At 46.8% G+C, this 144179-nt stretch overlaps 1 protein-coding gene across 3 annotated transcripts; it reads left to right on the top strand.

Moving 5' to 3' along the window:
- The first annotated feature begins 49085 nt into the window (after positions 1–49085).
- On the top strand, positions 49086–131203 carry LOC143964211 (C-type lectin domain family 10 member A-like). Of its 3 annotated transcripts, none has more exons than XM_077473918.1 (10): positions 49086–49168; positions 62860–62940; positions 66537–66647; positions 68008–68046; positions 69432–69503; positions 85588–85659; positions 93115–93189; positions 109944–110095; positions 112214–112320; positions 130611–131203. In XM_077473918.1, the coding sequence occupies exons 1-10, from the start codon at positions 49135–49137 to the stop codon at positions 130759–130761; spliced, it is 894 nt and encodes a 297-aa protein (XP_077330044.1). In that variant the 5' UTR covers positions 49086–49134; the 3' UTR covers positions 130762–131203. The 3 variants fall into 3 exon arrangements, with proteins under 3 accessions (XP_077330044.1, XP_077330046.1, XP_077330045.1); XM_077473919.1 differs by lacking the exon at positions 49086–49168 and adding an exon at positions 54096–54181; XM_077473920.1 differs by lacking the exon at positions 69432–69503.
- Positions 131204–144179: the final 12976 nt, after the last annotated feature.

The raw sequence follows: 144179 nt of genomic DNA, 5'->3' as shown, positions 1-144179 counted from the left end.
GTTCAGGTGTGCTGATTATACAAAGAGTTCAAAGCACATACCATGAGCAGGTCTAAGCAGAGCAGGTCAGCTGAGACTTGTAGTACACCGCTGCAGACGAAGGTAGATGATTGCTGGACCTTGTAGTTCACTGCTGTAGGTGAGGATAGATGATTGCTGGACCTTGTAGTTCACTGCTGTAGATGAGGATAGATGATTGCTGGACCTTGTGGTTCACTGCTGCAGATGAGGGTACTAGTAGAATCAGGCAAAGCGTAGTCTAGGCAAGCTGGGTCATACACAGGTAGATCAGAATCCAAACGGTACAGAATCAGAAGCAAGTACGGAGGGTCAAACAAGCCGGGTCAAACACGAAAGTCACAGAGCAAATATCAGCTGGATCAAACACGAGTGAACTCTAACACGAGCGCTGACTGAATGCTGATACAGGTGATTTAAACGTGAGCAGGCCAATCACTGTTGTTTCCCAGACACAGGCTGTGTCAGGTGAGTTGTGCTGGGTCCTAAAGGGATTCTAGTACTGACACCACCCTCCACTAGAACCATAATAACTCATATTCTTCTTGGTACGAGACTGGTAATCCTACACCACTGGTTGGACGCTACACCCCCTAACTTTAGAGAAATAGTAGAAACGATAAACACACATGCCACCTATGAGGTGATGTTTGCAACATCTCAGGGTATCTACCCAAAAATAAACTTACAGTGGGCGAGTTGGAACACATGGTACTCATCTGTGAAGTATTCACCTTGACTTGACTTGACTAGGCACTACTGATCCTCTTGTTTCTGCACCTTTTTATGTTTTTATATGTTCTTTATTACTTGTTTATTACTTGTTTACTTGTGTATATGCTATATGATGGTATATTTGTGACAAGTATGAACCATTATGCAACACTTGAACTTTTATCACTTTGCATTCTGGAATGTCTAATGTATGACTTCATTTTATACCAATAAAAATGTATTGAAGTTAAAAATACCTAAGACCCTATATAAACTTTTTCAAATCAATTTCGCCCCAGCTCTAAAGGAAACAAGAGAAGAATTTAAACAATGGAATGTCCTCAATGTCTCTTGGTTTGGTAGAGCCTCCCTTCTCAAAATGACCATCCTTCCTCGCTTCTTTTATTTACCACAAGCCACTCCCATACATATTCCATCCTCCTTCTTTACTTTCTTCCATCAAATCTGTGTCTCCTTTATATGGAGAAATAAATAAACCTCCAAGAATCAAATTTGACCATCTCACATCTCACCCTTCCAAAAAACAAAAGGGGAATAGCTCTCCCAGATCTACATCACTACTATTGGGCAACACACCTGGCTTGGATAGTGGACTGGAACATACATCACGTTGTAAAAAGATTGGGTCACACTAGAAGATTCAGTCTCTCCCCACTGCCTGAGATCCCCACCATGGTTACACCCACAACATGTTTCCTCTCTCCAAACTACACCCCTTAATAGGCCCCACATTAGCAGCCTTCCATACTTCAACCAAAGCAACAAACCCCACTCCCTGGCTGAGCCCGCTTACTCCACTACCCCAAACCCAGACTTTCCTCCGGGCACAAATGACAATTTCCTCATTCATATTTGGCCCCACAGAGATGTATTAGCTACCCACTTGTTCAACAGAGGCGTTCTCCATACAATAGAAGATCTCGACGCTAAATTGACCCCTTACCGAATAGCACGGTGGAATACTTGCAAATGAGACACTTTTAATATAGGAATGACTGCCCATCAATGGACAAGAAACCTGTCCATTTTGGAAGAACTTTGCACAACCCCCCCCCAAAGACATTTAATTTCAATACTGTACACCTCACTATTCAATGACCACTCAATATTCTCCAGTGATGCACGTTCAACATGGGAACAAGATCTAAATATTAAAATCACAGACCCCGACTGGGAATTAATATGTACCTACAATCAAAAGGGGTCCCTCAATGTAACCACCCAAGAATGTGGATTTAAGATCCTTTCAAGATGGTATAGAACCCTTACACTGCTCCTCAAATTTCCAAACGCAATCCCTAATAGATGTTGGCAATGTGATGCTGCAGATGGTTCTATAATTCATATCTGGTGGTTGTGCCGTGTGACCCAAGCATTTTGGAAGGGTGTTCACGACACCATCCTAGCAGTTACCTCTGATAAAATTGAGTCTTCTCCTGCCGTTTTCCTATTTCATCTCACTTCCATTCCAAAGAAGCAATATCTTAAATCGCTTACAATGTTTATGATAAACTCTGCTCGACACTGCATTCCATGCCACCGGCGTTCTCCAATTGCTCCGACAAAGGAGGGGCGGTTTTGCAGACTCAATAAAATTGAAAAAAAATGAAGAACTTATCAGTATAACACATGATGAGCTACTCAAATTCCCATCAACATGGTACAGTTGGCAACACTTTAAAACAACGACATACCCTTCGAATGAAGGATGAATTCTCTCAAACATATTTGATTTACTGAAACAAAAGCCTATTAACAATATACATGTGGCATCCTCTCCCGGTCCCTTATATGATTCACTGGAAAAGAGGGATCTCCCATTCTATTCCCTAAGCGACCCACCCCATTAAACTCTCTACTGTGCTGTAATGGTCTGGTTCGGGAGAGAGAGGAGTCTAGAACTCCCCTCCCCCACCTTCCTCTCATACCCCCCTTTCTTTTACAGAAACAAATTAACCACATTTTTCATATGATATCACCTCTTGATCTTAATCTATCATGAAAACGTATATTCCTGTAGTATTGTTTAGCCTTCATATGCTATTGACATGAATTAAAAAGTTCATATGTTCTAATGAAGTACTCACAGTGCATGTTGTGAGGCGCTTCAAGATTGGATTTATATCAGGGGCATTTATTTTCCATGAAAGATGTGCTACTTAAATGATGTGGGGATGAGGTCCCCATAAACATGGAAATAAGGTGCCTTGCAAGTGCCTCGTGTGGTTCAGGAAGGGGCTGCTTGCCTTTTTTGGGTTTTTGGGGGGACCCCATGGTGTTTTTTTTTGGATATCTTGCTTTTAACCTTAAATTAATAAGTAGGGGGAACACACCGCGTACACACGGGCGGATTGTCTGTCCAACTTAGTCCGCTGAACCGTGTTTCAGCGGACAATCCGCTCGTGTGTGGCCTTCAGCGGACTTTTTCAGCGGACAATCTGACGAACAAAGTCTTACGGAATTTCCGTAAGACAGTCCGTTCAAACTTGGTTTTGTCTGTCCAAACTTGGTTTCAGCGGACAGTCCGCTCGTGTGTAGGCAAGTTGGACGGACTAAGTATGGTGCATGCTCAGAAAGGGTTTACACGGCCGAAGGTTGCATTGCAGTGTATAGGACGTCGTTTTTCTAGTCCCGTCGTACGTGCTGTACACGTCATCACGCACGCTTTCAGCGAACTGTCTGCTCATCGTGTGTGGTCAAGTCCGTTCATTCAAATTTTGAACGGACTGTCTGTCGGATTGTCTGCCGAACTTAGTTGGGCAGACAATCCGCCCGTGTGTACGCGGCCTTACTCATATTTACTCATTCACACAAAAAATTTTTTTTATTATTAACCACTTCAATACCGGGCACTTAAACACCTTCCTGCCCAGACCAATTTTGAGCTTTCAGCGCTGTTGCACTTTGAATGACAATTGCGCGGTCATGCTACACTGTACCCAAATGAAATTTTTATCATTTTTTTCCCACAAATAGAGCTTTCTTTTGGTGGTATTTGATCACCTCTGCGTTTTTTATTTTTTGCTAAACAAATAAAAAAATACCGAAAATTTTGAAAAAAATAATGTTTTTTTTTTGTTTCAGTTTCAAAACTTTGCAAATAAGTAAGTTTTCTCCTTCACTGATGGGCACTGATGGTGTTACACTGATGGGCAATGATAAGGCGGCACTGATGGGCACCGATGAGGTGGCACCAATGAAGTGGCACTGATCAGGTGGCATTGATGGACACCGATATGTGGCACTGATAGGCGGCACTGATGGGTGGCACTGATGGGCGACACAGATGGGCACTGATAAGTGGCACAAATTGGCACGGATTGGCATGGATAGGTGGCACAGGTGGGCATGGGTTAGGCGGCACAGGTGGGCATGGGTAGGTGGCACAGGTGGGCATGGGTAGGCGGCACAGGTGGGCATGGGTAGGCGGCACAGGTGGGCATGTGTAGGCACTGATAGGCGGCACAGATGGGAACTGATAGGCGGCATTGTATTATAATATATTGTACTAATGGATGCCAATCAGTACCAATCAATAATGCATGCCAATCAGTGATGCCCATTGTGAGCACTGATTGGCATCCATTATGGGCACTGATTGGCATCCATTGTGGCACTGACTGGAATCCCTGGTGGTCTATGGTGGCATACCTTGTCCTTGGCATCCCTGGTGGTCTGGTGGCGTCCCTGGTGGTCCAGTGTGGGCATCCTCGGGGAGGCTGTGCTGATAATCGATCAGCACAGACCCCCGCGTCAGAGGAGCAGCCAATCGGCTCTCCTCTACTCGCGTCTGACAAGCGCGAGTGAGGAAAAGCCGATCACCGGCTTTTCCTATTTACACTGTGATCAGCCGTGATTGGACACGGCTGATCACGTGGTAAAGAGTCTCCGTCGGAGACTCTTTACCGAGATCGTAGTTGCCGGGTGTCAGACTGACACCCCGCAACAACGATCGCCGCGATGCGCGCCCCCGGGGGCGTGCAGCGGCTCATAATCCTGATCACGTCATATGACGTTCAGTCAGGATTATGCAACCACTTTGCCGCCGTCTATTTGCTATAGGGCGGGCGGCAAGTGGTTAATACAAAAAAAAATCTTTTGTGAGTTCAATACGCCCACACAAAAAAAAACTCCAGCTTCAGTACACTGGAAATTGTACCATGAGACCTCTCTGACAGATCAGACCACCACCCCCCCCAGTGGATCAGAACAGGCAACAACTTGTTCCCCTCTGCAGGATGCAACAGGGATGGTATGGGATAGAGGGATGTTGCTCCTTACTTTGGGAAACCAATCCAAAGGCCACCCTAAAAAATAAAAAATAAAAAAATAAACAGCATCGATATTCTTAAAAAAGTTTTAAAAAAGTGATTTTTTTTTACCTTACCAGAAATCCCAGTCTTCCTAATCTGCCTCTTCCTACTCCACGGTGATCTTCGGTCTTCTCTTCTCCTCGTGTTGTCTTCTGGGTAATGGGGCGCTGTGTGTTCTGGGAACAGTGTGTTTCCTAACACAGCGCATCCCATTCACAAAGCACCGTGCGACTGGCGCATGCGCAGTAGGAAACGGCCAGTGAAGCCACAAAGGCTGCCTCCGCTGCCTGTTTCCCTTAGTGAGGATGGTGGCGAGACCCGAGAGCCAAGGGATGGGTCGGCCTCGGGTGGCCGACAACGTGGGCGCCCTGGAAAGGTAAGTGTCCTTATTAAAAGTCAGCAGCTACTTAATTTTTAGCTGATGACGTTAAAAAAAAAAAAAAATTCCCTGCTGGAACACCCCTTTAAGTTCTCAACAAGCTGTCCTCAGACAAATCAGCAATCTGGACACTTGTGCAAGCGGAACTGTGTTACAGGATTGCTCACCTGTAGAACTTTGGATCAGGGACCTGGATCATGTTTCCATTCCCCACTTGTCAGAAGTCCATTCCTGGTCCCTGTGTCCAGCTTTTTTCATGACCACTCTGTCTTCATAAATAGAGCAGCCTAAACTTCAAGTAGCTTTGATGTCGAGCAACTTCCAGTATGCTGCAGAACTTGAAATCTGACAGGACTTTGGGACATGCAGGAATTTCCCAGACTTCTTCCTCAAATCATCTCGTCCTCCTCTCCTCCTTTCCTCCCCTCCTCTCCTCTCCTCCTCCTCTCCTCAGTCTTATCCATAATGCACATAAGCAGAGGTGTAGCTTGAAGCTTGTGGGCCCCGATGCAAAAGTTGACATGCCCCCCACTATCGCCTGCTACTTCCACCGTGCTTGCAAATACACCCACCGCATGCCAAGATACACAAAGTGGCTTAGGAGTTTTGAGTTCCCAAGAGTTCCTCCTTACATCATTGGAGTAGGGATGAGCTTGGTGTTCGACTCGAACATCGGCCGTTTGTCTGTTCGGCAAATTCAGAACTTTGTGGACCGTTCGCAACAAATTTGTGTGGCACGAACGGCCCACAATGCACTACGCCATCACAGTGCATTGCTGGCTCATGATTGGCCAAGCATGCACTGTGACCCCGCATGCTTGGCCAATCACAGCGCAGGCAGCGAGGAGAGCCATAATTGGATGCCTGTTGGCCAATTATAGCTCAGGGGGTTTAGTACATGCCCCACACTATATAAGGCTGCCAGCGTGGCAGCCTTGTGTAGTGTGTTCCGGCGTGCAGGGAAAGAGCTAGATAGGCAGGAACAGTGTGTTCTTTTCTCAGACATCTTAAAGTTAAAGTGGTGTTGTGTGCCTCCAGCACAGTATACACCTGTATCTACCCTTTATTGCTGGTGTTCTCTAATACAGGCATCTGCAGGAGTTAGTGGGTGTTGTGTGCCTCCAGCACAGCACAGTATACACCTATATCTACCCTTTATTGCTAGTGTTCTCTAATAAAGGCATCTGCAGGAGTTAAAGTGGGTGTTGTGTGCCTCCAGCACAGTATACACCTGACGATACCCCTTATTGCTGGTGTTGTCTGTTGCATATCTTGCATATTCACCTTTAAAATTAGCACTTTTGATTTTGAACGTTCGAGTCCCATAGACTTTAATAGGGTTCTAAAGTTTGTACAAATTTTAGGTCCGTTTGAAGGTTCTGCTGCGAACTGAACCGGGGGGGTGTTAGGCTCATCCCAACAGAGGAGTATCAGGAATCACTGCTGAATAATCAGAGGACAGGAATTGCCACTGAAGAATCAGAGGACAGGGATTACCGCTGGAGAATCAGAGAACAGGGATTACCGCTGGAGAATCAGAGAACAGGGATTACTGCTGGAGAATCAGAGGACAGGGATTACCGCTGGAGAATCATAGGACAGGGATTACCGCTGGAGAATCAGAGAACAGGGATCACCACTGAAGAATCAGAGGACAGGGATTACCGCTGGAGAATCAGAGGACAGGGATTACCGCTGGAGAATCAGAGAACAGGGATTACTGCTGGAGAATCAGAGGACAGGGACTACCACTGGAGAATCAGAGGACAGGGATTACTGCTGGAGAATCAGAGAACAGGGATTACTGCTGGAGAATCAGAGGACAGGGATTACCGCTGGAGAATCAGAGAACAGGGATCACCACTGAAGAATCAGAGGACAGGGATTACCGCTGGAGAATCAGAGGACAGGGATTACCGCTGGAGAATCAGAGGACAGGGATTACCGCTGGAGAATCAGAGGACAGGGATTACCGCTGGAGAATCAGAGGACAGGGATTACCGCTGGAGATTCAGAGAACAGGGATCACCTCTGAAGAATCAGAGGACAGGGATTACCTCTGAAGAAACAGAGGACAGGGATTACCGCTGGAGAATCAGAGGACAGGGATTACTGCTGGAGAATCAGAGGACAGGGATTACCACTGGAGAATCAGAGGACAGGGATTACCGCTGGAGTATCAGAGGACAGGGATCACCACTGGAGAATCAGAGGACAGGGATCACCTCTGGAGAATCAGAGGACAGGGATTACCGCTGCAGAATCAGAGGACAGGGATTACCGCTGGAGAATCAGAGGACAAGGATCACCTCTGGAGAATCAGAGGACAGGGATCACCTCTGGGGAATCAGAGGACAGGGATTACCACTGGAGAATCAGAGGACAGGGATTACCGCTGGAGATTCAGAGAACAGGGATCACCTCTGAAGAATCAGAGGACAGGGATTACCTCTGAAGAAACAGAGGACAGGGATTACCGCTGGAGAATCAGAGGACAGGGATTACTGCTGGAGAATCAGAGGACAGGGATTACCACTGGAGAATCAGAGGACAGGGATTACCGCTGGAGTATCAGAGGACAGGCATCACCACTGGAGAATCAGAGGACAGGGATCACCTCTGGAGAATCAGAGGACAGGGATTACCGCTGCAGAATCAGAGGACAGGGATTACCGCTGGAGAATCAGAGGACAAGGATCCCCTCTGGAGAATCAGAGGACAGGGATCACCTCTGGGGAATCAGAGGACAGGGATTACCGCTGGAGAATCAGAGGACAGGGATTACCGCTGGAGAATCAGAGGACAGGGATTACTGCTGGAGAATCAGAGGACAGGGATTACTGCTGGAGAATTAGAGGACAGGGATTACTGCTGGAGAATCAGTGGACAGGGATTACCACTGGAGAATCAGAGGACAGGGATTACCGCTGGAGTATCAGAGGACAGGGATCACCACTGGAGAATCAGAGGACAGGGATCACCTCTGGAGAATCAGAGGACAGGGATTACCGCTGCAGAATCAGAGGACAGGGATTACCGCTGGAGAATCAGAGGACAGGGATCACCTCTGGAGAATCAGAGGACAGGGATCAACTCTGGAGAATCAGAGGACAGTGACCTCTGGCAGGTTAATTGGCAGAGCTCCTTTCCCATCCCAGCCCTGTATACAGCTCCTCCCCACACACTACACAGAGCTGAAATCACATTCCTTTACACACAGTCTGTCAGCCTTCACAGAGAATCAAGGTAACTCCTCCTTGATTCCCCTCCTAGGTAGCACACAAGCATTTGAAGTTTTATTTATCGGCTCCTCATGTGTGACATTCTGGTCGACTATTTGCGTAACAGTACTTGAGGGGGAAAGTCCAGCCTGCACTCTGCATATGTCTCATTAAGGCACAGTTCTTCAGGATTTGGACTATATGTTCCGTCTCATCCTGCAAGTCAGGGTCAAATGTGGACACTTGCACAAATTGTCTGCTGTCCTTGGAATCCCCCAAGACCACTTTTCAACCTTGCTCCATTGACCCACCTCTTCCTTTTCCAACAAGCAGTTTGTGTCAAGTTTAGGGGACCCAGGGTCTGTCTTTCCACCACCCCCACCCCCAGATGGCTCACCTGCTAAGACAGTGGGGTCTGGCTCCTTCTGTACAGGGGGTGGCTGGTGGAATCATTGCTTCTGGCTTCTCTAGCAGCTCTCTTTGGCATGGTGCTTCTTCCCCATGAGAGACAGCATTGTTGCACTTTCTCCTGGACTGATGGCAGTCATGATCCCCCAACCGTGGCCGCAAGTGAACCCTCCAGGCAGTGATCCTGGTCCTGTGTCTGGGGTTACCTACTGTATATTGCTGGGGCTACTGTATGCTCCATCTCCCTGTCCAGTAATCGGGAGTGATGCCAAAAGTAGTAGAACAAGGAAATCAGATCGACTTTGTAAGTCACTGGTGGCAGATTTCTGGGTGTCAACTCCAGAAGGGGCTTCTGGAAGTGTCCGCAGTTTTCATTACCACTGTCCGAGCTTTCATTACCACTGTCAGTGTTAGGCAGTTCACACAGATCAGGCATAGGTGCTCTGCCTCGCCAAACGTGTCCAATGCAAATCCACCCGTATGAATGAGCCAAACACCAGTATCCACTAGGTGCTCTGCTCATTCAGCTATCCGTGATTAACTGCACCACCACTGCAGGACTCCTCTTTGCCATCTCTTCTTGTTAGGCTAAATAACTTTCATGAGCCACTATATTAATGCTCCTCATATGTGTTTCTCCTCCACCTGGAAATGACGTAGTGGCTTCTTATGCCTTCTCCAGTTGGCCGATGCACCGGTGGTGACCCTGCCCCTTCTCCCTCACTTGTTTGATGCTCAGCGGCAACATTGCCTCTCTGTACAGAACCTGCTGGCACCCATACTCCCGCACCATGGGAGTTAGATAAACCAGATTCCCAGTACCAGAAAACAAGTGCAGACTTATGTTCATATCCATGTGTGTGTGCATTGCTCACATGCTAATACTTCTAGGCAAGGAGGCAATAGATGTACTATTCCAGTTTGTGCCTGCACTCACACACGTACACGTGCATGGAAAACTAAGTAGCGTGCACACTTGGTGCCCAGTTGCCTATTTAAACTGGCCTGTTACCAGACATGTGCAATTTGTTTAGTTCCACATTCGTTTTTTAACTAATTTTAACAAATTCTTTAATTTCAAAATATCTGAATTTCTGAGTTTTTCAATTTCCGAAATTTCGAATTTCCAAATTTAAAGTTTGAGAATTTTTAAATTTCAAAATTTTCAAATTTCTGAATTTTCGAATTTCCGAAAATTAGAAATTTCATAAATTCTGAATTTCGGAAATTCTGATTGGAAATTCAGATTGGAAATTCGGATTGGAAATTGGAAAAGTCTAAATTTCAGAAATTTGAAGATTTCATAAATTCAAAATTCAGAAATTTGAAAGTTCAGAAATTTGGAAGTTCGGGAATTAGAAATTTTGGAAATTCAGAAGTTCAGAAATTTGAAATTTTGGAGATTTGGAAGTTCGGAAATTCAAAATTTCTGAAATTTTGAAATTCTAAATTAGGAAATTCAGAAATTTGAAATTTCGGAAATTTTGAAATTCAAAATTTCGGAAACTCGGAAGTTCGGAAATTTGAAAGTTTGGGAATTCAAAATTTCAGAAATTCAGAAGTTCAGAAATTCAAAATTTTGGAAATTTGGAAGTTCGGAAATTCAAAATTTTGGAAATTTGGAAGTTCGGAAATTCAAAATTTCGGAAATTTGGAAGCTCAAAATTAGGAAATTCAGAAATTTGACAATTTCGGAAATTTGGAAATCCAAAAATTTGAAAATTTGAAATTTCAGAAATTCAGAAGTTCAAATATTTGGAAGTTCGGAAATTTGTATTTCAGAAATTCAGAAATTCGAAATTTCAGAAATTTGGAAACTCTAAAATGTGAAAATTTGAAAATCTGAAAATTCTAAAGAATGAAAATCTGAAATAATAACTAATAAAACAATTATTAAATTATAGGTATTGGGGGGGCGTGGCTTAGCGGCTGATGTAGGAGGACGTGCATGCCTTGAGCTCCGCCGGCCATCCGTGCTTACATCCTTACAGTCTGCTCTGAAACGCTGTTTTCGGGGCCCTTACCTCCTGTCACGCTAGGAGAAGCATCCCGGACCACCGCGGTATATCTCGGGACCCCCGCTGTGATGTCCAGACGCCATACCGGAGGGAAGGGGCTGACGGACCCCCCAGGCCAAGATGGCGCCGGCGCGCGGCGTGCAGCCAGAGACCAGTACAAGGAAGCGGCACAAAAGCTCCTCTATGGTGGTAAATCGTACAAGGATGCCCTGGCTGGCCAGCCCTCTCCTCAAGCTAACCCTGGAGGTTCTCCTGAGGCAGATGACACAGTCCCCTTGGAGGATGAAGATGGATTGTCCGCAGCATGGCACACAGTGAGTACACCCAGGGACAGTGCTAGGCCTGAGGAACAGGCCATCCCCTCTCCAGTACTGGAAAGTGAGCCTACACTAAGGGACATATTTGCTGCTGTCACCTCCTGTAATCACTCTATTGCAGCCCTCTCAGAGGACATTAAAGGGGTTAAAGCTGAAATAACTTTTGTCCGCCATGACATGCAAAAGCTCAGGGAGAGAACAGCTGCCTTGGAAGGCAGACTGAGTACAGTAGAAGATGATCTGGCCCCCATGCAAAGGGATCTGAAATATAATTGCCATCTTACTGAACAGCACGCTATGCGACTTGATGAGATGGAAAATCGCATGAGACGCAATAATATTCGCGCTTTGGGGATTCCGTAACGTGTTGAGGTTAAAAACCCGGTTGACTTTATTGAAAATTGGATGATTGCCACCTTTGGTAAAGAATCCTTGTCACCGCTTTTTGCTGTAGAACGCGCCCATCGGGTGCCGTCTCGCCCCCTACCTCCGGGCAATCGCCCCAGGCCCTTCTTGTTTAAACTCCTCAACTATAGAGACAGGGATACCATTCTCTCTAAAGCGCGGGGGTTATCAGACAAGATGGAGATTGAGAATTCCAGGATTTCGTTATTTCCAGACTTTTCAGCAGAGCTCCAGAAAAAGCATGCAACATTTCTTGAAGTTAAGAGACGCCTTCGGGACCTTAACGTTCAATATGGTATGCTATATCCGGCCAGGCTCAGGGTTACGGCCCTGGGCTCCACGCACTTTTTTGATCGCCCTGCGGCGGCAGCACAGTGGCTTGACCAGGAGCACAACGCACTCAAAGCCGCCAAGCTTCAAAGATCTCCTCCACGATAGCGGCACTTTCAGGCAGGGTGACTGGATTTCCACTTTTGAAGGTCCGGTGGAAGGCAGAGGTTTTTGGTTCCATTGCAACCCCATTAGAGCTACAGGATGCCTGCACATGTGAAACCCTGTTTGTCATCTAGAAGAGTCTTCTATGGGTGCTTCCATGGCCTTCCCCCAGCCCCCGAGTTTTGGATGGGGACTATTAGACTGCTATCTTTCCTGTGTAGGAGCCCCGCGGGCTTTAATACAGAAGATACCACGGTTTTTTGCTGTTTAACTGTTTTTCTTTTCTTTTTCCTTTTGCTTCATTTTCTTTCTCTCAGGATCGCAACGGACAAGGACTATTTCCCGGCCTGTCTGCACCCGTCTGGGCGCCTCTTCCTAGCTGCTACAGCTCATGCCGGACTTTTTTCTCCCCATTTTTGGGGCATCTCAGGTGATGCGACTTCTCAGTCGCTTGTTGCTGATATATATGTGTTAACTGCATTTTTCCTCCCTGGTTGTTTACGAATGTTAATATGGTCACTCCTATCTACACTTATATTTTGTATTCCTGATGGCTAAGGTTAGATTTCTTTCTTGGAATGTCAGGGGGCTGGGCAGTCCGGTGAAGAGGCTGGCGGTGTTGCGGCACCTTAAAGATATGAAGGCTGGTATTGTGTGTCTGCAGGAGACACATTTTGCTCCTGCTGGTACTCATAGCCTTGGGTCTAGACTGTATACCCAGCAATTCCATTCTACATACTCTGCTTACGCAAGGGGAGTGAGTATCCTAATTAGACAACATACCCATTTCTCTTGCTCCCAACAGGTTATTGACCCGGGGGGGAGGTACATCTTCTTGTTGTGTAAGATTGCTACTGTACATTGCATTATCGCTAACGTCTATATCCAGCCGCCGTACTCGGCGGAGATTCTTAGGCGCCTAGCTGGGTTCATGGCGCAGTTCCCTGGCATACCCCTGCTGGCGATGGGTGATTTTAATAACTATGTTAATGGCCTGTGGGATAAGATTCCAACTCCTCCTGTGGTCCCCTCCCGCCCTAATGGCGATACTCCCTTTGCAGCTCTATTAGCTGAACTTGGGCTGGTAGATGTCTGGCGGAGAGCCCACCCCCACACCCGTTTGTACTCCTGTTGCTCTCCAGCGTTTGGGAGCTTGTCCAGAATAGACTTGGGACTGGGGAACTCCGCCCTTCTTCCCCTAATTAGTGACTCTGGATATGGGGTTAGACATGTATCCGACCACTCCTCTTTGTGGATTGAGATGTCCCTATCTACTGACCTCGCACCTAGGAGTTGGAAGCTTAACCCCTTTTGGCTTGCACTTTTCCTGCAGCCTGACCCCATAGCAAGTGCCCTTAAACTTTTCCTGCAGGACAATTTAGGCTCGGCCTCTATAGACGTAGTCTGGGATGCAGCTAAGGCCTTCCTTAGGGGGCAATTTATCACCGCTATAAATGGTATAAAACGGAATACTAAAGCTTGGGAAATGGAGGTCGGTAAAGCACTTAGAGAGTCAGAGCAGGCCTATGTTGACAACCCTTCGGAGGACACTAAGAGGTCTTGGTTGGGGGCGCAATCTATGTCTAGACAGGTGACTTTACAACTGGCAGAAAATAAATGATTTTTCCTACAACAAACGCACTTTGAGGAGGGGGAATCGACAGGCCATATGCTGGCTCTGCTGGCGAGGGCTCAGGGTTCCGCTCCTATGGTTCACTCACTGTGCGATTCGCAGGGGGTGACCCACTCGGACACCCCTGGGATCTTACAGATATTTCGGTCCTTTTATGCAGACTTGTACTCCTCCAAGGTGCAGCCCGGTGACGGGGAGATTGTGGACTTTTTGAATGGTTGTGATATCCCATGCCTGTCTGCGTCGGATGGGGAGCTGTTGAACGCCCCCATAATGGAGGATGAATTGGCTTCTGCACTGGAACACTCCCATAATAACAAAGCTCCGGGGGCAGATGGCCTCCCATCCGAGGTATACAAGCGTTATACCGGGGCTCTTTTGCCCACCCTTTTGAAAGTGTTCAACAACGCCCTAGAGACAGGGGTCCTGCCTGCTTCTATGAACGAAGCAATCATAATTGTACTTCTAAAACCGGGTAAGGTAGCGACATCACCGGATGCATATAGGCCAATCTCCTTGCTCACGACAGACGTTAAACTATTGGCTCGGGTCTTGGCGATGAGATTGTCCCTGGTAATACACAAACTGATCCATAGGGATCAATCAGGATTTATTCCCTCGCGTTCCACTGCCCTAAATATTCGCCGTTTATTCCTAAACCTACAGGTCCCTGTGGATAACCCCGGTAATCAGGCCGTCCTCTCGCTGGACGCGGCTAAGGCCTTCGATAGTGTTGAGTGGCCTTATCTGTGGAAAGTGATGGAGCGGATGGGGCTGGGCAGTACATTTATTAGCTGGGTCCAACTATTATATGCCAAGCCTACGGCTAGAATTAGAGCTAATGCGGAGCTCTCCGACCCATTCGCGCTGTATAGAGGCACGAGACAGGGGTGCCCTTTGTCGCCCCTGCTCTTTGCCATGGCGCTTGAACCACTAGCAGCCAGAATGAGATCGGCTCCGGACATTGTTGGATTCTGCTGGCCCACTGGAACGGATGTGGTATCACTATACGCAGATGACACGCTTATATACCTGGGAGACACACAGGGTTCCCTCACAGCCACCATGCACTTGATTACCCTATTTGGCACATAAGTCTGTACTACTGCCCTTGTCCCCTCTAACGGCACCTCTACCCCCTTGTGCAAACATGATCCAGACGGTTGCGTCCTTTAAATACCTGGGGGTACAGATATCCCCCGAGGTGACGGACTATGCCAATCTGAATCTTCTGCCATTGTTACTTAAGTTCAGGGATAAGTGTAAGATCTGGTGCAAACTACCGCTATCGGTAGTGGGAAGGGTGAACCTTATTAAAATGGTATGGGCCCCGCAGTTGCTCTACGTTTGTCATAACTCCCCGACATGGATCCCAAAACGTTGGTTCGATAAAATTGACTCTCAGTTTAGGGAATTAATATGGTGTAGAAAGACGGCCAGGCTTAGTTTACTTACCCTGCAATATAATAAGGACGAAGGGGGGTTGGCACTACCACATGCTAGGATGTACTTTTTGGCTTCGCAACTCCAGCACCTGGGTGGTTGGGGGTCAGATGATCCCCTGGACCCGATACGTAGGATACTGGATGACACTGTCGCCCAGGACATAGCATTGTCCAGGTTGGAAGCAGGCTTCCCTCATATGGACAGGAGTTCCCCGACTATTATGCTGCTGAATACCCTATGGTCCCATGTTAAACAACTATTACGAATACGTGGCTTCCTTGCCCTCACCCCTATTTGGCGGAATGTTAATTATGGTGAGCTTTTTAAGCTCAAGGGATTTGGTAACTGGAGTAGGAGCGGCCTCCGGTACCTCTCGCAGCTGTATAATGGATGGGTACTGAAGTCCTTCATGGAACTACAGGCTGAGTTTGACATCCCACGTAGGGATTTTTTTAAATACTTACAGTTACGTCATGCACTACAGACACAGGCACGAAGTGTGCAGCTTTCCCTAACGGACCATCCTGTGGTACAGGGGATATTCATGCAGACTGAACGTAAAGGTATGATTCCTAGGGGATATGCTATGCTTCTTGATGCAGTGCAGGACCCGGCACGTCTTCCATGTCGGCAGAAGTGGGAGGTGGACCTGGGGCCCTTGGACGCGGAGACCTGGAACCTTTGTTTATCCTCCGCTCCGTTGGTGTCGGTGTCGGCCTCCCATAGGCTCTCCCATCTATACTTACTACATAGGACTTATAGGACACCAGTTACACTGCACAGTTGGGGTGTTAGGGGGTCTCCCCTTTGCCCTAAATGTATGCGGGACCATGGGGATCTCATGCATATGTTCTGGAGGTGCCCGAAACTCAAACGGTATTGGGATGGAATCCTTGACACTATATCTTCTGTGTTCTCTGTTGGTATTCCGCGGTGTTCGTTGGTCTGCCTGTTGGGGGCCCTGGATGAAGAATCGTTGATGCCCTCGGTTCATACGGCCATTATTAGGTTGCTATACGTAGCCAGGAAATTAATAGCGCGATTGTGGATAACACACAGGGTTCCCACCAGGCAGCAATGGACGGAACAGGTGAACCAGATGCTGATCAGGGAAAAGATAACATACCAACACAGAAATGCACCGCACAAATTTAATGCCATGTGGGGGGGATGGCTCGAGGTTCCGGGACTAGCTCCCCACCAACTTATACAGGACAGACTTTTACAGGGTTGACTGAAGGTCCAAGGACATGTGCATGGGGGTACATAAATACTCGTGATCCCGGTAAGGGGCTAATTCTATGTCTCTCCCTCACCCGGTATTTGTAGGGGGTGTAGGGAGACACCGGTAGGACTGGGTGGAGGGATGCTGGCCGCAGTGCATAATCATGGTACTTATGTGGTTGTCTCCTGGTGCGGTGTGGTCTCTGAGAGAATGTTACTTTTGTTTTTATTCTTGGTTCCTTTTTCTTACTTTTTTTAGTTTCATTGACATTTTCCATGTCTCAGCGGTCTACAAACCGAGCCTATTTGTACTTTGTGTTTCCTGTATACCTTTGGATGTAAAAACCAATGCTGCTGTACGACTGTACTTTACTCCTATGTTTGGTTTTTACCATATGTGTTTTGCAATAAAAACTTATTTGATTTAAAAAAAATTATAGGTATTGGAAGTTCCTTTCAAATTTGGCTGTTAGTGAACATAATGAGTACGAATTTATCTGAAGTTGCGAATTATCTGAAATAACAAATGGCATTTCTAAATGAATGGAGCATAATGATCTAATAATAATAAATAATAATATTAAAACCTTTTTATTATTATTATTTATTATTAATTTGTTCCACTCCATTTGTTTAGATGTGGCATTTGTTACTTTGGATAAACTTGTATTAGTTACGTTCACTAACAGCCAAATTTGAAAGGAAATACCTATAATTTAATAGTTAGTTATTATTAGGTAGTTATTCATTTCAAATTTTACTGATTTTTTTTTCAGATTTAAAAATGTTTTGTTTTTCTAAATTTTGAATTTCCGAATTCCGAATAATTGGAATTTGGAATTCGAAAATTCGAAATTCAGAAACAGGAAAATTCGAAATTCGGAAGCTCTAAAATTCAGAAATTCGCAATTCAAAATTGGAAAATCGGAAAATTTGGAAATCCGGAAATTTGAAAATCCGAATTTTCAGATTTCCGAATTTTTTAATTTACGAAAAAGGCAAAAAAACTAATGAAATGAAAACTAATACGAATTACTTTTCTGTCAGTGCACATGTCTACCTGTTACCATGAGCAGTTGCCGAATGGTCTTCTGCTCACACCGGTATTCCTGTGACCTGATCTATTGAACCTGCTTACCGAGTATGACTCGGCTTTCTCCTGGACTTTGCCTTTGCTCCTGCATTAACCTTGCTCACCTGATCTTTCTGACCTTGGCTTTCTTCCTGGATTGGTCTTTGCCTGCTAATTCTGTACTGCACTGCCCAGCTGTTACTGACCTTGGCCTGCTTCCTGGACTTGCTTTGCCTGCTGACTCAGTCTCTTGTTACCCAGCTTCCGCTGGTCGCTGCTTGCATACCAGCTCTGCTACCATCTCCTGCTCTGGTGCCAAGCTGCTTCAGTATCCTGTCCTGAGAACTGCGGCCTCCAGCTTCATCCACCTAAGAGTGGACTTCAACAACCAGCTACTCCGGCACTCATGGGATGGAACGTGTAACAGGTTCCCAAGGATTAATTTATCCTTTAAACTCAATTGGACGGTCTTTGAACAATATTGTCCCTGTACCAGTACAGAGTCTGCAGAATCAATTACATTGGAGCTCCTATCCATGCATGTAATATTTTTTTCTGCTTTTTGTCAAATGTTTAATTATTTCTAATATACTCAACCAACCTTCTCGTATTCATACTGTAGCTTTCATTATTCATACGCCTGTCTTAATTGAACTTTCTGTGATGTTCCTTTATGTACATGAGCAGCATTATTTTCATTATGTTTCAATCTAAACATAATTTTTTGAAAAAAATAAAATAAAGAATGTTAAAAAAAAAATATATATATATATATATATATATATATATATATATATATATATATATATATATATATCAATCAGAGTCAAGAACCCACTGAGATTATATATCTTGTTCATTAGTAGGCACACTTTAGTTTAGTCAGCAGTAATAATATACAGAAGTACACACACTTGCTCTTTATTGCGGCATTTTTAAGTTCCTAAAACTGAAATACAGTAAGGGGGGCGAAACCTTCTTAGAAAATTCTGAAGAAAACGTCAACAAATATTGAGGATGCAGATTACACAACATGTAGACTCGTGTTTGTCCTCAGCAATGAGGGGAGCTAAACATCTGGAGATGGAACGAGATAGGTTGTAGATAATGAATACAGAGGGAGGCAAGAATCCTGACAAAATAACATTAAAGGGTGTGTAACAGTGGCAGCCGCTCCATTAGGGGCGCGGGGGTGCTGCCCCCCAATCCATGTGCCCGACCCCTAATCTACATGCAGGGTGCCAGACGCATGGATTTCAATGTTTGTTTGTTTTTTTGAAGCACATGATTAAAGCATGAGGATCTAATTGGCTTCAAAAAAGGGATGGGCCGTTGCTTCTCCACTTGGCCATTCAGGAAGCGGGTCCTGAGACCCCATTTTTCAGGAAGTCTTGGGACTCCCAGCCAATCCAGTCTCAGGACCTGCTTCCTATTCGACCGGGAGGAGAAGCAACGGCCTGGTGTCACAAAGCAAAGTCCATAAAGATATGGATGAGCGAGTTTAGGGTGGAGGAACTTGACTGGCCTGCACTCCTGGTCCTGACCTCAACCCGATAGAACACCTTTGGGATGAAGTAGAGCGGATACTGCAAGCCAGGCCTTCTCGTTCCCACATCAGTGCCTGACCTCACAAATGCGCTTCTGGAAGAATGGTCAAACATTCCCATAGACACACTCCTAAACCTTGTGGACGACCTTCCCAGAAGAGATGAATCTGTTATAGCTGCAAAGGGTGGGCCAGCTTAATATTGAACCCTACGGACTAAGACTGGGACGCCCTTAAAGTTCATGTGCGTGTAAAGGCAGGAGTCCCAATACTTTTGGTAAGTGTATATCAGAAAGCTCAATAACAGGCTTGGATATAACCAATATGCATAGTCCACATCTTTAATATTGTAAGGTAGAGTCTAGAAAATCCCAGACCCAGGCATCAAATAATGCATATATTTCCATGGGCTCTGTATATGTAAGGGTACAAAATGCTGGAAGACTCCATCAGAAGTAACTATTGGTGTCTTAAAGTTATATGAATAATTGTAGAAATCCACCCACGTAGACCCAGAGGTTGCTAACATCCGATATTAGAATCATGTAAGGAGAGTATCCCCAAAAATATTCTATGTGACTTTAAGGGCAACAAAATAGTAGCACAGTATCAGAAAAATAGAAATATATTTATTAGTATAAACCATGACTAATGTACATAAAAACAAAGCAGAAAATAAATGTAAATACAGTTCCTTATGTATTGAGCCTGACTCGTTTCAGGACCTAGAGAGAGTCCTTTCTTCAGGGACATTCCATCTAAGGTATTTCTGCTATAAAATATTAATTCAAAAATACCACCTAGTATCGAGCCTGATGTATATAGGGCCTGATGTATATAGGGCTGAGAAGCTTCGGAAAGATGTGGACTAGTGTGAGACCCAGCAGGGTCAATGTAGGTTAAAGGTTAGGAGCAATTGGTAAAATGGAATTGGTAATCCACTCACCCAAATCGCACGGTTAAAAGATATTGGTGATTTTGTTGGCAACGTTGGCAAAAACCAAACAGAGCTCAAATATTTCTTAAAGATTGAAAAAAAATATGATAAACCGGGTCCCAAAATCGGAGACAATCTCTGCGTGATGTAGGTGGAAACATAAAGTTATATGAAGGAACATAACTCCTCCATGTGCCAAATTTTAGATGTGTACTTTCCAAAAGGCAGTTGTGTAGGCAGCTGTATAACCTTTCATCAAAGGTTACTGTAGACATAAAAGTCCATGTGGCATGATGCATACATAGTTGCACATCACGGAGACACTGAAGGTAATATAGCCATCCATAGTAAGTTCAATAAGTTGCAGAGTCACATAGAGTACTTGTAAATGTCATGATATAGACTGGATCCAATCTGGTTCATGGAAAGTTTGAGGAGGTTCCTTGGAGTGCTGGGGGTGCAACAGATTGGAATGGAAACCTGACTGAGTTCGCCGGTCATGAGCAGCTGCATCAGAGACAAAACTGGAAGAGACGATCCCTAGCTGAAACAAAATCCTTACAGTGGAAGCAAATCCTCCAATCGTTTTCAGCCAAGGAAGCCGCCATCTTGGCCTCTGTTTAATCTACAACTGCCCTGATTCTGCACATGTGATCAGTTATGACATCAGCCATTGGATGTTTTGACACTTTGGTTGAGAGCACAACCAATGCCGGAAATGTAACAGTTTTTTTGAAACTGTTAAATTGATGGGTTTACTTCCACTTTAAACAGATCTTTCCACATATTGCCCTAATCATCACCTTGAACGTTGGGAATAAGGGGCATCCAAGCATCTTTGCACCTTTTGTACAGACTGTGAATATTTCCTTATGCACTTTGAACCATGGCTTAACCGTAGATTACGCACCCAGAAGTTGTTCCAAATTGGAGGATTTGGTGACCAGGGTGACCAAACTGTGTAACACATGCGTGTTTCAATTGTAGGTATCAAAATAGGTACCTGTTTGGCATATTGGATTCGGTTTTCAGTTGATCAAAAGTAGACAGTTTCCCCTTTTTTGCTATATCTTTTACCTGTTAACCACCAACTCTGGCCCATAGTACAGGATCTGATAAGTCACTCAAATGAGTAAATCTGGGATTGAACCATAAGGGATAATATGGAGAAAGGAGATCCCCTCTGCTTGCATAATCACATGCACTCTATCCCAAGCCTGGGGAGTTGCCCACATGGAGCCACTCAAGGTCAATGACACTTGGGCGCCTTTGTATTCCAGATTGGAAAGATCCTCATATGATTCCAGGATAGCTGCCTCTAGAACCATGGCTGCATTTTCATCATCTCTGAGCAACCAACGCTTACAAAAAAAAATTTGTCCAGCCAGAAAATATTTATAGCGATCGGGTGATGCCAGACCTCCTTGCTCCAGTGGTTCTTGTAAAGTATTTATACCTATCCTAGGATGAGGCAAAGGCCACAAACAGGAGCTTAACAAACTATCAATAAGTTTAAAATACACCCAGGTTACCCAAATTGGAGAGTTAAGAAGGAAATATATATAATCGTCAGACTTTTCATTTTAAGGAGATTGAATGGATGGTTAATACCGTATTTATCGGCATATAACACCCACAGTCAGGTGCAAATAACTTGTGCGTGTTATACACTGATATTTGCATTTGGCTGTCTTGGCGGGGGGGGGGGGGGTGATGGGCACTGATCATTGTGCTTTGATGGGCAATGGAGAGGCTACAGATGGGCACTGATCAGGGTGCTTTGATGGGCAATGGTGAGGCTACAGATGGGCACTGATCAGGTTGCAATGGTGAGGCTACAGATGGGCACTGATCAGGCAGCATTGATAGGCAATGGTGAGGCTACAGATGGGCACTGATCAGGCTGCATTGATGGGCACTGACCCTTATTCTGCTTCAAAGTTCTTTATTTAAAATGTAAGTTTTTTTTTTTCCTGAAATTTCCCTCTTAAAAATTAGGTGCTTGTTATTAGAGATGGCCTTGTGGTTTGCCCGGTGGTCGGTTCGTGGCAAATGTTGCTCGTTCGCGATTCACCAAACCGGCGGACTTCTGGCGCTATTCTGGCGGCGGACATATGCGTTTACATTGTGAAGAACTTTGACCAATGACACATCCATCATGGGGTATAGGACAGCCAATTGAGACATTTCAGCACATGGACAATTGGACATTCCCCCTACCTTATAAATAGACCTGATCTGGTGGCCATTTTACATTCTGTCTTTTGTCAGTGTAGGGATAGGACGCCGTGTGGAGCATGGACAGTCAGTTTAATCACTAGCTATTACTAGGGATGAGCTTCGTGTTCGAGTCGAACCTACGTTCGACTCGAACATCGGCTGTTCGCCCGTTCGGCGAATTCCGAACGTTATGGGCCGCTCGCGCCAAATTCGTGTGGCGCTCATGGCCCACAATGCACTGCATCATCGCAGTGCATTGCTGGCTCATGATTGGCCAAGCATGCACTGTGACCCCGCATGCTTGGCCAATCACAGCGCAAGCAGCGAGGAGAGCCATGATTGGCCACAGGCATCCTAGTACACGCCCCACACTATATAAGGCCGCCAGCGTGGCGGCCTAGTGTAGTGTGTTGGCGTCTGAAGCAGTTAGTGGGTGTTCTGTGTACCTTCAACACAGTACACACTGATCGTTTTCGGCCGATTTTCGATCTTGCTGTTGTGTAGTGGTTGTTGTCTGTGTGCCCTGACCGCAGTATACACCGCTATATTCACCTCACCTATATAGCTAGTGATCTATCTTTTATAATAGAGCTTGCAGTCAGTAGTGTTAGGAGCTTGTGCGTGCTGTCTGCATGCTCTGTACCCAGTACACACCGCTATATCCACCTACATAGCTCTTCTCTATTTCAAATAGTTCCTTATGTATTGAGCCTGACTCGTTTCAGGACCTAGAGAGAGTCCTTTCTTCAGGGGTATTCCATCTAAGGTATTTCTGCTATAAAATATTCATTCCAAAATGCAGTCTGCATTTGTAGGTACCACCTAGTATCGAGCCTGATGTATATAGGGCTGAGAAGCTTCGGAAAGATGTGGACTAGTGTGAGATCCAGCAGGGTCATTGTAGGTTAAAGGTTAGGAGCAATCGGTAAGATGGAATTGGTAATCCACTCACCCAAATCGCACGGTTAAAAGATATTGGTGATTTTGTTGGCAACGTTGGCAAAAACCAAACAGAGCTCAACTATTTCTTAAAGATTGAAAAAAAATATGATAAACCGGGTCCCAAAATCGGAGACAATCTCTACGTGATGTAGGTGGAAACATAAAGTTATATGAAGGAACATAACTCCTCCATGTGCAAAATTTTAGAAGTGTACTTTCCAAAAGGCAGTTGTGTAGGCAGCTGTATAACCTTTCATCAAAGGTTACTGTAGACATAAAAGTCCATGTGGCATGATGCATACATAGTTGCACATCACGGAGACACTGAAGGTAATATAGCCATCCATAGTAAGTTCAATAAGTTGCAGAGTCACATAGAGTACTTGTAAATGTCATGATATAGACTGGATCCAATCTGGCTCATGGAAAGTTTGAGGAGGTTCCTTGGAGTGCTGGGGGTGCAACAGATTGGAATGGAAACCTGACTGAGTTCGCCGGTCATGAGCAGCTGCATCAGAGACAAAACTGGAAGAGACGATCCCTAGCTGAAACAAAATCCTTACAGTGGAAGCAAATCCTCCAATCGTTTTCAGCCAAGGAAGCCGCCATCTTGGCCTCTGTTTAATCTACAACTGCCCTGATTCTGCACATGTGATCAGTTATGACATCAGCCATTGGATGTTTTGACACTTTGGTTGAGAGCACAACCAATGCCGGAAATGTAACAGTTTTTTTGAAACTGTTAAATTGATGGGTTTACTTCCACTTTAAACAGATCTTCCCACATATTGCCCTAATCATCACCTTGAACGTTGGGAATAAGGGGCATCCAAGCATCTTTGCACCTTTTGTACAGACTGTGAATATTTCCTTATGCACTTTGAACCATGGCACTTGAGGCAGAACAGAGGCAGGAAGAGGAGGACTTCCTTGCCTCTCAAGGCCCCCTTTATCCAGACACTGTTCCTGCTGTGCCACCCATCACACAGGAAGAGGATGAGGAGGAGGAAGAGGAGGAGGAGGATGATTGTGTCAGCATGGAGGTGGGGGCTGGCACTCAGCATCAGCAGCAGCAGCAGCAGCAGTCTTGTAGGGATGATTTACAGTCCCAAGAAACACGTGGACTTGTACGTGGCTGGGAGGAGGTAGCTGCGGATCATGTTGTCCTTAGTGACCCAGAGGACTCCGGACCGAATGCCTCAGCTAACCTACGCTGCATGGCCTCCCTGATCCTGCAAAGCCTGCGGAAGGATCCTCGTATTCTTCGGATCAAGGAGAGGGACCATTACTGGCTGGCCACTCTTCTTGATCCACGGTACAAGGGTAAGGTTGCCGACCTTATCTTGCCATCGCAGAGGGAGCAGAGGATGAGACATCTCCGGGAGGCCTTGCAGAAAGGTCTGTGCAACGCGTTTCCAGAGACTGGGAGGTTACAAACTCCTGGTCCTGGACAACGTGTTGCTGAGGCATCGATCAGAAGGAGCGGTGGAGAAAGTGGCCGTCTGACTGATGCTTTCAGACAATTTTTTAGTCCGCAGCCCCAAGGTATGATCGGTTCCAGCACCCATCGCCTGATTTACATGGTGCAGGAATACCTAGGGGCAAGGTCAGACTTGGACCCCTTTCCTACTGAAAATCCTCTGGCTTACTGGGTCTTGAGGATGGATCACTGGCCAGAGCTTGCACAGTATGCAATTGAGCTACTGGCCTGTCCTGCATCCAGCGTTCTTTCGGAACGCACCTTCAGTGCTGCTGGTGGCTTTGTTACCGATCACAGGATGCGCCTGTCCACCGAATCGACTGACCTTCATCAAGATGAATCAGTCTTGGATCACCCACAGCTACCAAGCACCTGAAGCTGATGTAACAGAATAATTTTTTTTGAAATATCACATCCCTTCAAGACTGCCTATGCTGATGCTGAGTGACTGTCCTGTTATGTTGATTGTCTATCCTCTTCCTCCTCCGCTGATATGTTGGAAGAACATTTCTGGTTCTGGGTGATGCCTAAGGCCCAATTTTTCTGCCCCTGTTTAACAGGGGCGTTTAAGTACAATTTTTGATGCAATGCTTTGCAGCAGGGCTAATTCCTGCAATCAAACAAGAGTATATGGGAAAGGTTGCAGTGTGGTGGCACCAGCACCAGTGCTTAAGGCCCAATTTTTCTGCCCCTGTTTAACAGGGGCGTTTAATTACAATTTTTGATGCAATGCTTTGCAGCAGGGCTAATTCCTGCAATAAAACAAGAGTATATGGCAGAGGTTGCAGTGTGGTGGCACCAGCACCAGTGCCTAAGGCCCAATTTTTCTGCCCCTCTTTAACAGGGGTGTTTAATTACAATTTTTGATGCAATGCTTTGCAGCAGGGCTAATTCCTGCAATAAAACTAGAGTATATGGCAGAGGTTGCAGTGTGGTGGCACCAGCACCAGTGCCTAAGGCCCAATTTTTCTGCCCCTGTTTAACAGGGGCGTTTAAGTACAGTTTTTGATGCAATGCTTTGCAGCAGGGCTAATTCCTGCAATAAAACTAGAGTATATGGGAGAGGTTGCAGTGTGGTGGCACCAGCACCAGTGCCTAAGGCCCAATTTTTCTGCCCCTGTTTAACAGGGGCGTTTAATTACAATTTTTGATGCAATGCTTTGCAGCAGGGCTAATTCCTGCAATAAAACTAGAGTATATGGCAGAGGTTGCAGTGTGGTGGCACCAGCACCAGTGCCTAAGGCCCAATTTTTCTGCCCCTGTTTAACAGGGGCGTTTAAGTACAATTTTTGATGCAATGCTTTGCAGCAGGGCTAATTCCTGCAATAAAACTAGAGTACATGGGAGAGGTTGCAGTGTGGTGGCACCAGCACCAGTGCCTAAGGCCAAATTTTTCTGCCCTTGTTTAACAGGGACATGTAATTACAATTCTTGATATAATATTTCACAGGAGGGCCCCTTCCTGTGCCCACCCAGAGTAACGGTGAGGACTTATAGTGTTGTGGCACCAGCACCACAACCACCAAAGGTCAATTTTTCTACCACTGTTCAACAATGGCATGTAATTACAATTCTTGATATAATCGTTCACAGCAGGGCGCTCCAGCGCCCACCAAGAGTCGCTTTGAGGGCTTACAATGTTGTGGCAAAACCTTGTTTTTGTTCCGCCATTTCTGCAGAGCATATAGGGCAGGCCCCTACTTTCAAACATCCAACTTACAAACATCTCCTACTTGCAAACGGAAGGAGACAACAGCAAGTGAGATGAAAAAAGATGGACGACAAAACAAATTATACAGGGGTGATAACCCTTCCCTATGTTTTCCAAAAAGCTTAAAAATAGTTTTTTTGACTGGAGCTACACTTTAAAGATGTACCAGTTGGAAATTACAAACAGATTCAACTTAACACAACAAACCTACACAGTCCCTGTCTTGTTTGCACCGCCTGTATACTGCTGTTCTGAGTATATAGGGCCTGGGGGCCACACGCATTTCCTTTTTTTAATATGGGTACAGGGTTCCCCTTAATATGCGTACAAGACCCAAATAGGCTGGTAATGGGCAGGGAGGGCTACCCATGCCATTTTTCTGAATGATTTTCAACCATATTGCAGGAACCAGATATAACATTAAAACCGCAAGCAGTTTTAAATGGTGTTATTTCCGTTTAATGTCATTTTGTGCAGGGACTGTTCTAAATACGGGAAACACGTGGCACTTCACAGGCATACTACAGACACCCCCCAGACACCATATTTAAAGGAATATTTCACTTTTTTTTCACTTTAATTGTCATTAAAATCAGTGCTCCCGCCAAAACGGCCATTTTTAAAACTTTTTTTTGCATTGACCCATGTCCCCTGGGGCAGGAGCCAGGTCCCCAAACCCTTTTTAGGACAGTATCTTGCATATTAGCCGTTAAAATTAGCACTTTTAATTTCGAACGTTCGAGTCCCATAGACTTCAATGGGGTTCTAAAGTTCGTACGAATTTGGGGTCCGTTCGAAAGTTCTGGTGCAAACCGAACCGGGGGGTGTTCGGCTCATCCCTAGCTATTACTATCAGGTCCACAAAGGTCCTTTTAAGGACTGGTATAGGTGTACAGTATATAGGGTTGTAATACACTTAGAATATACTTTCTTTCAAATATATTATGGTGCACTGCTGACTGCTGTGCTGCTGAGTGCTTGCTGACCGATTCTGCAGCTGTCTTTTATCAGTGTAGGGAGGGACAGTTTGGTGTTTGGAGCAGGGACAGTCTGCAAATCATTAGCTACTAGGTCCACAAAGGTCCTTTTAAGGACTGGTATAGGTGTACAGTATATAGGGTTGTACACGTATAATATACTTTCTTTCAAATATAGAAAGCATATTATACTTGACTGCTGTGCTGCTGAGCTGATTGCTGCCCGATTCTGCAGCTGTCTTTTATCAGTGTAGGGACTGAGGGACAGTTTGGTGTTTGGAGCAGGGACAGTCTGCAAATCACTAGCTACTAGGTCCACAAAGGTCCTTTTAAGGACTGGTATCTTCCGCTTAAGTCACAGGACATTGCCGATGCGCAGCCACTCTTGGCATTGGATCAAGAAGAGGAGGTAGCAACAACCGTCACTCAGCAGTCTGACGACTGTACCCAGATCAGCCCAAGGAGGAGGTTGGTCCCCGCTGCTGCTGCCTACTCCAAGATCTCTAATTATAGCGGTGGGGAAGGTGACGTTGATGATGATGTGTCTAGTGATGTCACGTGGGTGCCCACAAGAGAGGAAGAGGAGGGGAATTCAGAGGGAGATATGGACCAGCAGATAGGGAGGAGAAGCAGGCGGAACTTACATTGCACAGGAGGGACAAAGCAGACTGCTAATGTATCAGGAGCGAGGCATCAACCATGTACGGTCACATCTGGCGCTCCCAGGATGCTGGCACATGGCTCCGCAGTGTGTGCTTTCTATAACGTGTCTGCTGCTGACAATAATGTTGCCAACGGCAATCTTTGCAGTCAATGCATAAGTCGCGGTAAGCTCAATACTCACCTAGGGATGACCGCCTTAAGAAGGCACATGAGCTGCCATCACCGAGCCCAGTGGGAGCAACGAAACACACAAAGCCACACTGCAGGCTTTCACCGTCCAGCCTCGTCTTCTACTTCTCCTTCTCCTCTCTCCTCACAATTGTCCTCCACTCTACCTTCCATCACGCCAAGCTCACGTTTTTCTGGAAAAAGGCAGGCTTCCGTGGGCCTAATGTTCGAGCGTAAAAAAATAATGATGCCGGATAACCGTCTTGCCCAGCGGTTGACGGCTGGCTTGTCAGAACTGATAGCCCACCAACTACTGCCATATAAACTGGTGGACTCGGAGGCCTTTTGAAAATTTGTGGCCATTGGAACACCACAATGGAAGGTCCCAGGAAGGAAGTATTTCTCAGAGAAGGGCATCCCAGAGCTATATGGCCATGTTTAGTGGCAAGTGAATGTATCTCTGGCACACAGTGTCGGGGCCAAGATACATATGACCACAGACACGTGGTCTAGCAAACACTAGCAGGGAAGGTATATAACTTTTAATGCCCACTGGGTGAATCTTCTGACGGCCGTCAAGCATGTAACCCGTGGCACCCGTGTAGATTTGGTTTTACCGCCACGGATTGCATGCAGGCCTGGCTCTGCTTCTCCTCCTCCTACTCCATCCTCCTCCCTCTCCTCCTCGGCTGACTCCTCCTTTTCCGCTGCGCCGCCAAAGCTCCCCAGAACCTATTCGACATGCCAGGTGAGACGTTGCCATGCTGTGCTGCGTCTGTTGTGCCTGGAAGCCAAGAGCCACACTGGCCCGGCACTCCTTTCAGCTTTGCGTTCACAGGCAAATCAGTGGCTAACACCGCTCAATTTGACAGTTGGTAAAGTGGTGTGTGACAACGGTGCCAATCTGCTTTGGGCATTGAAACAGGGAAAAATTACACACGCGCCATGCATGACACATGTCTTAAACTTGGTTGTGCAGTGATTCGTTGTCCAATACCCTTGGGTCCAGGACATCTTGCGGCAGGCAAGGACAATCTCGGCCCATTTCAGAAGATCTTACACGGCCATGGCTCGCCTTGCTGACATTCAGCGGCGACACAATCTGCTGGTCAGATGTCTTATTTGCAATTGCCTGACGCGATGAAACTCAACCTTCTATATGCTTGATAGGCTGCTCCAGCAGAAACTGTACGAACTCTGCGGCAGAACAGGTTCTGGGGAGCTTGGTTTTTTTTCACTGCGTCAGTGGCTGCTCATGCGTGATGCATGCAGACTTCTGCGGCCATTTAATGAGATCACCAGACTGGTCAGTAGCAGCCATGGTGCCATCAGTGACATGGTACCTTATGCCTTCTTTATGAAGCGTGCATTGCATCGTGCCATTGATCAAGCCATGGAGGAGCAGGAAGGTGAGGAAGTCGCAATGCTGGATGACTTCCTGGGGGGCTACTCTATCTGAGACAAGTCAACAACAGGAGTCTGTAGAGGAGTCAGAGGAGGATGGTGCCGGAGCAGATGAGGAGGAGCAAGAAGAGCATGCTTTAAACCTTTCTGGGATCCCTGTTGTAGTGCGTGGATGGGGAGAGGAGAACGAGGAGGACAACATTATCTTGGATGATGAGCAGGAGCCAGGCCACCACACCGCTTCCACTTTAGTGCAAATGGGGTCCTTCATGCTCCAGTGTTTTAACATGGACCCCGTATAAAAAGCATAAGGGTCAAGGACCAGTACTGGGTGGCAACGTACTTAGACCCCCGGTACAAACACAAAATGGCGGAAATGTTACCGCCGTCACAGAGGGCTGTCAGAATGGAGCACTTCTAGGCCTTGCTTCGAGAAATGCTGCATTCTGATTTTGCGTGTGCTGGCAGAGTAGGAATTCCCACTCCCAGAGAAAGAGTTGCGGGTACCAATCCAACAGCACCTGCAAGAAGACAGTGGTTTGAAGATGTGTTGGTGACTTCTGATATGAGGTCATTCTTTCAGCTGACCCATCGACAGGTGTCATCTGGATCCAACATCAGGGAACGCCTTGACCGTCTGGTGTCCGACTACATCTGGTTAACGGCCAATGTGGACGCTCTGAGGAGTGATGAACCCCTGGACTACTGGGTGGGCAGGCTTGACCTCTGGCCAGAGCTTGCCCAATTTGCAATGGAACTGTTGGCTTGCTCCTCGTCCAGTGTCCTGTCCGAAAGGACGTTCAGCACAGCAGGGGGGATCGTGACCGATAAGCACACTCGCCTAGCTCACGACAGTGTTGACTACCTCACATTTCTAAAAATGAATGAGGCATGGATCTCAGAGGAATTCAACACATGTGACCAGTAGACCATGTATATGCATAACTCTATAAACAATTTATTTAATCCAGCACACAGACCTTTTTTCTACCTTTGGCTCACTTCCTTGTACAAAAAAGCACACCGTACTAAATGCCCGTACCCTCCTGTTTGAAGAGGCTGAGCGGTGTCATATTTTTGGGTCCTGCAGCAAGTTGCTGGTATCAGTGCTCTCTATCACGGTGCTGGTGTGGTGTCAGTGCTCTCTATCTCGATGCTTCTGTCAGTGCTCTCTATCTCGGTGCTGGTGTCGTGTCAGTACTCTCTATCACGGTGCTGGTGTCAGTGCTCTCTATCTCGGTGCTGGTGTATGTGATCTATCTCGGTGCTGGTGTCAGTGCTCTCTATCACGGTGCTGGTGTGGTGTCAGTGCTCTCTATCACGGCGCTGGTGTCAGTGCTCTCTATGTCGGTGCTGGTGTCAGTGCTCTCTGTCTCAGTGCTGGTGTCAGTGCTCTCTCTCTATCTCGGTGCTGGTGTGGTCTCAGTGCTCTCTATCTCGTTGATGGTGTGGTGTCAGTGCGCTCTATCTCGGTGCTGGTGTCAGTGCTCTCTATCTCGGTGCTGGTGTCAGTGCTCTCTATCTCGGTGCTGGTGTGGTGTCAGTGCTATCTATCTCGGTGCTGGTGTGGTCTCAGTGCTCTCTATCACGGTGCTGGTGTCAGTGCTCTCTATCTCGGTGTTGGTGTCAGTGCTCTCTATCTCGGCGCTGGTGTCAGTTCTCTCTATCACCGTGCTGGTGTCAGTGCTCTCTATCACCGTGCTGGTGTCAGTGCTCTCTATCACCGTGCTGGTGTGGTGTCAGTGCTCTCCATCTCGATGCTGGTGCCAGTGCTCTCTATCACCGTGCTGGTGTCAGTGCTCTCTATCTTGGTGCTGGTGTGGTGTCAGTGCTCTCTATCTTGGTGCTGGTGTGGTGTCAGTGCTCTCTATCTTGGTGCTGGTGTGGTGTCAGTGCTCTCTATCTTGGTGCTGGTGTGGTGTCAGTGCTCTCTATCTCGGTGCTGGTGTGGTCTCAGTGCTCTCTATCACGGTGCTGGTGTCAGTGCTCTCTATCACAGTGCTGGTGTGGTGTCAGTGTTCTCTATCTCGGTGCTGGTGTGGTTTCAGTGCTCTCTATCATGGTGCTGGTGTGGTGTCAGTGCTCTCTATCTTGGTGCTGCTGTCAGTGCTCTCTATCTCATTGCTGGTGTGGTGTCAGTGCTCTCTATCTCGGTGCTGGTGTGGTCTCAGTGCTCTCTATCTCAGTGCTGGTGTCAGTGCTCTCTATCACGGTGCTGGTGTGGTGTCAGTGCTCTCTATCTTGGTGCTGGTGTCAGTGCTCTCTATCTCGGTGCTGGGGTCAGTGCTCTCTCTCACTGTGCTGGTGTCAGTGCTCAGTCTCTGTCATGGTGCTGGTTTCAGACAGTGAGGGAGATAGCAGCAGAGAAGCCAATCAGCAGGCAGTGCCAGCACCATGGCTGAGGATCAGCACTGGACTGGTACCTCCGGACCACCGCAGTGGAGCCCTGCATAGGTGGGGGTAAGGGCAGAGGGAGGGGTTCAAGCACAGGTTGGCACACTGGGACACTGGCACAGGACTGCGCTGCCCTGACTGTGGCACTGATCATCTCCTGCACCCCCTTCATAGCCTGGCCTGACCTTGCCTCTCCTCCATGGCCTTCATGTGCTCCTGAATTGTCAAAATTTCACAGAAAAAAAAGAATGCTTGTCGTTATCGATCCCAGATTCACTTAATACTTTTGTTATGTCAGTGTCCATGTGGTGGGACTATGTGTGCACAGTTAGTAAGTATTTTGTGGCTGAAAATATGACCTGTAGGTTTTTAAGGTTTGCCTGCCATTAAAGTCAATAGGGCTCGCTACAAACTTTGCGGTTCACAAAATTTTGGCCACGTTCGCGGTTCGCGTTCGCGAAACGTCCCGTCGAAAGTTCGTCCATCACTACTACCAAACCTTTCTACCAACTTTATCTCCATACATGTTAAATCTATTTGCTTCCCTACTCAAAGGCACCTTTCCCCACCCCAATGTCTGCATGGCCACATTGCTGTTATACCCAAACCAGACATAGACTCATCTATCCCAGATAATTTACCGCCCTATTGCTTTATTAAATTCGGATTACAAAATCTTCACCAAAACATTAGCAAACAGGCTTTCGAGAATTTTACTGTCACTGATACATAAAGATCAAGTAGGGTTTGTCACCACGAGACACGCAGGTGACAACACAAGGCGTACAATAGATCTCATCGACCTATTGACTAGAACTAAAGCCTCTGCATTGATATTGAGCCTAGATGCACAGAAAGCGTTTGATCGCCTTAGCTGGCCCTTCATGTTTGCAATTTTGTCAAAGTACGAATTTTCTGGATCCTTTGCACAGGCCCTTCGATCCCTATATTCCCATCCCACCTCCCATTTTACAACTCTCATCCCATCTATCTCCAACATTCCCTCTCAGCAACGGCACCAGACAGGGATGCCCATTGTCACCTTTACTCTTTATTCTCAGATTAGAACCTCTAGCTACAGCCATACGCAAATGCCCCACTATTACAGAAGTACACCTACGTCAAAGAGAAAACAAACTGTCCCTCTTTGCTGATGACGTACTTTTAACACTCACACGTCCACACACATCTCTCCCTTCGCTTCGCAATATTCTATCATCCTTTAGTGCAATCTCAGCCTTTAAAATCAACACTGCCTAAACAGAAGCCCTTCCCATTAATATTGCACCCCCCTCAACTGGCCATTCTCCAACGAAATTATAACTACCACTGGAGCTCCACCTCGTTGAAATATTTAGGTATCCAGCTCACAGCTTCTTACTCCACGTTATACCAGGCTAATTTCCCCCCTCTATTCAAGGAAATTAATCGGTTACTGACCCATTGGACCACTCTTCCCGTTTCCCTCCTCGGACATATAAACATCCTCAAAATGTCAATACTCCCCAAACGACTATATTTATTTGAGACACTCCCAGTGGCGATACCTACGTCACAGCTGAAAATCCTTCAAAGGAGAAGTCTCCATTTTATATGGAACAATACCTCCCATGGAGTGGCAGGATAAGTGGTCATGGCACGTAAGCTTAGAGGGGGCCTAGGACCCCCCGACTTCATTAAATATTACTATGCCTCCCACTTAAGGGTCCTCACTTTCTGGACCAACAGGAAAGCCCCAAACAGATGGGCCGAGATCGAAATGAGTGTAACCTCTCCAGTGCACCCATGTTACATGCTCGGGCCATCCAATGATAAATACATGCCCCAGCAGAGAGGTCTATGCCTGGCTCCAATGCTCTTCACATTAGCAATTTGGAAAATGTGTTCTGATCGCTTCTCCCTATCTTCTCCATGCTCACTGCTTACAAACATTCTCTTTAATCCGGACATACCAGATAGTCTGTCCCTTCATGGGAGGCACATGCCTGATGAAGGGGTCCTGTGTGACTCTGAAACGTTGCACTACCTGTTCTGTGCATTTCAGGGTCTTTGCACCTGCTGTGTCCATTATGAGGGGTTCCCATATCCTTATGCTGAGTTCCTGGATCTGAACACCTGCTGAGCCCATTATGAGGTGTCCCAACATCCCTGTGCTGAGTTCTTGGGTCTGTACACCTGCTATGCCCATTATGATGGGTTCCCACCATCCCCGTGCTGAGTTCTTGGGTCTGTACACCCACCGTGCCCATTATGAGGGGTTCCTACCCTCCCTGTGCTGAGTTCCTGGGTCTGTACACCTGCTGTGCCCATTATGAAGGGTTCCCAAAATCCCTGTGCTGAGTTCCCTGGTCTGTAACCAGCTGTGCCCATTATGAAGGGTTCCCAAAATCCCTGTGCTGAGTTCCCTGGTCTGTAACCTGCTGTGCCCATTATGAGGAGTTCCCACCATCCATGTGCTGAGCTTCTGGGTCTATACACCTGCTGTGCCCATTATGAGGGGTTCTCACAATCCCTGTGCTGAGTTCCCGGGTCTGTACACCTGCTGTGCCCATTATGATGGGTTCCCACCATCCCTTCATTATTTATATTTATTTCATACAAAGGTGGGTGAGAACAGAGCTGGGATTATGACTAAGAGATCTCACTGCTGGAGAATTGACCATAAAAGACATAAATAAGCCAGCCAGGCCCCACCTGTAACAAAGACCCACTTTTGGTAGGACTAACCCATTAATGAAACCCTTTAGGGCTGACAACATGTTGATTTTTGTTTCTTCGTGGAAATGTTTCAGAGTACCCGAGTACCTGTCACAGTCCATCAGAGTACCCGAGTACCTGTCACGGTCCATCAGAGTACCCGAGTACCTGTCACAGCCCATCAAAGTACCCGAGTACCTGTCATGGTTCATCCGAGTACCCGAGTAGCTGTCACAGCCCATCAAAGTACCTGAGTACCTGTCACGGTTCATCCGAGTACCCGAGTAGCTGTCACAGCCCATCAAAGTACCCGAGTACCTGTCATGGTTCATCCGAGTACCCGGGTACCTGTCACAGCCAATCAGAGTACGCGAGTACCTGTCACAGCCCATCAGAGTACCCGAGTACCTGTCACAGCCCATCTGAGTACCCGAGTACCTGTCCCAGTCCATCTGAGTACCCGAGTACCTGTCCCAGTCCATCTGAGTACCCGTCACAGTTCATCTGAGTACCTGAGTACCTGTCACAGTTCATCTTAGTACCCGAGTACCTATCTCAGTCCATATGAGTACCTGTACCGCCCTTCAGAGTACCCAAATACCAGTCACCAAGCCATGAGAGTACCTGTCACAGTCCATCAGAGTACCCGAGTACCTGTCACGGTCCATCAGAGTACCCGAGTACCTGTCACGGTCCATCAGAGTACCCGAGTACCTGTCCCAGTCCATCAGAGTACCCGAGTACCTGTCCCAGCCCATCAGAGTACCCGAGTACCTGTCCCGGCCCATCAGAGTACCCGAGTACATGTCCCAGCCCATCAGAGTACCCGAGTACCTGTCACGGCCCATCAGAGTATCCGAGTACCTGTCACGGCCCATCAGAGTACCCGAGTACCTGTCCCAGCCTATTAGAGTACCCGAGTACCTGTCCCAGCCCATCAGAGTACCCGAGTACCTGTCCCAGCCCATCAGAGTACCCGAGTACCTGTCACAGCCCATCAGAGTACCCGAGTACCTGTCCCAGCCCATCAGAGTACCCGAGTACGTGTCACAGCCCATCAGAGTACCTGAGTACCTTTCCTAGCCCATCAGAGTACCCGAGTATCTGTCACGGCCCATCAGAGTATCCGAGTACCTGTCACGGCCCATCAGAGTACCCGAGTACCTGTCCCAGCCCATCAGAGTACCCGAGTACCTGTCACGGCCCATCAGAGTATCCGAGTACCTGTCACGGCCCATCAGAGTACCCGAGTACCTGTCCCAGCCCATTAGAGTACCCGAGTACCTGTCCCAGCCCATCAGAGTACCCGAGTACCTGTCCCAGCCCATCAGAGTACCCGAGTACCTGTCACAGCCCATCAGAGTACCCGAGTACCTGTCCCAGCCCATCAGAGTATCCGAGTACCTGTCACGGCCCATCAGAGTACCCGAGTACCTGTCCCAGCCCATCAGAGTACCCGAGTACCTGTCCCAGCCCATCAGAGTACCCGAGTACCTGTCACAGCCCATCAGAGTACCCGAGTACCTGTCCCAGCCCATCAGAGTACCCGAGTACGTGTCACAGCCCATCAGAGTACCTGAGTACCTTTCCTAGCCCATCAGAGTACCCGAGTACCTGTCACGGCCCATCAGAGTATCCGAGTACCTGTCACGGCCCATCAGAGTACCCGAGTACCTGTCCCAGCCCATCAGAGTACCCGAGTACCTGTCCCAGCCCATCAGAGTACCCGAGTACCTGTCACAGCCCATCAGAGTACCCGAGTACCTGTCCCAGCCCATCAGAGTACCCGAGTACGTGTCACAGCCCATCAGAGTACCCGAGTACCTGTCCCAGCCCATCAGAGTACCCGAGTACGTGTCACGGCCCATCAGAGTACCTGAGTACCTGTCGCGGTCCATCAGGGTACCCGGGTACCTGTCACAGTCCATCAGAGTACCCGAGTACCTGTCACGGTCCATCAGAGTACCCGAGTACCTGTCCCAGCCCATCAGAGTACCCGAGTACCTGTCACGGTCCATCAGAGTACCCGAGTACCTGTCCCAGCCCATCAGAGTACCCGAGTACCTGTCACGGTCCATCAGAGTACCCGAGTACCTGTCCCAGCCCATCAGAGTACCCGAGTACGTGTCACAGCCCATCAGAGTACCCGAGTACGTGTCACGGCCCATCAGAGTACCCGAGTACCTGTCACGGTCCATCAGAGTACCCGAGTACCTGTCCCAGCCCATCAGAGTACCCGAGTACCTGTCCCAGCCCATCAGAGTACCCGAGTACCTGTCACGGCCCATCAGAGTACCCGAGTACCTGTCCCAGCCCATCAGAGTACCCGAGTACGTGTCACAGCCCATCAGAGTACCCGAGTACCTGTCCCAGCCCATCAGAGTACCCGAGTACGTGTCAGGGCCCATCCGAGTACCCGAGTAGCTGTCACAGCCCATCAAAGTACCCGAGTACCTGTCATGGTTCATCCGAGTACCGGGTACCTGTCACAGCCAATCAGAGTATGCGAGTACCTGTCACAGCCCATCAGAGTACCCGAGTACCTGTCCCAGCCCATCAGAGTACCCGAGTACGTGTCACAGCCCATCAGAGTACCCGAGTACCTGTCCCAGCCCATCAGAGTACCCGAGTATGTGTCACGGCCCATCCGAGTACCCGAGTAGCTGTCACAGCCCATCAAAGTACCCGAGTACCTGTCATGGTTCATCCGAGTACCGGGTACCTGTCACAGCCAATCAGAGTATGCGAGTACCTGTCACAGCCCATCAGAGTACCCGAGTACCTGTCACAGCCCATCTGAGTACCCGAGTAGCTGTCACAGCCCATCAAAGTACCCGAGTACCTGTCATGGTTCATCCGAGTACCGGGTACCTGTCACAGCCAATCAGAGTATGCGAGTACCTGTCACAGCCCATCAGAGTACCCGAGTACCTGTCACAGCCCATCTGAGTACCCGAGTAGCTGTCCCAGTCCATCTGAGTACCCGTCACAGTTCATCTGAGTACCTGAGTACCTGTCACAGTTCATCTTAGTACCCGAGTACCTATCTCAGTCCATATGAGTACCTGTCACCGCCCTTCAGAGTACCCAAATACTAGTCACCAAGCCATGAGAGTACCTGTCACCAGGCCATCAGAGTACCCGAGTACCTGTCACCAGGCCATCAGAGTACCCGAGTACCTGTCACCAGGCCATCAGAGTACCTGAGTACCTGTCACCAGGCCATCAGAGTACATATCTCCAGCCCATCAGAGTACCCAAGTACCTATTTGCAGCCCATGTCTTATAGAATATAGGTTGGGGTGTTTGCTTTCCAAAATGGGGCCATTTTGTGGGTAATTTCCCTGTCTTGGTGGTCCAGGACCTTCAAAAGTGTGATAGGTAGGAATGAAATGAGATGTGTCATTTATGCTCCTAGAATGCCTGAACATACTTCTTCAATGTTCGCCCTCTCTATGTGGCCAGGCTGTGTAAAAGTCCTACACATGTGGTATCGCCATACTCGGGAGGAGAAGCAGAATGTGTTTTGGCATGTAATTTTTGCTATATACATGCTATATGTTAGAAAAATCTTATAAATTGACAACTTTGTGTAAAAAAAAATGCGTTTTAATTTTTTTCCACATATTCCAAAAACTTCTGGAAAAAAAATAACCGTTCAAAAGACTCATTATGCCTCACAGATTATACGTTGGGGTGTTTGCTTTCCAAAATGGGGTCATTTTATGGGAAATTCCATTGTCCTTGTACACCAGGGCCTTCAAAAGTGTAATAGGTGGTTGAGAAATGAGATGCGTCATTTTTGCTCGTAGAACGTCTGAAGGTACTACATCAATGTTGGTGCTCTGTATGTGGCCATGCTGTGTAAAAGTCTCACACATGTGGTATCGCCATACTCAGGAAGAGTAGCAGAATGTATTTTGGGGTGTAATTTGTTGTATGCGTATGCTGTGTGTGAGAAATAACCTGATAATATGACAATTTTGTAAAAAAATTATAATAATAAAAAAAAAATCTTCATTTTGCAAAGAATTGTGGGAAAAAATTACAACTTAAAAAAAACTCACCATGCTACTTACTTAATACCTTGGAATGTCTACTTTGTAAAAAGGGGTCATTTGGGGGGTATTTGTACTTTCCTGACTTGTTAGTGTCTCAAGAAATGAGATACACCTGATGTACTGATGGCCTGATCAGATGTGATCAATTTTCAGCGATTGGCACCATAGTTTGTAGACTCTATAACTTTAACAAAGACCAAATAATATATACTAATGTGGGTTATTTTTACCAAAGATAGGTAACAGTATAAATTTTGGCCAAAATGTATGAAGAAAAATTACTAATTAGCAAAAATGTATGACATAAACAAAGAAAAAGGCATTTTTTTCACAAAATTTACGTTTTATTTTATTTATAACACAGAAAATAAAAAACCCACTAGTGATTAAATACCACTAAAAGAAAGCTCTATTTGTCTGGAAAAAAGGACGCAAGTTTCATATGGGTACAGTGTTGCATGACTGAGTAATTGTCATTCAAACTGTGAGAGCACTGAAAGATGAATATTGGTCTGGTCAGGAAGGGGGCGTAAGTGCACTGTATTGAGGTGGTTAAAGAGGAAGTGAACTTCCCTTGATTGTATGTATCTATAGCTAGGCCTGTAATAAGGCTTACCTATAGGTACCATAAATATTTCCTAAACTTGCACTGTTTGGGAGATATTTACTGTATACTCCGTCAATGACATCATCGGAACATGCGCTCTGAAGGATTGGCCGTCTGTGCCGTTTCTTCGGAGCCCTGTACCGTGATCAGCAGCACACATACGCATGCGCGGGAGTGACCCGGAAAGAAGGCGGGCGAGGATGGATGTGGCCTCCAGTGAGGACGACGAGGGCTTCGTTTGCAGGTAATTTTCACCTAATGTGATAGTATGCGATGCCTTTACTTTACCAACAAAAATAAAATAGAGGTCGGGTTTATTTTCTCTTTAAGTGGATAGTAATGACATTATAAAATATAACTTTTCCTCTTCTCATTACATGCCTTATTTTAGACCCAATGAAGTCATCACTGGATATCTCTGATTCTCCATGCAGTGCTGGCAGATCATCGGTGGTGGGAGGGGCCGGCAGGGTGCTTCCTGAAGACACCACATCACCCTGCCTCAGTCCTCCTCTCAAGAGCAAGCAGTGGGCCTGATGCAAACAGTGGGCTGGGTTTTAGGAGGAGTTATGCACATATCTAAAGCCTTTTGTGGGTGGGTGCAGTGTGGAAAAGCACACACTCAGTCCAGGGGCAAATAATGGAGCCTAAAATGAAGTCAATGGTTGGAAGGAGGCCAAACTGGGAACACTCACAGATGCCAACGGCGTGTAGCGGAGCTGGTTTCAGTTTAACTGACAGCGTCTGTCTGGAGGGATGGAAAGCAGCCTGGCTGGTCCAAGACCAAATAGGAAGGTGTCCAAGGAGAGTGGCAGATCCCCAAGCTTTCCCTACTCATCTGGAACCTTTCCCTACCGCTAATACTTACGCGCTGAACAGTGGCAGCTGGTGTCTGCCGGTCAGTCTGGCACTAACCGCATATAGGCAGCAGGCATCAGACATCAGGCATTGGGCAGTAGGCATGGGACATCGGACATTAGGAGTCAGACATCAGGCATCGAAAGTCGGGCATCGGACATCAAGCAGCAGGCATCAGACATCAGGCATGGGACATCGGGCAGCAGGCATCAGACATCGGTCATCAGGCGTCAAACATCGGACATTGGTCTGCAGGCATCAGACATCAAGCATCAAACATCAGGCATCAGACATCGGGCATGGGACATCAGGCATCGGACAGCAGGCATCGTACATCGGGCATGGGACATCAGGCATGGGACATCAGGCATTGGACATCGGGCATTGGACATCGGGCAGCAGGCATCAGACATCGGTCATCAGACATCAGGCGTCAAATATCGGACATTGGTCTGCAGGCATCAGACATCAAGCATCAAACATCAGGCATCAGACATCGTGCATGGGACATCAGGCATCGGGCAGCAGGCATCAGGCGTCAAACATCAGGCATCAGACAACGTGCATGAGACATCAGGCATCGGAAAGCAGGCAACAGGCATCAGACATTGGGCATCGGACATCAGGCATCGAACATAAGGCATCGGACATCGGACATCAGGTAGCAGGCATAAGAAATCAGGCATCGGACATCAGGCATTGGGCAGCAGACATTGGACTATAGGCATTGGGCAGCAGGCATGGGACATCAGGCATTGGGCAGCAGGCATTGCAGGCATGTAGTAATAACAACCAATGAGGTATCACCCCAGTACCATTCTTTAGAGGCTGATGGTCAGCTCTCTAGTAATAACAACCAATGAGGTATCACCCCGGTACCATTCTTTAGAGGCCGATGGTCAGCTCTCTAGTAATAATAGCCAGTGTTGGTCATCTTACTTTAAAAAAGTAATTAGTTAAGTTACAAAAAGTAATTGCGTTAGTAACTCAGTTACTACATTGGAAAAGTAATTAGTTACTCAGCAAAGTAACTGTGACTTTTTTTTTTATATTCTAAGGGGCGGGTCTAGTATTACTGTTATTACTGTAAGGGGTGCGTTCCCCCCTGCACGTCTATTTCCCCTCTGTACTCCCCTGCACGTCTGTTCCCCCCCACACATATATCTGTTCCCCCTCTGTACCCCACTACACGTCTGTCATCCCCCCACAAACATATATCTGTTTCCCCTTTGTACATCTGCCCCCCCCAAACTCACTGATTGGATCGTTCATCGGATCAGAGTCAGATCAGAGATAATTTTTTGGATCAGCAGATAATAATTGAATTTGCAAAAACCTGTGAAAATTCCACCACCTTATAGTCCCTACTGTAATATCCACAATCTCCCCACTATAATATTGGCTGAGTATGAATGGGTACGGCTGAGCATGGCTGGGTACGGCTGGGTATCGCCGAGTATGGCTGGGTATTGCTGAGTATTGCAGAGTATGGCTGGGTATTACCGAGTATTGCAGAGTATGGCTGGGTATTGCAGAGTATGGCAGAGTATGGCTGGGTATTACCGAGTATGGCAGGGTATAGCAGAGTATGGCTGGGTATGGCAGAGTATGGCAGAGTATGGCTGGGTATGGCAGAGTATTGTCAGGGTATTGCAGAGTATTGGCTCAGTATGGTAGAGTATTTTAAGGGTATTGCAGAGTATTGGCTCGGTATGGCAGAGTATTTTCAGGGTATTGCAGAGTATTGACAGGGTATTGGCAGGGTACTGCAGAGTATTGCATGGTATTGCAGAGTATTGGCACGATATTGCAGAGTATTGGCAGGGTATTGGTAGGGTACTGCAGAGTATTGCATGGTATTGCAGAGTATTGGCACAGTATTGCAGAGCATTGGCAGGGTATTGGCAGGGTACTGCAGAGTATCGCAGGGTATTGGCAGGGAATTGCAGAGTATTGGCAGGGAATTGCAGAGCATTGTCAGGGTATTGTCAGGGTATTGCAGAGTATTGTCAGGGTATGGCAGAGTATTGGCAGGGTACTGCAGAGTATTGCAGGATATTGCAGAGTATTGGCAGGGTATTGCAGAGTATTGACAGGGTATTGGCAGGGAATTGCAGAGTATTGGCAGGGAATTGCAGAGTATTGGCAGGGTATTGCAGAGTAGTGGCAGGGTATTGGCAAGGTATTGCCACGGTATTGCAGAGTATTGGCACGGTATTGCAGAGTATTGGCAGGGAATTGCAGAGTATTGGCAGGGAATTTCAGAGTATTGTCAGGGAATTTCAGAGTATTGGCAGGGTATTGCAGAGTATTGGCAGGGTATTGGCAGGGTATTGGCAGGGTATTGGCAGGGTATTGGCAGGGTATTGGCAGGGAATTGCAGAGTATTGGCAGGGTATTGCAAAGTATTGGCAGGGTATTGCAGAGTATTGGCAGGGTATTGCAGATTATTGGCAGGGTATTTCAGAGTATTGGCAGGGTAGTGCAGAGTATTGGCAGGGAATTGCAGAGTATTGGCAGGGTATTGCAGAGTATTGGCAGGGTATTGCAGAGTATTGGCAGGGAATAGCAGAGTATTGGCAGGGTGCTGCAGAGTATTGGCAGGGCATTGCAGAGTATTGGCAGGGAATTGCAGAGTATTGGCAGGGTATTGCAGAGTATTGGCAGGGTATTGGAGAGTATTGGCAGGGAATTGCAGAGTATTGGCAGGGTATTGGCAGGTTATTGCAGAGTATTGGCAGGTTATTGCAGAGTATTGTCGGGGTATTGCAGAGTATTGGCAGGGTATTGGCAGGGTACTGCTGAGTATTGGCAGGGTATTGCAGAGTATTGGCAGGGTATTGGCAGGGTATTGACAGGGAATTGCAGAGTAATGGCAGGGTATTGCAAAGTATTGACAGGGTATTGCAGAATATTGGCAGGGAATTTCAGAGTATTGGCGGGGTATTGCAGGGTATTGGCAGGGTATTGCAGAGTATTGGCAGGGTATTGGCAGGGTATTGCAGAGTATTGGCAGAGTATTGGCAAGGTATTGGCACAGTATTGCAGAGTATTGGCAGGGTATTGCAGAGTATTGGCAGGGTATTGCAAAGTATTGGCAGGGTATTGCAGAGTATTGGCAGGGAATTGCAGAGTATTGGCAGGGAATTGCAGAGTATTGGCAGGGTATGGCAGAGTATTGGCTGGATATGGCAGAGTATTGGCAGGGAATTGCAGAATATTGGCAGGGTATTGCAGAGTATTGGCTGGATATGGCAGAGTATTGGCAGGTAGGGATGAGCTTCGAGTTCGAGTCGAACTCATGTTCGACTCGAACATTGCCTGTTCGCCTGTTCAGCGAAGAGTGAACAATTTGGGCTGTTCGCAGCAAATTCGAAAAGCCGGAACACCCTATACAAGTCTATGGGAGAAATCTAAAGTGCTCATTTTAAAGGGTAATATGCAGGTTACTGTCCTAAAAAGTGTTTGGGGACCCGGGTCCTGCCCCAGGGGACATGGATCAATGCAAAAAAAAGTTTTAAAAACGGCCGTTTTTTCAGGAGCAGTGATTTTAATAATGATTAAAGTGAAACAATAAAAGTGTAATATTCCTTTAAATTTCGTAGCTGGGGGGTATCTATAGTATGCCTGTGAAGGGGCGCATGTTTCTGGTGCTTAGAACTGTCCCTGCACAAAGTGTCATTTGTGCAGGAAAAAAAGTCTTTTAAAATCACTTGCGGCTAAATTGTCGGGTCTCCGTAATACAGAGAACACTCAATGAGTGTTCTCTGTATTAGCCGACAATTCATTCATTCATTGATAAAAAAAAAAAAAAAAAAAAAAAAGCGTGGGGGTTCCCCTAAATTCAATTACCAGGCCCTTCAGGTCTGACATGGATATTAAGGGGAACCCCGTGTCAAATTTAAAAAAAAAATTGACGTGGGGGTCCCCCTAAATATCCATACCAGACCCTTCAGGTCTGATATGGATATTAAGGGGAACCCCGCATCAAATTTAAAAAAAAAATTGACGTGGGGGTCCCCCTAAAAATCCATATCAGACCCTTTATCCGAGCACGCAACCTGGCAGGCCACAGGAAAAGAGGGGGGGACGAGAGAGCGCCCCCCCCTCCCTCCTGAACCGTACCAGGCCACATACCCTCAACATTGGGAGGATGCTTTGGGGGTCTGTGACCCCTCAAAGCACCTTGTCCCCATGTTGATGAGGACAAGGGCCTCATCCCCACAACCCTGGCCGTTGGTTGTGAGGGTCTGCGGGCGGGGGGCTTATCAGAATCTGGAAGCCCCCTTTAACAAGGGGACCCCCAGATCCCGCCCCCCCCTGTTTGAAATGGTAAGGGGGTACAAAAGTACCCCTACCATTTCACAAAGAAAGTGTCAAAATGGTTAAATAAGACAAACACACTTTTGAAAAATTCCTTTATTAAAAATGAAAAAAATAAAAAAAAGATTCCAGCGGTGCTAATCCACTCTTGCTATCCAGCGACGGATCTCCGGGGTCCAGCGATGGATGATCATATCCAGCGACGGGGGATCTCTCAGTCCAGCGCTGTCCATACATCCTTCTTCTGTCTCCACTCCGGAGACACTGCAGAGAGCCCAGCGCTGACGTTTCTTATATTAGGAGGGCGGAGCCACCCGTCACCTGACCCCGCCCCCTCTGACACTGGTGAAGGGAGCCAGGGGTTCCCCAGTGACGTGTGGGTGACCCCGCCCCCTCTTATGTAACGGAAACCTGCGTTACATCAGAGGGGGCGGGGTCACCCACACGTCACTGGGGAACCCCTGGCTTCCCTCTCCAGCGTCAGAGGGGCGGGGTCAGGTGACGGGTGGCCCCGCCCTCCTAATATAAGAAACGTCAGCGCTGGGCTCTCTGCAGTGTCTCCAGAGTGGAGACAGAAGAAGGATGTATGGACAGCGCTGGACTGAGAGATCCCCTGTCGCTGGATATGATCATCCATCGCTGGACCCCGGAGATCCGTTGCTGGATAGCAAGAGTGGATTAGCACCACTGGAATCTTTTTTTTATTTTTTTCATTTTTAATAAAGGAATTTTTCAAAAGTGTGTTTGTCTTATTTAACCATTTTGACACTTTCTTTGTGAAATGGTAGGGGTACTTTTGTACCCCCTTACCATTTCAAACAGGGGGGGGCCGGGATCTGTGGGTCCCCTTGTTAAAGGGGGCTTCCAGATTCTGATAAGCCCCCCGCCCGCAGACCCTCACAACCAACGGCCAGGGTTGTGAGGATGAGGCCCTTGTCCTCATCAACATGGGGACAAGGTGCTTTGGGGGGTCACAGACCCCCAAAGCATCCTCCCAATGTTGAGGGTATGTGGCCTGGTACGGTTCAGGAGGGAGGGGGGCGCTCTCTCGTCCCCCCCTCTTTTCCTGCGGCCTGCCAGGTTGCGTGCTCGGATAAAGGGTCTGATATGGATTTTTAGGGGGACCCCACGTCAATTTTTTTTAAAAATTTGATGCGGGTTCCCCTTAATATCCATATCAGACCTGAAGGGTCTGGTATGGATATTTAGGGGGACCTCCACGTCATTTTTTTAAAAAAAATTGACACGGGGTTCCCCTTAATATCCATGTCAGACCTGAAGGGCCTGGTAATTGAATTTAGGGGAACCCCCACGCTTTTTTTTTTTTTAATCAATGAATGAATGAATTGTCGGCTAATACAGAGAACACTCATTGAATGTTCTCTGTATTACGGGGAGCCGACAATTTAGCCGCAAGTGATTTTAAAAGACTTTTTTTCCTGCACAAATGACACTTTGTGCAGGGACAGTTCTAAGCCCCAGAAACATGCGCCCCTTTACAGGCATATTATAGATACCCCCCAGCTACTAAATTTAAAGGAATATTACACTTTTATTGTTTCACTTTAATCATTATTAAAATCACTGCTCCTGAAAAAACTGCCGTTTTTAAAACTTCTTTTTGCATTGATCCATGTCCCCTGGGGCAGGACCCGGGTCCCCAAACACTTTTTAGGACAGTAACCTGCATATTACCCTTTAAAATGAGCACTTTAGATTGTGAACGTTCGAGTCCCATAGACTTTAATAGGGTTCTAAAGTTCACACGAAGTTTAGGTCTGTTCGCAGGTTCTGGTGCGAACCGAACAGGGGGGTGTTCGGCTCATCCCTATTGGCAGGGAATTGCAGAGTATTGGCAGGGAATTGCAGAGTATTGGCAGGGTATTGCAGAGTATTGGCAGGGTATTGGCAGGGTATTGGCAGGGAATTGCAGTGTATTGGCAGGGCATTGCAAAGTAGTGGCAGGGTATTGCAGAGTATTGGCAGGGTATTGCAGAGTATTGGCAGGGTATTGGCAGGGAATTGCAGAGTATTGGCAGGGTATTGCAAAGTATTGGCATGGTATTGCAGAGTATTGGCAGGGTATTGCAGAGTATTGGCAGGGAATTTCAGAGTATTGGCGGGGTATTGCAGAGTATTGGCAGGGTATTGCAGAGTATTGGCAGGGTGTTGCAGAGTATTGGCAGGGTATTGGCAGGGTATTGCAGAGTATTGGCAGGGTATTGCAGAGTATTGGCAGGGTATTGGCACAGTATTGCAGAGTATTGGCAGGGTATTGCAGAGTATTGGCAGGGAATTGCAGAGTATTGGCAGGGTATGGCAGAGTATTGGCTGGATATGGCAGAGTATTAGCAGGGAATTGCAGAGTATTGGCAGGGTATTGCAGAGTATTGGCTGGATATGGCAGAGTATTGGCAGGGTATTGCAGAGTATTGGCTGGATATGGCAGAGTATTGGCAGGGTATTGCAGAGTATTGACTGGATATGGCAGAGTATTGGCAGGGAATTTCAGAGTATTGGCTGGATATGGCAGAGTATTGGCAGGGAATTGGAGAGTATTGGCAGGGAATTGCAGAGTATTGGCAGGGTATGGAGGGATGGCTGTGACTGCAATTTTCACAGAGCAGCGCTGTGGGTACTACAGATGCAGCCCACAGCGCTGCTGCCATCCGATTTCTCCCCTCCGCTGTACAGATCAGCACACAGTGGGGAGAGAGGACGCCAGTTTGTTTACAAGTGACCAATTCGTTATTTGACAGAGCAATCACATTGTAAATGGCCGACGGGTGCACCAAGATGGCCGCCGCTCCGGAGCTAGGCCGAAGCCGCGGCCTTTCCTAAAGCCGAGGCTGCGAAGCGCTCCGGATCGTGGCACGTGACATCCGTTGCGCCCCTAGTGGCGGTAGATGTCATTGTGGCATTACGGCAATTACATCTACTGCCCCCCGTTTTGGTGGATGTAATTGCGGTAACGCCGCCCATGTAATGGGAATGGCGTTACCATGAGGAGAAGAGTAATCAGTTAGATTACTTGTTACCCTTTAAAGTAACGGCGTTAAGTAACACCGTTTACTTTAACTCCGTTACTTACATCACTGACAATAACCAATGATGTATCACTCCGGTACCATTCTTTAGAGGCCGATGGTCAGCTCTCTAGTAATAATAACCAATGCGGCTAAGTAGCCACTCGGCTGTTATTACAAGCAGCGGGAGGGGACATCCCCCCCTGCCACCTTCTGCTGCTCACCTGGTCTCTCTCGTCCAAACGGCAGACCTGAGCAACCAGCCGGCAGGGATTTGATCGGATCTCGGATGTACTAACCTGGAAGCGACGTCACAATGTCACGACGTTACTTCCAGTTTACTGGAGAGCCAACAGCGCCAGTTTTCAGAAAACAAAAGCATTCAAAAATACCGATCTTTGTGTTTTAAATACTTTCAAGTGCAAAAGAGGGATTTGGGGTCTTACAGACTCCAGATCTCTCCATAAAGAGTACCTGTCACCAACTATTACATTCCTTCTGACAGCAATAAAAGTGATAAAAAATAAATAAATTAAAGGGACAGGATAAAAAAATAAAAATAAATAAGATTTTTTATTTTTTTAAAGAGACCTATCCCTCCGTGCTCGCGCGCCAAAGCAAACACATACTTAAGTCGGGTCTGCAAATGTAAACTGTGTTCAAACCACGCATGTGAGGTATCACCACAAACGTTAGAGCGAGAACAATAATTCTAGCACTAGACCTCCTCTGTAACTCTAAACTGGTAACCACTAACAGGTAACCTCTAAAAAATTGAAAGTGTCGCCTATGGAACATTTTAAGTATCATAGTTTGTCACCATTCCACGAGTGTGCTCAATTTTAAACCATGACAGGTAGGTATCTATTTACTCTGCGTAAAATCATCTTTCACATTATACAAAAAAATTGGTCTAACGTTACTGTTTTTTTTAATAAATACATTGAAGTGTATTTTTTTCCAAATAAATTGCGTTTGAAAGATCTTTGCGCAAATACGGCGTGAAATATAGTAGTGGAATGACCGCACAATTTATTCTCTAGGGTCTCTGCTAATATATATATATATATATATATATATATATATATATATATATATATATATATAATGTTTGTGGGTTCTAAGTAATTTTCAAGCAATAAATACTGATTTTAACTTGTAAGCAACAAGTGTTTGAAATGCAGTAGGCCTGGTCTAATTATTTGCCAGCTCAAATGTTATTTTTGATGATTAGTAGTGTAAACAAATTTATTATAACCCAATCATAGTCCATAAACCACTGAGATTAAATAACAAGTTCACGCGTGGACACATGTTTCTACAGAATATTACAGAAACGCACACACTTCCTCTTTATTGTGGCATTTCTAAGTTCCTAAAACTGAAATGCAGTATGTGGCAACACCATATTTTAGGAAGCTGCTGAAGATAAAATCATCAGATATCGAAGATGCAGACTGAGCAGCGCACAGAATCGGGTTTGTCTGCAGCCTGCAATGAAGGGGGCTAAAAATCTGGAGAGGGAACCAGGTAGGTTGTAGATGTGATCATTGATTAATATTCAGGGGGGGGTAATAGGAATGGGGTCACTTTGACATAGTCGGCAAGCATAGGGATTACTTTGATGCATTTGGCTAGTGAGGGGTCACTTTGATGTAGTTGACCAGAAAGGGCTCACTTTAACACAGTTGACCAGGAAGGGATAACTTCAATGCAGTTGACCAGACATTGCTCACTTTCATGCAGTTGGCCAGAGTGGGATCACTTTGATTCAGTTGGTCTGGGAAGGATCACTTTGATTCAGTTGGCTATAAAGGGATTCATTTCATTCAGTTGGCCAGATAGGGATCACTTTGAAGCTTTTGGCCAGAGGAATCACATTGGTGCAGTTGTCCTTTGAGGGATCACTTTTATTCAGTTGACCAGACAGGGATCACTTTGATGTAGTTGACCAAAGAGGGATTCCTTTGATTCAGATGACCATAAAAGTATCACTTTGATGCAGTTAACCAGAGAGGGATTGCTTTGATGCAGTTGGCCAGAGAGGGATCACTTTGATTTAGTTGGACAGAGAGGGATCACTTTATTCATTTGACCAGAGAGGGATCACTTTTACACTGTTGGCGAGAGAGAGATCAAGTTTATTCATTCGACCAGAAAGGGCTCACTTTGATGCAGTTGACAAGAGAGGGATTACTTTGATTCAGTTGACCAGAAAGGGATAACTTTGATGCAGTCGACCAGAGATTGATTACTTCAATTCAGTTGGCCACAGAGGGATGACTTTGATTCAGTTGACCAGAAAGGAATAAATTTGATGTAGTTGGCCAGAGAAGGATCACTTTGACGCAGTTAGCCAGAGAGGGGTAACTTTATTCAGTTGGCTAGAGAGGGATGACTTTGATTCAGTTGACCAGAAAGGAATACATTTGATGCAGTTGGCCAGAGAGGGATCAATTTGATTCAGTTGGCCAGAGAGAGATAACTTCATTCAGTTGGCCAGAGAGGGATCACTTTGACGCAGTGGACCACAGAGGGAACACTTTGACGCAGTTGACCACAGAGGGATCACTTTGATTCAGTTGACCAGAAAGGGCTTGACCAGAAAGGGATAACTTTGATGCAGTTGACCAGAGAGGGATCACTTTGATGAGGTTGGCCAAAAAGGGATCACTTTGATGCTGTTGGCCAGAGAGGGTTAACTTTAATGCTGTTGGCCAGAGAGGAATAACTTTGAAGCAGTTGGCCAGCAAGGGATAATTTTGATTCTGTTAGCTAGAAAGGGATCACTTTGATTCAGTTGGCCAGGGAAGGATAACTTTGATGCTTTTGGTCAGTTGGCCAGAGAAGGATACATTTTTTGAGTTGGCCAGAGAGGGATCACTTTGACGCTGTTTACCAGAGAGGGATCACTTTAACACAGTTCACTAGAGAGGGATTCATTTGATTTAGTTGACTAGAAATGGATAACTTTGATATAGTTGATCAGAGAGGAATGACTTTGATTCAGTTGACCAGAAAGGAATACATTTGATGCAGTTGGCCAGAGAGAGATCACGTTGATGCAGTTGGCCAGGGAGGGATCACTTTGATTCAGTTGACCAGAAAGAGATAACTTTGATTCAGATGACCAGAAAGGGATCACTTTGATGCAGTTTACCAGAGAGGGATCACTTTGGTGCATTTGGCTAGAGAGGGATCACTTTGATGCAGTTGGCCAGAGAGGGTAAATTTGACTCAGTTGGCCAGAGAGGGATAACTTTATTCCATTGGGCAGAAAATGATAACTTTATACAGTTGACCATAGAGGGATCACTTTGATTCAGTTGACCAGAGAGGGCTCACTTTGACATAGTTGGCCAGCAAATTAACTACGTTGATTCTGATGGCCACTGAAGGATTACTTTGATTCAGTTGACCAGAAAAGGCTCACTTTGACACAGTTGACCAGAGAAAGACCACTTTGATGCAGTTAGCCAGAGAGGGATCACTTTGATGCATTTGGCCAGAGAGGAATCACTTTGACACAGTTGACCACAGAGGGATCACTATGATTTAGTTGATCAGAGAGGGGTCACTTTGACATAGTTGGCCAGCAAAGGAACTACGTTGATGCAGTTGGCCAGAGAGGGACCACTTTGATTTAGTTGGCCAGAGAGGTATAACTTTAACCAGTTGACCAGAGAGGGATCACTTTGACACTGTTGGCGAAAGAGAGATCAAGTTGATTCAGTTGACCAGAAAGGGCTCACTTTGATGCAGTTGACAAGAGAGGGATTACTTTGATTCAGTTGACCAGAAAGGGATAAGTTTGATGCAGTTGACCAGAGATGGATTAATTCAATGCAGTTGGCCAGAGAGGGATGACTTTGATTCAGTTGACCAGAAAGGAATAAATTTGATGCAGTTGGCCAGAGAAGGATCACTTTGACGCAGTTAGGCAGAGAAGGATGACTTTGATTCAGTTGACCAGAAAGGAATACATTTGATGCAGTTGGCCAGAGAGGAATCAATTTGATTCAGTTGGCCAGAGAGGGATAACTTTATTCAGTTGGCCAGAGAGGGATCACTTTGACGCAGTTGACCACAGAGGGAACACTTTGACGCAGTTGACCACAGGGGGATCACTTTGATTCAGTTGATCAGAAAGGTCTTGACCAGAAAGGGATAACTTTGATGCAGTTGACCAGAGAGGGATCACTTTGATTAGGTTGGCCAAAAAGGGATCACTTTGATGCTGTTGGCCAGAGAGGGATAACTTTGATGCTGTTGGCCAGAGAGGAATAACTTTGAAGCCGTTGGCCAGCGAGGGATCATTTTGATTCCGTTAGCTAGAAAGGGATCACTTTGATTCAGTTGGCCAGGGAAGGATAACTTTGACGCTTTTGGCCAGAGAGGAATTACATTGGTGCAGTTGTCCAGCAAGGGATCACTTTTATTCAGTTGGCCAGAGAGGGATAACTATTTTGAGTTTGCCAGAGAGGGATCGCTTTGACACTGTTTACCAGAGAGGGATCACTTTAATACAGTTGACTAGAGAGGGATTCATTTGATTTAGTTGACCAGAAAGGGATAACTTTGATGCAGTTGACCAGAAAGGAATACATTTGATGCAGTTGGCCAGAGAGGAATCAATTTGATTCAGTTGGCCAGAGAGGGATAACTTTATTCAGTTGGCCAGAGAGGGATCACTTTGACGCAGTTGACCACAGAGGGAACACTTTGACGCAGTTGACCACAGGGGGATCACTTTGATTCAGTTGATCAGAAAGGTCTTGACCAGAAAGGGATAACTTTGATGCAGTTGACCAGAGAGGGATCACTTTGATTAGGTTGGCCAAAAAGGGATCACTTTGATGCTGTTGGCCAGAGAGGGATAACTTTGATGCTGTTGGCCAGAGAGGAATAACTTTGAAGCCGTTGGCCAGCGAGGGATCATTTTGATTCCGTTAGCTAGAAAGGGATCACTTTGATTCAGTTGGCCAGGGAAGGATAACTTTGACGGTTTTGGCCAGAGAGGAATTACATTGGTGCAGTTGTCCAGCAAGGGATCACTTTTATTCAGTTGGCCAGAGAGGGATAACTATTTTGAGTTTGCCAGAGAGGGATCGCTTTGACACTGTTTACCAGAGAGGGATCACTTTAATACAGTTGACTAGAGAGGGATTCATTTGATTTAGTTGACCAGAAAGGGATAACTTTGATGCAGTTGATCAGAGAGGAATACAATTGATGCAGTTGGCCAGAGAGGGATCGCTTTGATTCAGTTGACCAGAAAGGAATACAATTGATGCAGTTGGCCAGAGAGGGATCACTTTGATTCAGTTGACCAGAAAGGGATAACTTTGATTCAGATGACCAGAAAGGGGTCAGTTTGATGCAGTTGGCCAGGGAGGGATCACTTTGATTCAGGTGACCTGAAAGGGATCACTTCGATGCAGTTTACCAGAGAGGGATCGCGTTGATGCAGTTGGCCAGCGAGGGATCGCTTTGATTCAGTTGACCAGAATGGGATAACTTTGATTCAGATGACCAGAAAGGGGTCACTTTGATGTAGTTTACCAGAGAGGGAGGATCACTTTGGTGCATTTGGCCATAGAGGGTCACTTTGACACAGTTGGCCGGAGATGGATCACTTTGATGCAGTTGACCAGAGAGGGATCACTTTGACACAGTTGACCACAGAGGGATCACTGTGATTTAGTTGATCAGAGAGGGGTCACTTTGACATAGTTGCCCAGTAAAGGAACTACGTTGATGCAGTTGGCCAGAAAGGGATCACTTTGACGCAGTTGACCAGAGAAAGACCACTTTGATGCAGTTGTCCATAGGTAAAAGCTTTGATGCAGATGGCCAGTGTCCAAACCACGTATGTGAGGTATCACCACAATCGTTAGAGCCAGAAAAATAATTCTAGCACTAGACCTCCTCTGTAACTCTAAACAGGTAACCACAAAAAAATTTTGTGTCGACTATGGAACTTTTTAAGTACCATAGTTTGTCGGCATTCCATGAGTGTGCTCAATTTTAAAGCACAACATGTTTGATATCTATTTACTCTGCTTAGCATTACCTTTCACATTATACAAAAAAAAAAAATCAGGCTCATTTTTACTGTTTTATTTATTTTTTTATTCGTCAAAGTGTATTTTTTCCAAATAAATTGCGTTTTAAAGATTGCTGAGCAAATACAGTGTGACATAAAGTATTGCAAGCTCAGCTCAAATGTTATTTGAATGATTAGTAGTTCAAGCAAATGTATTATACATCAATCATAGTCCATAAACCACTGAGATTAAATAACAACAAGTTCATGAGCGGGCACACGTTTCTACAGAATATTACAGAAATACATGCACTTCCTCTTTATATCAGCATTTCTAAGTTCCTAAAACTGAAATGCAGTATGTGGCAACACCTTATTTTAGGACGTTCCTAAAGATAAAATCAACAGATATCGAAGAGGCAGACTGAGCAGCGCACAGAATCGGGTTTGTCTGCAGCCTGCAATGAAGGGGGCTAAAAATCAGGAGAGGGAATCAGGTAGGTTGTAGATGTGATCATTGATTAATATTGGGGGGGGGGGGGGGGATAGAATTGGGGTCACTTTGACATAGTTGGCAAGCATAGGGATTACTTTGATGCATTTGGCTAGTGAGGGATCACTTTGATGTAGTTGACCAAAAAGGGCTCACTTTAACACAGTTGACCAGTAAGTATGAGTCAAACACCCCCCTGTTCGGTTTGCACCAGAACCTGCAAACAGACCTAAACTTCGTGTGAACTTTAGAACCCTATTGAAGTCTATGGGACTCGAACGTTCAAAATCTAAAGTGCTAATTTTAAAGGCTAATATGTAAGTTACTGTCCTAAAAAGTGTTTGAGGACCTGGATCAATGCAAAAAAAGTTTTAAAAATGTCAGTTTTTTCGGGAGCAGTGATTTTAATAATGATTAAAGTGAAACAATAAAAGTGTAATATTCCTTTAAATTTCATACCTGGGGGGTGTCTATAGTATGCCTGTGAAGGGGCGCATGTTTCCCGTGCTTAGAACTGTCCCTGCACAAAGTGTCATTTCTGCAGAAAAAAAAGTCCTTTAAAATCACTCGCGGCTATAATGAATTGTCGGCTCCCGTAATACAGAGAACAGTCATTGAAAGTCATTGATAAAAAAAAAAAGTGTGGGGTTCCCCCAAATTCAATTACCAGGCCCTTCAGGTCTGGTATGGATATTAAGGGAACCCCGCGTCAAATTAAAAAAAAAAAAAATGACGTGGGGTTCCCCCTAAATATCCATACCAGACCCTTCTGGTCTGGTATGGATATTAAGGGGAACCCCACGTCAAATTTAAAAAAAAAAATTGATGTGTGGGTCCCCCTAAAAATCCATACCAGACCCTTTATCTGAGCATGCAACCTGGCAGGCTGCAGGAAAAGAGGGGGGACTAGAGAGCGCCCCCCCCTCCTGAACCGTACCAGGCCACATGCCCTCAACATTGGGAGGATGCTTTTGGGGTCTGTGACCCCTCAAAGCACCATGTCCCCATGTTGATGGGGACAAGGGCCTCATCCCCACATCCCCAAGTTTCTGCATGGTACATGAGATTAGACAATGAACAGTATGTCATTTGAAATACAATGTTACGATTGAGGTACATATAGAATGCATAGAATCAAATCGGTAATCACATAGATCAACTAAAACATGTAAAACTATAGTAGGTCCTGGAACTAGATGAACAAGTATGGCTCTGTTGGTGAAACAATTGTGGGGTTAATTGTGTAAGAGTCAATGGGAAATCGGGTATGTCACCACGACACCCACACACCCCTGTCAGGAACTAACTGTGCGTGGGTAAGGGCATTACCGGTCCGGTTTTCTTCTGCTGTCTTGCCAGTTTCCCAGTTGTGGTATGCACGATTCACAATGTCTTAGCCCACGTACACACGGTCAGAGATTTTGCCAACCAAATCCGTCGGATTTTGCCCGTCAGATTTAGTCCGACAGATTGTGTCCAAAACTGTTGCATTTCGTTACAATGGGACTACATTCAGGCTAGTAGCCAATAGCTTTGATGTAGGAATTTGATCTGAGCATGCGTGGCACTTGGTCCGATGAAAATGCTCTACACATGATCGGATTAGGTCCGTCCGGCCCAGTTGGTCGGGAAATATTTCCAACACGGAGATTCGGATGGAATCAGTCCGATGCATACCACACACAGTCGGATTATCTGACGACACAGTCCGATAAGACTCATTCCGACAGATTCTCCGACCGTGTGTACAAGGGCTAAGATTCTACGGATAGGTCAAAGTTCTACTTCGGAGTCTTGGTATAATGGCTAAACTCCAAGGTTAGTCGATGGTTTGAGTTTGTGTGAGTTCCAAGCAGTCTAGTTCTAGAGTTCGTCTGTGAGCCTTATGTATTATTATGGGGGAAAACAAGTATGGGAAGAGAGGTGTGGGGGTGGGGGGTGGGTGTATGTCTATGGATAGTTGTCCATTATATTTGTTAGATGTACAGCTCTGTCCCCCAGGTCAAGCTATGGGGAATTGGTTAAGATGTTGTGGTATTCTGATGGTTCCTTAAAATGAAGCCAACAGGCCCAAGTTTTATGGAACTTTGCTGGGGAATTCCATGCCTGGTGAATTAGATCTTCAATCTCAGCTATTTTCCCTACTCTTTGGAGCCATTCAGAGGTGCTAGGGGGAGAACTATCCTTCCAATGAATGGGTATGCATAGTTTTGCTGCGTTGAAGAGGTGTAGGGTGAGATACCTTTTGTAGGCCGATTGGGGAATAGATGTATGGTGGAGTAGGTATTGAGCTGGTGTAAAGTCTGGGGTGTAGGTTGTTATTTGGGAGATAAGACGGTGTACCTCTTTCCAATGGGGTTGAATTTGGGGGCACTCCCACCAAATGTGGAGTAGCGACCCCTGAAAAGTGTTGCATTGCTAGCAGAGTGAATGCCTGGTGAATCAGATCTTCAATCTCAGCTATTTTCCCTACTCTTTGGAGCCATTCAGAGGTGCTAGGGGGAGAACTATCCTTCCAATGAATGGGTATGCATAGTTTTGCTGCGTTGAAGAGGTGTAGGGTGAGAGACCTTTTGTAGGCCGATTGGGGAATAGATGTATGGTGGAGTAGGTATTGAGCTGGTGTAAAGTCTGGGGTGTAGGTTGTTATTTGGGAGATAAGACGGTGTACCTCTTTCCAATGGGGTTGAATTTGGGGGCACTCCCACCAAATGTGGAGTAGCGACCCCTGAAAAGTGTTGCATTGCTAGCAGAGTGGAGGAATGCTGGGGTGGAATATATGTATTCCGTCAGGGGTCCTGTACCACCTGGAGTATATTTTAAATCCATTTTCCTGTGCAGGGACATTTAAGAACCCTTTGTGTATATGGGTAAAGATATGATCCCATTCCTCCTGTGATAGGTCTGTTGCAAGTTCCCTTTTCCATTTTTGGCTGGTCATATTATCTTTGGGAGAGACATTAGTAAACAATATAGAGTACATGTCTGATAGTACATGTCTTTGGGGTTCAGATCTAGTGCTTATTGCTTCAAAAGGTGTATGATCTCTGCACCAGTTGGATTGTGGTTTGGAGCTAAGTAGGAAGTGCCTTATCTGAAGGAAATTGAAGAAAGGGATGTCTGTGTCAGGGAATCAGGAGGAAAGGGTTTGGAAGGGTACCAGCTTACCCTTATCAAAGAAGGATTCTGCTCTGAATGAGAGGTTTGTGTTTGCTGTTAGTTGCAGAGTGTGTAATACCTGAGGCAAAGTCTGGATTTCGGTCAAGTTGGGTCAAGAGTCTGGGTGAGGAGGCAATACTCAATCTCCTACAAACTTTCCGAAACATCTGCAACGTGGGGCCAATTAAGAGGTGGTTCTTACTCTACTTCGGGGTCCCTAGATGGCTTATTCATGGAAGATGGTGAACTGGCAGTAGGGAGAACACCCCCTTGAATCAAATCCAAGCTTTACTCCTAGTGTGCAGGTGCCGATCAACAATTCTGGCCAGATGGCATGACCAATAGTATTTTTGTATGTCAGGGAGGCCAATACCTCCTTTCATTGTAGGCTTTACTAATTTTTCCCAACTCACACGCATATGTTTGGAGGCCAGATAATCTTTAGGCATAGCTGTTTGTATGTGGCAAAAAATTATAGAGTTAATTTGATCAGTACAGTCTGTAACAGTGGAGTCTGAGGAGGATGTTCATTTTTACAATTGCTGCTCTCCCGAACCAAGAGAAGGTGTCCTTGTTCCAGTTGTGGAGTTCCTGTTAATTTTTAAGAATGAGGAGAATGTTTCTGGAATATAGATTGCCTAGTTTTACTGTTAGTTGGATACCAAGATAGGTAATAGCGCGTGTATCCCAACCAAAGAGAAAGTTAGCTTGACAAAGTGTCACTGTGGTGGCGGGTAAGAAAACGTTGAGGGCCCTGGATTTTGCAAGATTAATTTGGAGGTTGCAGAGAGATTTGAAGGGGGAGGAATCTTTTAAGATGTTAGGAATGGGTAATGGGGTCTGTGAGGAATAGTAGGTTGACATCCGCGTAAGCCACTAGTTTGTACTGTTTGTATTTAATTTCTTTAATTTCTACCAGTTTAATGTTCAGGTTAGCCCTAAGTCTGCGGAGTATAGGGATCACTTTCATTCAGTTAGACAGGTAGGGATCACTTTGACGCTTTTGGCCAGACAGGAATCACATAAGTGCAGTTGTCCGGTGAGGGATCACTTTGATACAGTTGACCAGAAAGGGATCATTTTGATGCAGTTGACCAGAGATGGATTCCTTTGACGCAGTTGGTCAGAGAGGGATCACTTTGATGCAGTTGGCCAGAGAGGGATCACTTTGACGCAGTTGGCCAGAGAAGGATCAAGTTGATTTAGTTGGCCAGAGAGGAATAACTTTATTCAGTTGGCCAGAGAGGGATCAATTTGATTCAGTTTACCAGAGAGGGATCACTTTGACACTGTTGGCCAGAGAGGGATCACGTTAATTCAGTTGACCAGAAAGGGCTCACTGTAACACAGTTGACTAGAGAGGGATGACTTTGATTCAGTTGACCAGAAAGGAATACATTTGACACAGTTGACCAGAGAGGGATAACTTTATTCAGTTGGCCAGAGAGGGATTACTTTGATTCAGTTGACCAGAAAGGAATAAATTTGATGCAATTGGCCAGAGAGGGATGAATTTGATTCAGTTGGCCAGAGAGGGATTACTTTAATTCAGTTGACCAGAAAGGAATACATTTGATGCAGTTAACCAGGGAAAGATAACTTTGACGCTTTTGACCAGAGAGGAATCACATTGGTGCAGTTGTCCAGCGAGGGATCACTTTGATTCAGTGACCAATAAGGTATCACTTTGATGCAGTTGGCCAGAAAGGGATCACTTTTTTGAGTTGGACAGAGAGGGATCACTTTGATACTGTTGGCCAGAGAGGGATCACATTGATTAAGTTTACCAGAAAGGGCTCAATTTGATGCAGTTGACAAGAGAGGGATCACTATGACGCAGTTCTCAAGAGAGGGATCACTTTGACACAGTTGACCAAAGAGGGGTCACTTTGACAAAGTTGGCCAGCAAATTAACTACGTTGATGCCGTTGGCCAGTGAGGGATTACTTTGATTCAGTTGACCAGAAAGGGCTCACTTTGACGCAGTTGACCAGAGAAAGACCACTTTGATGCAGTTGGCCAGAAAGGGATCACTTTGATGCAGTTGGCCAGAGAGGGATCACTTTGATGCAGTTGGCCAGAGAGGGATCCCTTTTGACATTGTTGGCCAGAGAGGGATCATTTTGACACAGTTAAAGGGGTTGTAAAGGTAATTTTTTTATTTTCTACATAGGTTCCTTTAAGCTAGTGCATTGTTGGTTCACTTATCTTTTCCTTCGATTTCCCTTCTAAATGTTTTTTTTCTTTGTTTTCTTTGTCTAAATTTCTCACTTCCTGTTTCACCCCAGTAAGCTGTTCAGTAAGCTGTTCTGGCTGACTAACCACCAGCTCGGATGATGGTGAGAAGTTTACTGAGGAGAAACAGGAAGTGAGATATTCAGACAAAGCAAAAAAACATTTAGAAGGGAAATCAAAGGAAAAGGTAAGTGAACCAACAATGCACTAGCTTAAAGGAACCTATGTAGAAAATAAAAAATTTACCTTTACAACCCCTTTAACCGCAGAGGGATTGCTGTGATTTAGGTGACCAGAGAGGGGTCACTTTGACATAGTTGGCCAGCAAAGGAACTACGTTGATTCAGTTGGCCAGAGAGGGATTGCTTTTATTCAGTTGACCAGAAAGGGCTCACTTTGACATAGTTGACCAGAGAGAGACCACTTTGACGCAGTTGTCCAGAGGGGGATAACTTTGATGCAGTTGGCCAGCCTAAACACATTCAGCAATATGAGCAAATTACGGATGCATATTTTTTTTAAGCAAAGGTTTGTCATACATACTGTATGTAAGGGTTAACATTTGGTTACAACTCCTTAGTACCCCATATGTTGTATATATGGAAGACATTTAGGACCTGAACATGGACATTGCTCTATTTCTACTGCATAGTGCAGGTCAGTGATAAAAATGGGGCAAATCATTGTACATTCATTTTTATTTGCTATTTTTTCACTTTTTTTTGCACATTTAGAAATGGTCTGTTGCTGAACAGCTGCATGAGGAGTTGGAATTAAGCCTCTAATAACTAATCCAGACCTGCTGTATAGTTGTACAGCAACAGATCACTTCTAAATATGATCTATTACTGGCTTTAACCAGTCAGAAGGTGGATCACTATGATTTCTCTTCGAAGAGACTGGAAAGATCCTGAAGTTCAGTGGTTCCTAGCTGATGGGCAATTACTGACATGGGTCTGTGTGAATACAGATCCACCCTAGTAATTGTCCAGTTTATATGTGTTACATAGAACTTCATTGATTCCTGATGGAAAATTGGTAGGTTGGATCAACTTTCACGCAGATGCACACCAGTGGTTGCCCAGTCCATCAGTGTTACACAGAAGTCCAACTGGTTCTTAATTGATGTGTCTTTACTTCTTATTTTCTCACTTTCTCCCTTGCAGGTATAGCACCCTCTAGCGTGTGCTACTAGAATAGCAGTGCAGGTCAAAGCATTTGGCTGGCTCTGGGATTAGTCACTGAATCTGGGTTAGGGTTACTAGTGGTTAGGGCTGGATGACTCATCCTGGCAGGTTACTGGTGCCTCCCCCTGGTATCTGGAATATCAGAGAATGTTCTAGAACTAGAGGGTAGAGGTGAGGAGAAGCTGCCATAACTATTTATGGGACCTTAGCCAATAACCAAAAGTGAGATGGGAGGGGACTAAGAAAATCCCATTAAAAAAAGACTTGGGCCATGCCAGCAAGGGAGTCAAGTGGAAGATGGGGTAGTGCTGTGGAAAGGCTGTTGGTGGCCCTTGAGGGACCCCTGCTGGGGAGGAGTTTTACTTTGGGCTGGAGTTCGGGATAGCTGGCCTGGAAGGATCCCACAATCGGAGGCAACTGGAAGGATTCATACCGGAATAGGCAGCGGGAGAGAGCAAACAAAGATGGGACAACACAAAGAGGAGAGACTGTCAGCTTTAGCAATGCTCTCTAAAGACAGTGGTATGCTTAAGTCTTCATCTTTGCCCTGGGGAATCTCCATGGAAGTGTGTTCCAGTAAGGAAGGACTGGGGGATTGTGTCAGTCAGGGGGACTGGGGCAAGAAGTAAAAGGGTGGGCTGGCATCTTCTGCAGCAGTAGAACTGGGCTCAGGGTCTACAGGAGGGCATAAGGAGATGCTGTTCACTCCATATTGTGTTATTTTATCCACAATGGGACAGGATGCTCCCAGCCTGTAAAGGGCAGCTTCTGAGTTAAAGGGGTTGTAATCCTATGCATTTAAGTGAAAAAACTTCTGACAGTGACTGCCCCCCCCCCCCCACGTTTTACTCACCTGAGCCCTTTGTTCCCTTTGGTGGAGATGAGCTCTTCCTCTTTTCCCAGAGTTCTCGCCTCTTGATTGGATAGATTGATAGCAGCGCAGCCATTGGCTCCCGCTGATGTCAATCAAATCCAATGACGCGGGTGCTGGGGGGGGGGGGGGACAGGACTGAGTCCGGAATTCTGTGTCTATGCACACAAATGCTGGACATGGGAGTGCACCTGCAAGGTAACCCCCAGGGAGAGCACTTCTCCCAGAGGGCTTACCGATGCGAGGAGGAGCCATGAGCACCGCTGGGGGACCCCAGGAGATGGTGATTGGGGCCATCTTGTGCAAAACAAAGTGCACAGTGGAGGTAAGTATGATATGTTTGTTATTTTACAGTAAAAAAAAAAAAAAAAACGAAGGCTTACAATCACTTTAAGACTAAAGACTGTTAGTTCCCCTGGAGTGATCAGCAGGAGCTGTACATGTGAACCAGGATTGTGCAGCTGGAAGGAAGAAGAGGACTTTCTGTAAATAGGATTGTCTCCTTTTTTCATAGTTCTAGACATTTTTCAAGTTGGGCATCCCATATATCCCTACCCCAGCCACATTATCAACTAATAAAACATCAGAAAACAATCCAAGGTCTGTTTTCTGTGTTTAAATCCCTGAAGGAAATGCTGCATGTTTGGCCATGTAGCAGTGGGGAATCCTAACTCTGCAACTCCTATGTTGTGATCTGCTTGGGTGAGTCAGAGGACCACAGCCTGAGTATCACCTGTAGAACGATCTCTCTACCTCTAGATGTTCAGGTGAAGACCCAACCTTTTTCAGGGCTCTCGCTGTTGCGAAGGAAGCAGATTCTCCAAACATTCGGTGTCAGCTCTGTGACTTTGGCCCATCTGCACCGCTGCCTCAACCAGTCCTGGTCATCTACTCCGACCCTCCTGGAAGATGAGTCTTAAGTCGTGATAGTAATAATACAATTAAATTCTAATGATCCCAAAGTTGTTCTGCTAAATGCTTAAAATGCTTTAGTATACATTGTTATGTAAGTCGATATATTATAGAATTTATCATTGGCGTCAGTAACTTTTTCAATTCTCCAAGAATAAATTCCAGATAAGTCACAATGTCAATAGTATCGTATTTCAGAAAAGCTCCATCTCTTATTGATAAAATGCTGTGTAGAGCGCCGTTATATCTGAATTAAATTACCTGAAAATCCTCCCTGGAATCTACAACATGTATATTAAGGTCTGTGTTCTTCTTCAGAGCTCTCTTATGAGGAAAATACATATACCAATATGGGTGATCTTCATTTAAAAAGGATTAAGAAAGCATCAAAAGCCAAAGGTAAGTTATTATAATGAGGGGGTATCCTCTTAATCTATTATGGACAGCTGAAGACCAGAGTCTTCATTTATAGAACACATGTCTACTAATACTAATACTGCTATACTGGATCTACCAATCAGAAATCACCTTTTACTATATCTGTATTGAGGTAATAAAAACCAGCATCTCATTGGTTGCCCTGATTTAGTATACATTTTATACCTAAATACGATATACATGGCAGCGGCGGGGAGGGGGGAGGGGCGCAAACAAACTGAAAAATACTTAAAAAAAATCAATTGCAGCCTCACTGTGCCTATCAAATGCAGCCACTTTGACCATCAAATGCAGCCACTTTGACCATCAAATGCAGCCACTGTGCCCAGCAAATGCAGCCACTGTGCCCAGCAAATGCAGCCACTGTGCCCAGCAAATGCAGCCACTGTGCCCAGCAAATGCAGCCACTGTGCCCATAATATGCAGCCATTGTGACCACCAAATACAGTCACTGTGCCCATCATAAGCAGCCACTGTGCCCATCATAAGCAGCCACTGTGTCCATCATGTGCAGCCACTGTGCCCATCAAATCCAGCCACTTTGCCATCAAATGCAGCCCCTGTGCCCAGCATATGCTGCCACTGTGCCCAGCATATGCAGCCACTGTGCCCACCAAATACAGTAATTGTGCCCACCAAATACAGCTACTGTGCCCATCATTTGCAACCACTGTGCCTAGCATATGCAGCCACTGTGCCCACCAAATGCAGCCACGTGTGCCCATATCAAATGCAGCCATTTGTGCCCATCAAATGCAGCCATTTGTGCCCATCAAATGCAGCCATTTGTGCCCATCAAATGCAGCCATTTGTGCCCACCAAAATCCAGCCACTTGTGCCCACCAAATGCAGCCACGTGTGCCCATCAAATACAGCCACTGTATCCATCATGTGCAACCACTGTGCTCACCAAATACAGCCACTGTGCCCATCATGTGCTGTCACTGTGCCCACCAAATACAGTCTCTGTGCCCAACAAATGCAGCCACTTGTGCCCAACAAATGCAGCCACTTGTGCCCATCAAATGCAGCCACTTATGTCCAGTATATGCAGCCACTTGTGCCCATCATATGCAGCCACTTGTGCCCAGTAAATGCAGCCATTTTTGCCCAAAAAATGTAGCCACTTATGACCGTCAAATGCAGCCATTCAGCCATTTGTGCCTGTCAAATGCAGCCATTTGTGCCCGTCAAATGCAGCCACTCCAGCATGTGTGCCCTTCACTCCTCTTCCTAATTGCTAGGCATCCAATAGGGTGGCCTGGCACTTTGGCCAATCAGGAAACTGGTCTGACGCACTGCCTCCTGATTGTCAGGGAGGAAAGTTATTGTGAAAATAGTGAACATTAATTCACTACTATCATCACACAGAAGGCTTTTCTAATCTCCAAAGAAAGCTTTTCTAATCTCTGAGGAAACTGAAAATCCAGTTTCCTTCACATGACCTGTTGCATGAAGCATTGCCGTCGATTGCTCCTCCTTGGAAATTGGCCAACCCAATGGAAATCCCAAAGTTCCCACAATGCACACATACACTAATATCCAAGCTGCTACCACCTACAAATGACAGGCTTGTGAGAGACCTTAATTCTGACACTCACAATTAGAGATAAGAGTTCAGGTTTTGCCCCAAACTTTAGCTCCCTTGCGTTTTAGTTAACAGGTCAACTAAATGACTTCTTCACACACCCACTGCAGTGAACCTCCTGATTCACAAGGAAGGTGTTCATTAGTAGCAGTATTACTACTGCCACTAATGAGTGACAGCTTCCCATTCAGGTCTGTGGTTGGCAGGGGACTGTGGCTGTCAGAGGTTGAGCAACCAATGGAGCATCCCTGCCCCCATTCATCTGAATGTAGATAGTTGGACTGAGGATGATAGCAGATGTCATTGACCAAATATCACCACATGGTCATATTTGCTCAGTGATGTCAGCCAGCAACTTCGCCATCAATGTTTCCATTCAGCTGAATAGTGATGCATCATTGTTTTTTTTTTTTTTCTGACATTGTGGGATATTATTTTTTTTGGACATCAAATTAGATTATTTATTGGACTTCAGGGCACATTATTTTTGGACATCATAGGACAATATTTTTTTGGACATCAAGGGACATTATTTTTGGACATCGTGGGACTGTTTGCAGACTTTGTAGGACACATACTTTTTGCAATTTGTTGGACATTATTTTTGGATATCTTGGGACATTATGTTTTGGATATCATGGACATTATTTTTGGACATTGAGGGATAATATTTTTGGACATTATGGAAAATTAACTTTTATGCAGCGTAAACACGACCGGACTTTCCGGGCAGACTCGATTCGATGGTCTTCCGGACGGACTTTAGGCGGAGTTCCGACTGACTTTCTGAACAAACGGTCTTGGTCACACTAAGTCCGTTCGAAAGTCCATTCACTTTGAACGTGATGACGTAAGAAAGGACTAAAAAAAGAAAGTTCAATAGCCAGTAGCCAATAGCTTCCCTTGCGTCGTATTTGGTCCGTTGGGCCATCATACAGGCGAACGGTTTTCCCAATAGGAATTGAGTCCATCGGACAGATTTGAAACATGTTCTAATTCTAGGTCCATCTGATTTTTTTAAACGAAAAATGATCGGATTAGCCCACACGTGATCGGATTGTCCGACGGACTGATTCCATCGGACCTAGTCTGCCGGAAAGTCCGTCATGTGTATGTGGCATTAGACATCATAGACATAATTTTTGAACATCTTGGGACATTATTTTTTGACAACATGCAACATTATTTTTTTGGACATCAAGGGACATTATTTCTGGACATTGTGGGACTGTTTGTAGACACATACTTTTTTGGACATTGTGGGATATTATTTTTGGACATTAAGGAAAATGAACTTTTAGACATCATAGACATAATTTTTTGAACATCTTGGGACATTATTTTTTGACAACATGGAACATTATTTTTTTGGACATAGTGGGACATTGTTTTTGGACATTGCAGGACATTATATTTGGAAATCACGGACATTATTTTTTGGACATTGTGGGACAACATTTTTTAAACATCCTAAGACAATATTTTTTGGACATACAGTAGTAGGACATCTAGTAGACATACAGTAGTAGGACATCTAGTAGACATACGGTAGTAGAACATGTAGTAGACATACAGTAGTAGGACATGTAGTAGACATATGGTAGTAGGAAATGTAGTAGACATACAGTATTAGGTTATGAACCAGAACCTACACTCTCATTAGGCTGTATCATGATAATGAAATAACATGAGGTGATATATACATATACAGTTATAGTGGAAGATTATTATATGATAGCTGTGATATAAATATATATATATATATATATATATATATATATATATATATATATATATATATATATATATATATACAGTTATAGTAGAAGATTATGTATTTCTATGCAGGGAATGAGCACACAGATGATCCGGGATGAATATAAAATGTCTTTACATGAGATAAGAATTCTGGAGGATTATTATACCGTCTGATACACGCACCATTATTCACTATCTTCTCTGTCTGTAGGGATTCCGGCTGCCAAGAATACACAGTACCGGGTGATGCTAATCCTGGGGGTCCTCCTAATATTGGTCTTCATTATTTTGGTCACCCTCATGACTTTCCTGTTCATTTCCTGTGAGTATCTCTAATATATTGGGATATTGGGGTTTGAATTTAGCGTCTGAACTTTGATTAAGTTCATGAACTTACCCCTTAGGCTCCATGCACCCTGGAGCTCATAAACAGAAGTTTTTTGAAGTTTGGACGTTTTTTTTTTTTAAAGGCCCATAAACTCCACTTTATGTTATCCTATGTGTCCATGCACACATGGACGTTGTTGGACGTTTATCATCAGTGGAGTTTATGGGCTGTTTTCTGAACTCCATAAAATCGCGTTCAGGAGCAGTACTGGAAACGCCAGGTGTTAAACGAGGGTTAACGATGTAAAAAGAGCATTAAGCCTCGTTCGGCGTTTCTCTGCCTCTATTCAAAAATCAATGGTTCCCTATGGGAGCCCATTGATTTGAATAGAAGTTGCACCAGAAGTTGGATCATCATGATCCGACTTGCGGTGCGAATTGTGTGCCAAGGATGAAGGGGAAACCCGCCAAAATGAAAAAAAAATAAATTGGCGTGGGGTTCTCCCCTCGGACGATACCAGACCCTTTGGTCTGGTATGGATTTTAAGGGGAACCCTCTTTGCCCGAAAAACGGCGTGTGAGTCCCCACCCAGGGAATGATGGGGCGGTGATGTCATAGGGGGACCGGGGTTACCAGGTGACATCACCCGGTGACCACGCCTCCATGCCTATATAAATCGTTGCACACCGCGTACCCAGCATTACAGCGGGAGAGAGCGTTATGTCAACATTGGAAGAAGAACAAAGAAGGCGATGGAGAAGACCAGGCCACCGCTAGCAAAAGAGCAGGCAGAAAATAGCAGGAGCAGTATAATTATTTCAGAAAGGCTCCACCTTTGAGCTCCAGTTTATGACTTTGACTAATTAGTGGCAGACATTTGTGAACACATCCAAGAACTACACAGGCACCAGAAATGTAATTACTGTGTCATCACTGAGCTGGCATCTTAGTTAGTCCAAGACATAGATGGTGACCCTGGATGATGTCTGAATGAAGATGGCTCTGTCCTTCTGAAGCTGATGAGGGCATTATCGGGGGAAGTATTGTGTTATCTGTGAGAGGTCATAAATACCTGGAGGGGTTACACTGACAAATTAATAGAATGGTGCACCTACCATGAAAATATACACAATATACAGTATACAATATATGAAAGGTCAGCTTCTTAATTCCAAAAAGATTAAATGGAATTCAATGGGGCCTTATAATGGCCACTGTGAAATTGGACAACACCCAGACCACGTCTGTGCAATCTAGAGACCATATCTTTATCTATTTTTAAACTGTGTTTGCTGATGTGAGTTTTCCAACATTGAAGAACCTTATCTGACATTGTTTTCTATTTCCTCTTCAGATAAACGTGTTGGTGAGGAAATGTCACAGATGAGGAATGGTGAGTGTATAATGGTCTCAATGGTCATGTCACAATGCATTTCATGGGTTCCACATATTCCACTTCCTTGGGATCTGTGAAACACTTGGAGGGGTCTCAGGGATTATTCCTTTAACATAAAAGAGGATACTATTCTATTAGCCCTCTTCTATTGACCCATAATAGTGGGTGATCCTTAGGGAGGATAGAGGCTTTATAACTGCATATCGCAACCTTTCACCATCCAATAAACCATCCTGTAGCATGTGTTACCTGGGTAGGGCAAGGGCACGGCCTAAGGCAGGGTATGACGAACCTTGGCACCCCAGATGTTTTGGAACTACATTTCCCATGATGCCCAACTACACTGCAGAGTGCATGAGCATCATGGGAAATGTAGTTCCAAAACATGGCACTACACCTTGAGTGCCAAGGTGTTTTGCTTGCGTCTATCTGGCAAGGTTACTTTGTGGTATAAGCAAGGAAGCTGAGACTTCTGCAGTGTGTAAATTTGATTTTACTATACAAAGATGCTGTACATACAAAACTATAACAATGTTAGGAATACAATACAAGACTTACAGATATCTATAACAAGCAAAATGCCTAGCAAATGAACAGCCTATGGTCTATAACAGTACAAATACACTTAAAAGTTACTTATCTTCTGTTACTGTATGTTTGTGATCTCCCTTGACAATGATTCTTCTGGAGACCAGGCACCTCCTTGCATGATGAGTGGCTTCTGATCTTAAAGAATGATGATGTATGTTCCTAGTTTATGCCTGAATCCCCTTTTTTTGTGTCAGGCTGTTTACCATAATTACCAAACAGACAACATACCTGTTTACTGTAGCTGTGTAAACACTGGACTGTTGAAACTGTCAATTGAATACAACAATGGTGTCTACGTACCCATTGTATGCAGCAGCATTTGTTTGAGAAATCTACTCAAGCCAAAACATGACAAAAAATCTAGTAACCACTGTAATGTTATGTCTGATTAAAAAAAAAAAAAAAAATCATATTTTAACAAACGCAACACACAAGGTTCACCATCACTGGCATAAAGGATGAGATCCACCCTGCTACTGTCATCTAGGATCTTGAAGTCATCTAATGTGCCTACAACAAAGGAGGTGTCTATTCTAGGGTGGAAAAGTCAATGTTATACTGTGAAACAAGTGATTTTTTTTATTGCCTATACATTGTGGATTCTGTAAATAGGCCGGGTGTGGCTCTCATGTGCTGTACTTTAAACAATTTTGAGAATACATTTGTGTCATTTTATCAGCGCTTAACTGTATATTATCAGGTATCTATGAAGTTTTCTTTAATGTTCCGTGTGTGTACTGGAGTGTAGATCCGCAGTAATCTGAGATGAGACACAATTGTTATCATTACAGGTTCTCTTTCCAGAGAAGTTGAGAGCATTCAAGCATCTGTGAGGAACCTGGAGAAAGTTCAGACAGCAAGCAGTAAGATTATCTTATTCCAATCACTGGAACACTTACCCATCAAACCACCTTTCACCACAGTGTACAAACAGGATGTAGATATCACAAAGCCTCTCTGTGTCTGTTTGTAGAACGATGTATCCAGATATCAAACACATTAGGTGAAATTTAAAAACAAAAAAACTGACATTACAGGTCCATGACATGATGGGTCCTCTCCTGTCCACTGCAATGGGTGGTTTGTGAGTCCTGACATCATGGGTCTTTGATATTACAGTTCCTCTTCTGTCATCAGCAGTGGGGGGGTCCTGACCTCATTGGTCCTTTTCTGTCCTCAGCAATGAGTGGGTCCTGACCTCATGGGTCCTCTTCTGTCCTCAGCAGTGGGTTGATTCTGACCTCAGGGGTCCTCTTCTGTCCTCATCAGTGGCTGGTTCCTGACATCATGGGTCTGTGACATGATAGGGTCCTCTTCTGTCCTCAGCAATGGGTGGATCCTGATGTAATGGGTCTGTGACATGATGGGTCCTTTTCTGCCCTCAACAGTAGCTGGGACCTGGCTTGCGGGTTCTCTTATGTCATCAGCAGTGAGTGGGCCCTGACTTCATGTGTCCTCTTTTTGATGGGCCCTCTTCTGTCCTCAGCAGTGGATGGGTCCCGACCTCATGGGTTCTCTTCTATCTTCAGCAGTGGGTGGGTCCTGACCTCATTGGTCATCTTCTGTCCTCAGCAGTGTGGTGGAGGGGTCCTTATATGATGAGTCTGCAACATGATGGGGCCTCTTCTGTCTCTACCAGTGGGGGAGTCCTGACTTTATGGGTTCTCTTCTGTCCTCAAAAGTGGGTAGTTTCTGACTTCATGGGTTATCTTCTGTCCTCAGCAATAGGTGGGTCCTGATGTCAGACCCATGACATGATGGATCCTCTTCTATCCTCGGCAGTGGGTGGGTCCTGACATCCCTATCCTGTACTGAGCAGTGGGTGGGTTCATTACATGGTGGTCCTTAGCAGTGGCTGAGCCCTGACCTCATGGGTTCTCTTTTGTCCTTAGCAGTGGGTGAGTCCTAACCTTAATGAATTCTCTTCTGTCCTCAGCAGAGAGTAAGTTCTGATATTAAAGTTCCTCTTTTAGCCTCAGCAGAGTGTGGGTTCTAACCTTATGGTTCCTTTTCATTCCTCAGCAGTGGGTAGGTCCAGACCTCATGGTTCTTCTTCTGTCCTCAGCAAAGCGTGGGTTCTAACCTCATGGTTTCTCTTCATTCATCAGCAGCGGGTAGGTCCTGATGTCATGGTTCCTCTTCTGTCCTCAGCAGAGGGTAGGTTCTGACCTCATGGTTCCTCTTCAGTAGGGATGAGCTTGGTGTTCGACTCGAACACCGGCTGTTCACCCATTCAGCGAAGCCAGAACTCTGTGGGCCATTCGTGCCAAATTTGTGTGGCGCTCACTGCCCACAATGCACTGCGCCATCGCTGTGCACTGCTGGTTCATGATTGGCCAAGCATGCACTGTGACCCCGCATGCTTGGCCAATCACAGCGCTGGCAGTGAGGAGAGCCATGATTGGCCACAGGCAGGATGCGACGGCGACCGTTCTTGGCGCCCAAAGGGCTACTTAAGGAACCTGTTACTGTGCCTCTGTGCTGTCCAGTCTACAGCGTGTCCGGTTATTCTGTCTTCTGCTACCTGATTGTCCCTGATTCTTGTTACCCGGCTTGTTCCTGACGACCTCTGCTTGCTGCCAGCCTCTGACCTCCAGCCTGTCTGACCACGCTTCTGTCTCTTCCTGTGTACCGTTGCTGCCCGCCTGTTACCGACCCGGCTTGTACTTTGACCTTGCTTCTGCCACCTGCTGTTCCAGCCAGACTGCCTGTGCCTGCTGTTGTCTGCTGTCTGCTACCAGCTGTTCCAGCCTGACCACCTGTGCCTGCTGTTGTCTGCTGTATGCTACCAGCTGTTCCAGCCTGACCACCTGTGCCTGCTGTTGTCTGCTGTCTGCTACCAGCCGTTCCAGCCTGACCGCTTGTGCCTGCTGTTGTCCGCTGTCTGCTACCTGCCGTTCCACCCTGACTGCCTGTGCCTGCTGCTGTCTGACCAGTCTACCGGGTGTCTACATTTCCAGCCCTTCTGTGGTTCCTCCACTACTCAAGGTCTGGACCTGTCCTTCTCCAGCTCGGCACTTGTGCCCTCTGAACTCTAGAACTCCTGTTTCCACCTCCAGGGATTCTCGAGCCAGAGGCTTACGAGAGGCCGCTTCCTGCATTCTGGGCTCCTATACCAGGTACGTGACAGTACTGGTGTTAGGATTTCAGATGGTGAGTCTGACTTGGTGGAAGGAGACCTCTCTTACGACTCTGGTTCAAGTCTCTCTGGAGTGGGAACAGAGGGACAGGAGCACAGCGGGGTAGGAGCGTCCGGCCAGATGCAGCAGCAGGTGCTAGGAAGGTGGAGATCTTCAGGTGCAGGAGCCCTCTGTAGCAAGAAGGCAGCCAGTGGAGATTGGCAACAGGCCGTGGTACCAGGACGGGTGGAGCACGGGTCTGGAGAGGCAGAGGCAGGCCCGGATGGATCTCTGGGTGAGGAAGCAGCAGACACAGAAGCAAGCAGGAGCCAGCAGAAGAATCAGATAACAAGCAGGGGTTCGGCAACAGGTATCAGTCCAAGAAGGGTCAAACAAGCCGGGATCGGAGCAGGAGAGGTCAGCAGAGTCAAACGGAGCCGGGTCAGGTATCAGGTAGGGTTCAGGCAGAATAACAGATAGCTTCAGGTACTAGCTGCAGACGAACAGCACAGAACATCCGCAGCTGTGCCTTTATAAAGGGCCACTGGCGCCAATCGCGCTAACGCGCACACGTGCGTGCGTGTGCCGCGCGCACATACGAACGGCATGCACCCGCGCGCGTCTGCAGACGCGCGTGCCCACGACGACCCGCGGCACGAACGCGCGTGCACGTACGGAGACCCGATCGCACAGAACGGACGGATTCCTGACATTGCCCCCCAAGGGGCAACCTCCGGGTGCCCCTAGCGACTCTTTTTTCCGTGTGTGCAGTAAAAAAGGCCTGGATTAATCTATCAGCATGTAAATTAGCAGCAGGTTCCCATGAATTATTCTCCGGGCCATAGCCCTTCCACTTAATCAAAAACTGACCTTGTCCTCGTCGTCTTCTGAAGTTCAAGATGGCCTCTACTTCATATTCCTCACTGCCATCAATCAGCACAGGGTCAGGTGGCCTTGTTCCTCTACCGGGGAAGGGATCAGGTACAGCAGGCTTAAGCAGAGCTACATGGAAGACTGGGTGTATTTTCATGGAATCAGGTAAGGACAGTTCATATGACACCTCGCTAATCCTCCTCTTAACTGGAAATGGACCCAGAAATTTGGGTGCCATGTTCTTAGAGGGGCAAGCTAATTTTAAGTTAGAAGAAGAAAGCCATACCTGGTCCCCGACTTGAAGAATCAATTCTCCCCTTCTTCCTCGATCGAAGCTCCTCTTGCTGTCAGCCTGAGCCTTAGTTATGGCCTCCTGCAGGGTCCGGTTATTCTGTTGAAGAAAAGATACTGTGTCCTGTACCGCTGGAACATGGGACTCTGTAAGGATATCAGGAAGAAAGGACAGGTTAAAACCGTAATTAGCAAAAAACGGGGATTGCCCTGTGGTAGCATGGCTGGCATTGTTGTAGGCGAATTCCGCCAGAGGTAAAAGGGAAACCCAATCGTCCTGAACAAAGGATGAAAAACATCTAATGTATTGCTCGAGGGTTTGGTTGGTACGTTCCGTTTGCCCATTGGTCTGCGTGTGGTAGGCGGAGGACAAGGCCAATTCTATTTTCAAAGCCTCACATAGGGCTCTCCAAAAGCGAGAGGTGAACTGGACCCCCCTATCGGATACAATGTTGGTGGGTACCCCGTGAAGCCTGATTATCTCCTTGATGAAGATGTGTGCCGTCTCAGTCGCGGAGGGGGTTCCCTTCAAGGGTAGGAAGTGGGCCATCTTAGACAAGCGGTCACAAACCACAAAGATGGCTGTACAGTTCTCAGAAGGAGGGAGTTCCACAATAAAATCCATAGTAATCATCCGCCAGGGGCGGTCGGGTGTGGGAAGTGGTTTAAGCAGCCCCCAGGCCCGGTTTCTGGGGACCTTATTCCGGCTACACATGGGGCAAGAATTCACATATTGCTTGCAGAATTCCCTCATGCCTGGCCACCAGAAGGAGCGCTGTACAAGCTCCAAAGTTTTGCGGACACCAAAGTGCCCTGCGAGAGGATGATCATGGAGGAGACCCAAGATCTTTATTCGGACGTCTTCAGGAACGAAGATCAGATTGTCCTTCCAAAGCAGCCCTTCTCTGGATGCTAATGAAATTCCTGGGGGACAGGAGGATGTGATGGAAGCTCTCTTTAACTGGGACAATAGGTCTGGCTGAACGAGTAGAAAGGTGTTAGCAGGGAGGATGGTATCCGGGGGTGCGATGTCCTTGGAGCTATCAAACATGCGGGAAAGCGCATCCGGCTTCACATTTCTTGACCCAGGGCGATAGGTAATGTGAAAGCAGAACCGAGAGAAGAAGAGGGCCCAGCGGGCCTGCCGAGGTTTTAGACGTTTAGCGGTACGGAGGTACTCGAGGTTCTTGTGATCCGTGTAGATGAGTACGGGGTGTACCGCCCCCTCTAGAAAGTATCTCCACTCCTCCAAAGCAGACTTAATGGCAAGTAATTCTCGGTCCCCCACATCATAGTTCCTCTCTGCGGGAGAGAGTTTTCGAGAAAAGAACCCCATGGGGTGCATCAGGTCATCTTTACCTAGACGCTGGGAAACCACCGCCCCTACTGCTACCTCAGAGGCATCTACCTCCAGAATATAGGGTCTAGACGGATCCAGGTGACTGAGGATGGGAGCAGAGATGAACAAGTCTTTGAGTTTCTTGAAGGCGGCCTGGGCTTCAAGACTCCAATGAAAACGCATATTTTGTTTAGTGAGCTGGGTGATGGGAGAGATAATGGCCGAGAACCCCTTAATAAACTTTCTATAAAAATTGGCGAAGCCCACAAAGCGCTGGATTCCCTTTTTATCGGTGGGGGCTGGCCATTCGAGGACAGCAGAAACCTTTTGCGGGTCCATCTTGATGCCTGCTGGGGAGATTTCAAGGCCGAGAAATTGGATATTCTGTTGCTCAAATTTACATTTTTCGGCTTTAGCATAAAGTCCGTGTTGCCGGAGCCGAAGCAGTACTCTGCTGACGTGCCCACGGTGCTGTTCCAGGGACCCGGAGAAAATCAGGATGTCGTCTAGGTATACAATGACGAAAATGTGCAGAAAGTCCCGGAAAACATCATTAATCAGGTGCTGGAAGGTGGCTGGGGCGTTGCAAAGCCCGAAAGGCATCACTAGGTACTCGTAGTGCCCAAAACGAGTTCGGAACGCAGTCTTCCACTCGTCACCCGCTCGTATACGGACCAGATTATAGGCTCCCCTCAAGTCCAACTTGGTGAAAATAGTAGCCGACCTCAGTTTTTGAAAAAGTTCCGGAATCAGGGGTAGGGGATAGCGATTCTTAATCGTGATTCTGTTTAGCTCCCGGTAATCCACACAAGGTCGAAGGGTCTGGTCTTTTTTTGTAACGAAAAATATTCCGGCACACCGGCAGGAGATGTGGAGTGGCGGATGAACCCCTTCTTGAGGTTCTCGGAGATATAGACCTTCAGGGCCTCTTGCTCCTTCTCGGACAAAGGGAAGACACGCCCAAACGGAATCTCTGCCCCAGGGAGGAGCTCAATGGGGCAATCGTAAGGGCGATGCGGGGGAAGGGAATCAGCCCCCCGTTTACTGAAGACGTCCAGAAACTCGTGGTAAGGCTCGGGGACTGACTGACATAAGTCCAGGTCTGGGTCCAGGCAGAGGAGCGTTCTGGGCTGTACAAGAGCCCCAGGAAGACAGTGGTCCTGGCAGTAAGGGGAGAGGAACCTCACCTCCCCGGAAGACCAGTCAATGGAGGGATTATGTGCCTGCAGCCATGGTATGCCCAGGATCACAGGGAAAAGTGGTGATGAAATGACGTCAAGTGTTAATAGTTCCGTATGTTGGCAGGAGGTGGTGGTTGGTAGTGGAAGGGTCTCCTGGGTGACTCGGCCGGATTTAATTTGGGAACCATCGGCCAGGAAGATGGAAAGTCCATGAGACTTTTTCTGAAGAGGAATGGAGTGTAAGTTGGTGAAGGCAGCGTCAATGAAACAACCGCAGGCCCCGGAGTCAAGGATGGCGTTGACGTGGATCGTTCTTTCCTGCAGCTGAAATGAGAGCAGAAGGGCAACATGGAAAGTGTTGGAAGGCAGGGTTACGGAACTGTGAGACACAGAAGAGAGGCACTTACGTGTCTTAACAGGGCAGTTGGTCACGTAATGTCCGGAACCGCCACAATACAAGCACAAGTTCATCTGTCGGCGGCGGACTCGCTCTTTAGGTGACAGGGTAGGCCGGAGTAATTCGAGCTGCATGGGTTCCTCAGTAGCTTGAGCAACACTGGCAGGCGTTGCGAAAGGCCCGGAATTTAGAGCGGTCATCTGCAAACCTCTCCGGAATGGGAACCCTAGGTTCAGGTGGAAGCATCATAACGGGCGAATGGGTGGCTGGCTGAACAGGAGGAGGCTGAGGTGTGGCGACTGATGAACCGGGAGTAGAGAGATGCTGAACACGCTCCTCCAACCTGGTGTAACCATCCTGAAGGGACTTCACGGCCTGGGTGAGGGCCGCAAGGTGCGAGCAGATCTCCTTCATGGCGGAGGCCCCTTCCGCAGACTCAGTCATGGCTGTTCGTACTGTTAGGATTTCAGATGGTGAGTCTGACTTGGTGGAAGGAGACCTCTCTTACGACTCTGGTTCAAGTCTCTCTGGAGTGGGAACAGAGGGACAGGAGCACAGCGGGGTAGGAGCGTCCGGCCAGATGCAGCAGCAGGTGCTAGGAAGGTGGAGATCTTCAGGTGCAGGAGCTCTCTGTAGCAAGAAGGCAGCCGGTGGAGATTGGCAACAGGCCGTGGTACCAGGACGGGTGGAGCACGGGTCTGGAGAGGCAGAGGCAGGCCCGGATGGATCTCTGGGTGAGGAAGCAGCAGACACAGAAGCAAGCAGGAGCCAGCAGAAGAATCAGATAACAAGCAGGGGTTCGGCAACAGGTATCAGTCCAAGAAGGGTCAAACAAGCCGGGATCGGAGCAGGAGAGGTCAGCAGAGTCAAACGGAGCCGGGTCAGGTATCAGGTAGGGTTCAGGCAGAATAACAGATAGCTTCAGGTACTAGCTGCAGATGAACAGCACAGAACATCCGCAGCTGTGCCTTTAAAAAGGGCCACTGGCGCCAATCGCGCTAACGCGCACACGTGCATGCGTGTGCCGCGCGCACATACGAACGGCGTGTACCCGCGCGCGTCTGGAGACGCGCGTGCCCACGACAACCCGCGGCACGGACGCGCGTGCGCGTACGGAGACCCGATCACACAGAACGGACGGATTCCTGACAACTGGACAGCCATGTCCGAGCCCACGCAGGGAGCCTCTCCAATGGACGACCTCTGCCACCATCTTGCTGGACTTACCCAAGCGGTGAAGAACCTACAGGAAGGCTATAGCCAGTTGGAGGAACGTGTCCAGGCCCTGTCTGCATCCACCCCAGCTGTTTCCGGGACTTCTGCTGCACCTTCAGTGGTGATGTTGCCGCCAGAGCCCAGGGTACCCACACCTGAAAGATTCTCAGGCCACCGGGGAAGATTCAGGGCATTCCGCAACTCCTGCGAACTTTTATTCGCCTTACAACCAAGGGCCTTTTCCCTCTAATCCACTAAAGTGGGATTTGTCATTTCCCTGCTGACAGGCGAACCCCAGACCTGGGCTCATCTTCTTCTGGAAAAGAAGGATCCTTCTCTTGATACCCTGAACGCCTTCTTTCAGGCCATGTCCCGGCTATATGAGGATCCACAATTAACTGCTAACGCAGAGGCAGCTTTGCATGTGCTGCAGCAAAGCCGCAGACCTGTGGAAGACTACGTATCAGAGTTTAGACATTGGAGTGCTGACACGAACTGGAATAATGCGGCTCTTCGTTATCAATTCCGTATGGGTCTTTCGGAACCCCTGAAAGACGAACTAGCCCGAGTGGGAGACTTTGGAAGCCCTTGTGGATCTGTCAATCCAAATAGACAGACGCTTAAGAGAGCGTCGTTTGGAACGTTCCACAGCAACCTCTCGTCCAGTGTGGATGTTACCTCGGGTACCTAACTCCCCCCATCCGGCCTCTTCTAATTCCACTGCAGCAATCCAGGACCCCCCTGAACCCATGCAGCTGGGTTTACTTAGACCTTCCCTGACACCTGAAGAACGTCAGCGCCGTCGGGCAGGAAACCTTTGTCTATACCGTGGAGACACTTCGTGCGCACTTGCCCTGCAAAGCTTCGTAAGTGCTTTTCCATGTCTCCTGACCTTACTCCTGACTTGCCGAATAGTATCTCCCATCTGACTGTACCCATTCTTTTGCAGCTCCCAGGAGGGAATATCCGAAACAGCGCAATTATTGATTCGGGGGCTTGCAGTGGCTTCATAGACTTGTCCTTTGCCTCAAAATATAACATTCCCCTTCGGTCTAGGGCAAAGGGACTTTCCGTGCATCTGGCCGATGGTTCAACTCTCAAATCTGGTCCAGTAACTCAAGAGACTTTACCTTTGTTTGCCACCATTGCCGGGACTCACCAGGAGTTATTGTGTTTGGACATCAAGTCCCCTTTATTTCCTATCATATTAGGCATGCCCTGGCTGAGAGCCCATAATCCCCAAATTGACTGGAGTTCTGGGAAGATGGAATTATTCTCACCCTACTGCCTCCAACATTGTTTGTCGGGAATCGGCGAAGCCCCCTCCTCTTTGCTCTGCCTGGAAAAAGACGCAGAAACTCATCAAGCCGTGCCCCAAGTTTACCACAGCTTCCTGGACGTTTTTAGCAAAAAGGGCGCTGAGACTCTACCTCCTCACAGGCCATACGATTGCCCGATAGAACTGCTTCCGGGTGCAGAGATTCCTTTTGGAAGAATTTTCCCATTATCGAAACGGAATTGGGAGCCCTGAAGACTTATCTGGACGACAACTTAAGGAAGGGATTTATCCGTCCCTCTACCTCCCCGGCAGGCGCGGGAATCTTCTTCGTAGAGAAGAAGGACCAATCCTTACGTCCCTGTGTTGATTATCGGGCACTCAACAAAATCACCATCAAAAACCGTCATCCTTTGCCGCTTGTGCCCCAACTGTTTCAAAGACTGGGGTCAGCAGCAGTATTTTCCAAGCTGGATCTTCGGGGTGCCTATAATCTTGTCCGCATTCGGTCTGTGCAATGCCCCTGCCACATTTCAGCATTTTGTGAATGACATTTTTAAAGACTATCTGGATCTATTTGTTATCATCTATTTAGATGACATCCTGATCTTCTCCTCCTCCCTGGACGAACATCGGGAACACGTCAGGAATGTTCTATCACGACTCCGCCTTCATGGATTTTACGAAAAATGCATCTTCGAGCAACGAAGTATTCAGTTCCTTGGCCTGATCATTTCGGTAGAAGGCATTGAAATGGACCCCCAGAAGGTTTCTGCCATCCGGGATTGGCCTGCTCCTACGGACAAGAAAGGGGTCCAACGGTTTGTAGGTTTCACAAACTTCTATAGAAAGTTTATTATTGGATTTTCCACCATCATTTCTCCCATCACAGGACTAACCAAACAGGGCCTGAAATTCCAGTGGACTCCCGAAGCTCAAGCGGCCTTTACTACTCTGAAGGACTTGTTCATTTCGGCTTCTATCCTAAAGCATCCCGATCCAACTTTGCCATACATCCTGGAGGTCGATGCCTCCGAGATAGCGGTTGGGGCAGTACTCTCTCAGAGACAAGGACCAAGATCTCTTCTGCACCCAGTTGCGTTCTTTTCTCGCAAATTATCTGAGGCAGAAAGTAATTACGATGTTGGAGATCGGGAACTATTGGCAATCAAGGCGGCTCTCGAAGAATGGCGCTATCTGCTGGAAGGAGCAGCCCATCCGATCCTTATTTACACTGACCATAAGAATCTGGAGTACCTGAAGTCTGCCAAGAGACTGAGACCACGTCAGGCCAGATGGGCACTCTTTTTCTCCAGATTCTCTTTTCATATAACTTACCTCCCCGGGTCAAAGAATACCAAGCCTGACGCTTTGTCTCGTATGTACAGTGAACCTGAAACCTCTTTGCATCCGGACACCATTCTGCCCTCGGGGAATTTTCTTCTGCTTCAAGGGGATTTGCTGTCCCAGATCAAGCAAGCATCCGCTAGTACTGTTCTTCCACCTGACATCACTCTTCTGGCCAAGGATGAACTCTTCTTGTACAAGGACAAGATTTTCGTTCCTCAGGAAGTGCGAGTTCCGGTTCTCAGCTCTTGTCATGACCACTTGCTGGCTGGCCATTTTGGGGTTCATAAGACCTCCGAGCTGCTTCAACGAGACATTCTGGTGGCCACAGTTGAAGAAGGACTGTAAGAAATATGTGGAGGCATGTGTTACCTGCATCCGGAACAAGGGCAGTAAGTCCAGAGCTTGGGGTCTGTTAAAACCATTACCCGTCCCAGAAAGACCCTGGCGGATGATCTCCATGGACTTCATTGTCCAGCTACCACCTTCGGAAGGTTGTTCCACGATCTTTGTGGTAGTGGATAGATTATCCAAAATGGCCCACTTTTTACCAATGAAGGGCACTCCCTCCGCCGCAGAAACAGCCAAGATGTTCATTAAGGAAATCGTGAGACTCCATGGCATTCCTGCGAATATCACGTCGGATCGGGGAGTACAGTTCACGTCAAAGTTCTGGAGGGCACTTTGTGGGGTCCTGAAGATTGATCTCTGTTTCTCCTCTGCTTATCATCCTCAAACCAATGGGCAAACTGAAAGAACAAACCAGACGTTGGAACAGTACTTGCGCTGTTTCTCTTCGTTCTCCCAGGATGATTGGGCTCCTCTTTTACCTCTTGCCGAGTTTGCGTATAATAACTCTGTCCACTCAGCCACGAAACAATCCCCGTTTTTCGCAAACTACGGTTTCCACCCTCTGTTCTTGTTCAACGATCTTCCAGAATGTCCGGTACCAGCGGTTCAGGAAAACCTCGACTCAGATCCAACAACAGGCTTCTGCAGGAGACCATGACGAAGACTCAGAACTATAATAAAGAGGTGTTCGACAAGAGGAGAAGGGGGGAACTTAATCTCAAGGTCGGGGATCAGGTTTGGTTATCCACTCTGAACTTGAAAATGGCCTGCCCATCCAAGAAGTTGGGTCCAAGATTTGTGGGTCCCTTTCCAGTTGTAAGGAAGGTGAATGACGTGGCATATGAACTGAAGTTGCCAGAATTGTTTCAGATCCATCCTGTCTTTCACGTGGCCTTACTCAAGCCAGCTGTTCCAGATCCCTTTGACAGCCAGAAGGTTGCTCCCCCCTGAACCCGTGATCATCGACGGTGAAGTCGAATACGAGGTAGAATCCATCCTGGACTGCAGGGGAAGATGCAATCAAATCCAAATTTTTGGTAAAATGGAAGGGGTACGGGCCTGAAGAAAATTCCTGGGAGCCTGAGTCCAATATCCATACCAGGAGATTGATACTTGCCTTTGAGAGGTCTCATCCGGGTAAGATGGCACAATTGGGCATCCGGAAGCTGCCCCTTGGGGGTGGCAATGTCATGGTCGTCCCCAGAATCCTGGGCATATGGAAGGCCTGCTCACGGAATCCCCACGTTGAGAACTAACCAGTATCCATGGGCGCGCGTTGGCGTGAACGGACGCACGCGGGGGCGTGTTGGTGCGAACGGGCGCACGCGGGTGCGCGATGTTGCGAACGAGCGCACTCGGGTGCGTGATGGAATGAACAGGCGCACGCGGGTGCGCGATGGTATGAACGGGCGCACGCGGGTGCGCGGGATCACGAATGGGTGCACGGTTTCACGCGGGCGTGCGCAGACACGCCGTGTAACCGTTCTTGGTGCCCAAAGGGCTACTTAAGGAACCTGTTACTGTGCCTCTGTGCTGTTCAGTCTACAGCGTGTCCGGTTATTCTGTCTTCTGCTACCTGATTGTCCCTGATTCTTGTTACCCGGCTTGTTCCTGACGACCTCTGCTTGCTGCCAGCCTCTGACCTCCAGCCTGTCTGACCACGCTTCTGTCTCTTCCTGTGTACCGTTGCTGCCCGCCTGTTACCGACCCGGCTTGTACTTTGACCTTGCTTCTGCCACCTGCTGTTCCAGCCAGACTGCCTGTGCCTGCTGTTGTCTGTCTGCTACCAGCTGTTCCAGCCTGACCACCTGTGCCTGCTGTTGTCTGCTGTCTGCTACCAGCTGTTCCAGCCTGACCACCTGCGCCTGCTGTTGTCTGCTACCAGCCGTTCCAGCCTGACCGCCTGTGCCTGCTGTTGTCCGATGTCTGCTACCTGCCGTTCCAGCCTGACCACCTGTGCCTGCTGCTATCTGACCAGTCTACCGGGTGTCTACATTTCCAGCCCTTCTGTGGTTCCTCCACTACTCAAGGTCCAGGCCTGTCCTTCTCCAGCTCGGCACTTGTGCCCTCTGAACTCTAGAACTCCTGTTTCCACCTCCAGGGATTCTCGAGCCAGAGGCTTACGAGAGGCCGCTTCCTGCATTCTGGGCTTCTATACCAGGTACGTGACAGTACCTTCAGCGCAGTATACACCTGTATCTACCTATTTAGCATTGCTCTTCTGTAATTGAGCTATCAGCCATCTGCAGGAGTTTGTGGGTGTTGTCTGTGTGCCCTGAGTGCAGTATACACCTTTGGAGTGTAGATCCGCAGTAATCTGAGATGAGTCACAATTGTTATCATTACAGGTTCTCTTTCCAGTGAAGTTCAGAGCATTCAAGCATCTGTGAGGAACCCGGAGAAAGCCCAAACAGCAACCAGTAAGGCCGCGTACACACGGGCGGACTGTTCGCCCAACCTTGTCCGCTGAACAGTGTTTGGGCGGACAGTCCGCTCGTGTGTGGGCTTTCAGCGGACAGTTTCAGCGGACAGTTGGACGGACAAAGTCTTTCGGAAATTCCGAAAAACTGTCCGCTGAAACTGTGTTTGAGCGAACAGTCCGCCCGTGTGTGGGCCTGTCCGCTGTACTTTCGAAATGAGCGGACTGTTCCCGCTCGGAAAGTCCGCCCATTTCGAGCGCGTGTACAGGTAGGCGGGGCCCGCGAAGGAGACGTCGCGGGCTCCGCCGCCTGGAATGGGCTTAAAGGGGAACCCCAACGCCGAAAAAAATCGGCGTGGGGGTTCCCCCAAAGTCCACACCAGACCCTTGTCCGAGCACGCTACCCGGCCGGCCAGGAAAGGGGGGCGAGCGAGCGCGCCCCCCCTCCTGAGCCGTACCAGGCCGCGTGCCCTCAACATGGGGGGGTGCCTTGGGGAAGGGGGGGCCGCGCGGCCCCCCCACCCCAAAGCACCTTGTCCCCATGTTGATGAGGACAAGGGCCTCTTCCCGACAACCCTGGCCGTTGGTTGTCGGGGTCTGCGGGCGGGGGGCTTATCGGAATCCGGGAGCCCCCTTTAAGAAGGGGGCCCCCGGATACCGGCCCCCCACCCTATGTGAATGAGTATGGGGTACAATGTACCCCTACCCATTCACCTGTGAAATAAAGTACAAAAAAAAACACAACACAGGGAAAAAATATTTTATTGCACAGCTCCGGAGGGTCTTCCGTCTTCGGGGGTCTTCTCGCCGGACTCCTCCGCTATCTGTGTGTAGCTCTTTTACTAGCGGAGGAGTCCGGCTTTCTTCCTCCCCGCCGCCGGCCTCTTCTCCCGACTTCGGGGGTCTTGTCCCCCTCTTCGGTTCTTCTGCCGGGCCACCGCGCCTTCTTGTAGCTCTTTTACAGGCGGTGGCCCGGTCTTCTGTCGCCGCTGCCTTCCGTTCTTCTGTCGCCGCCTTCGGTTCTTCTGCCGGGCCACCGCGCCTTCTTGTAGCTCTTTTACAGGCGGTGGCCCGGTCTTCTGTCGCCGCTGTCGTCGCCGCCGCCGCCGCCGCCGCCTTCCGTTCTTGTTCTTCTTCTTGTTGTTCTTCTTCTTCTCCTGGAGATGTTGACTCGACGAGCTCTCCGGCCGGAATGCCAGGGCCGCGCTGTGCGGTCACTTATATAGTGACAATGGGGCAGTGTCACATGGTATATGTCACATGGGTTGGTCACATGGGTTGATGTCACATGGGGACTATGACATCGTAAGGGGGCGGGGTCACCATGTGACCAACCCATGTGACATATACCATGTGACACCGCCCCATTGTCACTATATAAGTGACCGCACAGCGCGGCCCTGGCATTCCGGCCGGAGAGCTCGTCGAGTCAACATCTCCAGGAGAAGAAGAAGAACAACAAGAAGAAGAACAAGAACGGAAGGCGGCGGCGGCGGCGGCGGCGACGACAGCGGCGACAGAAGACCGGGCCACCGCCTGTAAAAGAGCTACAAGAAGGCGCGGTGGCCCGGCAGAAGAACAGAAGGCGGCGACAGAAGAACGGAAGGCAGCGGCGACAGAAGACCGGGCCACCGCCTGTAAAAGAGCTACAAGAAGGCGCGGTGGCCCGGCAGAAGAACCGAAGAGGGGGACAAGACCCCCGAAGTCGGGAGAAGAGGCCAGCGGCGGGGAGGAAGAAAGCCGGACTCCTCCGTTAGTAAAAGAGCTACACACAGATAGCGGAGGAGTCCGGCGAGAAGACCCCCGAAGACGGAAGACCCTCCGGAGCTGTGCAATAAAATATTTTTTCCCTGTGTTGTGTTTTTTTTTGTACTTTATTTCACAGGTGAATGGGTAGGGGTACATTGTACCCCATACTCATTCACATAGGGTGGGGGGCCGGTATCCGGGGGCCCCCTTCTTAAAGGGGGCTCCCGGATTCCGATAAGCCCCCCGCCCGCAGACCCCGACAACCAACGGCCAGGGTTGTCGGGAAGAGGCCCTTGTCCTCATCAACATGGGGACAAGGTGCTTTGGGGTGGGGGGGCCGCGCGGCCCCCCCTTCCCCAAGGCACCCCCCCATGTTGAGGGCACGCGGCCTGGTACGGCTCAGGAGGGGGGGCGCGCTCGCTCGCCCCCCTTTCCTGGCCGGCCGGGTAGCGTGCTCGGACAAGGGTCTGGTGTGGACTTTGGGGGAACCCCCACGCCGATTTTTTTTGGCGTTGGGGTTCCCCTTTAAGCCCATTCCAGGCGGCGGAGCCCGCGACGTCTCCTTTGCGGGCCCCGCCTACCTGTACACGCGCTCGAAATGGGCGGATTTGCCTCCGCCTTACGTGGGCGAGTCCGTTCATTTCAAAAGTTGAGCGGACTGTTTGGCAAACAGTTCGTTGAAACAGTCCGCTCGTGTGTGGGCAAGTCCGCTCATGCAAATTTTGAGCGGACTGTTTGCCGAAACTGTTTGACGAACAAGGTTGGGCAAACAGTCCGCGCGTGTGTACGCGGCCTAAGATTATCTTATTCCAATCACTGGAACACTTACCCATCAAACCACCTTTCACCACAGTGTGCAAACAGGATGTAGATATCACAAAGCCTCTCTCTGTCTGTTTGTAGAACGATGTATCCAGATATCAAACAAATTAGGTGAATTTTAATAACAAGAAAACTGACATTACAGGTCCATGTAATGTTATGTCTGATTAAATTTAAAAAAATCATATTTTAACAAACGCAACACACAAGGTTCACCATCACTGGCATAAGGGATGAGATCCACCCTGCTACTGTCATCTAGGATCTTGAAGTCATCTAATGTGCCTACAACAAAGGAGGTATATATTCTAGGGTGGGAAAGTCAAAGTTATACTGTGAAACAAGTGATTTTTTTATTGCCTCTACATTGTGGATTCTGACTGTAAATAGGCCGGGTGTGGCTCTCATGTGTTGTACTTTAACAATTTTTGTGAATACATTTATATCATTTTATCAGTGCTTAACTGTATATTATCAGGCACCTGTGAAGTTTGGGTAATGTTCTGTGGGTGTATTGGAGTGTAGATCCGCAGTAATCTGAGATGAGCCACCATTGTTATCATTACAGATTCTCTTTCCAGCGATGTTCAGAGCATTCAAGCATCTGTGAGGAACCTGGAGAAAGTCCAGACAGCAACCAGTAAGATTATCTTATTCCAATCACTGGAACACTTACCCATCAAACCACCTTTCACCACAGTGTACAAACAGGATGTAGATAATGATATCACAAAGCCTCTCTCTGTCTGTTTGTAGAACGATGTATCCAGATATCAAACAAATTAGGTGAATCTTAATAACAAAAAAACTGACATTACAGGTCCATGACTTGATGGGTCCTCTCCTGTCCACTGCAATGGGTGGTTTGTGAGTCTTGACATCATGGGTCTTTGATATTACAGTTCCTCTTCTGTCATCAGCAGTGGGGGAGTCCTGACCTCATGGGTCCTCTTCTGTCCTCAGCAGTGGGTTGATTCTGACCTCAGGGGTCCTCTTCTGTCCTCAGCAGTGGGTTGATTCTGACCTCAGGGGTCCTCTTCTGTCCTCAGCAGTGGGTTGATTCTGACCTCAGGGGTCCTCTTCTGTCCTCAGCAGTGGGTTGATTCTGACCTCAGGGGTCCTCTTCTGTCCTCAGCAGTGGGTTGATTCTGACCTCAGGGGTCCTCTTCTGTCCTCAGCAGTGGGTTGATTCTGACCTCAGGGTCCACTTCTGTCCTCAGCAGTGGCTGGGTCCTGACATCATGGGTCTGTGACATGATAGGGTCCTCTTCTGTCCTCAGCAATGGGTGGATCCTGATGTGATGAGTCTGTGACATGATGGGTCCTTTTCTGCCCTCAACAGTAGCTGGGACCTGGCTTGTGGGTTCTCTTATGTTATCAGCAGTGAGTGGGCCCTGACTTCATGGGCCCTCTTTTTGATGGGTCCTCTTCTGTCCTCAGCAGTGGATGGATCCCGACCTCATGGGTTCTCTTCTATCTTCAGCAGTGGGTGGGTCCTGACCTCATTGGTCCTCTTCTGTGCAGTGTGGTGAAGGGGTCCTTATATGATTGGTCTGCGACATGATGGGGCCTCTTCTGTCCCTACCAGTGGGGGAGTCCTGACTTCATGGGTTCTCTTCTGTCCTCAAAAGTGGGTGGTTTCTGACCTCATGGGTTATCTTCTATCCTCAGCAATAGGTGGGTCCTGATGTCAGACCCATGACATGATGGATCCTCTTCTATCATCGGCAGTGGGTGGGTCCTGACATCATGGTCCCTATCCTGGCTGGGAGGAGGAAGCTGCGGATCATGTTGTCCTTAGTGACCCAGAGGACTCCGGACTGAATGCCTCAGCTAACCTACGCTGCATGGCCTCCCTGAACATGCAAAGCCTGCGGAAGGATCCTCGTATTCTTCGGATCAAGGAGAGGGACCATTACTGGCTGGCCACTCTCCTTGATCCACGGTACAAGGGTAAGGTTGCGGACCTTATATTGCCGTCGCAGAGGGAGCAGAAGATGAGACATCTGTGGGAGGCCTTGCAGAAAGGTCTGTGCAACGTGTTCCCAGAGACTGGGAGGTTACAAACTCCTGGTCCTGGACAACATGTTGCTGAGGCATCGGTCAGAAGGAACGGTGGAGAAGGTGGCCGTCTGACCGATGCATTCAGACAATTTTTTAGTCCGCAGTCCCAAGGTATGATCGGTTCCAGCAACCATCGCCAGCATCTGATTTACATGGTACAGGAATACCTAGGGGCAAAGTCAGACTGACGGACACCTTTCCCACCGATCCTCTGGCTTACTGGGTCTTGAGGATGGATCAATGGCCAGAGCTGGCACAGTGTGCAATTGAGCTACTGGCCTGTCCTGCATCCAGCATTCTTTTCGAAATGCATCTTCAGTGCGGCTGGTGGCTTTGTTACTGATCACAGGGTGCGCCTGTCCACCGACTCGGTTGATCGACTGACCTTCATAAAGATGAATCAGTAATATCACATCCCTTCAAGACTGTCCTGTTATGTTGACTGTCTATCCTCTTCCTCCTCCGCTGATATCTTGGAATAACATTTTTGGTTCTGGGTGATGCCACCAGCCCAATTTTTCAGCCCCTGTTAACAGGGGCGTGTAATTACAATTTTTGATGCAATGCTTTGCAGCAGGGCTCATTCCTGCACTACAACTAGAGTATATTGGAGAGGTTGCAGTGTCGTGGCACCAGCACCAGTGCCTAAGGCCCAATTTTTCAGCCCCTGTGTAACAGGGGCGTGTAATTTAAATTTTTGATGCAATGCTTTGCAGCAGGGCTAATTCCTGCACTACAACTAGAGTATATGGGAGAGGTTGCAGTGTCATGGCACCAGCCCCAGTGCCTAAGGTCCAATTTTTTAGCCCCTGTTTAACAGGGGCATGTAATTACAATTTTTGATGCAATGCTTTGCAGAAGGGCTCATTCCTGCACTACAACTAGAGTATATGAGAGAGGTTGCAGTGTATAGGCCCAATTTTTCGGCCCTTGTTTAACAGGGGCATGTAATTAGAATTTTTGATGCAATGCTTTGCAGCAGGGCTCATTCCTGCACTACAACTAGAGTATATGGGAGAGGTTGCAGTGTTGTGGCACCAACACCAGTGCCTAAGGCCCAATTTTTCAGCCCCTGTTTAACAGGGGCGTTTAATTATAATTTTTGATGCAATGCTTTGCAGCAGGGCTCATTCCTGCACTACAACTAGAGTATATGGGAGAGGTTGCAGTGTCATGGCACCAGCCCCAGTGCCTAAGGTACAATTTTTCAGCCCCTGTTTAACAGGGGCATGTAATTACAATTTTTGATACAATGCTTTGCAGAAGGGCTCATTCCTGCACTACAACTAGAGTATATGGGAGAGGTTGCAGTGTATAGGCCCAATTTTTCGGCCCCTGTTTAACAGGGGCATGTAATTAGAATTTTTGATGCAATGCTTTGCAGCAGGGCTCATTCCTGCATTACAACCAGAGTATATGGGAGAGGTTGCAGTGTCGTGGCACCAACACCAGTGCCTAAGGCCCAATTTTTCAGCCCCTGTTAAACAGGGGCGTTTAATTACAATTTTTGATGCAATGCTTTGCAGCAGTCTCATTCCTGCACTACAACTAGAGTATATAGGAGAGGTTGCAGTGCCTAAGGCCCAATTTTTCAGCCCCTGTTTAACAGGGGCATGCAATACAATTTTTGATGCAATGCTTTGCAGAAGGGCTCATTCCTGCACTCCAACTAGAGTATCTGGGAGAGGTTGCAGTGTCGTGGCACCAGCAAGCAGTGCCTAAGGCCCAATTTTACAGCCCCTGTTTAACAGGGACATGTAATTACAATTCTTGATATAATATTTCACAGTAGGGCCTGTTCCTGCGCCCACCGAGAGTAATTGTGAGAACTTATAGTGTCGTGGCACCAACACCACCACCACAACCACCAAAGGCCCAATTTTTCTACCACTGTTCAACACAGGCATGTAATTACAATTCTTGATATAATCGTGCAGAGCAGGGTGCTCCAGCGCCCACCAAGTGTCACTTTGAGGGCTTACAATGTTGTGGCAACACCAACACCTTGTTCCGCCATTTCTGCAGAGCATATAGGGCAGGCCCCTACTTTCAAACATCCAACTTACAAATGTCTCCTACTTGAAAAAATAAGGAGACAACAGGAAGTGAGTTGAAAAAAGACAGACGGCAAAACAAATTATACAGGGGTGATAACCCTTCCCTATGTTTTCCAAAAAGCTTAAAAAAATTAAAAATTTTGACTGGAGCTACACTTTAAAAATGTACCAGTTCAAAATTACAAACAGATTCTACTTAACACAACAAACCTACACAGTCCCTGTCTTGTTTGCACCGCCTTTATACTGCTGTTCTGAGTATATAGGGCCGGAACTAGATATTACATTAAAACCGCAAACAGTTTTAAATGACTTTTTTTCCGTTAAATGTCATTTTGTGTAGGGACTGTTCTAAACACAGGAAACATGTGGCACTTCACAGGCATAATATAGACACCCCCCAGGCACGATACCGATTACCACGTGATCAGCCGTGTCCAATCACGGCTGATCACAGTGTAAATAGGAAGAGCCGGTGATCGGCTTTTCCTCACTCGCGTCTGTCAGACACGAGTAGAGGAGAGCCAATCGGCTGCTCCTCTGACGGGGGGTCTGTGCTGATCGATTATCAGCGCAGCCCCCCCCCCCCCCCCCCCCGATGATGCCCACACTGGACCACCAGGGATGCCCAGCATAAGGTATGCCACCCTAGACCACCAGGGATTCCAGTCAGTGCCCACAATGGATGCCAATCAGTGCCCACAATGGATGCCAATCAGTGCCCACAATGGGCTTCACTGATTGGCATGCATTATTGTTTGGCACTAATTGGCATCCATTAGTACAGTATAAAACAATATAATGGCTCCTATCAGTGCCCATCCGTGCCGCCTATCAGTGCCCATCCGTGCCGCCCATCAGTGCCCATCCATGCCGCCTATCAGTGCCCATCTGTGCCACCTACCCATGCCCATCTGTGCCGCCTATCCATGCCCATCTGTGCCTCCTATCCATGCCCATCTGTACCACCTAACCATGCCAATCCGTGCCAGCTATCAGTGCCAATTTGTGCTACTTATCAGTGCCCATCCGTGTCGCCTATCAGTGCCGTCTATAAGTGCCACATATCAGTGTCCATCAATGCCACCTCATCAGTGCCACTTCAATGGTGCCACCTCCTCGGTGCCCATCAGTGCCGCCTTATCAGTGCCCATCAGTGTAGCCCCATCATTGGCCATCAGTGAAGGAGAAAACTTACTTATTTACAAAGTTTTGAAACTGAAACAAAAAAACATTTATTTTCCAAAATTTTCTGTATTTTTTTTATTTGTTTAGCAAAAAATAAAAACCATAGAGGTGATCAAATACCACCAAAAGAAAGCTTTATTTGTGGGGAAAAAAATGCTAAAAATTTCATTTGGGTACAGTGTAGCAATTGTCATTCAAAGTGCGACAGCGCTAAAAGCTGAAAATTGGTCTTGGCAGTAAGGTGTTTAAGTGCCCAGTATTGAAGTGGTTAAAATTAGTGCTCCCGAAAAAACAGCCGTTTTTAAAAACATTTTAGGCATTGACCCATGTCCCCTGGGGCGGCAGCCAGGTCCCCAAACCCTTTTTAGGACAATATCTTGCATATTAGCCTTTAAAATTAGCACTTTTTATTTCGAACATTCGAGTCCCATAGACTTCAATGGGGTTCTAAAGTTCGCACAAATTTTCGGTCCGTTCGAAAGTTCTGGTGCGAACCGAACCGGGGGTGTTCGGCTCATCCCTACTCTTCAGTCCTCAGCAGTGGGTGGGTCCTGACCACATGGTTCCTCTTCTGTCATCAACACATCTTGAATGCTGCAGAGAGCAGACCTTATAATGACAAGGTGTTGCTCTCAGCAGCATGCTCCTGTGAACCCATGGATGACATACCCATGGGGGGTAGATCTTTGACACCCTGAGTTCACAGGAAGTGGGTTAAGCGACACTGGACATCATTCAATCCGGAAAACTGTCAAACTATAATTACTGCAAGGGACATATCCAGAGATGTTTTTTATTTTATTTTATTTTGGTATTAGACTAGAATTGGGCTTGAAAGCAGACCTTTTATCAAATAGGTTTTCTACTGCCTGGTCCACCATGTTTCATGGTGATCATAAATGGTAACAGTCCTGAAACATTGTAGAAACCGCTTCTCCAGAATCCCAGTATGGTGACATGACTAAATGCCTAGTTCAGACTGGTGGATTTTTCTGTTTAGCAGAAACCATTTGAACCCAAAAGAGACTGGCATGTTAGTGGGTGTGTCTTAAATGAATATATGTAGAGTAATGCCGCATACACACGATCAGACTATCCGTGTCCGCCAGACAATCCGTCCGTGTGTGGGCTCCGGCTGCCTTTTTTTTCCCAAAAGTCCGGCGGACTTATAAAGTCGCTTTGACTCAAAAATTGTCCACCGGACTGAGAGTCCGGCGGACAATTCGGCTAGTACGCCGTACTTTTGAAATGAACGGACTTTCCTGCAGTGAGATTGACACGTCACTGGCCCCGTCACCTGGTATGGACTTAAAGGGGAAGCCCTACACCGAAAAAACAGCGTGCGTTTCTCCCCCAAGGTTCATATCAGACCCTTATCCAAGCACACAGCCCCGCCGGTCAGGAAAGGGGGTGGGAATGAGCGAGCGCCCATCCCCCCCCCCGAGCCATACCAGGCCGTGCACCCTCAACATGGGGGGGTGCTTTGGGTAAGGGGGACCCTGCGGCCCCCACCCCAGTGCACCTTGTCCCCATGTTGATGAGGACAAGGGCCTCTTCCCGACAACCCTGGCCATTGGTCGCCGGGGTCTGCGGGCGAGGGGCTTATCGGAATCCGGGAGCCCCCTTTAATAAGGGGCCCCCAGATACCGGCCCCCCACCCTATGTGAATGAGTATGGGGTACAATGTACCCCTACCCATTCACCTGGTGAAAAAAAAAAAAAAAAAAAAAACACCACACAAGGTTTCTAAATAAATTATTGCACAGCTCCAGGGGTCTTCTTCCGTCTTGGGGGGTCTTCTCGCTGGACTTCTTCTTCGTCGCCACATGGGGGTCTTCTTCCGACTTCGGGGGTCCTTGCCCCCTCTTTGGTTCTTCTTGCCTGGCCTCTGCTCCTTCTTCCAGCTCTTTTACTAGCGGTGGCCCGGTCTTCTGTCGCCGCTGTCGCCGCCACCTTCTCTTCTTCCTTGAGATGTTGACTCGACGCTCTCTCTAGCCGCAATGACAGGGGCGTGTTGAGCGGCGACTTATATAGGGACAATGTGAGGGGTCACCTGGTGATGTCCCCGCCCATTATGATGTCACAGTTCCAGCATCCTCTGGGACTGTGACATCATAATGGGCGGGGACATCACCCTGTGACCCCGCCTATTGACGACATTGACCTCCTTCGCTAGTCCCGGCTACCTGGAGCTGCGTTCAAAATGAACGGACTTTTCTCAGTGTGCGGGAAAGTCCGTTCATTTCAAAAGTAAGGTGGACTCCCGCCATAGTACAGGGGGACCTAGTCCGCCGGAAAAGTCCGGTTGTGTGTGGGCAAGTCCGCTCGTTTGATAAGTCCGTGGACTTTCCGACGGTTTGTCCACTAGACTAAGTCCGCCTGATAGTCTGATCGTGTGTACACGGCATAAGGGAAGTGTATAATGATAAACCTGATTATACTAATTGATGTTGGTTTTCCTCTCTTTAACAGATGAAGTCACTGGTAATTATGTACTGCTCAATGTAATGTATATTATAATGGATAGATAGATGCAATTTATTATTATTTTTATTATTATCATTATTATTATTATTATTATACAGGATTTATATAGCCACCAGCAATAGAAAAATCACAAGCCTTGATATAATCAGTAAGGATGAATAGAAATGAAGACTGTAGGAATGTGAGGGACCGCTAACCCCCGGGCTGCGGGCCAGATAAAATCTTGTAGCGGTCTTGTAGTTTGGAGACCTCTGGTATAAAAGAAGGCCAGCTCTCTCCTGACATTCTGTGTATTTCAGCTTTCTTATCCAGTGACATTCAGAGGATTTTGGGATTTTTGGGGAAAGTGACAGAAGAGCTCCAGAAAATGAAAAGTAAGTTTATCTTAAATTATTTCCTCCAAAAATTCTCCAAGGGTCCACAATACATCTACTGATGGCCACACCTTTGCAAGTCCAGATAAAGATAAAAACCTCAATAATTGATATTATAGTTATAATTTTACTTTTTGCATCACAAAAAGGATCAGAAAAAAATTCCAAAAATATTTCACCTCAAAATGATATGTGGAGCCCTGTATCAGGGGGGTTGTGTGGGATGATCCTCACTGTGACAGACCTACCCGGGACAGAGGCTCTTGGAGGGGACTGAATGCGAGCCTCTTGCCAACCGATCATGGGCCCTGGCATTTGGTGGAACGGTGCTCTTTGTGAGCTGTATGCCTGGGGACCATTGAGGTGGTGCTATTTTGGATTCAAATCCATGTCCCCCCAAAATACAGACTCTGGGAACCCTGTATATGCCATATTATAATGATGGCTTCATAACGTTGAGGCTCATAGAAGGTGCTGATGTCATCAACTCAGGACACCTGTCTGTCTGTTGTCTGCTAGAATGTGTTTATAAGCCCCCGTACACATGGTCAGACATTCCGGCAACCAAATCCGTCGGATAAATTCAGACGGATTTAGTCCGGAAGAGGTCCGGAAGTGGTGTTGCATACACATGGTCAGACTAAGTTGTCGGAATTTCCGGTTGCCAATAATGCGGTGACGTAAGCCACGTACGACAGGACTAGAAAAGGGAAGTTCAGCACCATGTCCGTCACCCTTTGGGCTCCTTCTGCTGATCTCGTGTTTATCGCGCGTTAGTAGAAGTTTGGTGAGAGACGATTCACGCTTTTCAGATTTGTGCTTCAGTTCGTTACCGCTCTTCAGTTTGTGCTTGTCGGTGCGTATCTGCTTATCAGTGAGTGTAGTCAGTTCACATTTGTTGCTCATTGTGGACTATATCTTGGTATAGTACGCTTTCATTTTCATTGCTTATTGTCTGCTCGTTTCTGGTTTTCAGGTCGTTCTTTCAGGCATTGCAGTTTATCGGTGCTTTCTGTTGTCGGTTCTGACCAGCCGACCGTTTTAAGCCATGTTTCGTGTACGTACTCGTCATAGAGTTTGTGCTGTGCAGGGGCTTGGTGTTGGGCTTTTAGCTTTGACACAAGCCCGGTCCATGAACAGGGAGGGGAGGAGTGTGTGGACCAAGAATTGGTTGCGCCAGCGTGACCAGTTCTCGCACATGCCTTTGCTTTGTGAGATCCGGGAGAATAATCCTGAGGATTTCAGGAATTATCTCTGGATGACAGACCCCATTTTTCACTATCAGCAGGCAGGATACCTACATGCGGCAAGCCATCACTCCAGAGCAGAGGCTCATCACCACGTTGCGCTACTTGGCGACAGGGAGAAGCCTTCAGGGCCTAAAGTTCTCCACAGGCATCTCCTCCCAGGCTCTGGGAATCATTATTTCAGAGACCTGTTCTGCCATCATTCAGGTCCTGCAGAAGGACTATATGAAGGTAAGTTTTCTCCTTTAACATCACATTCTATGTATTTAATAATTGCTAATGTATTGGATTTCTTTCCTCATTCCCTAATTACCATGATTGCAATATGCTCTAATTGATATGCTGTGCCCCTTTGTCCTTATGCATGCTGGAAGCTTTTCAAGTTCTTTTTTTGTCCTTCATGCATATTTGCCTTCACTATGCCTTCACATTCCCCACCATGCTCTTCTGGGCCCATAAACCTATAGTCTAGTTACTTAGTAATGTATTTTGTCAGCTCCATAGTATAGCTTTCCCCTAAACACCCCCTAAAATGTGTACAAATGTTATGTGTGTGCTTAAAATCATGCAGAGTGCCAGTTTTTTTTTGGTTGGGCCAAACTCATTAGGAACCCCCCTCCCCCCAACTGCTAGGTCAGCTGATAGCAATCCTCTATCTGCTGACTTTGCCAAACCCAATACACACTCTGCCTACCTTTTTTCTGGTCAGATTTATGGATGAATTCACCAAAGCATGTAGTGCAAGGGCCTGCCTCAATACTTTCAAATGCTACAGTTTCAAGTATTTTTTCTCATATTATTATCTTGATAGGTAATAGCAGAATGTCAAAATGTGCTTCCATTTGTTCCTTTTTTTGGTATTATGACACTTCTTACCTGTCCGGTGGGCTGCCAATAGTGTAAATAAGGAGGGGCTGGCCAAAGTATCACACATTATTTCTGCATTCAGCTCTCAATGAAGTGGAGAGGGTTACCTGTCCAAAACATCCCCCCCCCCCCTCATTTTTTGCAATCGCCCATCAGATGGGGGGATGGGGGGGGGGGGGTGATGACCCTGATAAGGGGACCTTATACTTTAGGCTTTAAATACAAATTTTCCAAAATGTTATACTGATATTGTCCAAAAATGTTGGTGTCTAATCTGATTGCAATGTTTTTTTTTTCTTGTTTCACTCCACAGTTTCCACAGGAATTGCAGACTGTGGCCTCCCACTTTGCCAGCCATTGGGACTTTCCCAATTGTGGAGGTGCAATTGATGGGAAACACGTCCACATTGTCCCACCCCCCAACTCGTCTTACTATTATAATTACAAGGGGTTTAATAGTATCGTGATGTTGGAGGTGGTGTCAGTGACCTATGACTTCCTGTATGTGGACATGGGGCAAAATGGCCGGATGTCGGATGGTGGAGTGTTCTTACGGATGAATTTCTACTGGCGTCTCCAGAGTGGCAGTCTGGGCTTTCCACCCCCAGAGGAGAATCAGGAAGGACTCCCGTTCATTTTCGTCGCGGATGAGGCGTTTGCCCTGTCAAACCATCTGATGCGGCCTTTCCCGATGAGGATCCTCACCCCGGATCAGAGGATCTTAAATTTTCCAGGTGGCCAGAGCCAGAAGAGTCGTGGAGAACACTTTCGGAATACTGGCCAGCCGGTTCCGCCTATTTTTGACGCCAATCCACATGGCGGAATATAAAATCAATCACATTGTGCTTGCCTGCTGTGTTCTGCACAATTTTTTGAAAAAACATTCAGCTAACTATGTGGTCTCAGTTGGCCCAGATGCAGACTTGCCGTAAAATGACAACCTCATGGCCCTTGAAGCTGCTCATCCTGGCTTGGCCCTCCAAAGCGCCCGCAAGGTCAGAAACAATACATGGAGTACTTTGTGGGTAGGGGGGCATTGATATGCCAGACAATGTCCGAGAGGCATTATTTTAATATTTTTTTCTTTGAAACTCCAATAATATTTGTTTTCATTTACTGCTTGGCTTTGTTTTAGGTGTCTCCTAGGTATTGTTGCTGTTTTTTGTTTGTGCCTTTTTTAACAACAGTGCAAACCTAAGTTCTGAGCAAGATGAGGTGACAGTTTCTTCTTCAGATAATCTTAGTATGTTGTGGGTCTGCTACACACACACACACCTTGTTTTTGTTGATAATGTATGTAGTGCATTACTGACAAAAATATTGCTCATTTTCAGCACCATGGCAGAAATATGTGGGGTCATGAAAATGGAGTGATTGGGGAAATGTAAACATCACTGTGGGTGCTATTTACTAAAGGCAAATCCACTATGCACTACAAGTGCACTGCAAAAGTGCACCTGAAACTGCACTTGGAGTGCAAAGTGGATTTGCCTTTAGTAAATAACACCCATTGCCACGGAAACCAACAACTTTACTACAAATGCGGCTTTTGCGCATTGAAAAAGGAAGTCACACATTGTTGATAATTTCACTTTTTACTCAAAGCACATTCACATGTGCGTTTAGAAAAGGGTTTTACAACAAACTAACATATTTGGTGTATAGAAAACATTATTTTGAGTAACATTTTTATAACTTGGCGTTTTTGTGTAAACAGGCATGTATCAAAGCATAACATACAGTACACAGGAACTTACAAAGTTCAACTTTGAAAAGTGAGACAATATCAGACATGAGTATGTACAAACTGTGCTGATATTGCCTTCATCAGATGGGGTGTCACCCCTGGAAAAGCCAAATTTGGAAGATGCACACACATTGAGAATACAAAAGTGGCCAGTTTCCTCCTGATCTCATGCCTAATGTCAACATGTGCTATCTCCCATCATGGGGTATCAATGTACGTGTTTTGGGGGTGCAACCCCTTCATCTCAGCCACTTTAGTAGCAAGGAAGGGGTTGCACCTACAAAACAGGTACATTGATCCCCCATGATGGGAGATAGTACATGTTGACACACTGTGTGCATCTTCCAAATTTGGCTTTTTGAAAAATATAAAAGTAAAAATAAAAAACGATGCTAGCTAGTTTGGGGTGTTTCAGACTCTCCCAAAACATCAATGATGTTCTTCATTTTCTGTTGATCATCATTGATGTTTTTCTGTATATTCTCTAAATCGCGATTGCACCCCATTATCTCCCCAATGAGGATCTGGGCACTTTCCCTGGTAAAATGTGATTCTTCTTCCACATCACCTAAAAAAATTAAATAAACACACCATGTATTATAAATATGCAGACATACAATGATTAGCTTAGCGTAAGCTGTAGTCTCCGACAATCACCTGTTGTGGTGACAATTTGTCCAACTTCAACAATCTCTCATTCCTCCTCCTCTGCTTCTGGTGTTGGTATTTCCCCTTCTTTGGGAGGTGTGGGGTCCCTGGTGTCCTCAGACATCCCGAGTCTTCTCTCCCCTATGAGAATGTAAAAAAGGAATACTTAGTATACAGAGGGCAGAAATAGGAATATGAAACATTGTTTGGAAGTGTCGTACAATTGTGTTTTTTGGTCGAGTTCAAAGGTGAGAACATTATTTTGGACACTTTTTAAAGCTGGAATACTTGCCTGCAGTGTGAACAAATGTAGTGAAGTGTAAGTTGGGAAAACATCGTCTTTGGAGTGGGCTAATAAAGAATGTTTATTACGAACGATTGAACCCAAGAACTTGAAAGTGGCCATTTTAAACTGTACAACATTAAATCAAAGCACATGGAGCAGTATGCAAGCAATAATAATAATATGAACACACAACAACTACTTACTTTTTTGAAGAAGATCCTTCTGTACTGATCATGCTCCCTCAGTTTCAGGTCTGACCAGCGTTTTCTCAATTGATCCTTGGATCGTCGTACCCCAAAATTCTTCTGAAGACTCTTCACAACTTTAGTCATGATCTTGGCCTTTCTGATATTTGGGTTTGGGTAAGGTCCATACTTCCCATCATAGTCGTTCCTCTTCAATATGTCCACCATCTCCAACATCTCTCCAAAAGACATATTTGAGGCCTTAAATCTTCTCCTCCGGGATCGGGACGTTTCAGGCTCCGGGCTTTCCCCGCCCTCCTCCTCGTTAGTGGAACTATGATTGCGCACCTGTGTTCTCTCCGCCATGTGCTCTCCCCACTGCGCCGAAAGAAAAGGGGCGGGGAATAGTCTAGAAAGAACACCAGGGGTGGGCGGAGTTTCATGCATGCGCACTGTATATAAAACGCAACATGCGTGTGTCGTACATATGATCTGTGAGCAGAGTGAGGATGATCGTGCAAACGAAGGTACAATTTTTAACTTGGTACATCACGAGCCTATCCTGCTTCTATATAGGCCTATGCTGGGACAAGATTAGGAGAGTTTAGCATGGCATTATTATTATTAGGGTTTGTCTTGTGTTGTGTCTTGCAGACAAGATGGATCCTTTCAAGCAATCAAATTTTATTCATTGATCTGCTCAGGGAGCTGCCCTGCATGTGGCAGAAGAACAACCCCTTTTATAATGACCTAAGAAAGAGGAAGGCAGCGCTGGAGAAACTTCTTGCTTTGGTGAAGATCATGGTCCCCTCGGCAGACATGACCTATGTGAAGGGCAAAGTTGTTGCCCTGAGGTGTATATATCTCAGGAGGCGAAAGAAGCACCAGAATTCCCTGAGATCAGGAGATCCACATGACATTTATTACCCCAAGATGTTGTACTACGAGAGGCTGCATTTTATGGCAGACCAGGGGGAACCCACGCCACCACTAGACCGTCTTCCTTCAAGGCTTCCTTCACCCCCAGCTGAGGCTTCCAATGTCCAACCTGGGTCTTCCAGGCAGAAACATCTGGAGTGGCCCAGCTTGAGACAGGTATAGCATTGTTGAACATATTTCTTGTCGTACATTTAATGATGTTAACTAGATGTTATTATTGATCAGTAAGTTGTGATTTAACAAAGTGGTTTACATCTCAATAGACAGTAGTGACCAAAAATGATTGGGACAAGAATGAAAAATGGTGGGCTCAGAATGATAGTCTGTTCTATTTGGAAACATTCAATTTGCAACAGTCATGAGCACAAAATTGTGTGATTGATGACCAAAAAACTAAAACTATGTCCCATTTTCATAAACAGGAAGACCTCAGCCGGGAGGAGGCTATGGCAAGTGGCAGCCGGGAGGTCGATCATCGCCCTCTTCCTCCTCCTCCTGCCCCAACTACAGGAGCTGAGCCACAGCCTGGAAGGAAGCCTGGGGGGAAGTGCCCAAGGAAGACCAGAGAGTGATGGCCTGGGTTGAGTCTGGTCTGACAGAAGATGCAGCCTCTTGTAGGACCACAGCCTGGGGACATAGATGGCATCTGCTCTTCCTGATCTCTTGGACTTCTGGACCAGACTGCTCTCCTTGAGATATGTACTCCTCGGGCCAGCAATTTTGCATTTTCAAATTAGTTCATGTCTGCCCTGGGGGCCAAATTGACCAGTTTCTCCAGCATTGCCCTCCTGTTTATTTGTTTGAGACATTTCAAAAATACAAAAGTCAAATGAATAACAAGGGGCACCAACACCAAACAACCTCCTGTAGATTCAAAAAGAAAACAATAAATTAAAAAGATAATAATGGTGTTGTGGTAAGTTGACACACAAAACACACCAAAAAAATGCAAAGATGAGCAAACTGTCAAAGGATGTGACGAATTAAAATATTGTATTGATGAAATGAGTAAAAAGAATAAAGAAATACATTTGGGAGAAGTGTGTGTGTGAATATGAGCAGCAAAACAACATCATTCTTGTAGCATTGTAAAGAAAGAGAATGCACTGCATGAAAGAATTTTAACATTGCAGCGTGACGAATGTGCTATATCGATTACGAGCGGAAGTTTTACCTGAACGAGCGCTCCCGTCTCAGAATTTTGTTGTGAGCATGCGTGGCACCTTGTCCGTCGGACTACACGCGTTCGGAACTGACGCGATCGGATCATGTTGTCGGAAAACTTTATAGCCAAGCTCTCAAACTTGGTCTGTTGGATTTTCCGACGGAAACAGTCTGATGGAGCCCACACACTGTTGGATTATCCGACAACACGGTCCTATTGGACATTGTCCATCGAAATATCCGACCGTGTGTACAAGGGCTAAGAGTCATTAGAACCCATTGTTGTTAATTAACTCTGCTATTGTGTAAGGAGTCTGTGTTGATTTGTGAAATGTTGATTGTAGTTTCTGAGCTACAAGACTGCAAATCTGGCCTATAGGTCACGTCTGAGTCATCTAGGCTGTCTAAAGGGATAAGTTAATTAGCTCATGTTAATTAGGTTTCTGGTCACAGGTGTATGTTCAGAGTAATATGAGCAGGAGGTATGCATCTCCTCTTTTACTGTATAAAAGAGCCTGTATTCCTTCCAATAAAGATTCATTTTCTGTTTGAACCTCGATACAGAGCCTCGTCTCGTATTTGGGGAGAATTATTCATATGGGTTCCTTGTTGTTCAGCTGATGGAAGTGTCTGGTAGCTGCTTTGGTGTTCAGGAAGGAAATGTCCTAAACGGCTTTAACCCCTTCCATACAATTCCATCCCAATGCTGTAACTCCAGTGTAAAGGGAAGCTGAGCCTCCTCTAAGTGGGAGTTCCAGTTACTTTCCTGGGTTCTTAAATAGACCCTGTTATCAATTTAAAAATGCAGGTAAAAGCACATGTAGCACTCCCCCCCCCCCCCCCCCCGAAGGAGCTGCTGGTTTGATTGAGCTTACCATTACCATCCCGACCCCGCGTGCGTCTAGAAGTTTCCCATGGTAGTTGGCCCAAAGAACTGTAGAAACTGACACTGAATCCACATGCTTGGCTTATTTATTTGAAAAGTAGACAGTCTCTCAGATAGAGGGTTTAGGTAGAAAATTCAGGTACTCTTGGAACAGCAAAAGATAGGAAGTCTCTCACTGTAGAAATCTAGAGAATTACCATTCACAACTGGATTCTCAAAGCTACCGGATAGACCTCCTCTCACTAGGCCTAGCAACCGATAGAATGTTTAAGAAAGCAAAGTCTTTGCCACAGACTTGAATGTAGAACACTCAAACAAAGTCTTTGCCACAGACTTGAATGTAGAACACTCAAACAAAGTCTTTGCCACAGACTTGAATGTAGAACACTCAAAGTCTTTGCCACAGACTTGAATGTAGAACACTCGAACAAAGTCTCTGCCACAGACTTGAATGTAGAACACTCGAACAAAGTCTCTGCCACAGACTTGGATGTAGAACACTCGAACAAAGTCTCTGCCACAGACTTGAATGTAGAACACTCGAACAAAGTCTTTGCCACAGATTTGAATGTAGAACACTCGAACAAAGTCTTTGCCACAGACTTGAATGTAGAACACTCGAACAAAGCCTCTGCCACAGACTTGAATGTAGAACACTTGAACAAAGTCTCTGCCACAGACTTGAATGTAACTGAGGGACGTAGTTGGTCAACAGCAAAAAACATCTAAATGCCGTATTAGCACAACAAGATATCCAGAGCATAGCCATATAAACAAAGTCAGATATACAGACATCAATATTGGAGTTGCAAAGTTCATTGAACTAAATAGCAGAAGGTGAAACATGATAGCACATAAGATCTAGTCCAACCCAACCCTGACATGGACTCAGCTCCCACAAGTATCCGGGTCATTAAGCCAGCAACTGAGGGACGTAGTTAAATTTAGAGAGCTATCATATGGTACTAGTATCTCGCAGACTGTCCGGCGATACCGCATGAGTGCAGATCCATTAATGTCCTTCAACTGAGCCTCCAGGCTCCCCCTGAGAAGCCAGCCTTATGCATGGCCTTCTCCCGAAGAGTCCTCCCCTGGGTGCTTCTCCAGTTGCTGGGCCTCTCCACAGATGAGACGGTACCAGACCACCTTTGAATCCTCCTCTCAGTTACTTTGCCTCGGGCTAGCCAGCCCCGAGACTCGAAATTGGATGGATCCGCACCCCAGGCCATGAGGGCCACGGGGGCTGGTCAGGAGGACCAGGACCAAAAAGGCAGAAAGATCTTCTGGACCAGAACCCAGAAGCACATGATCTCAGTACCTTAAGTACCTTCTCCCAGAATGCACAGCAGGACGATACTCCCCTTGAGCTGCTTCCGAGAAAGAGTAGCACTCAATACGCCTAGCCAAACTGCGTTCTCACACTTGCCATCGGTGACAGCCACACCTGTGGCCAAGCAGAACCCAGTGCAATCCAGCTAGACTGGTACTGAAACCATAATTTGGCATAATTAACCCTAAAGTCCAACTGTGACTTTAGGAACATTAAATAGAAAAAAAAAACACATAGCACATGCTCTTCAGGATCCGGCACTACACACACAAAAAAAAGCATTTTAAATATTTTGTTGCAGTGTTTTTCTTTTACACAAACATTTTTTATTTACTTGAAATATGCCTTTAAACTTACTGAAAAAAAATGACTAGCCAAGTGGCTAGCACAGCCCCCTGATGTCTTGCATGGTACAGGCAGAGGTAGAGGAATGAGTTTGACGTGTTTCACACGATTTACATGCTTTACCAAAACCCAAATTTACATGAAACGTCTCAGCCTCGTTCCTCTACCCATCCAGTGGTATTATGATGCTTTAATAAACTGATTGAACCGATGCATTTGTGTGGGTGTGCAGCCTATCCGATTCTTTTGGTATACATGGTGGTCAGTCATGTTGGAACAGGAAGGGGCCATCCCCAAACTGTTCCCACAAAGTTGGAAGCATGAAATTGTCCAAAATGTCTTGGTATGCTGATGCCTTCAGAGTTCCCTTCACTGGAACTAAGTAGACATGTGCAAAAGGAAAAAAATTGTTTAGTTTCGTTTCGTTTTTATTCGTTAATTCATTAATTTCATTTAGTTATATTCATTAACTTCCTTAAATTCGTTTTCAGATTTCGTTTAGTTTTCTACCGAATTCGAAAAATCGGCCACATTCGAAACAAAATTTCAACCAAATTCGAAAATATTTCTACCGGATTCGAAATGATTTCAACATGATTTGAAATTATTTCAACCGCATTCGAAAATATTTTGTGACCCGACTTTAGGGCCATGTATCTCGGGGTTACTTGCTGCTAGAAACCAAATTTAGATATGTTGTAGTGCTAGTACTATTGTGTTTGAATACCAAATTTGGGGTTTCTAGCTATAAGTGACCCTGAGATATGTGGCTCCAAATTCGGGTCGCAAAATGTCATTCTCTGCTGCAGAAAAGTACTTGACATATTGCCTATATCTATGGGTCACTTGGTGCTAGGAACCCCAACTTGTGGCAGGTGACCTGACAAGTGGCCAATCCACAACTGGGTCATGTGGCAGGTCATGTGGCACTTGTGGCAGGTCACGTGGTACATGTGGCACTCGTGGCTGTTCATGTGAAACTCGTGACATGTCACATGGCACCCCTGGCAGGTCACGTGGCACCCCTGGCAGGTCATGTGGCACCCGTGGTTGGTCACATGGCACCTGTGGCAGGTCACGTGGCACTCGTGGCAAGTCACGTGGCACCCCTGGCAAGTCACGTGGCACCCGTGGCAGGTCACGTGGCACCCGTGGCAGGTCACGTGGCAACCGTGGCAGGTCACGTGGCACCTGTGGCCGGTCACGTGGCACCCGTGGCCGGTCACGTGGCACTCGTGGCCGGTCACGTGGCACTTGCGGCAGGTGACTTTGCAAAATGGACAATGATATACAGCATATGTACTTGCCTTGCGAATGAAATCTGTGATGTACAAAAGGCAAACATTTGTTTTGTTTTAATTCATTAAAGCGGGGTTCCACCCTAAAGTGGAACTTCCGCTCATCAGAACCCTCCGGTGTCACAATTGTCACCTTTCAGGGGAGAGGGGGGTGCAGATACCTGTCAAAGACAGGTATTTACACCGACTTCTGGGCATAGACTCCCATGGGAGTCTATGCCTCTTCCTGTCCCTGCGCGCTGTCTGCTGGGACACACACGGGTCCCAGAGACAGCGTGGACAATTCGTATTGCGCTGCGCGACTCGCGCATGTGCAGTAGGGAACCGGGAAGTGAAGCCGCAGCGCTTAACTTCCCGATTCCCTCACCTAGAATGGTGGCCTCGGCTGCTGGCATCGCTGGACCCTGGGACAGGTGAGTGTCCATTTATTAAAAGTCAGCAGCTTCAGTTATATATATATATCTATATATATATATATATATATATATATATATATATATATATATATATACATTTGACATTCGAATTTCATATAGAATGAATTTGAATTTGAATAGAAAAGATTTCAATAGAATATAAAAGAATAGACTAGAAAAACAATAGAACATTATAGAATAAAATATAATATATTCTATTCTGCTCTATTGTTTTTCTAGTCTATTCTCTATTTCCATTCTAATCTTTTCTATTCAAATTCGAATTCATTCTATACGAAATTCGAATCTCGGAAAGAAATATATATATATATATATTATAAAACAACCATCTTCCGAAATTCGAATTTAGTATATAATGATTTCACCAAATCACCAAATTTGGGGTTTCTAGCACCAAGTGACCCTGAGATATGTGGCCGCAAATTCGGGTCGCAAAATGTCATTCTCTGCTGCAGAAAAGTGCTTGACATATTGTCCATATCAGAGAATGACATTTTGCGACCTGAATTTGGGGCCACATATCTCGGGGGCCACATTCTAGCTGTAAGTGGCCCCCGAGATATGTATCTCGGGGTCACTTGGTGCTAGGAACCCCATAACTTTTGGCAGGTCATGTGGCAAGTGGACAGTCCACAACTTGATCACGTGGCACTTGTGGCTGGTCAAGAGGCACCCATGGCCGGTCACGTGGCACCCGTGGCCAGTCAAGTGGCACCTGTGGCAGGTCAGGTGGCACCCCTGGCAGATCAGGTGGCACCCCTGGCAGGTCACGTGGCACCCGTGGCCGGTCAAGTGGCACCCGTGGCAGGTCACGTGGCACTCGTGGCCGGTCACGTGGCACTGATGACCGGACAAGTGGCACTCATGGCCGGTCACTTAGCACTTGTGGCCGATCACGTGGCACTCATGGCAGGTGTTGTGGCAAAAGGATAATACACAACTTGGGGCAGTTGATGTGGCAAGCGGACAATACACAACTTGGGGCAGGTGACGTGGGAAGTGGACAATACACAACTTGTGGCAGGTGATGTGGAAAGCGGACAATACACAACTTGTGGCAGGTGACGTGGGAAGTGGACAATACACAACTTGTGGCAGGTGATGTGGAAAGCGGACAATACACAACTTGTGGCAGGTGATGTGGCAAGTGGACAATACACAACGTGTGGCATGTGACGTGGCAAGTGGACAATCCACAACTTGGTCACATGGCAGGTTACGTGGAACTTGTGGCCGGTCACGTGCCACTCATGGCCGGTCATGTGGCACTCATGGCCGGTCACGTGGCACTCGTGGCAGGTGTCATGGCACTCGTGGCAAGTGGACAATACACAACTTGTGGCAGGTGATGTGGCAAGTGGACAATCCCCAACTTGGGGTTCGGGTTAGGTTTAGGGTTAGGGTTGGGGTTAGGGTTTCCCCTTGAAGAATAAGGCTTGGACTCAGTGATAGAATAAAAATAAATAGAAAAATAATATTTTGTACTATTCTGTTCAATTGTTTTTCTAGTCTATTCTTTTGTATTCAAATCTTTTCTATTCTAATTCATTCTATAGGAAATTCGAATTTCGGAAGATGGTATATGTGTGTGTGTGTGTATATATATATATATATATATATATATATATATATATATATATATATATATATATATATATTCATTCTATTGTGTTATCATTTTATATTCTATTTTACTGTATTCTTTTTTAGAAATCGATTTATATTTTTTCAATTTTTATTCAAATTTGTTTTCGAATTCGATGCAAATTGTTTTCAAATTCGATTCGACTAGAATTGTTTTAGAATTTGATTCTAATTGTTTTCGAATTTGAATTTTTTTCGACTTTGATTTGAATTTCGGCCGAATTCGGTCGAATTCATTAGCATTGTAATTCGGTAATTCGGATGCATCCGAATGTCCGAATAATGAAAATTTGTTCGAATTTCGAATTGGAACGAAACGAAATGCACATGTCTAGAACTAAGGGGGGCCAAGCCCAACCCCTGAAAAACAACCCCACACCATAATCCCCCCTCCACCAAATGTTTTGGACCAGTGCACAAAGCAAGGTCCATCTAGACATGGTTGAGCAAGTTTGGGGTGGAGGAACTTGACTGTCCGGCAATCATTTTGTGGAGGGGGATCATGATGTGGGGTTGTTTTTCAGGAGTTGGGATTGGCCCCTTAGATCCAGTGAAGGGAACTCTTAAGGCATCAGCATACCAAGACATTTTGGACAATTTCATGCTCCCAACTTTGTGGGAACAGTTTGGGGATGGCCCCTTCCTGTTCCAACATGACTGCCCACCAGTGCACAAATCAAGGTCTATAAAGTCATTGATGAGAGAGTTTGGGGTGGAGAAACTTGGCTGATGTGTACAGAGTCCTGACTTCAACCCGACAGAACACCTTTGGGATGAATTAGAGCGCAGACTGCGAGCCAGGCCTTCTCATCCAACATCAGTGCCTGACCTCACAAATGCTCTTCTGGAAGAATGGTCAAACATTCCCATAGACATACTCCTAAATCTTGTGGACTGCCTTCCCAGAAGAGTTGAAGATGTTATAGCTGCAAAGGGTGGGCCAACTCAATGCTGAACCCTACGGACTAAGACTAGGGTGCCAGTAAAGTTCATATGCCTGTAAAGGCAGGTGTCCCAATACTTTTGACAATTTAGTGAATTTTCAAATAGTATTGTGGAGATGTGATACTGCAAACATCCCTGATGAAGGAGATTTAATTTCTCTGAAATGTATCGGGTGAAAAAAGTCACATCGATTCATTTGTAACATCAAGGACAGTAATGACAATCCTATGGCATGCGTGCCACTGCTGGCACACAGAGCCATCTCTATGGGGAGAGCGCGGGCGCAAGCAGTGGTGAGGTGCAGGAAACTGTCTGCATGAGTGAGTGGGCGGCCCCGCAGACTCCACATGGAAGACTACAGGCCTGACAGCATGGGAGGGAGAGAAGAGCTTCACTTACTTGGGGACCAAAGAGGGGCGCAGCATCCCGGGAGCCTTCCGGAGCCGGGACTACTCAAACCTCCTCTTCAATAGTGAGGACCGGAGAACAGGCTGACTGTGGGCCTGGAAGATGAGGGCAGGTGGGGGGCGCAGGCTGTGAGGGAGCCGCTGGATGGAACAGAGCAGAGAGCTCTCCTGGATCAAGGACAGAGACAGGTCCCGGGCACAATTATACACTGACAACCTGCAGACAAAGACTGGGGCAGGGAGGCAGAGCAGGGACTGCAGAATAGGACAGAGATAGAGGTCTATCTCTTCTCTCAGCCCCCCTCTTTTTCAGTCCCCCCTCTCTCTGTCCCCTTTCCTCTCTCCCACACCCTTCTCTCTCAGCCCCCTCCATCTCTCTGTCCCCCTCTCTCTCAGCATCTCTCTCTCTCGCTCTCAGGCCCCCTCCCTCCCATCTTTTTCACAGCCCTCTCTCTCTCTGTCCCCCCATCTCTCTCTCTCTCTCTCTCTCTCACCCCTCATTTCTCTCTCTCTCAGCCCTCCCTCTCTCTCTCACACCCCCATTTTCTCACACCTCCTTGTCTCTCACACCCCTCTCTCTCTCACACCTCCATCTCTCTCTCTCTCTCCTCATACACACACCCTCTCTCACACCCCCCTCTCTCTCTCACACCCCCTCTCTCTCACCCCATCTCTCTTACACCCTCTCTCTCTCACACCCCTCTCTCTCTCACACCCCATCTCTCTCTCTCCTCATACACACACCCTCTCTCACACCCCCCTCTCTCTCACACCCCCTCGCTCAACCCCCTCTCGCTCAACCCCCTCTCTCTTACACCCTCTCTCTCTCTCACACCCCATCTTTCTCTCTCACACACATACTCTCTCACACACACACCCCTCTCTCGCTCACCCCCTCCCTTCTCTCTCACCCCCTCTCTCTCTCCTCTCACACCCCCTCTCTCTCTCACCCACTCACATACATCATCTCTCTCTCACCTCTCTCTCACACACACCCCCTCTCTTTCACACACACCCCCTCTTTCACACACACCCCCTCTTTCACACACACCCCCTCTCTCTCACACACACCCCCTCTCTTTCACACACATACCCTCTCTCTCTCTCTCTCTCTCTCTCTCTCACACCCTTTCTCTCTCACGCCCCCATCTCTCTCTCACCTCTGTCTCTCTCTCTCTCACCTCTGTCTCTCTCTCTCTCACCTCTGTCTCTCTCTCTCTCTCACCTCTGTCTCTCTCTCTCTCTCACACCCCCCTTTCTCTCACACACCCCCTCTCTCACACACACTCTCTCTCACCTCTGTCTCTCTCTCTCTCTCACCTCTGTCTCTCTCTCTCTCTCACACCCACCCCTTCTCTCTCACCCCCCCTCTCTCTCTCTCACACACCTCTCTCTCTCTCACACCCCCTCCCTCTCAGCATCTCTCTCTCACATCCCTCGCTCACACACACACCCCTTTCTCTCTCACATCTCTCCCTCTCTCACACACCCCTCTCTCTCTCTCACACTCCTCTATCTCACACACACACCCCCTCTCTCTTACACCCCTCTCTCTCTGCCCCCCTCCCTCTCAGTATCTCTCTCACACACACACCCATCTCTCTCTCTCACACACACACATACACCCTCTCTCTCTCTGCCCCCCTCCTTCTCAGCATCTCTCTCAAACTCACACTCTCTCTCACACTCCCATCTCTCACACACCCCCCCCCTCTCACCACACCCCTCCCCCTCTCTCAGCCCCCTCACACTCTCTCAGCTCCCCTCCCTCTCTCTCAGCCCCCCTCTTGCTCTCTCAGCCCCCCTGTCGCTCTCAGCCCTCCTCTCTCTCTCAGCCCCCCTCCCTCTCTCTCACCCCCCCTTCCCCCTCTTTCTCACACCCACTTTCTCTCTCTCACTCACCCCCCTCTCTCACCTGCTTTCTCTCACACACACCCCCATCTCTCTCTCACACGACCCCTCTCTTTTTTTGCCGTGTTGGCACTTTGCAACACAAAACCCACTTTATTATTTCAGTTTGAGCACTCAGGCTCAAAAAGGTTTGCAATCACTGATCTAGGACATTTCCAAAGTAATATTTTATGCTGTGCTTATATTTTTTTTAAATATTTGTATGATGTTGTACCAATAAAAGTATTACATCATTTTAAATATATGTGTTGTGATAAGTGCCCTTTAACATCCCATTAAGCGAAATGTACATTTTTTTTTTTCAGTGATAAAGGGATGTTGGCATGTAGTAGAGTACCCCCATTGCCCCCACAAAATGTATGTCTGCATGCTTTGCCTGATTATAATTTTACCGTCTTGGCTAAACTGTACGGCTATAACCATAACAATCCAGCGTCACCCACCTAATCCTCTTTCCTGCTCCCTCAGACTCCTCTAATCCATTATGCAGTGAGGGATGGAGCCACTATGGACTCAGCTGTTACTACTTGTCTTCAGACAAAAAACCATGGAACGACGCCAAGAAAGACTGCGAGAACAAGGAGGCCCACCTGGTGGTCATTAATGGCGAGGAAGAGATGGTATGCACAGATATATACTTCCTATTGTATTAGTCCCACTGTCTGATCACATTTGATTTTTATGCTCCCAGCCTCACCCTGGGAAGAGATTGTCCAGTTTGCAGGACAACAATCTAAGCACTGGTAGACTGAGAGATTATGACTGAGTCAGGTCAAATGATTAGCTAACCCTTTGCACACACACGGTAGCCAACACTACATGTTTTAACAGAAATCTGCCACCTTTATAGAATCTCTTGGTGAAATTCTGACATTTAAATAAATGTGTCACTTGCTGCCTCATCCAGACAGGAATGTAACAGAGCTTACACTGCTGAAGCTTCTTCACAGAGACAAAGTTCTTTCTAAATAGAGCGATCAGCTGCATGATTATCAAACATTGAAACAAAAAAAGGTGCAGGAATTATATACAGACAAAAAATTAACTTCAATGGCATCCCAGTCTTAATCCGTAGGGTTCAATATTGGGTTGGCCCGCCCTTTGCAGCTACTGTATAACAGCTTCAACTCTTCTGGGAAGGATGTCCACAAGGTTTAGGAGTGTATCTATGAGAATGTTTGAGCATTCTTCTAGAAGCACATTTGTGAGGTCAGGCACTGATGTTGGACGAGAAGGCCTGGCTCACAGTCTCCTGCTGTCCAGAAGTTTTTGAAGAGTGCCTATGGGAATGTTTGGGCATTCTTCCAGAGCATTTGTGAGGTCAGGCACTGATGTTGGATGAGAAGGTCTGTATTGCAGTCTCCACTCTAATTCATCCCAAAGATGTTCTATCGAGTTGAAGTCAGGATTCTGTGTAGGCCCGTCAAGTTCCCCCACCCCAAGCTCATTCACCCATGTCTTTATGGACCTCGCTTTGTGCACTGGTGCGCAGTCATGTTAGAACAGGAAGAGGACGTCCCCAAACTGTTCTCACAAAGTTGGGAGCCTGGAATTGTCCAAAATGTCTTGGTTCCCTTCACTGGAACTAAGGGGCCAAGCCCAACCCCTGAAAAACAACCCCCAAACTATAATTTCCCCTGCACCAAATGATTTGGACCAGTGCACAAAGCAAGGTCCATAAAGACATTGGAGATTTGGACCGAGGGCATTGATTAGAGGGAAGGTGCCCATGCGCCCCTAATGGAGCGGCCGCCACTGCAATCCAGTGCTCCTCATCTCTTTTAGTGTTACAATGAAGACTTGATGGAGGTTCTCGTTCCTTCCCAGTATATTAAAAAGTAGAAATAAAATGTTTGGGGTTCTAACCAGGCCACTGGCATGTTTAGGAGGTCAGCACAGGAAAGGAAAACCTACATTCTTCTCTAATTATAGGTTTCCTTTAGGGAGAAAAAAAAACAACAACTTTCTTATGGATATCCTTCTGGCTTCATGGTTCAAGTATTACCAATACACCTGAGTAATTAAAAAAAAAACTTCTTTATTCTATGAATGGGAAATGATCTCTGAATGGAGGATGGGTGGATGATCGTTAGGTCTGCCCCCTCCATTCATAGTTGGTGTTCCATTCATAGAAGCTGTAGTATAGTATGGCTTGTATGTCTGGAAAAACTCCATGTCTGTAAGGAGGTCCGCTCAACAGAAACTTCAAACCACCACCGGGGAAAACATCAGGTTTCTTTTACTCCAACCGTGAACTCAGGTCATATACTCCAAATGAGAGATAAACACCACAATAGTGTAAAACCTTTTTCACCAGGATTTATTAAAGGTAATGCACTTACATGAAAAGATGATTAAAACAGCATGTACTGGACACAGTGGTTTCAGAGGTAAATTCTCCAAACGCGATGACAGGAAATGACACACAGCCAAAACATTGCTATTGTAGAATACATTTCCTCTCTCCTCAATTTTTTCAACTTTGACTTTGCTGTCCATTTTCTAAGGCTGACCTCAGGGGTGTCACGAGCCTGGAGATAAGTTGTGCCATGTCTTTGTCTCCGGGGGAAGATCACATTTGTGTTGGGGTGTGACGTGTTCTCATCATTTTAGTGGATTACCTCCTGGTTCCCCAGTTTCCTACTCAAACCCTGAAATATACCGGTAGCCCAACTGTCATGTGACCTTTGTGTGTATAATTCATCTTCTAACAACTTCTATATTTTGTCTTTCTTAAGAATTTTCTGCGTGGGATTACAAACAATCAATTATTTTGGATCGGTCTAACAGATGCTGATGGAACCTGGAGTTTTGTGGATGGAACGTCTTATGACATGGCTCCAAAGTAAGAGTAATAAAAGTAGTTATCTGAAAAGGTGGCAAACCGATGGATCCTTGAGCACATTGTTAAGACTTTAATTCAGTTCATTCACTACTAGTGATAGAGGAACTTACGACGGGACGTTTTGAGAACGTGATCCGCAAATGTGCCCAAATGTTCATATTTTCAGCCACAAAATACTTACTAGCTGTGCACACATAGTCCCACAACATGGACACTGACATGCCAGAAGTATTAAGTGAATCTGGGATCGACAACGACAAGCATTCTTTTTTTATCTGTGAAATTTTGACAATTCAGTAGCACATGAAGGCCATGGAGGAGAGGCAAGGTCAGGGCAGGCTATGAAGGGGGTGCAGGAGATGATCAGTGCCACAGTCAGGGCAGTTCAGTCCTGTGCCAGTGTCCCAGTGTGCCAACCTGTGCTTGAGCCCCTGACCCCTCCCTCTGCCTGGTTCTTACCCCCACCTATGCAGGGCTCCACTGCAGTGGTCCGGAGGTGCCAGGCCAGTGCTGATCCTCAGCCATGGTGCTGACACTGCCTGCTGATTGGCTTCTCCTCTGCTATGTCCCTCACTGACACCAGCACTGAGATAGAACACTGACACCAGCACCGAGATAGAGAGCACTGACACCAGCACCGAGATAGAGAGCACTGATACCAGCACCGAGATAAACAGCACTGACACCAGCACCGAGATAGAGAACACTGACACCAGCACCGAGATAGAGAGTACTGACACCAGCACTGAGATAGAGAGCACTGACACCAGCACTGACACCAGCAACTCGCTGTGGGACCCAAAAATATGACACCGCTCAACCTCTTCAAACAGGAGGGTACGGGCATATAGTACGGTGTGCTTTTTTTGTACAAGTGAGCCAAAAGTAGAAAAAAGGTCCATGTGCTAGATTATATAAATAGTTTATAGAGTTATGCATATACATGGTCTACTGGTCACATGTGTTGAATTCCTCCGAGATCCATGCCTCATTCATTTTTATAAATGTGAGGTAGTCGACACTATCGTGAGCTAGGCGAGTACGCTTATCGGTCACGACCCCCCCTGCTGCGCTGAACATCCTTTCAGACAGGACTCTGGACGAGGGGCAAGCCAACAGTGCCATTGCAAATTGGGCAAGCTCTGGCCAGAGGTCAAGCCTGCCCACCCAGTAGTCCAGGGATTCATCACTTCTCAGAGCGTCCACATCGGTCGTTAACCCGATGTAGTCGGACACCTGTCGGTCTAGGCGTTCCCTGATGCTGGATCTGGATGACACCTGTCAATGGGTCGGCTGAAAGAATGATCTCATATCAAAAGTGACCAACACATCTTCAAACCACCCTCTTCTTGCTGGATTGGTACCCGCAACTCTTTCTCTGGGAGTGGGAATTCCTCTGCCAGAGCAAGCAAAAGCAGAATGCAGCATTTCTCGAAGCAAGGCCTGGAAGTGCTCCATTCTGACAGCCCTCTGTGATTGTGGTAACATTTCCACCATTTTGTGTTTGTACAGGGGGTCTAAGTACGTTGCCACCCAGTACTGGTCCTTGACCTTTATGCTTTTTATAAGGGGGTCCCTGTTAAAACACTGGAACATGAAGGCCCCCATTTGCACTAAACTGGAAGTGGTGTGGTGGCCTGGCTCCTGCTCATCATCCAGGATAATGTTGTCCTCCTCGTTCTCCTCCACCCATCCACGGACAACAAATGGGATCCCAGAAAGGTTTAAAGCATGCTCTTCTTGCTCTTCCTCATCCGCCCTGGGCACCATCCTCCTCTGACTCTTCAGACTCCTGTTGTTGACTTGTCTCAGATAGAGTAGCCCCCCCTGGGAATTCATCCAGCATTGCGACTTCCTCATCTTCCTGCTCCTCCACAGCTTGATCAATGACACAACGCAATGTACGCTCCATAAAGAAGGCGTAAGGTACAATGTCACTGATGGCGCCATGGCTGCAACTGACCAGTTTGGTAATTTCATCAAATGGCCGCAGAAGTCTGCATGCGTCGCGCATGAGCAGCCACTGGCGCGGTGAAAAAAAAACAAGCTCCCTAGAACCTGTTCTGCCGCAGAGTTCATACAGGTAGTCGTTAACTGAGCGTTTCTGCTGGAGCAGCCTATCAAGCATATAGAAGGTTGAGTTCCATCGCATTGGGCAATCACAAATAAGATGCCTGACCGGCAGATTGTGTCACCACTGAATGTCAGCAAGGTGAGCCATGGCCGTGTAAGATCTTCTGAAATGGGCTGAGATTTTCCATGCCTCCCACAAGATGTTCTGGACCCCAGGGTATTTGACAATGAATCACTGCACGACCAAATTTAAGACGTGAGTCATGCATGGCACATGTGTAATTTTGCCCTGTTTCAATGCGCTAAGCAGATTGGCACCGTTGTCACACACCACTTTACCAACTGTCAAATTGAGCAGTGTTAGCCACTGATCTGCCTGTGAACACAAAGCTGAAAGAAATGCAGGGCTATGGTGGCTCTTGGCTTCCAGGCACAACAGACGCAGAACAGCATGGCAACGTCTCAACTGGCATGTCGAATAGGTTCTGGGGATCTTGGGCGGTGCAGTGGAAGAGACACTAGCAGCGGAAAAGGATGAGTCAGCCCAGGAGGAGAGGGAGGATGGAGTAGGAGGATGAGAAGAAGAGCCAGGCCTGCATGCAATCCATGGCGGTAAAACCAAATCTACATGGGTGCCATGGGTTACATGGTTGACGGCCGTCAGTAAGTACACCCAGTGGGCAGTAAAAGTTATATACCTTCCCTGCCCGTGTTTGCTGGACCACGTATCTGTGGTCAGATGTATCTTGGCACCAACACTGTGTGCCAGAGATACATTCACTTGCCGCTGAACATGGCCATATAGCTCTGGGATTCCCTTCTGTGAGAAATACTTCCTTCCTGAGACCTTCCATTGTGGTGTTCCAATGGCCACAAATTTTCAAAGGCCTCCGAGTCCACCAGTTTATATGGCAGTAGTTGGCGGGCTATCAGTTCTGACAAGCCAGCTGTCAACCGTTGGGCAAGAGGGTTATCCAGCATCATCATTTTTTTACGCTCAAACATTTGGTCCACGGAAGCCTGCCTTTTTCCAGAAAAACGTGAGGATGGCATGATGGAAGGTGGAGTGGAGGACAATTCTGAGGAGAGAGGAGAAGGAGAAGTAGAAGAGGCTGGACGGTGAGAGCCTGGAGTGTGGCTTTGTAGGTTCTGTTGCTCCCACTGGGCTCGGTAATGGCAGCCCATGTGCCTTCTTAAGGTCGTCCCTAGGTGAGTGTTGAGCTTACCGCGACTTATCCGTTGACTGCAAAGGCTACAGATGGCAACACTATTGTCAGCAGCGGACATGTTAAAAAAAGCCCACACTGTGGAGCCATGTTCCGGGGTCCTGGGAGTGCCAGACGTGACCGTACATGGTTGATGCCTCAATCCTGATACATTAGCAGTCTGGCACTTTTTAAATAGTTTTTTTTCTTTACTTCCTTCAGCCTACTAATTAAGGGGAGTGGTTAATTGGGCACAGGTGCTTGAGGTCTATATAACTTTGTGTAGAACTCAATGTGAGCCTGCTCATCTTGAGTCTGTGGGAACTCTGTCTAAGTGGAACTGGTCAAAGTGGTGAGTTAAAAAATAGATTTAGTGGAACTGGACTAAGTGGTGAGTTAAAAACCAGAGTTAGTGGAACTGGTCAAAGTGGTGAGTTAAAAACCAGAGTTAATGGAACTGGACTAAGTGGTGAGTTAAAAACCAGAGTTAGTGGAACTGGTCAAAGTGGTGAGTTAAAAACCAGAGTTTAAAACAGGAGGTTATAACAGGGGTCATAGTACCTGTGTAGTGTGAGTACCTGAGTGTTGTCTGAGTAGCGTATATGTGTGTATCGTTAGTACTTGTGTATTGTGGGTGCACGCTGGTCTGTGAGTACCTGTGTATTGTCTTGTGTTGGGAAGCTAGTTGTTAGGTGATTTGGACTGGGTATAATCTCTAATCCTCATTAAATTAATAGGTATGATGACTGGCGGGTGTGGAGAGGCGACTCGGTGTACATCTTGCGGCATGTATGCGTTCCTTGATCATCTGATCGAGGGCAAATACTGCTGTGAAATATGTAAGCACATTGTTTCCCTGGAAGCCCAGACTCTGAATCTGGGGAAGCAACTGTCAACACTGAGAAGTCCCTCCATACTAAAGGAGAGCCAGTAACGTACACGGCAGGTGCCGGCGGGGGCCATCACAGAGGTGGGTGGAGACAAAGAGGCACAGGCACTAGCAGAGAGTAGATGGGTGACATTCAGGAAGGGTAGAGGGGCAAGTGCCAGGAAGGCCGATCCAGGGCTGGAGTATCCCAATAAGTAAGCTCCATTGAGTGACATTGGTGATCCCAGTCAGGGACCAGCACTGTTGGAGCTGAGGGATTCTTCTAGCTGCCAAGGGAAGAACTCCTCCAGTGAGAGTGGGGGGGAGCAAAGGGAAAGGAAAGACAGATTCTGGTGGTAGGGGATTTAATTCTTAGGAGGACAGAGAGGCCAATCTGTAACAACAACCTGAAGTGCCGAACTGTATGTTGTCTGCCGGGCGCTTGGGTTCAGAACATCACGGATCTGGTTGACAGATTACTGGGAGGGGCTGGGGAAGACCCGGCTGTCATGGTGCACGTTGGCACCAATGATAAAGCCAGAGGCAGATGGAGTATCCTAAAGAATTATTTTAGGGACTTGGGAGCTAATTTGAGGAAAAGGATATCCAAGGTAGTATTCTCAGGAATACTACTGGTACATCGAGCCACACCAGAAAGGAAGAGGGAGATTAAGGAAGTAAACAAGTGGCTCAAGAGCTGGTGTAGTAAGGAGGGGTTTGGGTTCCTGGAGGACTGGGACGACTTCTCAGTCGATAACCGGTACTATAGAAGGGACAGACTGCACCTAAATGAGGAGGGTGCAGATCAGCTGGGATGAAAGATGTTAGAGGGGTTTTTAAACTAGGCGATGGGGGGGAGGGTCCAGAGATAGAGATAGTCAGCGTGGAGCATATTCCAGAGGGTAATATTAGGGGCATTAGTGGTAGGGTAACCAAAGCACATAAACCCAAGGTAAATACAGTATAGTAGCAAGTCCTAGTTGTAATCTTGGAACACCCAAGAGGATAGTATGTGACCGGTCAAAATATATTAATGCATTAAAATGTTTGTTCACCAATGCCAGAAGTCTGCCAAGCAAAATAGGTGAGTTGGAAGCTCTGGTGCATCAGGAGAGCTATGATGTAATCGGTATTGCTGAAACTTGGCTTCATTCCTCACATGACTGGGCTATTAATATTCCTGGCTATGCACTCTTTCGGAAAGACAGAGTAAAAAGGAAAGGTGGAGGGGTCTGTCTGTATGTGAGAAGTGATCTCAAAGCGAGTGATAAAGAGGACCTGGTGGACGGAGAGTGTGATGAGTCTGAAGCATTATGGGTGGAACTGCATACAGATGTGCGTAGTTCAAATTTAATCATTTGAGTTTGTTATAGACCACCCAATGTTAATGAGGAGGTGGAGACTCAGCTCCTTGCACAGATAGAAAGGGCTGCAAGGGCTGGGACAGTGATAATAATGGGGGATTTTAACTACCCAGAAACTGACTGGGGAAATGGCACTGCTGGGACAGTTAAAGGGCAAAATTTTTTAAACCTATTACAGGACAATGTTCAGATAAAGGAACATCTGGGTAGCAGTGACCATAACATGATTTCATTTGATGTTAGCTGTAAGCAAAAATCACATACGGGAAAGATAAAAACACTTAATTTCAAGAGAGCAAATTTTCCAAGGATGAGGGCTGCTCTCCAGGACTTAGACTGGGAGAGAATATTGGCATCAATGGGCACAGAACAGAAATGGGAATTCTTCAAAAAGACTGTTTGTGATCTCACGACAAAGTATATTCCCATGGGCAATAAGTTTAAAAGGCTAAAAATAAAACTGTGGCTCACGGCCAAAGTTAAAAAAGCTATAAACTATAAAAAAAGAGCTTTTAAAAAATAAAAAAATGAAGGAACGCTAGTGTCATTTAAATGTTACAAAGAATATAACAGAATATGTAAAAAGGAAATCAAGGATGCAAAAATTCAAAATTAAAGACAGATTGCAAAAGATAGTAAGACAAACCCCCAAAAATTCTTCAAATATATTAATAGTAAAAAGGTCAAGTCTGAGCATGTAGGCCCTTTACAAAATAATCTGGAGTGGGTGACTGGGGACAAAGAGAAGGCTAATTTATTAAATACTTTCTTCAGCTCTGTGTATACGAAGGAGCATGGGGGAGCTCATGTCCATGATGGGGGTGGTAGTGATGCAGCCCCAAATCCACAATGGCTCAAAAGTGATATGGTCCAGAAATATTTGGACAGAATAAAGGTGGATAAAGCACCTGGACCTGATGGCATCCACCCATGGATCCTAAAAGAATTGAGCTCTGTAATTTCAAAGCCATTGTATCAAATTTTTAGGGACTCATTAATGACAGGAATAGTACCACTGGATTGGCGCAGGGCCAATGTGGTGCCTATATTTAAAAGGGAACAAAGTCTTTACCAAGTAATTATAGACCTGTTAGTTTAATTTCTATAGTTGGGAAGATACTGGAGAAATTAATAAAAGATCACATAGACGAGTTCTTGCAGGAAAAAAATATTTTAAGCAACAGACAGCATGGATTCATGAAAGACAGAAGTTGTCAGGCAAACCTGATTTCTTTTTATGAGGAGGTAAGTAAAATCTTGGACAGAGGAGTGGCTGTGGACGTGGTATACTTGGACAGAGGGGTGGCGGTGGACGTGGTATACTTGAATTTTGCAAAATCGTTGGATACAGTTCCGCACACACGGCTCATGTGTAAGGTAAAGTCTACAGGTTTGGAAATATCAGTTTGTAAATGGTGTAACATTGGGGTGTTTAGCTCAAGTGGTTAGAGGCATTTTTCAGTCCACATCAGGCAGGCATTTATAGTTAAGGGCCTGGTAGCCCACGTTTATTAAAAGGAAAAACAAAATAATAGTCCATCCAGGAATCCCACGCAGGGGTCCAATCTTAAATTAAATACACACAATCCAAATGAAAATGCTATCCCACCTGGCTACTCTTCAGCAGTAGTGCTGCTATAAGTACTTGCCCCTCAAACGAGCTGCTTGGATACACCCAGTCTTAGGCTTCTTGGACGCACACAGCTTCAACCCTTCAACGCACACAGCTTTGGGCTCTTTGGACGCACACAGCTTCAACCCTTCAACGCACACAGCTTTGGGCTCTTTGGACATGCACAGCAGCAAGCTACTCCACCATCCTCCACACTCCATTCCCAACAGCCCTTCATTATATGGCCTGTGTGCAGCTGGGCACACACCCTGCTCGTTATCCTCAAGACCTGGACACAGGGCTGGAGATATGCAAACTCTGTCTCTTTTTCTTCCGATTTCATAAGGACAGAGCCTCGCTCTGTCACAATGGATAGAAAACTGACTAAAAGACAGAATTCAGAGGGTAGTGGTTAATGATTCTTACTCTGAATGGTTTAAGGTTATCAGTGGTGTACCCCAAGGTTCAGTGCTGGGAACCTTACTTTTTAATATCTTCATAAATGATATTGGGTCTGTTGGGCGGTTGGGTCTATTGGGCGGTTATGTGGCAGATGAGGTTTAATGTTGAGAAATGTAAAGTTATGCACTTGGGGGATAGGAATATGCATGCATCATACACACTAGGGGGAGTACAACTGGGGGAATCCATAGTGGAGAAGGATCTGGGGGTTTTGGTAGATCATAAGCTTAATAATAGCATGCAATGCCAAGCTGCAGTTTCCAAAGCGAGCAAAGTCCTTTCCTGTATTAAGAGAGGTATGGACCCCAGAGAGAGAGATATCATTTTACCCCTGTTCAAATCATTAGTAAGACCTCATCTGGAATATGCAGTTCAGTTTTGGTCACCAGTTCTCAAAAAGGATATCGGGGAACTGGAGAAAGTGCAGAGAAGGGCAACCAAACTGATAAGAGGCATGGAGGAGCTCAGCTATGAGGAAAGGTTAGAGGAACTGAATTTATTCACTCTTGATAAGAGGACATTAAGAGGGGATATGATCAACATGTACAAATATATAAGGGGTCCATATAGTGAACTTGGAGTTATTCACTTTACAGTCAACAAAGAGGACAAGGGGGCACTCTTTACGTCTAGAGGAAAAGAGATTTCATCTCCAAATACGGAAAGGTTTCTTCACAGTAAGAGCTGTGAAAATGTGGAATAGACTCCCTGCAGAGGTGGTTCTGGCCAGCTCAGTGGATTACTTTAAGAAAGGCCTGGATTATTTCCTAAGTGTACATAATATAACTGGGTACTGACATTTATAGGTAAAGTTGATCCGGATAAAATCAGATTGCCTCTCGGGGGATCAGGAAGGGATTTTTTCACCTGCTTTAGCAAATTGGATCATGCTCTGATGGTTTTTTTTGCCTTCCTCTGGATCAACTGTGGTTATAGAATTGGGTATATGGGATTGTATGATATTATTATATTTTTTTTTTTTGTGGTTGAACTGGATGGACTTGTCTTTTTTTCAACCTGACTAACTATGTAAGTATGGTTTGTCCCTCCTGTGCAATCTAAGTTCTGCCTGCTTCTCCTCCCTATCTGCTGGTCCATATCTCCCTCTGAACTCCCCTCCTCTTCCTCTCTTGTGGGCACCCACGTGACATCACTAGACACGTCATCATCGACGTCACCTTCCCCACCGCTATAATTAGAGATCTCGGAGTAGGCAGCAACAGCAGGGACCAACCTCCTTGGGCTGATCTGGGTACTGTGGTCAGACTGCTGGTTATCGGTTGTTGCTACCTCCTCTTCCTGATCCAATGCCAAGAGTGGCTGCGCATCGGAAATGTCTTGTGATGGATCGGAAAATAATTCTGTGACTGAAACGGAGGGTATATGGTGGTGGTGGTGTTGGTGGTAGTGTCTTTGGGGGTGCACACAGCAGAGAGTGAAGAAGAGGGTGCAGATCGAGAGGATGAGGAGGGTACAGAAGAGTAAGGCTGAGTGAGCCACTCAAGTAAGTCTGGTGCGTCCTCTGATGTAATCGAATGCACCTTCTGCAATTTGCCACTTTGGCTCAAGCCTGTTGCTCCTGCCCTACCCCTACCACCCCTGCGGAAAGGCCTGCCTCTTCCTCTGCCTGTCATTTTTTAAATGACCCTGTGACAAAAGTCTCTAGAGAAGTGCAGTATGTATGTGGAAGAAGGTATATAACACCCCGCTTCAGTCTGTCATTTTTGGGGGCCACTGGTCTATCACACCAGTTATAATACTTTTTTCTAATTGCGTTTGTCACTCTTTGTAGTATCGCTGCAGAACCGCTCAGCAGTCACAATGCTGCACAGTAGAAATGCACTATACTATGCTTTCTATATTTGAAATAATTTTAGATGTGTATTACGCCCCTATATATAGTACACCTATACCAGTCCTTAAAAGGACATTTGTGGACCTAATAGTAGCTAGCTAGTGAATTACAGACTGTCCCTGCTCCAAACAGCAAACTCTGTCCCTACACTGAGAAAAGACAGCTGCAGAATCGGACAGCACTGTAATATGCTTTCTATATTTGAAAGAAAGTATATTTTAAGTGGATTACAATTACAACCCTATATACTGTATACCTATACCAGTCCTTAAAAGGACTTTTGTGGACATAATAGTAATAGCTAGTGATTACAGACTGACTGTCCCTGCTCCACACAGCGTCCTTTCCCTACACTGACAAAAGGCAGAATGTAAAATGGCCACCAGACTAGGTCTGTTTATAAGGTAGGAGGTATGTCCATGTGCTGAAATGTCTCAATTGGCTGTCCTGTACCCCATGATGGATGTGTCATGGGTCAAAGTTCTTCACAATGTAAATGAATATGGCCGCTGCGAACAGCGCTATAAGTCTGCCGGTATGGTGAATCGCGAACTAGCAAAGTTCCACACAAACCGACCACCGGGCGAACCTCAAGGCCATCTCTACTCAGTGCTGTACAATACTTTGTCACACAGAAAACAATAATGTACTGTGACATGGAGTGATAAGACTCAGTGGTAGATGCTTTTTTTTTGTGAAGTCCATGCCAGTTTTAAGGGCCTGGTAGCCCAGTTTTATGAAAACAGATTGACATAAAGTCCATAAACTTTCCCAGCTCATGGCATAAGCAGGCAAAAAATATCAAGCCACCTGGCTCTTTCTTCAGCAGTACTTCTGCTCTTAGTAATGTGTCCCTCAGACCAACGTCTCTTCAATGCACATATCTTCAATCCCATCAATGCACACAGCTCCTCATTAATGCACACAGCTCCTCATTAAGGCACACAGCTCCTCATTAAGGCACACAGCTCCTCATTAATGCACCCAGAGATACTGGCTCACTCCTGTCTCCAAAATGGGAGCGCTGAAGCCCTGTCTCCAGAATGGGAGCGCACCTCCCTCCTGGCTGCTGCCCTGAAATGTTCTCAGTGCTTCACACACACCCTGCTGGTCTTCAACAAAACCCGGACACTGGGTTGGAGATTTCTTCTCTCCCAAGGCACTTTGACATCTCCAAACGTTCAGGAATACCAAAATCCCGGGAAAGCTGTAAAAATCGTTTTCTCAGCTCAAAATCCATACTCCGGAGTCCCGCACTCTGCACATGTGCGAACCCTGTGCCGTTTTTCAACCATTTTTCCAGTGGCAGGGCCTCAGTACATGTTTATTAATAATCTATGAGTCAGTCTTTATGAGCAAGACCTTTTGAGCAGAACATACCAGTGGGGGGCTGGGTAGAGGTACTGACTCTGTAATAAAAGGTTCCAGTGGGGTGTTGCCTCTTCCCCTGATCGATGTACTTGATTTTCACCCTCTTGCCTCTTTGTGCGAGTGAAAGGTGAGCATCATAAAACCTGTGGATCCTATTGGAAATGCTTTCATATTCTTAAAGTGATACTAAAGTCTCAGTTTTTTTTTCTTTAAAAATAACAAACATGTCATACTTACCTGCCCTGTTTAATGGTTTTGCACAGAGCAGCTCAGATCCTCCTTTTCACAGGTCCCCCGTCAACGCTCCTGGCCCCTCCCTACTGTCGAGTGCCCCCACAAGGGGGCAGACGTGGAGGCATGGTTTAACCCCGCCCCTCTCTCTCCTCATTAGCTGACTGATTTTGACAGCAGCAGGAGCCAATGGCATCATACTTCTGTCTCAGCCAATGAGGAGGGAGAGTCCCAGGCAGCAAAACACTTCTGCAACATCGCTGGTTCGAGATGGGGCTCAGGTAAGTATTAAGGGGGCTGAGGGAGGCTGCTGCACACAGAAGGCTTTTTATCTTAATTAGGGATGAGTGGAACACCCCCAGGTCAGTTTTTTTTTCTCCCTCCTGAACCATTCTAAGCCACATGACTTTGACTTGGAGGGATGCCATGCCAGGGAGGACCCCCTGGCAAAGCACCTTATCCTGATGTTGATGAAGATAAGGGCCTGTTCCCCAGGACCATTGCCAATGGTTGTGTGGGGTCTGTGGGGGAGCTCATCAGAATTTGGAAGCCCCTGTTAAAAATATGAGGGCCTACATATATCACCTCCCCTCATGTTAATGAGTAGGAGGTGCATATTAACTGTGTAACCCATAAATAAAGACACCCAAATAAAAACGAAAAATACCCAAAAAAGAGTCTGCCCTTGTAAATCCATAATCAATCAGAATGCCCTACACCTGCCAGCTTGTCAAAATTAAAAACTGAGTTGACCTCATGTACATGGCTATTCCCAATGGTACTGCTAGCTGAATGACAGCTCCCTGAGCTGTTATTGGCTATATAAGGGAAGGGGAGGGGAAAGTAGTGACATCATTGACCAAATATGGCCAGTGACAGTTGCTGTTATCCCTGTCCCTTTGCCAATGTAACTGTAGATTCCCACCCATGTGAGTAATGTATCAGAGATGGTTGCTAGTAGGGATGAGCCGAACACCCCCCGGTTCGGTTCGCACCAGAACTTTCGAACGGACCCCAAATTCGTACGAACTTTAGAACCCCATTGAAGTCTATGGGACTCGAATGTTCGAAATTAAAAGTGCTAATTTTAACGGCTAATATGCAAGATACTGTCCTAAAAAGGGTTTGGGGACCTGGCTCCTGCCCCAGGGGACATGGGTCAATGCCTAAAATGTTTTTAAAAATGGCCGTTTTGGCGGGAGCACTGATTTTAATGACGATTAAAGTGAAAAAAAAGTGAAATATTCCTTTAAATATGGTGCCTGGGGGGTGTCTATAGTATGCCTGTGAAGTGCCACGTGTTTCCCGTGTTTAGAACAGTCCCTGCACAAAATGACATTAAATGGAAATAACATCATTGAAAACTGCTTGCGGTTTTAATGTTATATCTGGTTCCTACAACATGGTTGAAAATCATTGAGAAAAATGGCATGGGTAGCCCTCCCTGCCCATTACCAGCCCCTTTGGGTCTTGTACGCATATTAAGGGGAACCCCGTACCCATATTAAAAAAAGCAAATGCGTGTGGCCCCCAGGCCCTATATACTCAGAACAGCAGTAAACAGGCGGTGCAAACAAGACAGGGACTGTGTAGGTTTGTTGTGTTAAGTTGAATCTGTTTGTAATTTTCAACTGGTACATTTTTAAAGTGTAGCTCCAGTCAAAAAAAATATTTTTAAGCTTTTTGGAAAACATAGGGAAGGGTTATCACCCCTGTATAATTTGTTTTGTCATCCATCTTTTTTCATCTCACTTGCTGTTGTCTCCTTCCGTTTGCAAGTAGGAGATGTTTGTAAGTTGGATGTTTGAAAATAGGGGCCTGCCCTATATGCTCTGCAGAAATGGCGGAACAAGGTGTTGGTGTTGCCACAACATTGTAAGCCCTCAAAGTGACTCTTGGTGGGCGCCCTGCTGTGAACGATTATATCAAGAATTGTAATTACATGCCATTGTTAAACAGTGGTAGAAAAATTGACCTTTGGTGGTTGTGGTGCTGGTGCCACAACACTATAAGTCCTCACAGTTACTCTGGGTGGGCACATCAACGGGCCCTCCTGTGAAATATTATATCAAGAATTGTAATTACATGTCCCTGTTAAACAGGGGCAGAAAAATTGGGCCTTAGGCACTGGTGCTGGTGCCACCACACTGCAACCTCTCCCATATACTCTAGTTTTATTGCAGGAATTAGCCCTGCTGCAAAGCATTGCATCAAAAATTGTAATTACACGCCCCTGTTAAACAGGAGCTGAAAAATTGGGCCGGTGGCATCACCCAGAACCAAAAAATTTCTTCCAAGATATCAGCGGAGGAGGAAGAGGATAGACAATCAACATAACAGGACAGTCACTCAGCATCAGCATAGGCAGTCTTGAAGGGATGTGATATTTAAAAAAAAATTATTCGGTTACATCAGCTTCAGGTGCTTGGTAGCTGTGGGTGATCCAAGACTGATTCATCTTGATGAAGGTCAGTCGATCAACTGATTTAGTGGACGGGTGCACCCTGTGATCGGTAACAAAGCTACCAGCAGCACTGAAGGTGCGTTCCTAAAGAACGCTGGATGCAGGACAGGCCAGTAGCTCAATTGCATGCTGTGCAAGCTCTGGCCAGTGATCCATCCTCAAGACCCAGTAAGCCAGAGGATTTTCGGTGGGAAAGGTGTCCAAGTCTGACCTTGCCCCTAGGTATTCCTGCACCATGTAAATCAGATGCTGGTGATGGTTGCTGGAACCGATCATACCTTGGGGCTGCGGACTAAAAAATTGTCTGAAAGCATCAGTCAGACGGCCACCTTCTCCACCGCTCCTTCTGACCGATGCCTCAGCAACACGTTGTCCAGGACCAGGAGTTTGTAACCTCCCAGTCTCTGAGAACGCGTTGCACAGAGCTTTCTGCAAGGCCTCCCGGAGATGTCTCATCCTCTGCTCCCTCTGCGATGGCAAGATAAGGTCGGCAACCTTACCCTTGTACCGTGGATCAAGGAGAGTGGCCAGCCAGTAATGGACCCTCTCCTTGATCCGAAGAATACGAGGATCCTTCCGCAGGCTTTGAAGGACCAGGGAGGCCATGCAGCGTAGGTTAGCTGAGGCATTCGGTCCGGAGTCCTCTGGGTCACTAAGGGCAACATGATCCGCAGCTACCTCCTCCCAGCCACGTACAAGTCCACATGTTTCTTGGGACTATAAATCATCCCTACAAGACTGCTGCTGCTGCTGATGCTGAGTGCCAGCCTCCACCTCCATGCTGACACAATCATCCTCCTCCTCCTCTTCCTCCTCCTCATCCTCTTCCTGTGTGATGGGTGGCACAGCAGGAACACTGTCTGGATAAAGGGGGCCTTGAGAGGCAAGGAAGTCCTCCTCTTCCTGCCTCTGTTCTGCCTCAAGTGCCCTGTCCATTATTCCACGCAGCGTATGCTCCAAGAGGTGGACAAGAGGTACAGTGTCACTGATGCATGCACTGTCACTGCTCACCATCCTTGTGGCCTCCTCAAACGGTGACAGGACAGTGCATGCATCCCTGATCATGCCCCACTGGCGTGGTGAGAAAAAACCGAGCTCCCCTGACCCTGTCCTGGTGCCGTAGTCGCACAGGTACTCATTGATGGCCCTCTGCTGCGTGTGCAGCCGCTGCAGCATGGCCAACGTTGAGTTCCACCTGGTGGGCATGTCACATATAAGGCGGTTCTTGGGCAGGTTCAACTCCTTTTGGAGCTCAGCCAGCCGAGCACAGGCATTAAATGATCGGCGGAAATGCACACAGACTTTCCTGGCCTGCTTCAGGACATCCTGTAAGCCGGGGTACCTGCCCAAGAACCGCTGCACCACCAGGTTAAGGACGTGAGCTACACAGGGCACATGGGTCAGTTGTCCCTGTCAGAGGGCGGAGAGGAGGTTGGTGCCATTGTCACAAACCACAATTCCTGGCTTAAGCTGGCGTGGCGTCAACCACCTCTCGGTCTGCCCCTGCAGAGCTGACAAAACATCTGCCCCAGTGTGGCTCCTGTCCCCCAAACAAACCAGCGCAAGCACGGCATGGCATCGCTTTGCCTGCGTACTTGCGTAGCCCCTTGAACGCCTACGGAGCACCGCTGGTTCTAAGGACAGAGCACTGGAAGAGGCCATGGAGGAAGAAGAAGAGGAGGGGGTGGAGGAGAGAGGTGTGTCACAACCAATAGTAGCATTTTGGAGGCGTGGTGGCGGAATAACCTCCAACACTACTCCACCTTGTCCTGCATCCTTCCCAGCTGCCAGAAGAGTGACCCAATGGGCCGTGAAAGACAGGTAACGTCCCTGTCCATGCCTGCTGGACCATGAGTCAGTGGTAATATGCACCTTACCGCTGACCGCCCTGTCCAGCGAGGCAAGGACATTGCCTTCCACATGCCGGTAGAGAGCCGGAATCGCCTTCCGTGAGAAAAAGTGGCGTTTGGGGACCTGCCACTGAGGAACCGCACATTGTACAAACCCACGGAAGGGGGCCGAGTCTACCAACTGAAAAGGCAGCAATTGAAGTGCTAGCAATTTAGCCAAGCTAGCATTCAACCGCTGGGCATGTGGATGGCTGGGAGTGAACTTCTTTCGCCGGTCCAGCAGCTGGGGCAGGGACATTTGCCTGCTATAATCGGACGTGGGTGTACTGCTAGCAGAGTGCCCGGAAGCACTTGGCTGTGACACACCTAATTCTACACCTTCATTCCTCTCAGAGCAGGTTTCAGAGAGGACTGAAGGTCTAGTGGGGTTGGAGATGCCAGCTGATGAGGAGCAAGGAGAGGTCCGCTTTGTTCTTTGGTGTGGGTCTTTGAGGTACGCTTGCCAACGAGCTGCATGGCTGGTCAACATATGTCTGGTCAAGCATGTGGTGCCCAAGCGGCTGATGTTTTGGCCACGCGAGATACGCTTGAGACATATGTTGCAAATAGCAGCGGTGCGATCTGATGCACTCGTCTCAAAAAAGGCCCACACCAAAGAACTTTTAGAATAACGCACAGAGGCAGCGCCCTGCACAGGCGGAGCTCTGCGGTGTGGTCCAGTCGGTGTGCTGCCCCTAAGCTGCCCCCCGGAGGGCATCCTGCCTCGTTGGACATGTGTATCCTCCTCCTCCTCCTCCTCTCTCCTACCAGGCACCCACGTGGAGTCAGTGCCCTCATCATCCCCTCCCTCTTCATCGCTGTAGCAAACCTGGCAGTATGCTGCAGCTTGTGGAACATGACTGCAAGATTGCTGTCCTTCTTGAGCATCCCCTCTCTCTGCGCTCACACTACTGCCTTCCTCTAGCTGAGTGTCATCATCAGAGCCTACAAAACACTGGGCATCCTCCTGGAGCATGTACCCAACACTGTGTTTAAAGAGTTCAGGAGACTCCTCAGGAGGAAGTGGTGGCTCTAGGGAAGGAGTCACTGATGATGACATTGAGAGGAGGGAAGACAATGCGTTGGCAGCTGCTTTGCTAGTACCCTGAGACTGGATGAGAGAGGATGAGGAGGATGAAGAGGGCTTGGTCATCCACTCTACCAAGTCGTTGGCATGTTGCGGTTCAACATGTCCAGCTGCCGAAAAGAAGGACAAGCGTGTCCCATGGCCACGTGCTGATGACAATGCACCGCGTCCACGACCAGCACTGTTGTCTCTAGACACAGAGCCTGCTTGCCCTCTTTTATCAGCTCGCACCTGTCTTCCTCTCCTTGCTGGCCTTCCAGACATGGTAATGGCCTGAAGGGAGTTGGGTAAAACAGCAGTTGGGTAGTGTATATTGTGCTGGAGGCACACAACACCCACTAACTCCTGCAGATGCCTTTATTATAGAACACCAGAGATAAAGGGGTATACTGTAATGGAGTCACACAACACCCACTAAGCCCTGCAGATGGCTCTATTAGAGAACAGCAATAAAGGGTAGATACAGGTGTATACAATATATACCTGTATCTACCCTTTATTGCTGTTCTCTGCTGGAGGCACAAAAAACCCACTAACTCCTGCAGATGCCTTTATTATAGAACACCAGAGATAAAGGGGTATATAGAGATGTATACTGTGCTGTGCTGGAGGCAAACACAACTTCCAATAACTCCTGCAGATGGCAGATGGCTCAAATAGAGAAGAGCTATGTAGGTGGATATAGCGGTGTGTACTGGGTACAGAGCACGCAGACAGCACGCACAAGCTCCTAACACTACTGACTGCAAGCTCTATTATAAAAGATAGATCACTAGCTATATAGGTGAGGTGAATATAGTGGTGTATACTGCGGTCAGGGCAAGCAGACAACAACCACTACAGAAGAGCAAGATCGAAAATCGGCCGATAACAATCGGTGTATACTGTGTTGAAGGTACACAGAACACCCACTAACTGCTTCAGACGCCAACACACTACACAAGGCCGCCGCGCTGGCGGCCTTATATAATGTGGGGCATGTACTACACAGCCTGAGCTATGATTGGCCACAGGCATCCTGCCTGTGGCCAATCATGGCTCTCCTCACTGCTGGCGCTGTGATTGGCCAAGCATGCAGGGTCACAGTGCATGCTTGGCCAATCATGAGCCAGCAATGCACTGCGATGACGCAGTGCATTGTGGGCCGTGAGCGCCACACGAATTTGGCGCGAACGGCCCATAACGTTTGGAATTTGCCGAACGGGCGAACAGCCGATGTTCAAGTCGAACGTATGTTCGACTCGAACACGAAGCTCATCCCTAGTTGCTAGGGATGCAGCGGGCACCAGTACTTGCCGCTTCTGTAGGAACCACTGAAAATAGGAAGCCACTTCTATAGATGATGCTCAGCTCCCAGGGCAGAGGGGACCAAACGTTTGGCCATTCTTCCAAAAACTCTAACAGCCTAGGTTTAAGCCAAGCCAAGCCCATCCCTACTCCTCACATAGCCAATGTAGGAAAGAGATGAGGGAAAGAACTCCTCACATAGACCAATAGGTAAAGGAGTGAAGGGGAAGAACTTCTCATATGAAGAACTGGAGGAGAAAACTTCACATATTCAATCAGGGAAATAGGTGGGAGGAAGAACACATCACATAGCTAGGGGTTATGTATGTATGGGGTTGGCCACCACTGATCTAACCTTAGTAGATTGTACCATTGAATTGTAGTGTGTGGTCAGTTCTCTTGCAGCCGATCACAGTTGTTGGGCTCACACCTTTTAATTCTCATTTTATAGCATTTCTGAGGTTCCAGTTCTGCTCAGTTCCTGTATTGATCTAAACCCTTATTGTCACTTCTGTCCTTCAGGTTCTGGATTAAGGGTCAGCCTGATGATTATAAGGGTCATGGTCTTGGAGGAGGGGAAGACTGTGCTGCATTAGAGTCGGGATATGAATGGAATGATCGTCACTGTTCTGAAGGAATAAAGTACATCTGTGAGAAGAAGGTGACCTTCTGATATGGACTGAAGGACACCAGAGGACACCTGATATCTCTATCTACTGTATCTTTGCTACTCCTCCATCGTGCTAAAGCAATATAGAATCTACTACTGTATAAAATAATGCTGCAGGATATGCTGGGATTTTTTTTTTCCAATATAAGTTTTATTATAAATGTTGCATAAAACTTACAGTTCAGCACATCAGAACAACACAGTAAAGTGATGTTAAAGTCGATTAATAACCAAGGAGCAATGTATGAAACAATTAACATATCTACGATTTAAGGCAAATACCGTCAGAAGAGACGAGGGTTATAATCAAACAAACTAGTTTGTATAAAAGATCAGCCAGACTAAAATTCTAACTGCTTTTACTTAGTAGAACAAAACAAAATGAATACAGGCCAAGGCCTGTGTAACAAACCCAGAAATCCTGTGACAAACATTGAGGTAAAAAAAATGGGGGGGGGGGGGGTAGGAAGTGAAGGGACATGGGGGGAGCCAGGAATGACGAGGATATGCTGGGATTTGTTGTTCTCCTAGAATTGGAGTATCTCAGAGCGTCCAATCTGCTGTTTTCAAGTTGAACTCCAACCTTTTCTTTAGTCTTGCACAGTTGTATAGGGTCTTATATTTCACCACATGCTGTGAGCGTCTCACAATGTGCATTAGAAGCTACAAAGAGTCAGATAGAGCCCTGCCTGATTTCTTGGTTGGAGGAGGTCCAGTGTCACCTAGGTCTCTTCTCTCCAGCCTGCCTGTCCCTGACCCACCACAAGTCATTCACTGAATTTCAGTTTTTTCAAACATGGAGGCTCGGCATCACATGTGGGTGTTATCTAGGGTGATCTGCATGCAAACGTGTGAGTCACCCTCCTTCTTGAGACGTACCATTTCACATGTTATCAACATGGGGGGGGGGGGGTTATCTTACCAGAGGGGACAAGGCCTTTATCCACTTCAATACCGGGCACTTGCACCCCCTTCCTGCTCAGGCCAATTTTCAGCTTTCAGCGCTGGCACACTTTGAATGACAATTGCACGATTATGCAACACTGTACCCATATGAACTTTGTATCTTTTTTTTCACATAAATAAAGCTTTCTTTTGGGGGTATTTTATCCCCACCGGGTTTTCTACTTTTTGCTAAATAAACAAAAAAAGATGGAAAACTTTAGAAAATAATGTGTTTGTCTTCATTGCTGTTATAAAACTTTGCAAATATATAATTGTTTTTCATAAATGTAGGCCAAAATGTATTCCGCTCCATTTCTTTGGTGAAAATAACCCAAATCAGTGTATATTATTTAGTCTATAGGTAAGTTATGAAAACTATGGCATATATATATATATATATATATATATATATATATATATATATATATATATACATATATATATATATATACATATATACATATATACATATATATATATATATATATATATATATACATATATACATATATATATATATATATATATATATATATATATATATATATACATATATATATATATATATATATATACATATATATATATATATATATATACATATATATATATATATATATATACATATATATATATATGTATATATATATATATATATATATATATATATATAGTAGCAGAGCGTCCCAGAGAGAGCCAGGAAAAGTCCTGTTTGGGGTTTATACCTCTCCCAGGCTCCTCTCATACACATTTAGAAATCTGTGATCCATGATCCATGATCCAGTTCAGGTCTTGGTCCTCTTCCCCAGGCTAATTTAAGCTCACCTGAGCAGACAGCCTTTCTCTCTGCCTGGGACATAAACACAAAGTCGGTCTGTGAGCAGAGTAAGGTTGGTAAAACCTGTTAAGCAGTCCTTTGTAGAAACTGACAAGCGTTAGGCTTGTTCAGTCTGATAGTGAGGGCCTGCAGACTGTATAGCTAGAGCCGTGACATGGCTAGGATTTGTGTTTTGCTACTTTTCCCTTTATTTTGTTTTCTGGAGCACTGTACAGCACCTGTATATGGACTTGTATATACCACAAATAAACACAGCACTGTTGGTCACTTCATCTCTGGACTTGGTATCTGTGCCTGAGAAACTGCTCATCCCATACCTGCTACCTGTCCCCCAGGTTACATATGGTGGAGAATGCGGGCAGCTGTAGTAAGTTACTACTTAAAAGGCCAGTACCTAGAGTGACTAAAACATGGAGGAAATCCTAAAACAATTGATGATATCTGCTGCACAACAGCAAGCAAACGCTGCACAGCAGGAAACAAATGCTGCACTACAGCAAGCTAATGCTATTGCACAGGAGCAAACCAAGGCGCTTTTCCAACAGATTAGTGCTGTAGGTACAACAAATGCTGCAATTAATGCTGCACTACAGCAAGCTAATGCTATCGCACAGGAGCAAACCAAGGCGCTGTTCCAACAGATTAGTGCTGTACAACAAAAAAAGCAATTAATGCTGCACTACAGCAAGCTAATGCTATCGCACAGGAGCAATCGCAGAGGCTGTTTGAACAGCTAGCCACTGATGCCAAAGCGGATAGGAAAACCTTGATGGAGGTTGTGGAGACGCTATCACAGCGGTCACCTGCTAAAATTGGTGGAAGCCAGTGAAATGGCCAATAGATTTAAGGAAAGGGGACACACACCTGTTAATATACAAAAAGCCCTGGTCTCAGCTAGTACCATTCCAAGGGACACTTTGTTGCAGAATAAACATTCTTCCAATAGAAATAGCAATAAAAGTAAACTTTCCTTTTCAGAGACAAATATTCCTGTGTTTTCCACATCCTATAGTTTGGAATTCAGCGATGTAAGAAAAATAGTGACAAAATATCTTCCCATTCTATTCAACGATTTTGCATACAATCATAATTCTTTCTAGAGGCATAAAAACGGTTTCTCGTAGAGCACCTACTTTAGGACATACTTTATCTCCCAGCCTATTCACAACGAGCAAATCTGACCAACATTGGCTGAGATTCACAGGCAATTTCAAATGTGGTGGAACAGGCTGTGCTTACTGTTGCCATATTATGAGAGGTACACAGGTTACTTCTTGTGTTAACAACAAAACTGCTAACATCAGATCTTTTATAAACTGCAACACTAAGTACTGGAATTCCAAAGCGGGATTCCGCTGCTGTTTTTTTTTTTTTTTTTTACCTGTGTCACTGGTGGGCGATTCCTACAGTGTCTTTGCAGTCACGATCAGCGTCTTTTTAACCCCCGGCGTGACGATTTCATTGCTAAGGAAAACTTTTAAAAAAGCAGTCCGGCGGTTTCCATTTTCACTGTGGGCGTTTGAAGCCCACAGGCATTTACTTCCTGGATGCGATGACACTGAGCTCCCAGCATCCACCGCTCCATCTCGCACATGCTCATTGAGTGTCCTCTTTGTTTTCCTTCCTCTTGCCTCATGTGCTATAGTGGTAATGGCAGATAGAACTGCCTGCCCACTTTCAAAATGGCAATTTCGGACATGCCCTCGTCACGTGACCGGCGTCCTCCTTCCGAAATCTCACGAGATTTCGGCATGACTGTGTCCCCCACTGATTCCTGGGAAATAGCTAAAAAAGTTCCCAGGGACCATTGCGAAGCCGATAAACACACCTACTCCCACGGGAGGAGAGCCCGGAAGTCGGCATAAACATTAAAAATAAAAATACTGCATATTATTTTATTTCAATGGTCATAACTGCATCTAGGTTCCAAAGCCATTTGAATAAGTTGAACTTACAATTTTCTGTAAAAAACCTCTTTAATTTATGTTATAACCTGCAACCTTTGTCATATACAATATGTAGGATGCACTACACGTAGACTTAAAGCGGGAGTCCGCCGGGACTCTGCGTTTTTTTTTTTTTAAAAGCCAGCAGCTACAAATACTGCAGCTGCTGACTTTCAAAATAGTGGCACTTACCTGTCCAGCGCGCCCGCGATGTCGGCACCCGAAGCCGATCTCTAGATCGTCTCTCGGGTGCTGCCGCCGCCATCTTGAGTATGGGAATCAGGAAATGGAGCCTTTCGGCTTCATTTCCCGGTTCCCTACTGCGCATGCGCGAGTCGCGCTGTGCAATAAGGACGGTCCCCGCTGCCTCTGGGATCTGTGTGTTTCCCAGCAGGCAGCGGGGCACTTGCGGAAAGGGGCGGGCACTTGCGGAAAGGGGCGTAATCTACGCCCCTTTCCGCAGAGAGCTATCCCGGAAGTGGGTGCAGATACCTGTACTGTACAGGTATCTGCACCCCCCTCCCCCCTGAAAGGTGCCAATTGTGGCGCCGGAGTGGGGGGAGGGTTCCGATGAGCGGAAGGTCCACTTTAGGGTGGACCTCCGCTTTAAAGACCGTCTATATGATAATTTATATGATATTGAAAAGAACAAATCCACTAATGTGGCTAAACACTGGAACACTGTACATCAGAAGGATGTCTCAAATCTGTTTATATAAGGCATTGAGAAAGTGGTGGCCCCCAAGCGGGGAGACGACAGATTTCTCATACTCTGTAAACGTGATGGTTTTCTGGATATTTTTTCTAGAAACCAGAATCCCGACAGGGTTAAATTTTGATTGGGATGTTTCATATTACTATGATTGAGAAATCTTTTGAAACATTGGAGTTCCCCTTTATAATCAAGACTACCCTAATTCTAGGAAATCCTTATTGATGTACTAGTGTTGCAGTTGTATTCTTTATTCTCTATTCTTTATCACCGTTTTTATTTATTCTAAAATCAACATTTAATGTTATAAAGCCCCGTACACACGAGCGGACTTTTCGACATCCAAACTCCGACGGACTGAGTCCGTCGGACTATCCGATCGTGTGTGGGCTGCAACGGACTTTAGCTCCGCTAAAGTCTGACGGACTTTAGAAATGAAGCATGCTTTAAATTTTCCCGACGGAACTCCGCCGGACCCGGTCCCTTCGAAAAATTCGCTCGTGTGTGTGCTACTCCGACGGACTAAAACCGACGCTAGGGCAGCTATTGGCTACTGTCTATGAACTTCCTACGTCGAATCCAGTCGTACGTCATCACGTTCGACTCCGTCGGAGTTTGGTGTGATGGTGTGTGGTCAAGTCCGTTCGGTCGAAAAGTCCGCCAGAACTCCGTCGGAACTCCAGCGGAATTCCGGCGGAACTCCTTTGGAGGTCTGTCAGACTTAATCCCTCTCGTGTGTACGGGGCATAACAAGTCACAGGTCCTTTCACATTAATTCTTTCTATGAGGATGACTCATGAGATTAAAACAGTCAGAGATTCCCTTTACATCCAAGTTCTAAAAATGTTTATGTGGATGCATGAAATTATATACAATATATACGTGTGAGTCATTCAGATGTACAAAGCGTGTGGCAATAGGACATATTTCCCTATATCCAACAATACTATAGAGGGAGGTTTTTACCTAGTTTATGAACACAATTCACATATAGGTACCTCTGGATACAGCACACTTCATATGGGATAGTCTCACAGATATGGGATATATATACTTTTTTTTCGTGTATATGGGGTTTGCTGACATGATCTAGATGTTGGTGAATTTATGCATACCGCATTGCATATTCTATGGTGTGCATAGTTCATGGATGTTGTCCATATATAGTATATCCTACATCCGATAATTTACAGTTTTAGAAACATCTTTTTTTCCGTGAGTACAGCTTTTAACACAGTTTAGATATAGGTAAGCCCATATACATTATATTCTACACAATCTAGTGAGGTGCCTTTTAAACTTGGAGAAAAAAAGAGAAAAAAAGAAGAAAAAAAAGAAAGAAATAAAGAGATATCTTATAGCAGGGATGTCCAAACTTTTTTCAAAGAGGGCCAGATTTGATGAAGTGAACATGCGCGAGGGCCGACCACTTTGCCTGACATTCTTTGAACCATTAAAATTCGGTCTAAGTGTGATCCTCCGAGCACTAATACACGGCCCAACAAGAATTCTCTTGCCTTTGTGGCTGTGTGTAGGGATGAGCTTTGTGTTCGAGTCGAACGTACGTTCGAGTCGAACGTACGTTCGACTCGAACATTGGCTGTTCGTCCGTTCGGCGAAATCCAAACTCTTGGTCCGTTCGCGTCAAAATTCGTGTGGCGCGCACGGCCCACAATGCACTGCGATGGCGCAGTGCATTGCTGGCTTGTGATTGGCCAAGCATGCGGGGTCACAGTCAGTCAATCGCAGCGCCAGCAGCGAGGAGAGCCATGATTGGCCACAGGCATCCTGCCTGTGGCCAATCATAGCTCAGGCTGTGTAGTGCACGCCCCACACTATATAAGGCCGCCTTTGAGGCGGCCTCGTGTAGTGTGTTGGCATCTGAAGCAGTGGGTGTTCTGTGTACCTTCAACACAGTTACACACCAATCGTTTTTGGCTGATTTCCTATCTTGCTCTTGTGTAGTGGTTATTGTCTGTGCCCTGACCGCAGTATACACCACTATATTCACCTCACCTATATAGCTAGTGATCTAGCTTTAATAATAGAGCTTGCAGTCAGTAGTGTTAGGAGATAGTGCGTGCTGTCTGCGTGCTCTGTACCCAGTACATACCGCTATAATCCACCTACATAGCTGTTCTCTATTTGAGCCCAATTGCCATCTGCAGGAGTTATTGGAAGTTGTGTGTGCTTCCAGCACAGCACAGTATACATCTGTATATACCCCTTTAACTCTGCTGTTTTCTGGTTGTTGTCTGCGTGCCCTGACCGCAGTATACACCGTGATATTCACCTCACCTATATAGCTAGTGGTCCATCTTTAACAATAGAGCTTGCAGTCAGTAGTGTCAGGAGATAGTGTGTGCTGTCTGCGTGCTCTGTACCCAGTACATACCGCTATAATCCACCTACATAGCTGTTCTCTATTTGAGCCCAATTGCCATCTGCAGGAGTTATTGGAAGTTGTGTGTGCTTCCAGCACAGCACAGTATACATCTGTATATACCCCTTTAACTCTGCTGTTTTCTGGTTATTGTCTGCGTGCCCTGACCGCAGTATACACCGTGATATTCACCTCACCTATATAGCTAGTGGTCCATCTTTAACAATAGAGCTTGCAGTCAGTAGTGTCAGGAGGTAGTGCATACTGTCTGCGTGCTCTGTACCCAGTACATACCGCTATAATCCACCTACATAGCTGTTCTCTATTTGGGCCCAATTGTCATCTGCAGGAGTTATTGGAAGTTGTGTGTGCTTCCAGCACAGCACAGTATACATCTGTATATACCCCTTTATCTCTGCTGTTCTATAAAAAAGGCATCTGCAGGAGTTAGTGGGTGTTGTGTGCCTCCAGCACAATATAAACTACCCAACTACTGTTTTACCCAACTCCCTTCAGGCCATTACCATGTCTGGAAGGCCAGCAAGGAGAGGCAGACAGGCGCGAGCCGATAAAAGAGGGCAAGCAGGCTCTGTGTCTAGAGACAACAGTGCTGGTCGTGGACGCGGTGTATTGTCATCAGCACGTGGCCATGGGACATGCTTGTCCTTCTTTTCTGCAGCTGGACATGTTGAACCGCAACATGCCAACGACTTGGTAGAGTGGATGACCAAGCCCTCTTCATCCTCCTCATCCTCTCTCACCCAGTCTCAGGGTAGTAGCAAAGCAGCTGCCAACGCATCGTCTTCCCTCCTCTCAATGTCATCATCAGTGACTCCTTCCCTAGACCCACCACGTCCTCCTGAGGAGTCTCCTGAACTCTTTGAGCACAGTGTTGGGTACATGCTCCAGGAGGATGCCCAGTGTTTGGTGGGCTCTGATGATGACACTCAGCTAGAGGAAGGCAGTAGCGTGAGCGCAGAGAGAGGGGATGCTCAAGAAGGACAGCAATCTGGCAGTCATGTTCCACAAGCTGCAGCATACTGCCAGGTTTGCTACAGTGATGAAGAGGGAGGGGATGATGAGTGCACTGACTCCACGTGGGTGCCTGGAAGGAGGGAGGAGGAGGAGGAGGAGGAGGAGGCACATGTCCAACGAGGCAGGATGCCCTCCGGGGGCCAGCTTAGGGGCAGCACACCGACTGAATCACACCGCAGAGCTCCGCCTGTGCAGAGCGCTTCCTCTGCGCGTTATTCTAAAAGTTCTTTGGTGTGGGCCTTTTTTGAGACGAGTGCATCAGATCGCACCGCTGCTATTTGCAACATATGTCTCAAGCATATCTCACGTGGCCAAAACATCAGCCGCTTGGGCACCACATGCTTGACCAGACATATGTTGACCTGCCATGCAGCTCGTTGGCAAGCGTACCTCAAAGACCCACACCAAAGAACAAAGCGGACCTCTCCTTGCTCCTCATCAGCTGGCATCTCCAACCCCACTAGACCTTCAGTCCTCTCTGAAACCTGCTCTGAGAGGAATGAAGGTGTAGAATTAGGTGTGTCACAGCCAAGTGCTTCCGGGAACTCTGCTAGTGGTACATCCACGTCCGATTATAGCAGGCAAATGTCCCTGCCCCAGCTGCTGGACCGGCGGAAGAAGTTTACTCCCAGCCATCCACATGCCCAGCGGTTGAATGCTAGCTTGGCTAAATTGCTAGCACTTCAACTGTTGCCTTTTCAGTTGGTAGACACAGCCCCCTTCCGTGAGTTTGTACAATGTACGGTTCCTCAGTGGCAGGTCCCCAAACGCCACTTTTTCTCATGGAAGGCGATTCCGGCTCTCTACCGGCATGTGGAAGGCAATGTCCTTGCCTCGCTGGACAGGGCGGTCAGCGGTAAGGTGCATATTACCGCTGACTCATGGTCCAGCAGGCATGGACAGGGACGTTACCTGTCTTTCACGGCCCATTGGGTCACTCTTCTGGCAGCTGGGAAGGATGCAGGACAAGGTGGAGTAGTGTTGGAGGTTGTTCCGCCACCACGCCTCCAAAATGCTACTATTGGTTGTGACACACCTCTCTCCTCCACCCCCTCCTCTTCTTCTTCCTCCATGGCCTCTTCCAGTGCTCTGTCCTCAGAACCAGCGGTGCTCCGTAGGCGTTGCAGGGGCTACGCAAGTACGCAGGCAAAACGATGCCATGCCGTGCTTGCGCTGGTTTGTTTGGGGGACAGGAGCCACACTGGGGCGGATGTTTTGTCAGCTCTGCAGGGGCAGGCCGAGAGGTGGTTGACGCCACGCCAGCTTAAGCCAGGAATGGTGGTTTGCGACAATGGCACCAACCTCCTCTCCGCCCTCCGACAGGGACAACTGACCCATGTGCCCTGTGTAGCTCACGTCCTTAACCTGGTGGTGCAGCGGTTCTTGGGCAGGTACCCCGGCTTACAGGATGTCCTGAAGCAGGCCAGGAAAGTCTGTGTGCATTTCCGCCGATCATTTAATGCCTGTGCTCGGCTGGCTGAGCTCCAAAAGGAGTTGAACCTGCCCAAGAACCGCCTTATATGTGACATGCCCACCAGATGGAACTCAACATTGGCCATGCTGCAGCGGCTGCACACGCAGCAGAGGGCCATCAATGAGTACCTGTGCGACTACGGCACCAGGACAGGGTCAGGGGAGCTTGGTTTTTTTCTCACCACGCCAGTGGGGCATGATCAGGGATGCATGCACTGTCCTGTCACCGTTTGAGGAGGCCACAAGGATGGTGAGCAGTGACAGTGCATGCATCAGTGACACTGTACCTCTTGTCCACCTCTTGGAGCATACGCTGCGTGGAATAATGGACAGGGCACTTGAGGCAGAACAGAGGCAGGAAGAGGAGGACTTCCTTGCCTCTCAAGGCCCCCTTTATCCAGACAGTGTTCCTGCTGTGCCACCCATCACACAGGAAGAGGGTGAGGAGGAGGAAGAGGAGGAGGAGGATGACTCTGTCAGCATGGAGGTGGAGGCTGGCACTCAGCATCAGCATCAGCAGCAGCAGTCTTATAGGGATGATTTACAGTCCCAAGAAACACGTGGACTTGTACGTGGCTGGGAGGAGGTAGCTGCGGATCATGTTAGTCCTTAGTGACCCAGAGTACTCCGGACCGAATGCCTCAGCTAACCTACGCTGCATGGCCTCCCTGATACTGCAAAGCCTTCGGAAGGATCCTCGTATTCTTCGGATCAAGGAGAGGGACCATTACTGGCTGGCCACTCTCCTTGATCCACGGTACAAGGGTAAGGTTGCCGACCTTATCTTGCCATCGCAGAGGGAGCAGAGGATGAGACATCTCCGGGAGGCCTTGCAGAAAGCTCTGTGCAACGCGTTCCCAGAGACTGGGAGGTTACAAACTCCTGGTCCTGGACAACGTGTTGCTGAGGCATCGGTCAGAAGGAGCGGGGGAGAAGGTGGCCGTCTGACTGATGCTTTCAGACAATTTTTTAGTCCGCAGCCTCAAGGTATGATTGGTTCCAGCACCCATCGCCAGCGTCTAATTTACATGGTGCAGGAATACCTAGGGGCAAGGTCAGACTTGGACACCTTTCCCACCGAAAATCCTCTGGCTTACTGGGTCTTGAGGATGGATCACTGGCCAGAGCTTGCACAGTATGCAATTGAGCTACTGGCCTGTCCTGCATCCAGCGTTCTTTCGGAACGCACCTTCAGTGCTGCTGGTGGCTTTGTTACCGATCACAGGGTGCGCCTGTCCACCGAATCAGTTGATCGACTGACCTTCATCAAGATGAATCAGTCTTGGATCACCCACAGCTACCAAGCACCTGAAGCTGATGTAACCGAATAATTTTTTTTGAAATATCACATCCCTTTAAGACTGCCTATGCTGATGCTGAGTGACTGTCCTGTTATGTTGATTGTCTATCCTCTTCCTCCTCCGCTGATATGTTGGAAGAACATTTCTGGTTCTGGGTGATGCCATCAGCCCAATTTTTCTGCCCCTGTTTAACAGGGGCGTTTAATTACAATTTTTGATGCAATGCTTTGCAGCAGGGCTAATTCCTGCAATAAAACTAGAGTATATGGCAGAGGTTGCAGTGTGGTGGCACCAGCACCAGTGCCTAAGGCCCAATTTTTCTGCCCCTGTTTAACAGGGGCGTTTAAGTACAATTTTTGATGCAATGCTTTGCAGCAGGGCTAATTCCTGCAATAAAACTAGAGTATATGGCAGAGGTTGCAGTGTGGTGGCACCAGCACCAGTGCCTAAGGCCCAATTTTTCTGCCCCTGTTTAACAGGGGCGTTTAAGTACAATTTTTGATGCAATGCTTTGCAGCAGGGCTAATTCCTGCAATAAAACTAGAGTATATGGCAGAGGTTGCAGTGTGGTGGCACCAGCACCAGTGCCTAAGGCCCAATTTTTCTGCCCCTGTTTAACAGGGGCGTTTAAGTACAATTTTTGATGCAATGCTTTGCAGCAGGGCTAATTCCTGCAATAAAACTAGAGTATATGGCAGAGGTTGCAGTGTGATGGCACCAGCACCAGTGCCTAAGGCCCAATTTTTCTGCCCCTGTTTAACAGGGACATGTAATTACAATTCTTGATATAATATTTCACAGGAGGGCCCCTTCCTGTGCCCACCCAGAATAACGGTGAGGACTTATAGTGTTGTGGCACCAGCACCACAACCACTAAAGGTCAATTTTTCTACCACTGTTCAACAATGGCATGTAATTACAATTCTTGATATAATCGTTCACAGCAGGGCGCTCCAGCGCCCACCAAGAGTCACTTTGAGGGCTTACAATGTTGTGGCAAAACCAACACCTTGTTCCGCCATTTCTGCAGAGCATATAGGGCAGGCCCCTACTTTCAAACATCCAACTTACAAACATCTCTTACTTGCAAACGAAAGGAGACAGCAGCAAGTGAGATGAAAAAAGATGGACGACAAAACAAATTATACAGGGGTGATAACCCTTCCCTATGTTTTCCAAAAAGCTTAAAAATATTTTTTTTGACTGGAGCTACACTTCAAAAATGTACCAGTTGAAAATTACAAACAGATTCAACTTAACACAACAAACCTACACAGTCCCTGTCTTGTTTGCACCGCCTGTATACTGCTGTTCTGAGTATATAGGGCCTGGGGGCCACACGCATTTCCTTTTTTTAATATGGGTACAGGGTTCCCCTTAATATGCGTACAAGACCCAAATAGGCTGGTAATGGGCAGGGAGGGCTACCCATGCCATTTTTCTCAATGATTTTCAACCATATTGCAGGAACCAGATATAACATTAAAACCACATGCAGTTTTAAATGGTGTTATTTCCGTTTAATGTCATTTTGTGCAGGGACTGTTCTAAACACGGGAAACACGTGGCACTTCACAGGCATACTACAGACACCCCCCAGGCACCATATTTAAAGGAATATTTCACTTTTTTTTTCACTTTAATCGTCATTAAAATCAGTGTTCCCGCCAAAACGGCCGTTTTTAAAACTTTTTTTGCATTGACCCATATCCCCTGAGGCAGGAGTCAGGTCCCCAAACCCTTTTTAGGACAATACCTTGCATATTAGCCGTTAAAATTAGCACTTTCCATTTCGAACGTTCGAGTCCCATAGACTTCAATGGGGTTCTAACGTTCGTAACGAACGTGGGGTCCGTTCGAAAGTTCTGGTGCGAACCGAACCCGGGGGTGTTCGGCTCATCCCTAGCTGTGTGTGGTGAATAGATGAAATCAAGTGTAATGTTTGGATACACCGTATTTATTGGTGTATAACACGCACCTACACTTTAAGAGGGAAGCTTCCGGAAAATTGCAGCCACCATTGCCAAGGATTCACCCACTATTGCCAGGGATTTACCCGCCATTGCCGGGAATTCACCCGCCATTGCCAGGAATGCAGCCACCATTGCCAGGAATTCACTCACCATTGCCAGGAATGCTGCCACCATTGCCAGGAATGCTGTCACCATTGCCAGGAATGCAGCCACCATTGCCAGGATTGCAGCCACCATGGCCGGGAATGCAGCCACCATTGCCGGGAATGCAGCCACCATTGCCGGGAATGCTGCCACCATTGCCAGGAATGCAGCCACCATTGCCAGGGATTCACCCGCCATTGCCAGGAATTTTGCCGGGAATGCTGCCACCATTGCCAGGAATGCAGCCACCATTGCCGGGAATTTCACCCACCATTGCCGGGAATGCAGCCACCATTGCCAGGAATGCAGCCACCATTGCCAGGAATTCACTCACCATTGCCAGGAATTCACTCACCTTTGCCAGGAATGCAGCCACCATTGCCAGGAATGCAGCCACCATTGCTAGGATGTCACTCACCATTGCCAGGAATGCAGCTCCAAAATGCAATTGCCAGGAATGCAGACACCATTACCATCAGCGCAGCCTTGGAGGGGACATGGAGGGGGCAGGACGAGTGCCAAAGACATCTTACAGGAGAATCTCCTGTTTACACAACGGCCTCTTTAAGAGAAAGTCCCGCCTCCTTTGATGGACAGCACAGTCGTCCAATGGCAGAGTACCTCTATCGGTTATGGCAGGAGAACTGGGGTAGTCTGAGGAAGTCCCCACC

Source organism: Lithobates pipiens, unplaced genomic scaffold, assembly GCF_037356315.1.
Source record: "Lithobates pipiens isolate NorthernLeopardFrog02 unplaced genomic scaffold, aLitPip1_a1.2 Scaffold_8, whole genome shotgun sequence".
Lineage (NCBI taxonomy): Eukaryota > Metazoa > Chordata > Amphibia > Anura > Ranidae > Lithobates > Lithobates pipiens.
This window is presented reverse-complemented; position numbering and strand designations above follow the sequence as displayed.

Excerpts from the sequence above, each read along its gene's own strand:
- LOC143964211 (XM_077473918.1), top strand. The coding sequence starts at position 49,135 with ATGAAGGGGGCTAAAAATCTGGAGAGGGAACCAG. Across the intron at positions 85,660-93,114 it reads GAAAGTCCAGACAGCAACCA|CTTTCTTATCCAGTGACATT; the intron begins GTAAGATTATCT and ends TGTGTATTTCAG. Across the intron at positions 110,096-112,213 it reads TTAATGGCGAGGAAGAGATG|AATTTTCTGCGTGGGATTAC; the intron begins GTATGCACAGAT and ends GTCTTTCTTAAG.